The sequence below is a fragment of the Hypomesus nipponensis genome, chromosome 17 (assembly GCF_054491055.1).
Source record: "Hypomesus nipponensis isolate SF chromosome 17, ASM5449105v1, whole genome shotgun sequence".
In the NCBI taxonomy this organism is placed as follows: Eukaryota; Metazoa; Chordata; class Actinopteri; order Osmeriformes; family Osmeridae; genus Hypomesus; species Hypomesus nipponensis.
Genome location: NC_140377.1, coordinates 12,190,458 through 12,334,636, shown reverse-complemented (window position 1 = coordinate 12,334,636; position 144,179 = coordinate 12,190,458). Strand labels below are relative to the sequence as shown.

Here is a 144,179-nt window from a genome sequence, read left to right as displayed (position 1 = left end):
GTGGAGTTCAACTCCACTTTGCCTCTAGGGTTAGAGAGCAGCAAAGATCAATTTCATCAGAGAATGTTTAATATACAGAGAACCATAGACATAATAAAGAGTAGACGCCGCATTGGCTGCTGGGGACGAGAATGCGGCCGCCATCTTGGAAAGGTCAAATTCCCAGTTGCGTAGCAGCAGAATAAACAAGATGCCGCAACACAGTGCAGCATATTCATGCTCTAATCGGCGAACCATCTTAAATAGGGCTCAGGGGATTACTTTTCACAAGTAATATTTACCATTACAGTACTATTTGTTGCATTTTGTTAATAGAATCTTACCAACGTTGATAAATTTTGAGCAAGAATTTTTGATATTACTGTAGGCCTATACTGAAATTGTAGCCAGACACATAATTCTTTGCTCAAATAACTCACGTCACTCCCACAAACAAATTCGTACTTTGAGCTTAAATTGTCATGAGTATCTGGCAGTTTTCAGAAATAATCGGCAATTGGACGGCAAAGATATTGACGCGGGAACCATGGGCATTTTAATGCCCATATTTGAATGGTCCGGCAGGAAAGGGTTTAAAGGAAAGGCCCACTATGAATATTAAAATACGCCGAAACATGTGGCCTGTATCATGGCTACATATATGACCGTTGCAGCAAAAAAAGCTGTGTGAAAATCCGTTTGGTATTCAGTGCGGTATGATTAATTAAATGCGCTGACAGCTCATTACCCCAACCAAACAGATTACACTGAGTGGAGCGATCGGACCTTTCCAATATGGCGGCCCCACGTCTCGTCAGCGCCAGTAGGCAGTAGTGTTCGATGCGGCGTCTATTCTTTATTATGTCTATGGAGAGAACTGCCACTCTCGGGAAACTTCCGGGTTCTGAACTAGTTGAAGTTCCATGTGAGGGCGCTAACGAGCGAGTGCAGAATGAATGGAGGTCTATGGAGCGGTACCCCTCAAAATCCACTTTTCTCAGGATATCATTTTTTGTCTAGTAATTTGAATTCTGAATTCGAAAGGGGAGGCAAAAAAAATACACACTGCTGGCTGTTGGATTGTTTCAAAGTCGCCTTTCTGCTCTAAAAAGCTTTTGAAAATGTCATTGACGTCATACACATCGTACGACCAGAGCTACTGCTTGACGGCAAACTCTGGTCACTTACTTTTTTCTCTCAGGGCATCGACAACACAGCTGACAGGTTAGGCTGTCCCCGTCAATACACATGCTAGAAAGAGTTTTGGCTTGCTAATGTTGTTGCTAATGTTGCTTATGCTCCGACATTCTGATTCGCTTCGGATGCCATCAAGCGGGAGGTCCGGTCGTATCAGTCCTTCACTAAGCAATCAGCATTCATTAGCAGAATGCTAGCATATTATGGGCAACAACGATCACCATGTAAGAAATCAAAATGACGTACTCGTTCATTCAAATTTCGACCTATAATCCACGTTGAACATGCACAAACTACAATCAAATCTGAGATTTTTCAACGACAATCAGGCAAAAGAGACAAATTTAACCGTTTAGTTCCATAGACTCCAATTCAACATGCACTCACGAGCGAGCACCCCCAGTGGAACTCTGGTGGAACTGCAGCCAAATTCGGTACAATGGGGCTTAATAGCGAGTGGCAAGGCTCTCCTTAAACAGGCTCTGATATCATGCAAGCCCCCACCCCTCGGCTTGAGGCAACAGCCCCGGTGGATGTAGGTGGTATTGTATTTACGGTTAGGTTCCCGTGTCTTCCGGTCGTTTTTATTTTATTAACTCCAGTCAACATTTACAAAACTATCTCCCCCAATAATTTTTGTTTGATTCTCGAACCTGGCTCATACTACTAGCTTTTTCAGAGATGTTTTTTTTTTAGTTTATTCCCGTTATTTTAAAACACATTTGATTCTTCGTAAAAACGTTCATGACATGATGGCAAATATATTATGTTAAGCGTGAGCTTAACAATAGTTAGGGGCAATTGACTGTTTTTTGGGGGTATTTCACACTGTTCCTTAAGGTCTCCGAATAGGGTATGTAACATTGGTTGGGTTGAAAATGGCCCGGGTGCTGTTCTATGCCCTCTGACAGATCCTCTGAAATGTTCCCGGGAAAAAACACTAGCTTTTCTCCTTTTATGGTATGCTCATTAATATTTAGATAAGCTGCGCGCTGATTGGTTGGTTATCAACGAGTGAAGCTGGGAGCAAAAACGCAACACGGCCAACAGCAGCACTCGCTGAAACACCGAAGTTGGAGACTTGAAATAAAAACGCGCAAATAAATCTATTGTGTCTACACAACACTGTTTTCAACAGATTGACTATATATCATTTGAAATGATAACATTACTTGTTTCCACTTCTGTTGTTGAAGCAAACTGGATTGACTTAGGTGGGTAGAACGTTAGGCTACAGCTTAACAACCAAACCATATCGTGATTCTACTCGGCTTCAGTTAGCTAGCTAGGCTAGCTCTAGATATCTTGCTGTAAAATAACATGACAAAGATCTGGACAAACATGCATCATGAATTGTAGATTTTTTATTACACAGGTTATTTATTTGAATGAAACACAGTCAGGAACATGAATCAACGTTAGCCCCATTGCCAATGAACTAGGCTAAATTATCACACATTCTACCTATGCTCTTGCGTTAACTAGCAAGCTAAACTTGTTTACATGCCTACAGTCTAGGTGTTACTAGTAACAGTTACTAGCAATGCTAACGTATCCTGTATCTAGAACCTGCCTTTCTCCAGTTCTTTCAAATAGATTATCTAGACAGGCGTTAGCAATAAGCCAGACTGCTGTTCGTTTTCTGGCTATTTTTCGGAAGCTTCCCTTCTAATGCCGACAACAGCTAGTCTAGCTAGAGTCATTTGATGTGTGTAGAAATGTATTTAGCATTCTACCTATGCTATATACAGGACACGTTAGCATTGCTAATAACTGTTAGCACAACATCATACTGTCCTTATAGCTTGAGGTTGCAATGAGCATACGGTCGGAACAGCACCTCTTTCCAGGTTCAGCTTCCTAGCAAATCCTGCTTGAAATTGTCCAAGGTTGTCAAAACTGTCTTGGGTGAAATGTTCAGAGCAAATGAATGATTGAGTGTCAAACTTCGCCGGGATCTTCTCATAGACAACAGCAGCCATGCCTGTTGAATGTTTGGCTCCTTGGGAAGACTGTGAGTGTTAGCCTTCCCTGTACAGCCTGGAACACAGCATTTACGACCGTGGTCCATTTTCAATATCCTTATTATAATTCAAAACGTTCTTCTTTGTAATTCCTTCTAAGTAGCCTACACAGAGCAGCGCGCAGCTAAACTAGTATCGGAGATAGACGCTACCTCGGGCTGGTCTGGATGTAAATTCTGGGGCATGACAAAGATACAGACCAGAGCCAATAATAGAGCGATCACCGGTCCTACGTAGGACCGGTAGCTTTGTTGAAAAGCTAGCGTTTTACAGCCAAATTCTTTCTTTTTGAGATTTGAAAAGGAAAGAGGTGTCAATGGACTTTGATATTCACGGTATGTTCAGTTTACCCACCGAACTGTCGTTATTCAACTATGACAAGGTAAAATCGGTTTTGCAGTCAATTGCCCCTTTAAGCTCAATAGCAATAATTCACATTGGCCGATAGCCGATTTACATTGAGCTGAATGAGCCGTAGACTTATATTGAATGAGCACAGGGAGAAATGGCTTGAGTTGCCTGCCTTGTTGTAGCAAGTTTAGCAAATCTTTGTCACACATACATGAAATGTTGTTAATATAGTTTATTCCCGTTATTTTAAAACACATTTGATTCTTTGTAAAAATGTTCATGACATTATGGCAAATATATTATGTTAAGCGCGAGCATAGATTGTTGACATATCTATCTGGAGCAAAGACGAAGATTAATACTTTAACAGTTAACCACAATAGGAAATGATAAATATTTAAATAATATTAGTCTTGCCTTCAGAAGCTTTTGTTAAACACACCCATTATTCTTTTTTGATCATGTCATCAAACCAGACTGTTTTTCGGGACAATGAAGGTCCTCAGTGACTATGTTTCACCCCCACTTACATCTGATGGAAACGTCTTGTAGCCTATATGGTTCTATGAATATGCCCCTTTCAAAGGCAAATGTTCAATAAAGTATATTTTAGACACACTTCTCAAGCCTTTATTTATTACATTATTAACACGTCTTGTTATATCACGTTATATCCATTAATAGACGTTTGGTTTTCTAGGTTGAACATATAAAACACAGGTCACATTTCGACACTGATGTGAAATTGAAGGCAGTGTGAATTTCGTGGCATTTCGTTTGAATATAAAGTTGACAGTAAGCTATGGTAAGTCTGCATTATGGAAGAGTTCGGTTACCAATATAACTATTAAGCTTTCTTTTCCTGGCGAGAATAACTTTTCATGTTAACAGTTTATTTCATCCGATACAATGCGTTTGAAATCATACTCATATCACGAAGAAAAAAAGCAACATATGTGATGAGTTCCATCTAAAATAGTAGGCTACTATATTTAGCCCTATAGCCTATTTCTAAAAAACAATTGAAAGGAATACTATACTGTGACAGAATACATTTCCGTAAAGTTTGCATTATGTGTCTGATTCTTATCGGACTTGTACCCCATTCTGCCCATAGATTCTGCAACTGCAATGCCTTAGCTCACACGCTCGTAACCATATAAATCGATGCTCGCGACTGGTTGTCGCAAAGTATGACGTATACACCTAGTTGCAAGCGTGCACGAGGTCTCGGAGCTAGAGAAAAAAAGAGCCACTGTTTAAAGCTACACCGGAAGACACGGAAGTGGAAAGATGGCCGCGTCCAGTCTCGCGCTCTCGCTTGCCTCACTGCGCCACTAAGCACTTTTCATAGAAATGAATGGGGACGCCATCTTGGAAGACAAAAGTAGCGTACTCTAGTTATATTAACTCTATGATATCATGCCTTCTGTTAGCTTTGTCGCATTGATATAGACGTAAGTAGTAGGGGGAACTGCGCTATGCAACGGCACAAGGATAATGCTAGTTCTGCCGGGCACTCTTTCTAAAATTAAAAAATATTTTTAGCCCCGAAAACAACAACGGCGGATGATAAACCGCAGCTGAGCTGACCAAATTATGTATTTTAATTTCTATTACAATTGAAATAGTTTGGGGAATGGTACTGTCTTATTTTCATATCTCTCTTTCTTTATCTTTTGACTAAACTTGTCTCACCAAAGACAAGACAAAGACAAAGAATTGGGAGGAACGGCCCCCCGATCTGAACCCGAGTGGTGTTTTGTTGTTGGACTTCTGTGCTAGACACGGCTTGTCCATAACGAACACCATGTTCAAGCATAAGGGTGTTCATATGTGCACCTGGCACCAGGACACCCGAGGTCTCAGTTCGATGATCGACTTTGTAGCCGTGTCGTCGGACTTGGGGCCGCATGTCTTGGACACTCGGGTGAAGAGAGGGGCGGAGCTGTCAACTAATCACCACCTGGTGGTGAGTTGGCTTCGATGGTGGGGGAAGACGCCGGTCAGGCCTGGCAGGCCCAAACGTAATGTGAGGGTCTGCTGGGAACGGCTGGCGGAACCCTCTGTCAGAAGGAGCTTCAACTCCCACCTCCGGGAGAGCTTCGATCATGTCTCGGGGGGAGCCGGGGACATTGAGTCCAAATGGGCCATGTTCCGGGCCTCCATTGTTGAAGCGGCTGACCGGAGCTGCGGCCGCAAGGCGGTCGGTGCATGTCGCGGCGGTAACCCTCGGACCCGGTGGTGGACTCCGGAGGTGAGGGATGCCGTCAAGCTGAAGAAGGAGGCCTATCGGACTTTATTGGCTGGTAGGACTCCTGAGGCAGCTGATGTGTACCGGCAGGCCAAGCGGTATGCGGCTTTGGCGGTCGCGGAGGCAAAAACCCGGGCATGGGAGGAGTTCGGCGAGGCCATGGAGAATGACTTCCGAACGGCTTCAAAAAGGTTCTGGACCACCATCCGGCGGCTCAGGAGGGGGAAGCAGTGCTCTGTCAACACTTTATATGGTGGGGATGGTGCGCTGCTGACCTCGACAGGGGACGTCCTGGATTGGTGGAAGGAATACTTTGAAGACCTCCTTAATTCCACCAACACGCTTTCCGACGTGGAGGCAGAGTCTGGGGACATCGGGGGGGGGCCTTCTATCTCTGGGGCTGAGGTCACCGAGGTGGTTAAAAAGCTCTGCGGTGGCGGGGCCCCTGGGGTGGATGAGGTCCGCCCGGAGTTCCTTAAGGCTCTGGATGTTGTAGGGCTGTCTTGGTTGACACGACTCTGCAACATCGCGTGGACATCGGGGACAGTGCCTCTGGACTGGCAGACCGGGTTGGTGGTTCCCCTCTTTAAAAAGGCGGACCGGAGGGTGTGCTCCAACTTTAGGGGGATCACACTCCTCAGCCTCCCTGGGAAAGTCTATTCAGGGGTCCTGGAGAGGAGGGTCCGTCGGATTGTCGAACCTCGGATTCAGGAGGAGCAATGTGGTTTTCGTCCTGGCCGTGGAACAGTGGACCAGCTCTATACCCTCTGCGGAGTCCCGGAGGGTACATGGGAGTTCGCCCAACCAGTCTACACATGTTTTGTGGATTTGGAAAAGGGGTTCGACCGTGTCCCTCGGGGGCTCATGTGGGGGGTGCTCCGAGAGTATGGGGTACCGGATTCCCTGATCGGGGCTGTCCGGTCCCTGTACGACCGGTGCCAGAGTTTGGTCCGCATTGCCGGTAGTAAGTCGAACTTGTTTCCGGTGAGGGTACGACTCCGCCAGGGCTGCCCTATGTCACCGATTCTGTTCATTACCTATATGGACAGAATTTCTAGAAGTAGCCAGGGTGTTGAGGGGGTCCGGTTTTGTGACCTCAGGATCGGGTCGCTGCTTTTTGCAGATTATGTGGTCCTGTTGGCTTCATCGGGCCGCAACCTTCAGCTCTCACTGGAGCGGTTCACAACCAAATGTGAAGCGGCTCGGATGCGAATCAGCACCGGAAGGGGGTGGAGTGCCATCTCCGGGTCGGGGAGGAAATCCTGAACCAAGCGGAGGAGTTAAAGTATCTCGGGGTCTTGTTCACGAGTGAGGGAAGAATGGAGCGCGAGGTCGACAGGCGGATCGGTGCGGCGTCCGCAGTGATGCGGGCTCTGCATCGGTCCGTCGTGGTGAAGAAGGAGCTGAGTCGAAAGGCGAAGCTCTCTATTTACCAGTCAATCTACGTTCCTACCCTCATCTATGGTCACAAACTATGGGTAGTGACCGAAAGAACGAGATTGCGAATACAAGCGGCCGAAATGAGCTTTCTCCGCAGGGTGTCCGGGCTCTCCCTTAGAGATAGGGTGAGAAGCTAGGTCATCCGGGAGGGGCTCAGAGTAGAACCGCTGCTCCTCCGCGTCGAGAGGAGGCTCGGGCATCTGATTAGGATGCCTCCTGGACGCCTCCCTGGTGAGGTGTTCCGGGCATGTCCCACTGGGAAGAGGCCCCGGGGAAGACCCAGGACACGCTGGAGGGACTATGTCTCTCGGCTGGCCTGGGAACGCCTCGGGGTCCCCCAGGAAGAGCTGGTGGAAGTGGCCGGGGAGAGGGAAGTCTGGGCCTCCCTGCTTAGGTCGCTGCCCCCGCGACCCGATCCCCGGACAAGCGGCAGATGATGGATGGATGGATATTGTCTCAATTTCATAGTAATGCCCCCCCCCCTTCCTTTTCAGGGTCATGCTTCTGGTGACCCTAGTTGTAACAAAGTCACTCATGGGAGTTGCATAGCTCTAATCATGGTTGAAAACTTACACCTGCTTTAAAAGAAAACTAACAAGTAGGCTACCAGCTCATAAAAAAAGAAAAGTGACATGTTGCAAATAAATACTGGGGTTCATGGAATTTAATTCTCTCATGTGTCTGTCTTTTGCAGTTGTGTGACCTTCATGGTCTAAGGCTAGCACACCTCAAGGTTCCGCCACCATGACACTCCTGGTGGACGCAGTCTGGGCGGTGTGGAGCATCGGAGCAGGCATCTACGATTACTTCCACACCAGTGCCATGGAGGAAAGGATCCACGCACTGGAGAACGTTCTGTCCATCCATCACTGTGTCATTGCCGCTCTGTCGGCAGGCCTGGTTCTACTCATGACCTATATCCTCTGGAGAAATCACTGAATATGTGAGCTGTGGAATGCTACGACTTTGAAACATCTTTCAGACTGTCTGATTAATTTAGCATATCTCTATGACCTATGCACCTAGGAGGAAAGGGACATGCACACTTAAAGTAAAAAACCTTTGGAGGGCCATCCCCGCTAATGTTCAAACAAAATAGAAAGACAGCAAAAGGCTGTTGATGTTAGTTGTTGGATAGGTTGATCATTGATCTACTCTCAATGAATAACTAACTTAAGTTTAGTACGCTTTTTGCTGCAGGTTATATCAACAATTGTGGGCTTTCTGGAAGTTATGTCTCCCACCTTTATGGTTATCAGAGTGTGACAATGAAGTTCCCAAGAACAGCAACAGGTAACCACTTGCTTTTTAGAAGTCTGGTTCATCTTAAGGTAGAATCAATGGGTAAATAAGAGAAAAAAAATCCTATTTGGGTACTGGAGATGTATACAATGCTTTTTCATGTAATTAACAGTTATTTGTATGTATCATGTGGAGACGTACTAACAACTTTAGGATTTGAGGACATTTAGAGATGTATTCATGTTGCACTAGAAACTGAGGAAGAAAAGGGAAACCTAGGAAACTCTAGGTTTTAATGCTATCCATTTTAGACCGTTTAGATTTTTTTTTGTGTGTGTATGTCCAAAGCCCTGAAGGCTTGTTTCGGGGAACCAGAAGACTTGAGTCTTGAACAAAAGTGTACAACTGTATGATTGGGAATCCATCCAATATTTTGCATCATGTTTTTACCACTACTGAGTCAGCTGACTTGTGGATTGTCACAGTTTTTCTCAATTGTTTACACACAATTACTGGTACTTGAGACACAATGACCACAACATGTAACTCGTGCACCAACCCCCTGAACCAATTCTGCTAAACTACAAGCACAATTCCTGCTTTACACTCAAATTGCAGTTCTAAAACATACTTTTCTTCAAAACACTACACACAATTCTCAGCATTTGGCACAATTTCATGAAGAAAATCTATTGTTTTCACAAGGAACACACTGCCATTCAAATACGCACACTGACTCATTGCATGGGAAAACACCTGTCACACAGTTTTACAATTAGCAATCAGAGCTTTAGCATAAAAGGGCAACAGGTGACCTCTTCTGTTTTGGAGCAAAGGATGCCAACATTGGAAACAGAGTCAGAGCCAGAGGAGTGAGAGTAAGAGGAGGACGGGGAGGATGAGGAAGGCCAAGGACCATAATCTCTGATGAGATCCGAGCCGCTTTGGTTGCCCATGTGGTCAATCATGGTCTAACAATGAGGGAGGCTGGGCAAAGAGTGCAGCCAAATTTGAGCAGGTACACTGTGGCATCCCTCATCCGAGAGACCGCAGATAGAGTGCGGCTTGTCTGGGTTGTTATGTGTGTGGAAACTGCAAGTGGCAGCTCGGATCTAAGATGGATTTGAGAGACCGCAGATAGAGTGCGGCTTGTCTGGGTTGTTATATGTTTGGAAACTGCACGAGGCAGCTCGGATCCAAGACGGATTCGAGAGACCGCAGATAGAGTGCGGCTTGTCTGGGTTGTTATGTGTGTGGAAACTGCAAGTGGCAGCTCGGATCTAAGACGGATTCGAGAGACCGCAGATAGAGTGCGGCTTGTCTGGGTTGTTATATGTTTGGAAACTGAAAGTGGCAGCTCGGATCCAAGACGGATTCGAGAGACCGCAGATAGAGTGCGGCTTGTCTGGGTTGTTGTGTGTGTGGAAACTGCAAGTGGCAGCTCGGATCCAAGACGGATTCGAGAGACCGCAGATAGAGTGCGGCTTGTCTGGGTTGTTGTGTGTGTGGAAACTGCAAGTGGCAGCTCGGGTCTAAGACAGATTCGAGAGACCGCAGATAGAGTGCGGCTTGTCTGGGTTGTTTTATGTGTGGAAACTGCAAGTGGCAGCTCGGATCTAAGACGGATTCGAGAGACCACAGATAGAGTGCGGCTTGTCTGGGTTGTTATATGTTTGGAAACTGCACGAGGCAGCTCGGATCCAAGACGGATTCGAGAGACCACAGATAGAGTGCGGCTTGTCTGGGTTGTTATGTGTTTGGAAACTGCACGAGGCAGCTCGGATCCAAGACGGATTCGAGAGACCACAGATAGAGTGTGGCTTGTCTGGGTTGTTTTATGTGTGGAAACTGCAAGTGGCAGCTCGGATCTAAGACGGATTCGAGAGACCACAGATAGAGTGCGGCTTGTCTGGGTTGATATGTTTGGAAACTGCACGAGGCAGCTCGGATCCAAGACGGATTCGAGAGACCGCAGATAGAGTGCGGCTTGTCTGGGTTGTTCTATGTTTGGAAACTGCAAGTGGCAGCTCGGATCCAAGACGGATTCGAGAGACCGCAGATAGAGTGCGGCTTGTCTGGTTTGTTATATGTTTGGGAACTGCAAGTGGCAGCTCGGGTCTAAGACATATTCGAGAGACCGCAGATAGGGTGCGGCTCGTCTGGGTTGTTTTATGTGTGGAAACTGCAAGTGGCAGCTCGGATCCAAGACGGATTCGAGAGACTGCAGATATAGTGCGGCTTGTCTGGGGTGTTATATGTTTGGAAACTGCACGAGGCAGCTCGGATCCAAGACGGATTTGAGAGACCCCAGATAGAGTGCGGCTAGTCTGGTTTGTTATATGTTTTAGATCTATTACTTTTATCACTTGTATTATTGTTTTTGTTGATTTTATGTAAAACACCTTGAGCTGCAATTCCTGTATGAAATGTGCTATATAAATAAAGTCTTACTTACTTACTCATCCGGACTTTCCGAAATGAGAATAGGTAAGAAATCTACTCTCACTACAAAATAGCAGTAGGCCTACTGCATATAAATACAGTACTCAATGAGTACAGTAGTACAGTATTGCTTGTGGACTGTTCTGTAGGACTGTCAAAATAAAGTATGTTTCAAGTATTTGGGAAATGTATTCCTATTTTGTATTCCTACACAGTATTTACAGTATTTTACTATTTGTTTGACAAAACTGAAAGATTACCAACAAAAGGTGGTCGGGAACGTCTTCTGTCTCCTGAACAGGAAACTGAAATCATGAACATGGTCCTACAAAATAACGCCTAAACATTACGGCAAATACAAAGAAAAATAATAATCATGTAACTGTATACAGTATTCAGTTAATGTTTCTGTTGTTTTGCATGTAGACCACTGTATGTGCAACTTTGTGTTGGTTGGGATGTACACTGTGTACATTGTTTTTGTGGGAAAAATTAAATATATTTGTTATCGTCTATTTATGTGTTCTGAGTATAAAAACAATATTCTCAAATATTTATGTATCTACTGTCTGTAGTAAGTGTAAGACTGAACGAAATAAGGCCTAACTCACTATGATGAATGAAGAAGTGTTTTCCATTCATCAGTGTTTTACATTGAGCACATCAGTGTTCAAATGGTTCTTATAAATGTCTATTCATATGATGGTTTGTGTGTGTCATTTGAAAACAAAATACAATTTTGAGATTAAATAACATTGTTTTGAATGTAAAGTTTAATTTTGCAGGAGAAGTGACGGGTTTTGCCCATTGTGTGTATGTTTTTTTGATTTGTGTGTATATCTCTGAGAGTATGAGGTATGCATTCAGAAAATGTGTGCAACCAATCGAGAAAAACTGTAATACTGTCAGTGTTGCGCACGCTCATACCTCTCATTCTATCTATTACTAGATAGGCCTACTAACTAGCCTGCCAGATCATTTAGAGTTGGCCTTAAGTTTTCTTCACTTTACATCTATGGACTAAGTAGAATAACTGATTTATAGCCTAGGCCTTATAATAAGATAGACCTGTATAAACGATTAGGCTAATATTTTGCTAAACATGTAAATCTAACTGTTTGCTTATGCCTGCATAGCCATAAGTTAGTTCTTTGTAAGGTGTGACTATGAAAGGCCTGTGACACTAGTGTAGGTCAGAGGTCATAATAGTACCAAAGTGTATACTGCCATGCAACTTTGAACGAGGAAAATAGGAGGAGCGTCAAGGCCATTTCTAGGAGCCCTTTCTAAAGACCTAAACAAATGCCATCTAGCATGCAGCGTCCTCTTTCTGTGCTTGCAAAGGCTAATTTGATTATCACCCCTTGACGTTTGTTGTGAGAGTAAAACTCCCCATATTGTGATATTATTTAACTGCCCTGATTCCTGTATTCATGGTCCAGTCTTCTGAGATGCTCAACTTGAGTGTATCAGACACCTGCACTTTATAGATCTATAATAAATACGTTGAATTTATCTTGAACTTGTACTTGGTGATTCACTTCATTGACTTGGTACTTTCACAGCAATTGGGTACTATCTAATACATCTTCTGTATTAACCCTGTAAGTTGTGAATTGAATGGTATAGAATCATGTTTAAAGCAATATCAATAGGTTAGTGACAAATAAACTTTGGTATCATGGTATAACAGTGTGCTAGGTTCTGTTAGTGTGGTGTCCACACAAAAAAATGAAAACCTTCACTGATGGTCTGAATATGTTTAATTTGCTGTCTTGCACTTCTACACTAGAGCTAAACAGAAAAGTGTAGTCAGAAGGCAACATTATCAATTAAAACTCCATTAGCAATAGGCTACATTCATTAGTAACTTATTAGAACCACCAAGTTGGCAAACCCATCAAAAAAAACTCAATACAACTAGATTACACTGTTGCCACATGTTGGGAAATAACCAAATACAAGCAATATAACAAATGTAATGAATGCAAACTTTACAAGCACCAAATACACAGTATTGTGCTCACCTAGACTATTCTAGGTTGTGGTTCAGTGAAATCACAGCTTCTTCAGTAGGCTATAATTGTTAAATACTACTTGAGAAAGCATATGTTCACAGATGTCAATAGGACATCACAATTACCTGAATGACTTGTAGTGATCGGGAGGTTATGCCTGTTCTGATGATGTCATGAACCATGTTAGATTGTTGGCTCTACGCATTGTTTGGTTCTCTTCTCCCTGTCTGTGTCTTTGTTTCTGTTTCAGGATGGCAGGCAGGTAGAGGAGCTGTGATTGCTGCAAGGGTACACCTGTGATCTGTGCCTCAGTTCTTAATAAGCTGTACCCTAATATGCTGGGTCTCTCTATTACTAGCAGGAACATCAAATCAAATCAAAATCAAATCAAATTTATTTGTATAGCCCTTTTTACACGCAAGCATGTCACAGAGGGCTTCACATACGCCCATAGAACTGCCCCTCAACCAACCTAAACCCTCAAAACCCTCAAAACATCATCACTGTTTGCTTTTTAGTTTGTAATGATTCTCTACACACTCTACACTTGCACTGATCCCACATCCACTCCCTACACTACTAATTTACATGACCCCTAATTTACATCCAACAGTTTCTTTGTAAGCCCTTTTTATTGAATAAATACACTGTTATCCTTATTTTCTGTGCCTTGTCACTGCCTGAAGTGCCTACGTATCTATCTATTCTTCCTTCATATATGAACCCGGTTATTACAGCTTTAAACAAGCACTGGTTGGCTACACACCTCATGCCGGGCTTATACAGATGTGTGTATTGGCACTTTGAAAGGTTTGAATGATTATATCCACATATCAATGTAGAATTATTAAATGTCAAAATGTTAAAAATGTGAATAGCCTACAAACAATTAGCATACTACAGGTTAGAGGCGATTCTAGGTTTTAAACCATGCTCAAAATGAATACTGGATCTTAAAATGTATAATTAATCATTAGAGTACAACAAGCCATGATAAAACATACAACTCTGACATCACTTTAACATGTTCTAAAAACCTTTAATCGTTTGCGTACATTAGTTTGAAAATGTAATTCTAAAACTGTTTTTTCCCATCCTTGATTGTGATTGACTATATCATGTTCCATGCCGTTGTAAAATCCAGCATAACCTCACAGGTTGTCCTCATAACATTCTTTAACATTCCATATTACTGCGCATCGAATATTTCAAATTGAAAAAGACGGCAAAGATGTCCATCTGGCTGTTGCGTGGCAACGATTTATGTAGGAACTATACTTTGTTATAGCGGAAGAATGGCGGTTTATTATTAAACTATTTTGTTTCTAATTGTTTTTATTGATGAAACCATATCAAATATTTGTAGTAACAGTTTTAGAAAAGCAATAAGTCCCAAGAGGCCGTGGTTTACGCAGATTTTAGAACAGGTAAGGGGAGTTGTTAGGCACGACGCGAAGCGGAGTATTTTGTATTTTTTTCATCCCAACAGTAGGGGGTGCAAAAGAACCCCCTGCAACTGTTGTAAAATCATCTATGCTACAGACTGTGCACAGTTGGCTACTCTCAAACTATAGCTCTCAATAAAGAAATGTTAACATATTAAACATGTAGCCTTGCGACTTTATTTCACTCAATAAGGTTTGAAAAAACAAGTCAGTGACGGCGGCGACGTAGCTACTTAGTATGTGTGTTGTTTGACGACGACGGCTTAGTGACAACGTACTTATCTCAGATGTACTTAGTAGGCGTAAGTATTTTGTATACTTTCGAACATGCGTCGCCGCGACGTCGCCGCCGGTAGACGTTCCTTACATGTCATCGCCGCCAGTGTCTCGCTTGCAGTCCCATTCACTTCCATTTAAAAAATCCACACGGTCTTGCGGCGACATATGGTTAGGTATGGAAGGCCTAGTGGGCAAGTATTAAGATGCCCCCGTGTCAACCACGCGTAAAAAACGCTGACTTGGCATGCAAAGTCGTCTCAACCACGCGTAAAAAACGTTGACTTCCATACAAAGTCGGCGTCTTTTTCGCCTCGAATTGAAGCGTGTCACGTGACACTTTGCCATTTACACACGTAAATTACGTCTAAAACTTTGAGACGTGTCAAAAGCATGCGTCTAAAAAAACGCGTGCTTTGAACGTGTCACGTGACACGTTGCCATTGCCATGATATGGAAGGCCTAGTGGGCAAGTATTAAGACGCCCCCGTGTGTCAACCACGCGTAATTAACGCCGACTTCCATACAAAGTCGGCGTCTTTTTCGCCTCGAATTGAAGCGTGTCACGTGACACGTTGCCATTTACACACGTAAATTACGTCTCAAACTTTGAGACGTGTCAAAAGCACGCGTCTAAAAAAACGCGTGCTTTGAACGTGTCACGTGACACGTTGCCATTTACACACGTAAATTGCGTCTCAAATTTTGAGACGTGTCGAGCAAACCACACGAAATTAACGCCTGGTTTGGCACAATCAGCGTCTGGTTTTCCAAAATTAAAGTCTGCTTGCTTGAATCTCCGATGGGAAATTAACAATTGTAACATCTAATACGTAAGTAAAGTAGGTCTTAGGATGCTCATGCGAGCTAGGCTACTATCAAATACAATGTTGGTTAGCTAGTTAGCTATTAATTTGAAGTTGGGGATCACAATTGCAATACTATGATATAACAAGGGGTGCAGAGACAAATAAATGCAGTAATATCAGGCTGGCTGGCTGGCTGTCTGGCTTGGAGTTTTGTGAACTGCCCTTGCACTGCGATTGCGTTGCCTCAGTATTGTGCGCGATTAGGTTTCACTGCCAACATTCCTTAATGTAAGAGGCAATGCGCAAACTCAGTTGTTGGCGATATACAACTGTTGTTACTATTCAAGTCAAATGTATTTTATTGTCATTTTCAATTACCTATGGTTGTACAAACGAAACAGAGTTTCCCCAGGACCATGATGCCATATTAAAAAACATGACAGTAAGGTGCCAGGGTCAACGTATATGTAGCCAACAGTGACAGGGCAGTATGTACAGTGACAGGGCAGTATGCAGTGACAGGACAGTATGTAAAGTAGCAGGACAATATGTTCAGTGACAGGACAGTATGTACAGTGAAAGGACAGTATGTACAGTGAAAGGACAGTATGTTCAGTGACAGGACAGTATGTTCAGTGACAGGACAGTATGTACAGTGAAAGGACAGTATGTTCAGTGACAGGACAGTATGTTCAGTGACAGGACAGTATGTACAGTGACAGGACAGTATGTACAGTGATTGGAGGTAGCAGTAATGAAGTGATAGGTTCTCGTGCCAATATATTGTGATGCCAATTTGTTGAGCGGTCATCTTCCTTGTATAGTAAATAAGACTTTATTTATATAGCACTTTTCATACAAGAATTGCAGCTCAAAGTGCTTTACATAAAATCAACAAAAAAAACAATAATAATAAAAGTGTTGATCTAACTAGCCGCACTCTATCTGCGGTCTCTCGAATCCGTCTTAGATCTGAGCTGCCACTTGCAGTTTCTAATACACAAACATGACAAGGGGGTAGACAGGACGGGAAGAAATATTCAGCATAACATGAGGAGAGAGGAGAAAAAAAAGGCAACCCCCAGACTATGCTCCTAGGGGAGTACAGTGTGGGAACAGGCAAAAAACACCTCAGCACAGGGGTGTGTATGAGTGTGCCTGGGTTGGCGCCTTCGCCTAAGCCACAATCAGCCAGATTCTCAGTTCACAGATAGTATTGCCATGGAGACATCCTTGGTCATGACCCAAGACAGAGACGCAATACACAGGTGAAAGTTAATGTATGAGTAGGCCTGGGTTGTCACCATCGCCTAGGCCACAATTAGACAGTTCTCAGTTCGCAGATCGTAAACTTGTATAGCTCCAGAAGTAAATGAAGGAAGTGGCAAGCCACATGAACATGGATAACAGCGTATTTATTCAATAGAAAGTGCTTGCAAAAAAACGGTTGTATGTGACGGTCATGTAAATTAGTAGTGTAGGGAATGGATGTGGGATCAGTGCAAGTATAGAGAATCATTACAAACTAAAAAGCAAACAGTAATGATGTTCCTGCTTGTAATGGAGACCCAGCTTGTTAGGGCACAGCTTATTAAGGACCAAGGCACAGGTCACAGCTGTGCCCCTGCAGCAATCACAGCTCCTCTACCTGCCTGCCAACCTGCAACAGAACCAAAGACACAGCAACAGAAGACAGAGAAAGGAGACCCAAACAGTGCACATAAAGGCAACAATCTGGTTTATACTATCATCACAACAGGCATAGCCTCCCGGTCACTACAAGTCATTCAGGTAATGGTAATGTGCTATTGACTCATACAGCTGTGAACAGTATCCTTTCTGAAGTAGAGCCATGGCTAGTGTTTGATGACCATGGCAGTGTTTAACAGCATTCAACTCAAGTTAAAAGCACTAAGCCTACATCTTACACAGCAGAAAGACAAATATTTATTTCAGGTCATCTACAAGTCCCAGTGTGCCATTACAATCATCCCTTGGCCCAGCAGCAGCTTGGTTTGGACTGGTTGCACAGTGAAACCCACCTGCAAGGTTGCTGCCATAAGTTGACCTGAAATGAGTTGGGCCTTTGGGACATCATAGATGATCTGTTAAGTATAAAGACAACAGTGTGTGAATGTGAAGGACAGCCGATGAACCTTTATTTATCTCACCGTGTGTATTTCACTTTTCTAAGTCTATACAAGAAAGATGACCGCTCAACAAATTCGCATCACAATATATTGGCACGAGAACCTATCACTTCATAACTGCTACCTCCAATCACTGTACATACTGCCCTGTCACTGTACATACTGTCCTGTCACTGTACATACTTTCCTGTCAGTGTACATACTGCCCTGTCACTGTTGGCTACATATACGTTGACCCTGCCACCTTACTGTCATGTTTTTTAATATGGCATCATGGTCCTGGGGAAACTCTGTTTTGTTTGTACAACCATAAGTAATTAAAAATGACAATAAAATACACTTGACATGAATAGTAACAACAGTTGTATTTTGCCACCAACTGAGTTTGCACATTGCCTCTTACATTAAGGAATGTTGGCAGTGAAACCAAATCGCGCACAATACTGAGGCAACGCAATCGCAGTGCAAGGAAAGTTCACCAAGCTCCAAGCCAGACAACCAGCCAGCCTGATATTACTGCATTTATTTGTCTCTAGTCTGCACCCCTTTCAAGTATTGCAAGTGTGACCACCAACTTCATACTAATAGCTAACTAGCTAACCAACATTGCATTTCATAGTAGCTCGCACGAGCATCCCTAGACCTACTTGACTTACGTATTAGATGTTACAATTGTTGTTATAATTTCCCATCGGAGATTCAAGCAAGCAGACTTTAATTTTGGAAAACCAGACGCTGATTGTGCCAAACCAGGCGTTAATTTTGTGTGGTTTGCTCGACACGTCTCAAAATTTGAGACGTAAATTACGTGTGTAATTGGCAACGTGTTACATGACAGGTTCAAAGCACGCGGTTTTTTAGACGCGTGCTTTTGACAACTTCTCAAAGTTTGAGACGTAATTTACGTGTGTACATCGGAATCAGAATCAGAATGGGATTTATTCGCCATGAAAGTTTGCACAGACAAGGAATTTGCTTTGGCAGGAAGGTGCATACAGTTAACATATAGGAATCTTAAATGTAAATATGTGGTCTAACTATACTAAGGATACATAAACTAGCAATACTAAGTGGAATATAATTAAAATAAAATATACAATAAAGTAAAATATAAGTTGCCAATTTACAATATAAAATACAAATAATTACAGGAATTGAGTGTAGTGCAAAATGTAAATAGTTTTTAAGGACACACAATCTTCTTCGCCCGTCTCACGGCCCTCGAGGTGTGCAGGTCCTCGAGGGAAGGCAGATTGCAGCCAATCACCTTCTCTGCAGTGCGGATGATACGCTGCAGCCTGCTGTTGTCCTTGGCAGTGGCAGCTGCGTACCAGGTGGTGATGGAGGAGGTGAGGATGGACTCAATGATGGCTGTGTAGAAGTGCACCATCATTGCCTTTCGCAGGTTGAATTTCTTCAGCTGCCGCAGGAAGTACATCCTCTGTTGTGCTTTCTTGGTGAGGGAGCTAATGTTCAGTTCCCACTTGAGGTCCTGGGAGAGGATAGTGCCCAGGAAGCGGAAGGACTCCACAGTGTTGACTGGGGAGTCACACAGGGTGATGGGGGTGAGTGGGGCTGTGTTCTTCCTGAAGTCCACAACCATCTCCACTGTCTTGAGGGCATTGAGCTCTAGGTTGTTCTGGCTGCACCAGGTCACCAGGTTGTCTGCTTCCCACCTATAATCAGACTCGTCTCCACCAGAGATGAGCCCAATGAGGGTGGTGTCGTCCGCAAACTTCAGGAGTTTCACGGACGGATGACTGGAGGTACAGCTGTTGGTGTACAGGGAGAAGAGTAGAGGAGAAAGGACGCAGCCCTGGGGAGATCCAGTGCTGATGGACCGGGAATCAGAGACTTGTGTTCCCAGCTTAACGCACTTCTTCCTGTAAGACAGGAAGTCTGTGATCCACCTGCAGATGGAATCAGGCACATTCAGCTGGGAGAGCTTGTCCTGAAGCAGAGCGGGGATGATGGTATTAAAGGCAGAGCTGAAGTCCACAAACAGGATCCTGGCGTAGAATGCTGGGGAGTCCAGGTGCTGTAGGGTGAAGTGGAGGGCCATATTAACTGCATCGTCCACAGACCTGTTGGCTCTGTAGGCAAACTGCAGGGGGTCCAGTAGAGGGTCTGTGATGGCTTTGAGGTGTGCCAGCACCAGGCGCTCAAAAGACTTCATTACCACAGAGGTCAGGGCGACGGGTCTGTAGTCATTATGTCCAGTTGGCCTGGGCTTTTTGGGCACAGGGATGATGGTGGAGGACTTGAGACAGGCTGGCACATGGCATGTCTCCAGGGAGGTGTTGAAGATGTAGGTAAACACTGGAGACAGCTGGTCAGCACAGTTCTTGAGGGTGGCTGGAGAGACAGAGTCCGGCCCAGCTGCTTTGCTTTCCGTCTCTTGAACAGTTTGTTCACTTCTCTCTCCTGAATGGAGAGGGTCGTCACTGTAGAGGGGGGGAGGGGGGAGGCCTCACGGGTGGAAAGGAGTTGAACAGGACTGTCCAATTGTCTTTCAAAACGACAGTAGAACTCGTTCAGGTCGTTGGCCAGACGAGAGTCGTTAGTAGAGTGGGGGGATCTGGGCTTGAAGTTGGTGATCTGCCTGAGCCCACTCCAGAAAGAAGCAGAGTCGTTAGCAGAGAACTGGCGCTTCAGCCTCTCTTAGTACAGTCGTTTAGCCTCTCTCACCGCCTTGCTAAACCTGTTCTTCGACTCCTTGAAACTGTCCCTGTCCCCACTCCTAAATGCGGCCTCTTTGTCCAGCCTCAGCCTTTTGAGTTTAGCTGTAAACCAGGGTTTGTCATTGTTGTAGCTCACCCTGGTGAGTGTTGGTATACAGCAGTCCTCACAGAAGCTGATGTATGATGTCACAGCCTCTGTGAGCTCATCCAGACTATTGGAGGCAGTCATGAACATATCCCAGTCAGTAGAGTCCAAGCACGACCGCAATTCCTCCATAGCCTCACTGGTCCACTGTTTCGATGTCCTCACAGCAGGCTTGCAGCGCTTAAGCTTCTGCCTGTATGCAGGAATCAGATGAACCATGGCGTGGTCTGAGTGACCCAGTGGTGCTCGGGGAACCGCATGGTATGCTTTACTGATTTTAGAGTAGCAGTGATCCAAAGTGTTCCCTTCTCTGGTAGGGCATTTGATGAGTTGTATTGTATTTGGGGAGTTCTTGAGTGAGATTGCCTTTGTTAAAGTCGCCTAGCACAATAACCAAGGAATCCGGATTTTTATGCTCCACGCACAATATCTGGTTAGCGAGCACACGTTGAGCCTCGTTGGCGCTAGCCTGAGGGGGCATGTAGACGCCGACCCGTATGAATGAAGCAAACTCACGTGGCGAGTAATAAGGTTTACAGTTAATAAAAAATGATTCCAGATCAGGAGAACAGTGCTGCAGAATCACTGTCACATCATCACACCAGCCACTGTTAATGTAAAAATAAATACCACCACCCTTCGTTTTGCCAGAGAGCACAGGGTCACGATCCGCTCTCAGCAGTTTGAAACTTGCTAGCTGTAGCGCAGAGTCTGGGATCAGTTCACTCAGCCATGTCTCCGTAAAGCACAAAACGGAAGATGAATGAAAGTCTCTGTTTTTCCACACCAGTAGCTGAAGTTCATCCAGTTTGTTGCTCAGTGAACGCACGTTGGAGAGAAATATCCCCGGTAACGCTGCCCCACGCCGACGGAGTCGAACCAGTGCACCGGCTCGTTTGCTATGAGGAGAGGAAAGGGACATTCGGCTTACCAGGAGAAGGAGCAGCCTAACCATACGTCGGCATGTAAGGAATGTCTACCGGCGGCGACGTCGCGGCGACGCATGTTCGAAAGTATACAAAATACTTACGCCTACTAAGTACGTCTGAGATAAGTACGTCGTCACTAAGCCGTCGTCGTCAAACAACACACCTACTAAGTAGCTACGTCGCCGCCGTCACTGACTTGTTTTGTCAAACCTTATTGAGTGAAATCAAGTTGTGCATAAGGCTACTTGGTTCATATGTTAAAATGTATTTATTGAGAACTTCATTGAATTTTTTTTTCAAACCTTATTGAGTGAAATCAAGTCGTGCATTAGGCTACATGTTTCATATGTTAAAATGTCTTTATTGAGAACTATAGTAGCCAACTGTGCATATCCTGTCAATCCTGTAGCATAGAGGATTTTACAACAGGTGCAGGGGGTGCTTTTGCACCCCCTACTGTTGGGATGAAAAAAATACATTTCCAAACTAATGTACACAAACGATTAAAGGTTTTTAGAACATGTTAAAGTGATGTCAGAGTTGTATGTTCTATCATGGTTTGTTGTACTCTAATGATTAATTATACATTTTAAGATCCAGTATTCATTTTGAGCATGGTTTAAAACCTAGAATCGCCTCTAGCCTGTAGTATGCTAATTGTTTGTAGGCTATTCACATTTTGAACATTTAATAATTCTACATTGATATGTGGATATAATCATTCAAACCTTTCAAAGTGCCAATACACACATCTGTATAAGCCCGGCATGAGGTGTGTAGCCAACCGGGTTCATATATGAAGGAAGAATAGATAGATACGTAGGCACTTCAGGCAGTGACAAGGCACAGAAAATAAGGATAACAGTGTATTTATTCAATAAAAAGGGCTTACAAAGAAACTGTTGGATGTAAATTAGGGATCATGTAAATTAGTAGTGTAGGGAGTGGATGTGGGATCAGTGCAAGTGTAGAGTGTGTAGAGAATCATTACAAACTAAAAAGCAAACAGTGATGATGTTCCTGCTAGTAATAGAGAGACCCAGCATATTAGGGTACAGCTTATTAAGAAGTGCAAGACAGCAAATTAAACATATTCAGACAATCAGTGAAGGTTTTCATTTTTTGTGTGGACGCTACACTAACAGAACCTAGCACACTGTAACATGATACCAAAGTTTATTTGTCACTAGCCTATTGATATTGCTTGAAACATGATTCTATACCATTAAATTCACAACTTACAGGGTTAATACTGAAGATGTATTAGATAATACCCAATTGCTGTGAAAGTACCAAGTCAATGAAGTGAATCACCAAGTACAATTTCAAGATAAATTCAACGTATTTATTATAGATGTATGAAGTGCACGTGTCTGATACACTCAAGTTGAGCATCTCAGAAGACTGGACCATGAATACAGGAATCAAGGCAGTTAAATAATATCACAATATGAGGAGTTTTATATTCGTTAGTAGGCCTATCTAGTAATAGATAGAATAGACTGCTACTTTCATATGGGCTTCTCCCGCCATCCACTCTTGGAACTGGAGTCCCAATGTTTCTAGGAATAGCACCACAATAGACATTCTCAACCAGTATGTTATCCACTGCCTGTCTTGTCCTTCTGAAGTTGTTAAATTGAATAGGCTGAACATCAACATGTAACATCAACATCGAGTAGGCTATTAGCCTAGACATTCCAAACAAATTAGCTTTCAATTTTACGTATGCCTAGGCTACTTGGACCGTGTCCTGGCAATAAATATAGAACATTATGTCACATGTTTTGCCGGGATAACTGGGCTAGACAATTGAATGTTCATGATGTTCCTGTGTGTTTATTCCTTTGACTGGGTACAACAACGCGATCAGGCATCCGACTATAAAATGTTTTTAATGTCGGGCTACGACTAAAGTCATCTTCTGACAATGCCTTTGCTTAGTGTTAAAAGCTCGAAAATGATGAACTGGCAAAAACTTTATAGCTATAAATTGACTCTAAAATGTAGGTAAAAGTATGGCGACGACGTTATCCACAAGTACGTAATCCATAAATAGGTCTGACGTCGTTGCAACTTATCCAGAAGTAGATGTCAAACGACAGTGTCCTTAGGCAGGTTATCCATGTCCCTTTCCGCTCGCCATACAAGCCGACTGGTTTTCAAGACAACTGGTTTTCCCAGCTGTGCGTGCACCTATCAGACCATGGAAGCAAGTCGTGACCAAAATGAAAATGAAAATGCATTTCCAGAAATGCTTTTTCATTTTAAAAATGTGGCTGCATTATTTGACTCATAAATAAAATTTGTAATCAATCATCCTATTTGCATTTTAATTTTCTTCTTTAAGACTGCTCATTCTTTCACTTAATTAAAATGAAAACGAAAAAGACATTTGAAATTTAATTTTCAAAATATGCCCCAGCAAATAGATACCAAAATTCTATTTGAAATGTAAAATTCGAAAATGAAAATGGATTTCCAGAAATGCGTTTTCATTTTAAGAACGTGGCTGCAAAATCGTGACCACAAATCAAATTCAAATGCATTTCCAGAAATGCATTTTCATTTTCAAGAACATGGCTGCAAAATCGTGACCATAATTCAAATTCAAACGCATTTCCAGAAATGCATTTTCGTTTTCATGTTCTGCCCGCAAAAAAACTGCCCATAATTCGAAAACGAAAATGCATTCTGAGCGGCGCAGCAGAGTTTCTGAGAGAAATTTGTGACCATTTCATGCATGTGCTTCAGTAGTTCACGGTATAATGCAATGGTTTGTAATGATGCAGGTGTTTTAGCTCGTGGGATCGAATCCAACTCGCATCTTTTATTTTCTTAGCTTCCATTTATTATGGTGTGCTTGGCTGTAATGTAGTGCTCATTACATTTGTTCAGAATATTCAATTATGAAATGAATTGATTTCAAAAGATATATAGCGAAGAAACACTCAGCCATAGGCAACACAAATTGCATAGGAAACGAATGTTTCCATGTTGTGTTACGCTTATTTTGATCGTACTGTCTGGGTTAGCAGCGACGTTCTTCGTATGAATTTTTAATATGTGGTATCAGAAGGAGCTTTGATGTCGTGGTAAATACGGCTATTGCCTCGGAACAAACCCGAAATACGTGATGAGTAGCCTACATTCGGGTAGTGTCTATGGGAACCAGTTAATTCAGAAGAAGCCAAATCAAAATGTTACCTGTGAAGGCCAACATAGTTGAGAATTACGTATTCTTATTGCCAACATGTCAGAGCTGGTATAGCACGCGGTGTAAGTCAACGGGCCTACGTGCGCACGTGTTTTTGCTCTAATGGGATCGAAACCCACTTCATGCGAGCCTGCAAATGTTTTATTTTGTCTCTATTTATTTTGTCGCAAATGGTTGCCTAATGTAGTGCGCACGTAGCCTATTGGCCTACTTTCATATTTGCCGCAGCAAATATGAGATCCGACTTGAAAATCGCCAGTAATATATTTGTGAATTTGTGACGAATCTGGCGATAGAGGCGGACTGATATGGAAGCAAATCGTGACCAAAATTCAAATGAAAATGCATTTCCAGAAATGCTTTTTCATTTTAATAATGTGGCTGCATTATTTGACTCATAAATAAAATTTGTAATCAATCATCCTATTTGCATTTTAATTTTCTTCTTTAAGACTGCTCATTCTTTCACTTAATTAAAATGAAAACGAAAAAGACATTTGAAATTTAATTTTCAAAATATGCCCCAGCAAATAGATACCAAAATTCAATTTGAAATGTAAAATTTGAAAATGAAAATGCATTTCCAGAAATGCATTTTCATTTTAAGAACGTGGCTGCAAAATCGTGACCACAATTCAAATTCAAATGCATTTCCAGAAATTCATTTTCAAGAACATGGCTGCAAAATCGTGACCACAATTCAAATTCAAACGCATTTCCAGAAATGCATTTTCGTTTTCGTGTTCTGCCCGCAAAGAACTGCCCATAATTCGAAAACGAAAATGCATTCTGAGCGGCGCAGCAGAGTGACGTCAGTAGCCTCTCTTCTTCAGCTCCCTGCTGACCGAGCTACCCATCTTGTTCGGTAGGGGGCGGTGTGCACATACGCATTGCATTACATGACAACATTTGCCGGGAAATTGACTGAATTGCCGGGTCTTTAGACTAGGACACATCACAGATTATGGCGATCCTTCAAATTGTGCAGATACTTGTAAGGTATTTTCTTGTGGGCTTTTATTGTGACAGGGGTGTGTGGTTCTGACGTTGGAAGAAAGTGAGTGGAGTGAAATGCTATGTGTGGTGGAGCTACAGTAAAGATGTACAAAGTGTGCCCGAAGACCGTGTCCGTCTCTAATGATTAATGCAACATAAACAAACCCAAACAGTCGGCTACATAGTAATACTGATAGCTGAGCTGGTAGAAACTAATAATAGCTATATCTGAGTCTGATGCCCATGACCGAGTAGACAGAGTCACAGAGAGCTTGGCTGCATACTCTGCCGTCACAGACATAGACATATATGTCTATGGTCACAGACGTACACATTAATGAGGTTGCTATAGTAACCCTCTCTTCAGTCCTGGAATGGCTGGATGCTGTGGAGCCTCGAATGGGACGGGGACGACCAACCATCCACATCCCGTTCGAGTCCATCGAAAACTATTTATTAAATGGTTTTAAAATAAAGGACATAGCGGAGCTGTTCGGCGTAGGCCACCAGACCATCCGTCGGAGGATGCAAAGCAACGGATTTATGGAGCTAGAAAGCTGACAAAAGTATCTGAATTTGAATATGAAAGATCTGAAATATTTGTGTGTCGAATTTCATAAAACTGAAATATTTTTCTGTTTAATATATAATACCTATCTGAATTATTTGTATGCCAAATTTAATTAAACTGAATTGTTTTGATCCAAAAATACACATTTCAAAAATTCAGATTGCAGGAATTCAGATTCTTGAAATTCAGATTGCAGGAATTCAGATTCTTGAAATTCAGATTGCAGGAATTCAGATTCTTGAAATTCAGATTGCAGGAATTCAGATTCTTGAAATTCAGATTGCTGAAATTCAGATTCAGATTGCGGAAATTCAGATTTTGTCTGAAATAGGCCAAAGGTGAAACAGCTTGCTTTCACAGGGAAAAGTAGACGATTTCAGAACGACCAAACTTTACCTCAGAACAAAAGCTCAGTTGCTCGTTGGAGGAACAGTATGGAGCAAGTGCTTATGAAACTTGTAAAAACTCGTGTCTTCTCCTTTGCCAAAATCGGCAGCTACTGTTACCAAGTGAGTCGATACAGACTCTGAGGGCGGCGGAGACCGATGGAAGACGTGGAACAACTGGCAAAGCTATAGCCTATATATTTATGTTTCGTTGTTTTCTTTTCTGTGTTGGAGTTCTTTTAAGAGCTTGATGCCATCAACATCCAGCCTGATATAAAATCATGAACTTCAATTGTGTCTCTTAATTATAATACCCACACAGAAAATCCAGGTTGAATCAAGTCACGCTAGCTAGCTACTGTATTGGTAATAGCCAATTTTGGATGGTCAAGCATATTTTTCATTGTCTCCTTATTCCTATCAAAGTCAATGTTCAGCCTATAGGCTATGTTCATTTGCTAAGTGACATTTCATATCGGTTATGGATAGTGAAATATTTGCTTTGAGATCGGACATAGCCTAGTATTTAACAGCATATAAGGAGTTATCTATCAGAATATATCTGTAGTGCGGCCGGGTGTGATTTGATTAATCGTCCACACATCGTCTGTTTCGAAGTCAGTTTCGATCAAATACCAACTATCTCCATACTACATCTTGCCGAAGTATCTTCTACACATCGGGCCGACGTCAGCAAGACGTATGTGTGCTATCCCAGATGATCTGGGTCTTCCTCAAGCAACTAGCAACTCAGTTTGTTCTACTCGGTCACGGGCATCAGACTCAGATATATTATTAGTTTCTACCAGCTCAGCTAATTCTATCAGTGTCTGCACAATTTGAGGGAGCGCCATGATCTGTGATGCGTCCTCTAAAGACCCGGCAATTCAGTCAATTTCCCGGCAAATGTTGTCATGTAATGCAATGCCTATGTGCACACCGCCCCCTACCGAACAAGATGGGTAGCTCGGTCAGCAGGGAGCTGAAGAAGAGAGGCTACTGACGTCACTCTGCTGCGCCGCTCAGAATGCATTTTCGTTTTCGAATTATGGGCAGTTCTTTGCGGGCAGAACACGAAAACGAAAATGCATTTCTGGAAATGCGTTTGAATTTGAATTGTGGTCACGATTTTGCAGCCATGTTCTTGAAAACGAATTTCTGGAAATGCATTTGAATTTGAATTGTGGTCACGATTTTGCAGCCACGTTCTTAAAATGAAAACGCATTTCTGGAAATGCATTTTCATTTTCGGTCCGTGTACGTGAGTTTAATTCCTTATATCATTATAACGGAACACGCATGAATACGAAAAACGTTTGTGAGTCCGTTTTTTCGTTTTTTTGCAAAAACGGAAAAACGGATTTTGACGTGTTATTTTGTTTTCTCGTTTTTTAAACACAAACCATAAAACAACTTTATATTTGGATTTTTCTCACGTGGGTGGAGCTAAGTGTGAAATGCCTGTCATTGGCCGAATGTGTCGTCAGCACTACCTGTTCCTTCAAAGTAAAAGTTTCCCCATCTAACTCGATTAGCCTAATATGGGTTATCAATCAGTTACATTTTAGGGTATTCACGTTTATAAACTTGCCAATTAATCTTTATTGACTTGGGAGTTCGCCCTTCCGACTTCATTCAATGCATCTACAGGCTAAATAAACTAATGTCAAAATGCTGTAGGCTTAGTCGTGTTTTTCCATTTATATTTGTATTAGTAATATTATAAGATCACATCAATCAATTGTATTGGCCCCTTAGTGTGGTGGTGTTGCTGTAAATTGTTAGCTAACTGATAGTGCTTATAGATTCAACATTCCATTGAACTTCTTTCACACAACTGTAAAAATATATACATCATGGCAATTCTAAATGTGCAGAGGAAAATGGAATGTGCAACTGAAATGCAGGGATAGCAGCATGTGAGGTTCTTGTGCACTGATGATCCTGTGCACCCTGCTCAGACACAGCTTGTGCATGTGAGGTTCTTATGCACTGATGATCCTGTGTAGCCTGCTCAGACACAGTTTATGCATGCCGCTAGGCGCTTGACCTCCTCCCTGTAGTCTGTCACTGACACAGAGTTTCATGCATTCAAATTCCCCCCCAGTCATCTACACACCATACTCCACTAATTGAATGGTTACTTTTAAGTGTCAAAAATAAGTTGCACTATTAATAATACAAAAGCTGTGTCAAGTTGCATGGGTAGTTTTGATGGAGAGCAATCTTCAAGACATGCCACACATCTTTCATTGGATATAGGTTGGGGCTCTCACTGGGTCACTCAAGGATATTTACCTTTTTATTCCTTAGACTAGTGGTCACCAATCCTGTTGCAGGAGAGCTCCCTTTGTGTATAGGTTTCACTCCACACGACCTTAGCTGCCGTTAGTGAGTGGTTGCACAACTAACTAGCACACACATGGTGTACTTTTCTCTGTTCCTTTCGGGATGCAACATTCAAGTACCATACAAAGTCAAATACATTTCAACACCTAACTGCACCTTATCTTTCTGCATGAAATACGGTATCTTAAATATATCCAGATACATGTGTTAGTTATACTACATTTATTTAAGAACTCTGAAATCCAAACAAACATTCATGCACTTAAACTTAATAAAAAATGTCATTTCTGAAGAAGGGTCATTTCAGGTTTCAAATCAATTTTATTACAGACAAATGCAAAAGGGCAACTTGGAACTTTTTTATATACAAACTGTATATGTCAACGCTTAATAGGGCAACAAGAGATGTTAAGGGTGTTAAGGCGTTTATGTGTGTGTGTGTGTGTGTGTGAGAGACAGACCCTTTATAGGTCTTTTATTACGGCCAGAGCAGTTGACAGACCAGCCACCTGGATGAGGGTCTCAAGTGGGCAGTCGGCCCGGCACTTTGGGCACTGGGTGGATGTCAGTGCCCATTCATCAAAGCATGCCCTACACCCAAGCAAGCTCCGGCAACACCCAGACAGCATAGGCTCATCCATTATTTCTGCAAAAGATATAGCAAAGATATCCAAACATTTATATGATAGTGCACTATTTCCTAATTCTTTAAACAAAAAATCAGTCTATTCAGTTGCTGAACTTCACTGATTCCATACATATAAATTAATCCATGGTTAAAATACTTCTGTGACATCACAAACTTTGATCATGTTTTTATATGTTTGTCTGTGACCTGTGTGGTCCAGGCATACACATACTATGGATAAAAGGATAGTAAGATGTCACTGAGATGTGTTTGTATGCTCAATGATTAAACCAATGACTTGCCAGATCAGAATAAAACAAGTGTGAGGCTCTGCTCCACCACATGTCCATTAAAAGTCTGGTATTGAGACCAGCCACTCCAGAATATATCAAATACCTTAAATTTGTTCTGGCCTATTTCCATGCAATGTACAATAAACAAAATAGTTAACCAACACTACTTATTTATAAAAATAAATACAAAATGTCTGTTTTCTACCTCTGCAAATCATGCAGGTAAAGGACTCTTTCAGGTGGGTTGCCTGGGGGCACGGGATGTTGATGGAGTCTCTGGTGACCAGAGTGGACAGCTCCCTCATCTGGTTAGCTACAGCTTCTAGACCTTGGGAGGCCTCCAGCACTTCCTCAACTTTGTCCAAGACCTCCTGCAGTCCAGAATTGTCATCTCTTTGGGAGAAGTAACATAACAAAACAGGACAAAGTTAATAATTGAGTTGTTTTTGATATCTTGGACAGTGACAACAATGTCAAACAACATTTTACAAGTTTTCATTCATTTACAGCATAAGTCTAAAGTCGGGAGAAAACTACTAATTTCCTTGCATGAGAGAATGTGTCAAAGCAATTGAATGGTAATATATACACTGCTCAAACTATTGAGGGAACACCTAAATCACACATTGTGTCTTGATGAAGGAAACATTTTCAAGATGAAAATCGTTATTGTACATGTGTTATTCATTGAAACAACATGACATAACAAAGGTCAACGGAAACCAAAATCACCTAATTGAGGCCTGGATTAAAATGAAACAAAAATGAAAGTAAACGATTGAAATCACAGTTTGTTCCGACTCATAATGTGACTTATATCAATAATAATGTGGAAAGTAGTGTGTATGGCCCAAATGTGTTGAGCAAGGGATACCATAGATTGTAAAAAATGTGAACTACCGCCAACAATATGTTTCTAAAGAGGACCCCAACACATACCTGGTCCTTTTCCTTCTCAGTCGAATAAAAACTGAGTGGGACATAGCATTTATTTTGCGGGAATTTTGCTTCCAATACATTGACCCTGGGAAAGACATAGAAAACAAACCACACAATGAATTGTATACTCAGTTCTGAAAAAGTGTTTTACCACCATAGCCGTTATTGAATGACTTAATGTAACATAATGTGATAGGATACTTCAGGTAAAATACAGAATAATAATTTTATTGAATCAGTATTTAGCATTATTGAGTTAAATACCTCTTGTTCCTTCGGTGTCCAACACTTCGCACCAATTGGCATCAGTCAGCACCAGTGACTCAGTTGTCTTCAGACCCAGCATCACTTTTTCAATGATGCTCGGTACGTTTGCCTCCATTTCTGTGAAACGTACCGTCACAACACTTACTGCGACTGGCTTTCCATTCTGTACCTCACCAATGCTGATTGCTCTATAACACAAAATAGAATAAATATTATACTTCATTAGTATGTGATCCCATGGTAAAGTGTCAGTGGATTGGAAAATATTTATTGACACTTATTTCTATTATATATCAAAATACTAATAAACAATAGTATTTCAAATGAAGGTAAACCTTGTCCAAGACTTCACAGTGCTGGCACGGGGGGTACTACAGGCAAAAGCAGAGCTAGCTGATGCTGATGGCAGCGATGAAAATGTAAACCGTCCCGGTCCTGAGGTCGGAGTGATGGGTGGAGTGGTGGTGGTGGTGGTGGTAATTTCACTCTCTCCATGGACCTCATAATGGGACCTATAAACAAGGTCAATGGCGCTGAAATAGCCTGGCTCTCCAGGGAATATGGCAACGTTGGCATCGTCAGTTAAGTAAAGACTGCTACCGGTGACCTAATAAAGAAGCACATTTTGTTTTAGTAACTACAAAGCTGGGGCAGCACGATAGTGTACTGTAGCTACTAAACACGTGAATAGCTACCAAACGGTTGCTAAACAAAAGCGTATGTTCTTTACATACTTCATGGGTAAAACAAAAAAAAAAACTTACTATTCTTAGGCTACTTTCTTTAACAACATTGTGGACATATTTTTCTGAAAGAGCAGGGGGCTGGGTTGGACCAACTGGGTCCACGATGTATAATTACTAAGCTAGCTAGCAGTTATTTCTGACACCCGAGCCCACGCTGAAATTAGAGGTTAGTTAGCTAAGCAAGTTAGCTCTAGCTAACTTTAGCTAGCAACTGCCCCTTCATTCAAAATCCAACGATTTAACAAAATACCTGAAATATGCGGGTGATCTTCTCGACCTGCATGTCCTCCTGTTTAAAAGTCAGCCTTTTGCTGCCACGGTAGAGGATATATGTATCCATATTATTATTTTTTATAAAGGTAGCTAGCTTAACTTTTTTGTTGCACGTTGACGATGGTGATGGTGAGTTCTTGCTAGTGTTGCGCGGTCATATTCGTCACGTGTTGGAGTTCTAACTACTCACTATATTGAGGGGGCACGGTCGGTAACTTCATACACTGTTTTATTTCAGTACACATAGGCCTACATCAAATTAATCCAATAGTAGGCTACCTTAATTATTTTTTTATGTTTAAAAGATTTAATTAAAAACATATTGAGTCAGTACAGCATTTCTACTGAATGTTTAAGAATCAGATTTTGGGCTGGGAATCTGATCTTAGATCTGCAGCTATAAAACAAAAATAATAATTAACACACGTTAGCTTTGAACAGGCGACCGGTTACGTAGACTACATACAGGAAGGTCATGTGACACTAGATTCGACGTACCAGGCTCTGGACGTACCTCAAGTAGGCCTACCTTTGAACCATATTGAAGCCAGCAATATGAATTCACCAACACTTGAACCCTTCCGCGAAGTTATTCAAGAAATGAAGATGCAAGGGAAGACATACAAAGAAATTTCGACATTCCTGACTTCCACTGGTGTCCAAAGAGGGTGTTCGATAGACAACATCAAGCGGTTTTGTGCCGACAATAACTTTTTAAAAGGAGTTGTGTCGGCCACTCATTTGGAATTGGCAGTGGCCAAAGGTATACAGGAGGTGGGTACACAAGAAGTATGTTTCTCTGTGTCATGAACCACAGAACTAAATGTATATATAGTCAGACATCCCAAGTCTCCCGGAAGGTCCGGGAGTCTCCCGCATTTCAATAGCGGCTCCCTGACGCCCGCAAATGCTATACAATCTCCCGGAAATCGGGGATTTTGTATTTCGAGCGAGCGAGAGACTGTGAAATGGTCATTTATGTTAGAGATAGGTGCATATCGCGCCTCATGAGAGCGTTGACGTACGTGCTGGTTGAGGGGGTACCTCATGCGTCCGGATTGCGTCCCGGGGGGGGACATATTCCTAAACATATTTACATATAAGTTCATAGGCTATTTTTACATCTGTCATATACACACACATACATTTTGCATAAATGTATTGAAACAAATTACTTTTAGGGTCTTTAAGCACCAGGTAGTGCGTCCATCATGAAAAAGGTCACATAAAGAAGGCTTCTGTCTAATGTCTGTTGGTGTGTTTGTCACTTTGTCACAACAGACCGGACCCACATTTGGACGTAAAATGATGACTGGCTACCTATCCACCAAGGGTATTCATGCGTCTGAGGGTCGAGTTGGAGCTGCGCTAAGATCAGTCCAGCAACCAAACCACGAAGCACGTTGTCATGTAAGTATTTTGCCCAACGGGCCTTAATTGTTATCCCACATGTGCTGATGCAAATGGTTTTTCTTTACAGAAAATGGTTATGCTTCAATCTAAATAAATATGATTGTTTTAGGGGGCACGGAACTTAAACCCATTTCCCTACCATGCTGAATACATGGGACACAAGCTTCACATGGACCAGAACGAAAAGTTGGTGATGTTTGGGGCCACACATGTCTTGGCCATTGATGGCTTGACCTCTAAGATTGTTGGTCATTCAACCATGCCTGTGAAAAATAACCTCATAATTTATGAGAATGTTTACAGGTAAGCAGTTATTGATGTTGTATACATTTTCAATTTGTATTTAATACACATATATAATTATTAGTGGTATCTTAAACAATTTTTTGTTGTCATGAATGTTTTTTTTTTTAAATGTGCTTGTGCTCTTTGTGTTGAACATTTGTTTTAACAGACCAGCGGTTTTGGAATATGGAATGTGGGATCAAGTAAGGGTAGACAACGGGAAAGAGTTTTACCTGACTCTATTTATCCAACAACAACTGTCAGGTTACAGAAACAACCTGGACAGAGCACCTTACCTACAAACCAAATCAACAAGGGTAGGTTGATATAGCCATGAGTAAATAACTCACCAGTACATGTGATGAATGAGCTGCCATTCCAGAAACCCACACACACATACAGAAACCTGGAATTCATCAGTATCATACCAGTACTTAATACAAATAAATAAATACAAACAATTCTTGTTTGTCAAATTGGAATGTTGGTATTTAATTACTTTAGTTAATGTACAAAATGCACTTTGGAAAATAATTGTATTACATTGCTGCAGATGTTCAATCAGTTTTGGAAAACAATCTGCAAAAATTGTTTGTTACAGTATATTCTCAAATTATTCAAATGTCAGGGATACTACATCTTTCTTTCTTCTTGATCTACAGAATCACAGAATTGAGCGGATTTGGCCTGAAATGAACAACAGGGTCAACTACCCAATAAAGACAGCTTTAGTCAATCTACTTGACCAAGAGCGGATCAACATGGAAGACAGTACAGTGAGGTTCTGTGTTTCTAATCTGACATGTCAGATTGCCAGCATTGGGATCAACAGAGTTGTGGACTCATGGAATGCCCACAGAATTCCAGGTATTTTAATGCAGCCTTCTCACATCAGTTCATGTCAACCTTTAACATTATGAGGACAATTATGCAAGCAGTAATTTAAAGCTCAAGTAATTAACTATTGTAGCTCCCCAGTAATACGCGCAGACACACGAATCTTTTTAAAGAACAGGGTGATCTTTATTCCATCGTTGTCGATCGATCCCGTGAAAACTGCAGATAAAACAATACTTAAAACAGCTGCTCGCAGAAACTTCATTGTATTAGCACTAGCTGTCTTAACACAGCAAGCGATGCGTCTGAGCTAGCTAAAGAGGCAACACATCAACATACCTCTTTGGCAACAATTACTAAAGGAGCTAAAAGACGATTTCTTAAACAAACTTTTTTTTTTAAAGTTTCAATTAAATTTAAAGAATTTAGGTTAACAGCTAATATAGACACTTTTGTTAATGGACTGCGCTTATTCACCTTATTCCGCCCCGCCCACTTTTTTCATCTTTTCACACTTCCGTTGTATTTGCACTTCCGCTTCACCGGGAATATCATTCAATTCAATGGAGAACTGCCGAGAAGTCCCGCTGCTAAAATATTAAATCATTTGGTGGATTTGTGCAAGATGTGCTATGTTCGTGTGCTACAACAAGTCAACAATACACCCTTTCACTGGATGGCTTGAAAACGACTTTTAAGTGTTGATATAATTTGTTTGCCGGTCAGATCGCTGCCCTGCACTGCATTAGCCACAAACATAAAATGTTCTAACGATTTCACTGCAGGGCATATGCATTTGCTATACTTTGTTTGAAAGCTTAGGTCCTCTAGAATTCAGTCGTGTGATTAATTTTACAGTCAGTACATGTATTTGAGACTTCCCCTCAAAACCGACCAGCTAGCGCTGTTAGCAGTAGAACGTTGGCTAGCTTCTTGTTTATCTACTCGAGGCTCTAGTTTTTACATCAGGTCTCTGCTATTAGCCATAAACTGCAAATGTATGAGTGACAAATTGTGCTGTAATAATAAATAGTAACAACTTTTTCATCGAGGGGCTTTGGTACAAGCGATATGAAACGTGTTAAAACTTACAAGATATGTATCTTCCCTCCTATCTAATCGCAATTAGAAAGACGCATGAAATAATTTGATTGCTGCGTTGTTTCAAAAGCTTTATATTAAATGTAGAAGCACTGCAGCAATTGTTTTGCTCACAGCCATGCCCATACATTTGGTTATAATCATGTATCTACTTATATCATGAATTGAGAACACTAAAACATACTAAAATATAGTTAGTTTACACCCTTTATTGATACGAGCAGACAAAAGGAAACTTCGGTGTTTTTTTAAATTCAGCGCCTTCAGCCAGGGATGCAGATCCTCAACTTTGGTTGGAGGTCGATGCAAATTATGTCGGCCGCAACACTCGGACCTCTTCTTTCCATGGTCAAAACAATGATAATACAGGGTCTGATTCCGTCTTCTCCACCTGTTATGGCAGCCACAAACTACAGTTGACGCTGGGCATCTCTATTAGCCATAAATGAGTACCAGAGCCTGCTTAAGACACTGTCTTTTAGCACCGTTATAAAGTGGAAAGTATCTAAACCGGAAAGGAGAATACTGACTGTGACCGTGACTTCCGGAATAAGGTCAATAGCGCTGCATAGCAGATCCTTTTGTCTCAGAGTGTGTTTCACACAAAAAAGTCCCACAGGCAATGTACACAAATTAGTTCCGCCCCAAGCCATTTAGAACACGTAGGAGACGTAACATTTACACATACAACTTACAATAACCCACTACATAAATGAACTTAATGAGACACAAACATGTTAATAAACTAAGGGCAGTTACAACTATATTGCTCCAATGAATAAACAATGCATGCAGTTACATGCAATATCAGTGTTTCCCACACATAGACTAATTTGTGGCGGTGCGCCACAGAATCAACACCGGCCGCCACATATTGCGTTTTGTAAAAACAATTTTTGTTAACACTATTTAGGTATAAACACGCAGCGTATTCGTTCAGCTGAATTTCCTTTCCCTGCTCTCCCTCCGTCTCTTTCACGCACGCGTCTTTCTCACATACACAAACAGTCACTACGTCAGCACACGTTAGCAACGATGCATACGCCGTTCTAGTAAGACCGACAGCTACATCAGCGAGCCTTCAGCATTAGTGCCGTAGCTAAAGGTCTAGGAAAGTTGACGCTACTTTTCGCTAGGTACCGACGGACATGTCTTAATCGAAGGTTCCCCTTCGTTCTTTTGGTGAAAAGAACCCCCCCCCCCCCCCCCCCCCGCCACAAATAGCTTTGTAATCTGTGGGGAAACACTGAATATATTACTTCAATATTCATGGGTGTGATTGTAAATCCATACCACCATTTCAAGATGTGCATTTGTGAATCACGATTGAATTGTTATAAATAAAAAGTGTATAACAAAGTATAACAATGTATAACAATGAAATAATAAGAGTTTCACACCAGGCAGAGGAGTTCCAAACATCTTGGCACAACATGGCTGTGTCAAGAAGGTCACAGAGGATCTCCTCCCCTGTGCCTCAGCAGCAGCGGATCTTTATGAGGCAGATACCAGATCGTCATTGACCAGATCCTCAACATTTGGCATCAACCCCTTTATAAATGCAGAAGAGCAAGCCCAAGTGGAGAGACACTTTGAAGAACAGTTTCCAGACATGACAGTCATTTATGACAATTTAATAAATAATACATATACACCCTTCCAGGATGCTCTTACGCATCTGATCCATCTTACTGAACTGTATGTATGAAAAGAAAACTTCCTCTTTCCCAGAGACAAACAACTGCACGCATACACACACACACACACACACACACACACACACACAAACACCTTAACACCCTTAACATCTCTTGTTGCCCTATTAAGCGTTGACATATACAGTTTGTATATAAAAAAGTTCCAAGTTTAACGCCATGTTGCCCTTTTGCATTTGTCTGTAATAAAATTGATTTGAAACCTGAAATGACCCTTCTTCAGAAATGACATTTTTTATTAAGTTTAAGTGCATGAATGTTTGTTTGGATTTCAGAGTTCTTAAATAAATGTAGTATAACTAACACATGTATCTGGATATATTTAAGATACCGTATTTCATGCAGAAAGATAAGGTGCAGTTAGGTGTTGAAATGTATTTGACTTTGTATGGTACTTGAATGTTGCATCCCGAAAGGAACAGAGAAAAGTACACCATGTGTGTGCTAGTTAGTTGTGCAACCACTCACTAACGGCAGCTAAGGTCGTGTGGAGTGAAACCTATACACAAAGGGAGCTCTCCTGCAACAGGATTGGTGACCGCTAGTCTAAGGAATAAAAAGGTAAATATCCTTGAGTGACCCAGTGAGAGCCCCAACCTATATCCAATGAAAGATGTGTGGCATGTCTTGAAGATTGCTCTCCATCAAAACTACCCATGCAACTTGACACAGCTTTTGTATTATTAATAGTGCAACTTATTTTTGACACTTAAAAGTAACCATTCAATTAGTGGAGTATGGTGTGTAGATGACTGGGGGGGAATTTGAATGCATGAAACTCTGTGTCAGTGACAGACTACAGGGAGGAGGTCAAGCGCCTAGCGGCATGCATAAACTGTGTCTGAGCAGGCTACACAGGATCATCAGTGCATAAGAACCTCACATGCACAAGCTGTGTCTGAGCAGGGTGCACAGGATCATCAGTGCACAAGAACCTCACATGCTGCTATCCCTGCATTTCAGTTGCACATTCCATTTTCCTCTGCACATTTAGAATTGCCATGATGTATATATTTTTACAGTTGTGTGAAAGAAGTTCAATGGAATGTTGAATCTATAAGCACTATCAGTTAGCTAACAATTTACAGCAACACCACCACACTAAGGGGCCAATACAATTGATTGATGTGATCTTATAATATTACTAATACAAATATAAATGGAAAAACACGACTAAGCCTACAGCATTTTGACATTAGTTTATTTAGCCTGTAGATGCATTGAATGAAGTCGGAAGGGCGAACTCCCAAGTCAATAAAGATTAATTGGCAAGTTTATAAACGTGAATACCCTAAAATGTAACTGATTGATAACCCATATTAGGCTAATCGAGTTAGATGGGGAAACTTTTACTTTGAAGGAACAGGTAGTGCTGACGACACATTCGGCCAATGACAGGCATTTCACACTTAGCTCCACCCACGTGAGAAAAATCCAAATATAAAGTTGTTTTATGGTTTGTGTTTAAAAAACGAGAAAACAAAATAACACGTCAAAATCCGTTTTTCCGTTTTTGCAAAAAAACGAAAAAACGGACTCACAAACGTTTTTCGTATTCATGCGTGTTCCGTTATAATGATATAAGGAATTAAACTCACGTACACGGACCATTTTCAAATTTTACATTTCAAATTGAATTTTGGTATCTATTTGCTGGGGCATATTTTGAAAATTAAATTTCAATTGTCTTTTTCGTTTTCATTTTAATTAAGTGAAAGAATGAGCAGTCTTAAAGAAGAAAATTAAAATGCAAATAGGATGATTGATTACAAATTTTATTTATGAGTCAAATAATGCAGCCACATTCTTAAAATGAAAAAGCATTTCTGGAAATGCATTTTCATTTTCATTTGGGTCACGATTTGCTTCCATATCAGTCCGCCTCTATCGCCAGATTCGTCACAAATTCACAAACATATTACTGGCAATTTTCACGTCGGATCTCAGAGGGGGGGGGGGGGCATTCAAACTACTACAGATACATAAAAAATCAAATTCAAAGTTGGTCTATGTTGGTTTTAAATGATCTTACTTTTGGTGGGGGTCACAAGTTTGAGATAGCTCCTCCTCACACAAATCTTCTTCAGACATCTGGTCTTCTGGCACCCATGATGCATCACTGAAGACAGAGGGGTCATCTTCTTCATCCGTCTGTTCAGGACTAGTGAGGGGGGTGGAAGTTTGCATCCTGAAAGTTGTCTGTGTCCCCACGCTGACCATCTGGGGCTTTAGGTTCACCTGCACAGCTGTGGCAGAGGCAGTAAACATACCCAAACATATGAAAATCATGGCGAATCTAAGCGGTTATGTTTGGATGTATTGTATTTCATCAATGTATATGGAAATGTCTTGCATGCATAGAATTTGGCAACGTATGTTTTAGACAGCATAACAACAACTCAAACATAGAATCATCCCAAAAATAAGATTTACCGTGAGACCTTCCAAGGGACTTCAAATTACACAGTGTCCCAGTGTCACAAGTGGAGGAGGGCAAGGGGTCATCTACCGCAGCACCGACACTATCCGCGGTCTCCTGCGGTGAGGCATCTGTCAACATCTTGCGCAAAGAAATTAAAAAAGGTCAGCGACACGGTCACAGGTACATACATATGAAAGAGAACCATAATAGTCACGTTCTATCAGGAAAGGGAAACTAAATCAATCAACTAAATCAAACACACACACAGTTATGAAAGCCACTTGGTGATCACTCAAAGATCCAAACACTAGCCATGGCGTGCTATCTAGATAGATATGACAAGCTTTTGGACATGTACTTAAGAACAATTTTGTTTTGGTTCATATTCATGAGTCACGAAATGTGCTTTTCTAATGTCACACTGATCATGACTGTAGTTGGGGGGTTCGTGTTATGGGGCTAGCAAACGTGCAACTTGTAAACATTAGACTGAGGCTTACCGTTGCCAGCTCTCGCTTGCGACGGGCGGCACCAAGCTTGTCAGTGCTTCTCGGTCTCGGGCCAGGGCAGGCAGAAAGGTGCGTGTGCACAGACGGCACGGCGGTCGGAATAAGCCGTGCCTGGCTCAGCCTCTTCAACCCCAGAGAAACCATCCTCATGTCCCCTGGGTTGTAATCCTCCTCCCTGAAATGCGCGCTGCAGATCTTGGAGTTCTTGGTGGCAGAGGTCATTGAAAAATCTTCCCGCCTAACACGGACAAATTGTACCCACTGTCTGAGCGTTGCCTTGTGGTTCATCGGGAAGCCATGGACCCTGTGTCCAGTTAGGGTGGAGTTTGTACACCCCCCACAAACACAGTAGTTTACCATTTTTCCTACCTATAAATATTTCTATCTAGCTCTATATCTATATATGTAGGCTAGTACTAGTAGCTATTAGCTAAGTAGCTATAGTGCTAGCTAGCTATGCTATCTGGCTGTGTCTATTTATTATCTATTTCTCTCTATATATATATCTATCTATCTATGCTATCTATATATCTATCTCTTGATCTTTATATCTATGCTAATTATATATTCTATCAATGTATTTATCTATAAACTATCTACTGCTGAACACTTTCTCGTTAATATCTCTCGTTGATCTCAATGGTCTAAAGGCGGGCTTTGGTCTATCGTCTCCCCAACGTGACGTCATGCAATGCATTGTGGGGGAAAGGAGAATCATTGCAAAAAAGTACCTACTTTTTCGTATTATATTACGTTTTGTGACAACCAACAACGTCAAATACAATAGATAACAGTTTAAATGTTTATAACCAACATGTAAATTGCGAAAATTCGTTGGAAAAATCAACCTGCCATATGGCCTTTAAACAAATCAGAAAAATAATCGGACCAGCTGGCGAAAAGCAGAATTCCCTCATATCTTGAAAGCTGAAAGCTAACTTTGTGATGACGTGAAGACATTCGCCGCTCGACTATGCGGTCTGTACCGGGCGACATTCTCACTCAAATTTCAAGACTTTCGTGACCCGAATCAAAATTCTGATGCGACAGATCAATGGGTAATCGCTTTCTCTCTTATAGGCTGTCCTCCTCGACCTTTTTGGTATTTTTAAATCTAATTATTTGTATTATCCGTGTGGTCCCTTAGAAATTTAAAATGCTATCCTTTCCCGGTTTTCTGCAGCCACATTGCGCGCGCATCCCAAATGTTTACAAACAAATAATAGGTCTATTAGATATACTGCTTCAAATTGCAAACGGAGAAGATATTTAGATTAAAGACAAGTTTCTTAACGTCTGTGTTCAATATCGTCAATTAAAACTAAAAACTTTTCAGCGATGAAGCATTTGTTTGTAGTATGGCCAAGGCCAGCCTTTTGAACCCCGGTTTGGCTGTTCGTGACGGTCAGCTATAACAGTGTTGAGCCTCAATTTTTACAGATTTCTGTGAAACTTACTTATGATCTAGCTAGATTATGTACATTTTAAGCTCAATGTACATACCTTGTTATGACAAAGTTACGCACATTTCATACACTCTAACATGTCCTCTATCTTTTATTGAAAGTGGTTAAAAATGATGTTTTCTAAAAAAGTATTGACGACGGAGAAGATTTTAGTCAGAATGGCTCAGTGAAATCGTCTTGATAAAGGATGATCTGCCTAACATAATCATATAAATATTTACATCATTAGAAAGCCCTACATCTTGTCTTCAAAATGGTATAAACATTTCAGGTATATTATTTGAAAAAGTCTGCATATTCAGACAAGAAAGTGTTAAACAGTGTAAAAAATGGACTCGGTGAGAAACAGTTCTGTCAGTGCATGACGTCACAATTGAATTTGACTTGAAAATTCTGAATCATTGAAACCCATTCATTTTTTTAAGCACTTTAAACTTTAATAACTTAAAAACTTTAAGTTATCTGTGAGAAAAGTAATAGCACACTAAAGTAGTTCAGACTTTAATCAAGTGAAGTTTGAACGGTGTTTCTATGTTAACCCTTGTGCTGCCTTCGGGTCACATGACCAAAAGGTTCATAGCGAACCATCGTTGTGTTTACCCAATTTTACCCAATACAAAGGCAAATAAAAATAATTTTCTTTTAACCTTCGCAATGTGGGGGGTCTGAGACAGCCCAACAGTTAAAAGAAAATGCTTCACTTTGTTTTTGTATGCGGTAAAATTGTCGCAAACGAAGGTGGGTCACAATGACTGATGGGTCAGAATGACCTGAGGCGAATACAAGGGTTAAACGGTATGAAAGGAGTAGGCGAAGGAAAAAAGTGGGAGGAAAATTTATAATAAGTATGCAGAATAACAGGGACGTGCACAGGCTATGGCTAAGGTTGTCCGGACAACTGCCCGTTTGCCCTCCTCGAGTCAAAGTGCCCTTCCGAGGAAAATAAATAAATAATAGTGAATTTAAACAGCTGCAGAATTTCATGGAGACCTCGATTTAAAAAATCGCCACCCAAAACATTTCATAAAGTAGCCTTATTCACTTCCAATCGATAAGCCTATGGGCAACAAGAGTGGAAGTTACAAGGGGGAGGGGGGTATGCCCCAAGCCCCCACCTCTCGGCTTGAGGCAACAGCCCCGGTGGATGTAGTTGGTATTGCATTTCCGATTTTCTACCCGACTCTACAAAAGGGAGCATCAGCAAATTGCTGATTTACCTGAGCTGAATGAGAACAAAGAGAAAGGATTTGATAATCTACAGCTGCCTGCCTTTATTGTAGTTTTACAAATGGTTGCACATACATGACGGTTGTTTGTAGAGTTAATTTAAGTTATTTTAAAGCAGATTTAACCATTTTGTAATGAACGCTATTATGCACATGGCATGACAAATGTAATTATAGCCTAATCTAATTAGTTATAATATCGTGGCATGTTACGGCTTCATTATATATTGTTGACATGTTATTCTGAGGCAAAGACAAAGATGAATAAATCATGTCTGATAACGTCAATATTGTTATGGTCGTTATATTGTTAGAACTTTAAGTCAGTTAACACCACAACGATGGCATTAACAATAAGCTAGTAATTGTAAACAACACTCATCATCATTATAATAGTAAAGGTATAGGCTTAATTTGCTTTGCAAAGCTAGAACAACAACGGAGCCAGATATTCAGGTTTAAAGTTTATTTATCCGACACAATACATAAGCAGTTAAACTATAAACACAAAGCAAAAAGAACAACGTATAGGCCCTAAACGCATAATACTACAGTACTAATAGTATTGATTTTCGTAAAGTTCACATGTAGGCTATCTGCTTCTTGATCGGACTTGTACCACATTCTGACAGTTTTCTGCAATGCCTTAGCTCCAGCTCACAAGCTTGCGACTGGTTGTCGCAAAGTATGACGTATACAGCTAGTTGCAAGCATGCATGAGTTTCGGAGCTAGGAACAAGCTTCTGCGCAAGACCAGACGAGTCGGTCTGGAAAGATCCGTTAGGAGCTCTCGCTTGCCTCACTGCGCCACTGAGCACTTTTCATAGAAATGAATGGGGACGCCATCTTGGAAGACAAAAGTAGCTGTCTCTAGTTATATTGACTCTATGGTATGCCCCCTACTCTGTTTACTCTGCGGTACTGCACGCAACCGCCACCTGAGCCTGCTTTTTCTTGCACTTAAGAGACGGTCACAGTTGTTTTAATGTGTGTCGATAAAAAACTGCTTTGACGTTGTCAGAAAAGGTGAGTTCTAAGTTGTAGAAATGTATAACAAACTAACAATTATCAAGTTTTATAAAATCAATAAAAATCTCCATAAATCCAGGCTCAGTTTGCCACGTTTAGCCTAAATAATCAGACGGCTATCAGCCCGTTATCACATGATAATTTTTTGGTAGGAAAAGCTACATGTCTGCTGATGGTTAGTTTATAATATTTTGTTTTAACAAGAAGAATCAATGATGGAAGTAATGCATGACATGAATTATCATTAGTAGGCAGGCTATTTCTTTTTCGTTTTTTTGTGAGGGGGGGGGTGCCCTTTTTTTCAGGCCAGAGCAACTGCCTTTCAAAATTAATGTGCACGTCCCTGAGAATAACAATAGTGTTTTTGCTTGCAGCAAACACACTAATCTAGCCTGATAACTCCGTTGGGCTGTAACTATGGGGCTTGTTTCAACCGAACTCGTAAAACAAATGCCTCTTCGCTCAATTGGATAGACCTACAACCAATCAGAGCAACATAATATGTTGTTAGTTGAAAACAAATTCAACCCTCAGACCCAACTTCCTGACCAAAATGTATTTGTGGGCGGGGCTAAGTTGGGCTGGCAGCCAGGCTAACACTAATCACCTTCACTAGACAATGTTTTACCAATTGGACAAACGGCTGTTTGTTTGTTTTACATCAAGCTCCAAAAACAATTTTTTGCTCAAATCAGCCCAATCTTTTTTGCATCAACTGATGCCTGAGTAAAACAAATTTTTCACTGCTGCTTTCAAACCTAGAAACTAAATGACTTTCGTTTGTAAGTAATTATGTTAGCATGGCTTCAGAAAGGCAGTAAAAGACTGCATGTGCCAGAGCCAGACACATCAACAGAGGTCCAAGTCCAACCAGAAACATCGGGGGCCTATTCCATAAAGGCCGCTCAAAAAAGCTAGACTTAAAGTCCTAAACCAGACTTGAATAAGTTTAATTAGTCAAGCGGGGCTAAAGCGGTTCCATAAAGGCCAATTTCAGCTCACGCAGTCCTACTAATTCAAGTCAGATTTTAGTACCCAAGCTAATTGCGCGTGCACCCTCACCCCCATGGTATAGCGCATACCCACTTTTTGCGCCCCTGTCTTTAGAAAGCTGCCCTGCTCGACTTTTTAGATGTAGAATTGACTGTAAAACTGTACAATTATGAACTTTGTGACATGACGTGAAGACATGGCTGCCGCTTGACAATGCAGTCTGTACCGAGCGACATTCTCACTCAAATTTCAAGACTTTCGTGACCCAAATCAAAATTCTGATGCGACAGATCAATGGGGAATCGCTTTCTCTCTTTCAGGCTGTCCTCCTCGACTTTTTTAGTCTTTTTAAATCTAACTATTTGTATGATCTGTGTGGTCCTTTTTCCGTTTTAAATGCTACCATTTCCCGGTTTTCTGCAGCCACATTGCGCGTGGATCGTGAATGTTTACAAACAATAAATTGGTCTATTGAAAACAACCTTTACTTGAACCCTTTCAGTCATCTGACAGGCTGATTAATGACCAGTGTGTATGTGTGAGTGTGTCTGATACAAAAAACAAACAAAAAAGTCAGTATTTGGTGTTTTGACTTACGTGCAAAGAATACACTGGTCCTCACGGTCTGTGGAGAAACACAAATAAGGGGGTCAAGGGATGGATACACAGAGATGCAAGGGAATGATGACAAGACTCAGATGAACCTGGGGCCTGTACTACGAATCAAGATTTGGCGTTAGCGGGGTAACTTCAGGTTCAACCCAGGCTTTTCTATACTATGACGGTGGATCACTTGTTACCGGGGTAGATCGCCATGGTAACACATGCTGAACGGCTAACCTGAGGCCTGTTCCATAAAGACTGCTCAAAAAAACTAGACTTAAAGTCCTAAACCAGACTTGAATAAGTTTAATTAGTCAAGCGGGGCTAAAGCGGTTCCATAAAGGCCAATTTCAGCTCACGCAGTCCTACTAATTCAAGTCAGATTTAAGTAGTCAAGCTAATTGCGCGTGCACCCTATTCTTAAGCAGCCCGAGAGGTAAAACATGGATCATACAATCCACCACGGCAAAAGCAATGCACACGGCCACGTGACTTCTTCCAGAAAGAATGTTCCCTTTAAATCGTGTTCAATGACAGCTCCCTCATCCACCGCATCAATAAAAAAAAAATGACACGCCATGATTGACGTTGTGAACGATAGGCTACGTAGGTCGAGGACCTTTTTAGACCTTTACTTTGTTGATTAAAAAATACCCTCTAAACTCATCTAAATTGGCTTTTTTGACATAGTAAAAAAAAAAGCCTACTATTAATCAATACACCCAGTAGCCTAACTTTTTAACATTGTTTTTGTGTTGGGGAAATGGAGGGCGGATTTAGGTTCGAGATACAGGCCTATGCCTGATGCCTAAACATTTGAAATCACAATCTAACATCCATACATTAACGGCTATGGTGTGTAGCCAATGATTGGTCATCATTGTTTAATGCATTATGCTAAATGTTAGCCTATGTAGGCTATTTAAGTTGATTTTCTATCAATTTTGAACATATTGAACTGATGAAAATAAGAAAATGAGAATATACGTGGTAAACTAGGGGTGCTGAGGGGGCTGCAGCACCCCCTGACAGCACAATAATTTAAAAATATTACTTTAAAATCCACCACCGCGGAATAGCCCCGCAGTAGCGTACTGGCCATCGGGAACACCGGGAGAAGAATAACAATGGAAACGAGGATAAGAAACATAAGGGTGTGGCTGAAAAAGAAAGAGAAAAAAAGACATCACTTTCACTAGACAAGGTTTTACCAATTAAAAAACAACCATTTTTATTTTACACAAGGCCCAAAAAAGTTGGCCTTTAAGTAGAACTATCGAACTCCCGAACTAGCATCACATCAGACTATGCATGCATTAGCAGGCAGCAGTGGACCGGTTCTGGTGGGCTGGTCTGGATAAAAGTCTGGGGCCTATTTTTACTCCCAGTCCGTCCCTGCCTGTGCCGCAACACAGCCATTAAGCCGAGGCTTTGCATTTATGTTGTTAATAAATAGGCTAACAATAAATTGTTGATGTCGCCTACCAACAATCCAAGTTTTGTTTTTCACTGTAGAAATCTCAAATGTCATAATGATTTGCCAATGCAAGAGAGTACCGGCACCTTTTTTTCTCCACAAGCAATGACAGGCTGGCATGAAATGGCTTGCATAATACTTAGTAAGGAGGCCATAATCATTTTTGACTCATGGCTTAAGTTACGTTTCTCCAGCTCTCCCCAGGTTGGCAAAAAAAGTATCTCAAAATGCATCAGATTGCTGCTTTAAAATATAGAATATTTACTTTTTTCTTATGAGGGAGCATGCACCTGGACCCCCTTAGAGGGGTAATAGGCCTACCCTTCTCACCTTTTTCACCCCTGACCCGTTTTCATGCCTGATTTTATTTCTAAAATTAATGTACTTTGTTTTGGTTGATAATACTGTAATCATTGTCAGAAATAACAGTTCAATTGTTTATTGAAATGTAAAGCTGTGAACGTGTGAAGTTTAGCTACGCAGCTAATTCCATGTGTTCTAACATAGGCTATTATTTCGAGAAGATAAGATGGTTTAATAAATTCTTATGGTCCTGTTGTTTAAATCATCCAACAATGCCAGGTTTTTTATTCTGTGATTGAAATTGAAGAAAAGCCTTCTGGAAACATTGAATTGAAGAACTTGCTGGAAACCAACGGTTTCTTTGAACCGAGATGGCGAGCCACCCACACACGCAAGTGAAATCTTCTGGAACGAGAGTACAAACTCTCGACAACGATAAGTGAACTGTATCAAATCATACAGAGAAAGTGATTGATCATTTATTTGATTTTGTTTACATTTTGAATCTTTTAAATGAATGGACAGTGATGGCTTTGAAGACTGGTTAATTGATTCTTTTGAATATTGTACATTCTATAGTGTACCTTTAAGGGAAAAGGTACAGTAGTGTGGTTTAAACATATACAAGGTTCAATTAAATAACAAAGCTAAAACCCCAAAAAAACAAAACCTGTTACTGCTGTTGTGGTTGACTGATACATGGAAACACACTTTATTGAGAACAAAGAATTAAAGGTGTCCAATAGGCTATGCGTGTGATTAGTTGGTTGAAACTATTGTAGCAGCTTGACCTCCTCAATGTTCAAGTCTTCTGAAGATTTTTTAGCATCATTTCCTACACTCTTAAACCCGTCCCTCTGCTTGGGCTTGTAGGGACGAGAGGCAATCTCCTTCTGTATCCTCAGCCCTTTTTGCTTCATCAGTAGATCCAGAATTTCCCCTCTCTGTTTGGCCATACCTAAGTATTTCTTTCTCTCCCCAATTAGAGCTAGCTGCTTGCTACTCTTTTGTGGCGGCACTTTGTGCTCAGCGACTGATTTGGAGATAGCACTGGTGTCCTTACTTGACCTAGCTAGCGGTAGCCTCTGGTGTATATCGGACGACTCCAAGCGCGACTCCTGCGGTGGTAAGAGGGACAGAGAATTCCACAGCAACTTGGCATGAGAGACATCCTCCTGTGAGGAGCCGTCAAACACAGTGTAGTACTTCTCAAACTCTTCCTCCTCTACCTCTTTACGAAGTACAGACATTTTAAGGTTATTGCTAATGCTCAGAAATATAAAACGAGAAGGGTGGGGGTCATCAACGTCAGTATAGACTGGAGAGGCACCAAATGCGGACTGTTGTCAGTTTTGGTCACCACGGAAACGAGGCGGACCGCACGCACCGCTCCTCCCATAGATGGCACGGAACTGTTTAAATACACGTGTAGGATGCTGCCGCAGTTAATTCACACTTCTACCTGTGCTGTTTCTACCTGGACTCCGTCTGAGACCTGCACTGTAGCACCGAGAGATATAGCCATCTCGACATTACCGAAAAAGAAGGCAAGTGGCATTTCTTTTATTTTATTGTAAAGTTTTGTCTACTTAGGATTTAATTCAAAACAACACCAAGCTAGGTCTTGACTAACTTTCATTAAAAAAAAGTATTTGTGTCAAATATTTCAACTAAATAATTGGTTAAATAAGGACTACAAGAAAAAAAAAAACATGATGACACCTCTCTAGCTAATCTGACATTCAGTATGTCAGCATGATCTTTTTAAATCCATAAACAAAATTGTTATAGTTACCTACTTTTCTAATAGTGGTGTTATTCTTAAGAACACCCAACAAATTACAGAGAACAGCTACTGTACATACAAGATTATCAGTCTTTACCTGTCAACCATTGTGCCACTACCACACATCACAGAACCTTGTGACATGTCATAATTTTGGTGTAAACAGTAAGCTTGGATGGACACTTGGCAGCATGCTGAGCTGCTTTCCTTATAAGGTAGCTCACTGGTAAGTCCCGAGCATCCCTCGAAAGGCCACCAAGACACTGCCAGTGAGAAGAAGCCAGGTACCCAAACATGGGCATTCCAGCATGGCACCTCGCCTGTTGTATGATAGCGGTTATCTTCATTCTGCTAATTTACATAGTTTATTGTGGTCACTCAAGGCAGCCAGTGGAGCCTTGTGCTCCACAGGCAGAGAAGATAAGTGAGTAAGTAATGCAAACAGCATGCATTTGTATGGTTAGCTAGTAGCACCTGTATTTATCTATTCAATTTGAGTAGACAGTTTACTGATAGAGAGAGGGAGAGGGACAGATGGGTTGGTGGGTGACAAAGAGAACACTGATGTTTTTATTGTATCTTTTATATTATGATTCAATGTCATATTGTTGTTTGCATGTCAAGGCATTTCGATTTTTAGACATTTGGAGGGCACCACGGCTCTTGTTGGAAGTATTTCAAACCACAAAACTGTGTTATGTTCTTCTGCTACAAAACAGCAACACTATATACTAGGCCTATATTTCTCTATGATTATCTCAATAATAGATACAGTTCCATTAAGGATTCAACGACAAGCAGTTTTGAGATCAAACCTAGGGCCAGTGACATGTCCAAGATGGCTGCCAGTGATCCTGCCAGTGATGACAGCAAATTCCTCTTCCTGGATAATGACTTTCGGAACAGCGGAATGGCCCAGGCCGATTGGTCGGCCAAGAAGATGGTGTGGATCCCATCAGAGAGAGAGGGCTTTGAAGCAGCCAGTATTAAGGAGGAAAAAGGAGACGAGGTAACGTTCTAGAGTTGTGTGGTCAGCTGTACCAGCATAATGGGTCCAGTGTCCAAAATGGTTTCAGTTCAGGACAAAGATTGTTATATCTAAATAGCTTTACATGGCTTCTTCTCCTTGTGAGTTTTCTTCTACCTAAACTGGAATATATATATATATATATATATATGTAATAGTATATATAATAAAACCTCCATATTGTTTTTACTTACAGGTCAGAGGATGTAAGGGTGTGAAGGAGAGGAAAGGGAAGCCACTGAGAGTACTGAGATGCAGGCAGATAGTTTGGATTTACAAACATTTAAACATCCTCGGTTTATAAGGATCAGACATTGAAAAATCCAGCAGTTGATTGTTTCTGATTCTCGTGATGATTTCTGTCTTCTATAATTTAACATGATTTGTGTCTCTACTCTCTGATACAATTGAACACTCAAAAAATACTGTAGCCCTTACTGTATGCCTTTCCTTGCCAAATTGGACACAACTGGATTGGTAACAGCTTGTCACCTGTTCAGTTTAGTCAGAGTGGACTGTAAGAGATTATATGAGAATGTTATTGTATTTTAACACGGTCTTGTGTGGTCTTACCTCCTTCCTACCTTGTCCTTCAAGGTACTAGTGGAACTCTCCAATGGCCAGAAGTTGACGGTCAACAAGGATGACATCCAGAAGATGAACCCTCCTAAGTTCAGCAAGACAGAGGACATGGCTGCCCTCACATGCCTAAATGAGGCATCCGTCCTGCACAACCTCAGGGAGAGGTACTTCTCCAGCCTCATCTACGTAAGTACTTCTATGTAGAAACACCCATACACACACCTGTCAGAAATTCCCTCTTCTTTTTAGAGCTGTTGCATTTCTTTCTCCATTTCTTTCTGTCATATACACATACATAGAGACGCACAGGGCACATACGCACATACTGTATAAACACACAAACACACACTCAAGTAGAAACTTTTATAGTCAATGCTGTCCAACTGTCCCCACCAATGAACACAATACACTATAGGTCAGGTCATCAAGAAAGGTTTAGTCCCTACCTTCTCCTCATCATCATCAAATGTTCTTCATTTTCCACCAGACTTACTCAGGCCTGTTCTGCGTGGTGGTTAACCCTTACAAGATGCTGCCCATCTACTCTGAGAAGATCATTGAGATGTACAAGGGCAAGAAACGCCACGAGGTGCCCCCGCATATCTACTCCATCACTGACAATGCCTACAGGAACATGATGCAAGGTAGCTGTGTGTGCATGTGTGTGTGTGTGTGTGTGTGTGTATGCATGAGTGTACTTGCACAACCGGTGAGTCAGAGGGCTGAGACACATACAATTTAGGAGATCAGACAGAAAGATGTAAATTTTCACAAATGTGTGTTTAATTATCAAAAAGAAACAATGCGCAAACAAATACATAAGGCTTTCCAGACTTCTAACTGGGAAGCCTCGTGTTTGATTCTGTATGTAGTAAGGTTAAAAGAACCCTCTGTACTTGCTTTGACCCAATCACTGACCTTGGTTTGTCTGGTCTGTGTGGTCTAGACGTGACCTAAAACCAAGACCCTACTTTCCTTCTCTACAGACATGGGTGACAACTTCAAAATACCCATACATGGAGGCCTTAGACCTGACCCTTATTAAGCAAATGATCCATTTGCTATTTTTAGCCAATTATTATTTATATTTTTTTCTCAATGCATTAGCTTGTCTTAAAGGGGTAATTGAATGCAAAACCGAGTTTACCTTGTCATAGTTGAATAACGACAGTTCGGTGGGTAAAATGGACATACAGTGCACCTCAAAGTCCATTGACACCTCTTTCCTATGCAAATCTCACAATTTATTTGGCTCTGGTCTGTGCCTTTGTCATGCCTCAAAATGTACATACAGACCAGCCCACTGGTTGGCCATGTTGCGTCTTTGCTCCGCAGCTTCGCTCGTTGTAAACCAACCAATCAGCACGCAGCTCATCTAAATATTCATGAGCATAAATGAAAGGGAGAAAACCTCTCGTTTCATTCCAGGGCTATTTCACAGGGTTGCATTAGGGCGCATAGAACAGCACCAGGGCCATTTTCAGCCCAACCCATATTAAATACTGTAGCAGGTTGAGGGGTTTCCACACCATCAAGCTTAGTAATAACCGACACACACAGTCCAATGTCAATGTCGTCTTTAATCCGTCTCATACCACCAAGTTTCTGGTCACATCATCTTTTTTATAAGCAACCACACAATCAACTAGATAGGGTACAATTTCTGGGGAAATTGTAGGGTGTGCTTGCTTGCGTCGGTTGCAGGTGGGTACGTTTTCCCTTCTAGTGATATTTTCAAGCATTTAGCCTACTCATATTGCATGATTCATTAAGAACACCCTTTGAAACAAGGAACCCCCTTTGAAACAAGCTACTGTAACAATGTTGTCACTGGCAGTATTTCAGATGGAATTGCGATTCAAATAGTACCGTCTGCTAACTGAAAATAAGTCCCCCAAAACGTAAATAAGTTTGTTATTAGTTTAGGACATGGCTAATTCAAAAGCAGTTTGCTAGAGGCAAGCTAGCTGTTGTTGCTATCCACACTTTACTGATTGTTTGAAAGCTCCGGAAATGAGAATGTTTCTTTTGTAAGGGATAATGTATAGACCAATTATCACCCTACGTCACACAACTGTCAAGCAGGCTCAACTGCGCATGTCGGTTGCGAAAGACGAACTTCTCCCTGGTCTATTACACTTTGAGTGTCGATCAGGTCATCATATATCTCTGGCCACTGGATTGCAGGGCTTGATATTAACTTTTTGAGGCTCTTAAATAGCCGATACCCTTAAATAGCCTGATCAAGTGATTGGGCAAAGCTAGCCTGTCTAACGGAGGTCGCTTTCTTAGGCAAATGACAAATTAAACAGGCTTGGTTAAAGAAATCCGAGATTCTGGCTATCTTCATCAGGCTCGTATCTACATTAGGCAGTCCTCCCTGACGTTTCTGGTGTAGAATGGAGTGAAATACAACATTGTGCACACTGCCAGTGAGCGAGTCTGACTGAGGCTAACATCAAAACAGTGTAACTGGGATGCAGTCTCACTCAGATTGCCAGTTTAAACAAATCACAAAAATAATCGGACCAGCTGGCTAAAAGCAGAATTCCCATATCTCTAGAAAGCTGCCCTGCTCAACTTTTTTTATGTAGACTTGACTGTAAAACTGTACAATTATGAACTTTGTGACATGACGTGAAGACATGGCTGCCGCTTGACAATGCAGTCTGTACCGGGCGACATTCTCATTCAAATTTCAAGACTTTCGTGACCCAAATCAACATTCTGATGCAACAGATCAATGGGTAATCGCTTTCTCTTTTAAAGGCTGTCCTCCTCGATCTTTTTGGTCTTTTAAAATCTAACTATTTGTATTATCCGTGTGGTCCTTTTGCCATTTAAAATGCTATCCTTTCCCGGTTTTCTGCAGCCAAATTGCGCGCACATCCCGATTGTTTACAAACAAATAATTGGTCTATAGAACGCCGGTCATTATCAGGAAAATAAGCGGGGACAGGGCGAACAGCACGCCGACGGAAAGCGGTTTTGTTTCGCTCTGAAGGGGCTTATTTTCCCGATAATGACCGGCGATCTATACATCATCCCGCTTATTACACGGCTATTTGCCAACAAAAAGAACTTAACAGTGTGTCTTTTTACAATGTATTTGTTACCATTCGTATTGTTGATCAGCAGAGAAATAGTTCGCCAAAGACGTTGAACTTCATAGACTTTGAACATTCTTTAGGCTTCAAATCAGCTGACGTCGCTAAGCAACAGAGTACACTGGGGTTGAAAAGTTACCGGACTACTTGCGGAGTGCTACAAAAGACATTTGACAGCGGTCAAATATGCATAGCAATGGTCAAATATGAGAAAATTGCGGAGGGCCGGCAAACCCTGGAACCCGTACATTATTGACGATAAAGTACTGCCTCTCGTACCTTATTGCTTTTATAATACGGTTACCAGCGAAATTATAAATAGTAGATAAAAAGTAAGCTGCCTTTCAGCACAAAATAGTTCTAGCCAACAAACGTTGTGTATCGCATTTCAGTAGCCGAGAGAAAATAGTCCTGTACGTGTGACTGTTGCTATGCAACGGACAAACAGCATTGTGAACTTCACGTTTGTTAGCCTAGCTAGATCTTGCACCATCTCATTCACTCACATCATGCTCATTTAAAAAAAGTTGCCTTTAAAATAACAACAATGACAATGGGACAGTTTCAATAAAAAAAATATTTAATTTAAACATTAGGCGTAAACATTTTAAATCAATCATAAATGTTTTGTAGGCACTGGATAGTTAGCCTGTATATGCTGTAAACTAGTTACAAGTGACTTGGGACTCGATAGACTAACATTAGGCTGTTGTTAAAGTGGAACTGAACTGCGATTAGACACAGTGATATTATAATAGTATATACATTTAATGAATTAAAAAAATATATAACATACAACTCTATGCCATATTCTATAAATAATCGAAATTTCTTGTGTGTAAATTATGTACTCAAAAAGAACTGGGCGCCGCCATGTTTAAATGACGTACACATCTGACGTCACGAGAATGGTTGCTCTCAATTTCAACCCGTCAAACTGCATTAAAAATTGAAGAAAGTCGACCCATCATACCCATCCCTTTTCATCCTATGGCGTATGCTTTCGAACCAATCCGTTATTATGTACCCGCAGGACCGCAGTTGTCCCATATGATTCAGAATATGTGTTTTTGTCCAATGTAAAGATGTAAATATAGTTAACACTCACAAGTTGAACAACACCGAGTGGTGATGTACTCGTAGCTAGCTAGGTACTTGTCGTAACTGCAGACAATGCCAAAAGACAGAATTGATCTGATCAAAGACCTGCATAACCTGGGTGTTTGGTGGTCCACCAAAATGATCGTTCATCATTGAGCACAGGCTCTTTCCCATGCTGTGTGAGGAGAAATACCTTTTATGTTAGCTTATCATATGTGTAACCTATGCTCGGTCTGACCCTGTGTTGTTCTGTGCATCTGACAATAAGTTTGGAGTGCCCTACACATAGCTGGTAGCCTAAGTTTCAGTTACTAGTAGCCCCACATGCTCACTGGTTGAGTTGATAACTTGTTTGCTGCTAAGTTAAACAAACTATAGTGTAGGAAACGTTACGTAACGGAGCTAGCTTTGGCTACTGTACAATCAGATGTAAATTTTGGAGCTAGAGAGCTAGATAGCGTAGCTATGTCAAAAACGCCAGTGTGTGTATTAACGTTAGTGTATTTAACAGGTTTATAAATATAAACCACTTCTGTAAAGTGATCCCTGCAAACTCTGAATCCAGGGGCAGCTGGCGGGCTTTGGCGCTGTATAGATACAAGCCATTTTCGTAAAACCGGTTGCCGCTTGGGTAGGACATGATTGTGAATGCCTCTTGTAAAATGTGTTTGTACAACCAGCCAGTAAGATCCTACTTAACACCTTGTTTTAGCTGGTTCGTTTAAAGCAATTTATACCTCTGTTCTCCCTGAAAATCTATCAATGTCTATCTTGATGACTGCTAGCAGACGGCAGTCACAGTACCTAACCATTCTCGTGACGTCACAGACATGACGATTCAAAGATGGCTGCGCCCATTAGTTAAATAGTAAAGTTTAAAACGTTTTTATTAACAAATGGAACATTTTGCTCTTTTAGTTGTCAGATAACATTTTGTGATTTTATTTTAATAATTATATGAGCCGTACTTCATAAATCAGTTCAGTTCCACTTTAAAGGCACCAATGACCCTGTAAGAAATCAAAAGGACATAAGTACTCGTTCATTCAACTTTAGACCTATAATCCATGTTGAACATGCAAAAACTACAATCAAATCGGAGATTTCTCAACGACAATCAGGCGAAAGAGACAAATTTAGCCGTTTAGCTCCATAGACTCCCATTCAACATGCACTCGCTCGCGATCACCCCCAGTGGAACTCTGGTGGAACTGCAGCCAAATTCGGTACAATGGGGCTTAATAGGGAGTGGCAAGGCTCTCCTTAAACAGGCTCTGCACAGCCTGTCTCGTTGAAGCAGGAAGTCCCTACATGGCTCGGGGGTGGACCCAAAGGGCTGCCAGATACCTTCCCTCAATAACCACTCCCCTCACCTCTCCCTGCCATCTGCCACAATACCGTATTCGGAGACCTTAAAGGGGCAATTGACAGTTTTTTGGGGGTATTTCACACTGTTCCTTACAGTCTCCAAATAGGGTATGTAACATTGGTTGGGTTGAAACTGGCCTGGGTGCTGTTCTATGCCCACTGACAGATCCTCTGAAATGTTCCCTGGAAAAAACACTAGCTTTTCTCCTTTTATGCTCATTAATATTTAGATGAGCTGCGCGCTGATTGGTTGGTTTTCAACAGTGAAGCTGGGGAGCAAAAACGCATCACGGCCAACAGCAGCACTCGCTGAAACACCGAAGTTGGAGACTTCAAATAAAAACGTGCAAATAAATATATTGTGTCTACACAACACTGTTTTCAACGGATTGACTATATATCATTTGAAATGATAACATTACTTGTTTCCACTTCTGTTGTTGAAGCAAACTGGATTGACTTGGGTGGGTCTTAGCAACCAAACCATATCCTGATTCTACTCGGCTTCAGTTAGCTAGCTAGCCCTAAATAACTTGCTGAAAAATAACATGACCAAGATCTGGACAAACATGCATCTTGAATTGTAGATTTACATTACACAGGTTATTTATTTGAATGAAACACAGTCAAGAACATGAATCCACGTTAGCCCCATTGCCAATAAACTAGGCTAAATTATCACACATTCTTCCTATGCTCTTGCGTTAGCAAGCTAAACTTGTTTACATACCTACAGTCTAGGTGTTACTAGTAACAGTTACTAGCAATGCTACCGTTTCCTGTATCAAGCATCTGCCTTTCTCCAGTTCTTTTAAATAGATTATCTAGACAGGCGTTAGCAATAAGCCAGACTGCTGTTCGTTTTCTGGCTATTTTTCGGAAGCTTCCCTTCTAATGCTGACTACAGCTAGTCTAGCTAGAGTCATTTGATATGTGTAGAAACTTATTTAGCATTCTACCTGGTATGCTATATTATACAGGAAACGTTAGCATTGCTAATAACTGTTAGCACAACATCATACTGTCCTTATAGGCCTTATAGGCGGTTGCAATGAGCATACATTTAGCATACGGTCGGAACAGCACCTCTTTCCAGGTTCAGCTTCCTAGCAAATCCTGCTTGCAATTGTCCAAGGTTGTCAAAACTGTCTTGGGTGAAATGTTCAGAGCAAATGAATGATTGAGTGTCGAACTTCGCCGGGATCTTCTCATAAGACAACAGCAGCCATGCCTGTTGAATGTTTGGCTCCTTGGGAAGACTGTGAGTGTTAGCCTTCCCTGTAGGCTACAGCCTGGAACACAGCATTTACGACCGTGGTCCATTTTCAATATCCTTGTTATAATTCAAAACATTCATCTTTGTAATTCCTTATAAGTATCTTACACAGAGCAGCGCGCAGCTAAACTAGTATCGGAGATAGACGCTACCTCGGGCTTGTCTGGATGTAAATTCCGGGGCGTGACAAAGATACAGACCAGAGCCAATAAGAGGGCGATCACCAGTCCTACGTAGGACCGGTAGCTTTGTTGAAAAGCTAGCGTTTTACAGCCAAATTTTTTCTTTTAGAGATTTGAATAGGAAAGAGGTGTCAATGGACTTTGATATTCACGGTATGTTCATTTTACCCACCGAACTGTCATTATTCAACTATGACAAGGTAAAATCGGTTTTGCAGTCAATTGTCCCTTTAAGGAACAATGTGAAATACCCGATTAAATCATTATATAACCCCTTTAAGAGTTCGGAGCATTCAGTTTGTCAAAAATGTTCTAATCTGACATCAGGGGCCTGTACTACGACTCAAGATCAACATGCTCTGTATTACTTTCAGTTACCCGGCTACACCAAGCCTAACAATCGCAATCACGATAAACGGAACTACGACGGTGGTTATCAATTCTCTAACTCAAACCTCCAATCTAGAGACGTGCGCGTTCACATAAATGGGCGGTGTTTGAACCGTATGTCCAATCGCAAATATGGACGAAACAAGAGCCGCATATTTCACGCAGGAGGAGCAGACAATGGGCCTCATTCTCGAAAATTTTCTTAAGTTTCTTAAGTTTGAATTGTTTCTTACGGGCTTCGGAAAAACAACATAAGAATAAGACTAGGGCTGCAACAACGAATCGATTAAATAGATTAAAATAGATTATTAAAAGCGTTGGCAACGAATATCATTATCGATTCGTTGTGTGGCGCGATTATTACGCCACTCAATATGTTGCGGAGATGTTTGAGTATTTAAAAAAAGTTAAGTTGGAGGTAGAGGAAAGGCCATTGAGGGAGACGTTGTTGAGGAACTTTGTTCAGAAACACATGGCGGAGGCAGAGAAATCATTACGACCCAAGTCATCCAAGGTGTGGGAGTATTACACACTAAATACATCGAAACAGTGTGTTTATTGACCGAGGTGAAGTTATTTTCATATTCGACATTTGTCTCACATTCGGAAGATGCTACTGTGCAGCATCGAGTTAGGGACCGGGTGAAAATATCCCTTACCATTTTGAAAAATGTTGCCTTTTATACATTTTTTGGAATAGAAAACCTCAAACAGACAACATAGTATCTTAACAATGTCTGAGGCCTGTTCCATAAAGCGAGTTTACCGAATAAGCCAGACTTATGTCAGTTAGTCAGACTCATTTCTTGTTCATTCGGTTCCATAAAGCTAGCTCAACTTAGTTCGAACTCGGTTACTATGGCAACTTAGGCTACGAAACTAGTCTGGTCAGGGTCAGACTAACTCTTGGGCTTAGCGTGCCTTGGAGCTTAACCAGACATTCCTGTAACACTGACCCAATGGGAAAACGATGATTTACCACGTATATTCTCATTTTCTTATTCTCATCAGTTCAACATTGATAGAAAATCAACGTAAATAGCCTACATAGGCTACAACATTTAGCCTAATGCATTAAACAATGATGAACATTGCTTTGATTGGCTACGCACCATAGCAGCTAAAGTTGGCAGAAAAGAGCAGACGCTGTAAATGCGTAAGCTACATGACTTATTGAAGATGTGACCATATTACACGTGTGCATTCCACAACGTTAAACTTTTGTTGCTTTATTATTTTAGTTGCAACACTGCAGTGGCAAACGATTGTGGGAGCAAATAAAAAATAAATATGAAACCATAATTTAAAACGCTAAGTAGTAGGCAATACTTGTACATATTTTAAGGCCAACAAGTACATGGCTGAATTGCCTGAATTAGTCAATTTTGTAGGATATTGTATAGCTACAAAAGGCCTATAGAACAATGAAACTCACTCCTGCCGAGGAGCTGGCCCTCTCCAGCTATCATGGTCACCCCATGATGGAAGGAGTGGAAGGGGGCATTTCTTCAGACCCTGGTGGCAGCAGGTTGGAAGCCCAGGCATATGTATGTTTCAAGTAATCAAAGTAATGTCACCATGTTCATTCAACAATTATTTATGAATATTGTAAGAGTGAAATGTATTACTGTTCTCTGCAGTGACAGGAAATACAGTAGTGTTGCTGCCACCACCCACTGTCGTCCCACTGTGCCATACAGAGGTAACAGTGAAACTAATAGTCATAAGCCAGTGTGTTTGCCATATGTGGTTGCTGAATATTGATCAAATATACCATTTACTTTCTCAAGTGGAGGTCCTAGATGATCAGGAAACTGTGTCTGCCTGCTCATTTTGGGAGTACACTGTTGAGTTGTATTTACCACTTGCAGCACAGATGGTGAGAGTGTGTGAACATGTGGCTGTGATTGAATTGTTTGTAATGACTTACTAATGGTGGTTTAAGACACAAGTCCTAAACCAAAACCACCACACACAATAAGACACAAGTCCTTAAAGGGCTCATTTCAAATATGACTCAATTGATTAAATTGCTATGGTGTTAAACTCAGCAGGAAGAGGAACTTCTTCCTCCCCCTGTGCCTCCACTCTCCACAATGTTCTTTATTTGTTTCAGGTTGGAGCAGACAATGTGAGGGCCCTGTATAAAAGAACCCTGGAGCTCAATTATAAGAGGCTTTTAATAAAAAAAACAAGGCTGGAGACAGAAAAACTGGAATATGAAAAGAGATAGTACATGACTGAATGAATGACACTAAACTTAGTTACACTGACATATTTTTCTGTGTTCCTAGGGAAGGGATAACACATGAGGATGTATTTGTTAAACGTCTACGTTCGGTCTTTTTATACCTTTTTTTTTTCTTTCTTGTTGTGCCTTTTGAATCTTTTCTGGGGTTTTTCACCACTTATCTCTTTCAATGTCCTATCCATTATTTTTGAAAAACGCTTTAAAAGTGAATGAAACGTCAAAATTCAATGAAAGTAGTGAAATTATCATTTATGTATCATTTGTGAAGAGCTGTGTACAGATACCCATTGTTCTTTTTGGTTTGAAAGGTGTTGGTTGAAAGAAACCCCAATTTCTGATATGAAAATTATTATAAAATGGGTCAAAGCAACCCAAGGACAAAGGGTTAAGGGGAGACACCTCAGTGAATAGGGATAACATATCAACATGAAACCTCCCCAGTTGATAACTAATAGTAGGTCAAATATTGTTTTTATTACTAGTTTCCTGTAAATGTATGTTTAAATGAGCAAATTATTAAGTTGTAAAATATAATATCCTTTGCATACATTTCATTACATAAATCAGAACATTGAGTGAAAAACCTTGTTTCATTTTGTCAACATATTAGAGTCCAAAGTTTTTACAAAGGGCACTTTGAATATCTCTTTTTCATCACTCCATTAATCAGAATATGGTGGCAACAGCCATTAAAGAAAATCCGTTGCAAATTACCCGGCAGACTGTGTTCTTGCTCAGGTTCTCCCATCACCCACACTATAAAAGTACCCATAGAAAAATAACGAAATGCTATGCATACAGTTTGTGGGACTGTGAGTGCACAGCTTCAATGTGTCGCATTGGCAACATACGGCTCAAGAAGCTGGCAATATACGTAATTCCCTACCAATATCTTTCAGAAAGATTCTCATGAGGGAATGCGAAAGGGTTTTGTCGGTCTCGAAATGTTCTGGCTCTTCTGAGCGCACCTCTCACTATCCGCGCACCAACCGATGATTTACCATTCTCATTTTCTTATTCTCATCAGTTTGATATGTTCAACTTTGATAGAAAATCAACTAAAATAGCCTACATAGGCTACAACATTTAGCCTAATGCATTAAACAATGATGAACAATGCTTTGATCGGCTACACACCATAGCCGTTAATGCATGGCTGTTAGTTTGTGATTTCAAATGTTTATGGCATCAGGCATAGGCCTATATCTCAATCTAAATTATCCAAGTATAATTATCGTAGCAATATAATTGTTAACAGTAGCCTACAATTGCAAAACAAACCTAAATCCGCCCTCCATTGCCACAACACAAAAACAATGTTGAAAAGTTAGGCTACTGGATGTATTGATTAATAGTAGGCTATTTATTTTAAACGATGTCAAAAAAGCCAATTTAGATGAGTTTAGAGGGTGTCTTAATAAAAAGGTCTAATAAGGTCCTCGACCTACGTAGCCTATCGTTCACAACGTCAATCATGGCGTGTCATTTTATTTTCATTGAAGCGGTGGATGAGGGAGCTGTCATTGAACACGATTTAAAGGGAACGTTCTTTCTGGAAGAAGTCACGTGGCCGTGTGCATTGCTTTTGCCGTGGTGGATTATATGATCCATGTTTTACCTCTCGGGCTGCTTAAGAATAGGGTGCACACGCAATTAGCTTGACTACTTAAATATGACTTGAATTAGTAGGACTGCGTGAGCTGAAATTGGCCTTTATGGAACCGCTTTAGCCCCGCTTGACTATTTAAACTTATTCAAGTCTGGTTTAGGACTTTAAGTCTAGTTTTTTTGAGCAGCCTTTATGGAACAGGCCTCAGGTTAGCCGTTCAGCATGTGTTACCATGGCGATCTACCCCGGTAACAAGTGATCCACCGTCATAGTATAGAAAAGCCTGGGTTGAACCTGAAGTTACCTCGCTAACGCCAAATCTTGATTCGTAGTACAGGCCCCTGGTTCACCTGAGTCTTGTCATCATTCCCTTGCATCTCTGTGTATCCATCCCTTGACCCCCTTATTTGTGTTTCTCCACAGACCGTGAGGACCAGTCTATTCTTTGCACGTAAGTCAAAACACCAAGCACTGACCTTTTTTTTTTTTTTGTATCAGACACACTCACACATACACACTGGTCATTAATCAGCCTGTCAGATGACTGAAAGGGTTCAAGTAAGGTTGTTTTCAATAGACCAATTTATTGTTTGTTAACATTCACGATGCACGCGCAATGTGGCTGCAGAAAACCGGGAAATGGTAGCATTTAAAACGGAAAAAGGACCACACAGATCATACAAATAGTTAGATTTAAAAAGACTAAAAAAGTCGAGGAGGACAGCCTTAATGAGAGAAAGCGATTCCCCATTGATCTGTCGCATCAGAATTTTGATTTGGGTCACGAAAGTCTTGAAATTTGAGTGAGAATGTTGCTCGGTACAGACTGCATTGTCAAGCGGCAGCCATGTCTTCACGTCATGTCACAAAGTTCATAATTGTACAGTTTTACAGTCAATTCTACATCTAAAAAGTCGAGCAGGGCAGCTTTCTAAAGACAGGGGCGCAAAAAGTGGGTATGCGCTATATGCGGCACATAGGGGCGCCGCACCATGGGGGCGCCAAAGCAATGGTAAAAATTAATAAATTTAAAAATATTAAATCTTTTTGTTTGTATTTTCTATTTATAGCTGCTGTTGTGCGTTTCTGCATTTCCTCAATGTTATAAAACATTTCAGAACTGCTAGCGTAGGCGTCCTATCTCATAAGATAGAATTTTGACATCTAGAGGGAGCGGGGGCGCCGTGAGCGCTGAGCGAGCAGTTACGAGTATTGAGTTGTCGTCTATGGAAAATGATGGACAAATCGAAACAGTTGTCGGGGGCTAAAAATAGAAAAAGAAAGAGGGAAAAGGAGATGACATGTCAAGGGATGCAACAGTAGTAGTAAATAATTGGACGGTTAAAGGCAACAGGTAGGGTGAGTTCAGGTAATGTGGGACATCAGGTAAAGTGGGACAGTTATGCATTTTGATGATTTAACATGTGCAAAACCGTTATCCAATCACCAGAGCTGATCTTGACTTGTAAATACAACACTTCTAGTCACTATGCAGTGGTTTTTATTTGTCTGACATCATCAGAGTAGGCGTGATCTGGCTTGACAAGAGGTCTATACAGAAAAAATGCATCGAAAGTTCAGCGGCATATGACATTATATTTCTCAATGATAAGGCTGGGAAAGGAATTTAAATTAAGTTACAATGAAAACTATTGCAGCATATTGAAGGGGTTTAACCACTGATTGAAACACACACAAAAATGTGTAAAATAATGCTTTGTTAGAAAAAAAAAAACGTTTTATGTGACTGTCCCACATTACCTGATCATGTCAGGTAATGTGGGACAGCATTTTTCAGGTAAAGTGGGACATATAGTAATGCTGTGTTTATGCTATAAAAGTAATTTAATTTGACAGTTCTCAAATGTTTAATACCAATGCAACATACTGCACTTAAGTTCCCAACTAAATAACAACTTACAATGTCATTGAACCAGCGCTTTCAGACTTGTAAGCATGACCGCTAACGCTAGTCCAACGAAATGCTAACCCAGCGGGACTATCTAGGTAGCACATAGACTGCAGATCACTAAGGTTTACATCAGTTACACTTTATGCCTATTGTATAAGTCAAACCCCACAACTAAATGAATCTTGCCACACCCTTGCACCTAGCATTGTTGTATATAAACTAATTATTATTATATTAGCAGACTAGGCTGACAGACGATGACTGTCCCACTTTACCAGACAAGCTGTCCCACATTACCTGAAAATGGTGCCTGAGTGAGAGAGGGGGTCATGATATGTTTGAAAGTGTGTAGCTTCTAAAATATTGTGTATTCCGATTTCATTCCAACATGAAAATGTTCCCAAGCCCTAAAACGATTTACAGAAACACCACTGGGGCGAGTTAACAGTTATTTTGTAAGTCTACTGGAGCCTCTACCAAAAAGTGTCCCACATTACCTGAAATCACCCTAGGGTTTAAAGTGTGACGTTGGTGGATATTTTTCGCTAGGTTCCTACGAACATGTCTTAATCTGCCAGACAAGTGGGTGCCCCTTTGTTCTTTTGGTGAGCAGCTTAACGAGCCCTTCTTACCCGGCGTCATGGAGCCTAGCAGCCAAATACTTATTTAGCACTAGCGTTGCTACTGTATCCCTGCCTGTGTTTGAGCTGTTGCGCTCGGCAAGTATCGTGTTGTGGTGTCGGAGGACTGATCGAAAAGTGCATCATACGGTTAAGTCATTTAGCTAAGACTTGCATGTACAGTGCATAATGTCACATTAAATAATGTATTTAAACTCAAGCTTATATGGTGCGTGGCAGGGGCGATTCTAGGATCAGACCTTTAGGGGTGCTCAATGAGAATGTGACATGAATACAGTGCCTTGCAAAAGTGCTAAACGTAAACGCCCTTGCTAATATAAATCCCTTATTTCACTGGATAACAATTAATACATTTATGTATTATAATGCAAAATATTGAATGAAAAAACTAAGGATGTCCCTTTCTTCATACCAGCATCAAATGATAATAAACAATATATAAAATATATATACATAAAAAGGGTCTAAAATTGCCACTGAATTGTACTGTATCCAGTTACATTAATAAATGCATTGGAGGTCAATATAAGGTGTGCCCCTAAATTTTCTGCTTGCGCTCCTAAAATTTTAAGTCAGGTGGCTACTGTGCTCCTAGTAAAAAAAGTTAGTCCGGAGCCCTGACCTAGGGGGGTGACCAGTCCGATATCAAGGGGGTCCAGTGCCACCCCGGCCACCCCTCTGGCTCCGCGACTGCTGATAAAGCGACCTCCGTTAGCCAGGCCAGTTTTGCCTGATCACTTGGTCAGGCTATTTAAAGGTATCGGGGTCAAGTGACTTTTGTGCATTGACAAGTGAAACGAAAATGTGCTTGTCCAAGTGCCTCAAAACGTTAATGTCAAGCCCTGTAATCCAGTGGACAGAGATGATTACCTGATTGACACTCCAAGTGTAGGATATAATACCCGGGAGAAGTTCATCTTTTGCAACCGACATGCGCAGTTGAGCCTTCTTGAAAGTCGTGTGACGTAGCGTGCAAATTGGTCTAAAACAAAGGAAACAAAAATCCTTGATAATCTTCTAGTGGATAGACAGACACTGTCATTTATCTCTTACCACTCACGCACTTGCTATTGTTTTAGTGCCCCCCCCCCCCCCCCAACCCATATTCGTGACAACCCCCTCTCTGTGCTACCCACCAACCCACCCTATCTTTCCACTTTACCCTTCACCCCCTCCCCAGAGGTGAATCTGGAGCAGGAAAGACAGAGAACACCAAGAAGGTGATCCAGTATCTGGCTGTGGTAGCCTCCTCACATAAGGGCAAGAAGGACACCAACTCTGTGAGTAACTTACAATTGCTATTGAAACAAATTGCTATGAGCCAAATCAGGACCACAGATGTGCAGGTGTATATTACAACAGTGTGCATATAAACTTAAATAATATTGGAATTTAATATTAACTAATCCTAACCCTGCCCCCAAAATGTCATATTTTAAATAAATGTAATAGAATGTACTTAAATACAATGCTTATGTGACAGGATCCAAATGCCCCGACATTGGTAAAGGTATGGAATCCTTATTGACCTTACTGGAAAAATTGTCCATTCCTATGGTTTAGCTGGTGGTGGTCTTGCATTGGGAGGCTAAATGGTGGGGGGGGCTTTCAATGTTTCAGTGTTTCATTGACACACACACACACACACTTGCAGACACAACCTTTATCACATGCCTCTATCTAAGGGGTAGAGCAAGAGGGAGGAAGATTCTGCCAGAAAAGGATATACTTGTACAAGTAAATGTTCACTGCTCACAATAGGTTGAAGACAACGATGATGAAATACCATTGTTATTTCCATATGTGGAAAAGGATGGGAGTGGGAAGAGGTTGTTTAGTGGTTAAAGTTAATCCTCCACATGGTCCTGTCCCTCCTCTGTAGAAAGAGACAGCCTCATTACTGGCCTATGTGAGTATTAGCATGCCTGAGAGTAATGACACCACTGCATGCCAACCTGCCTCTGTCACTCATTGGATTAGATCTGATGATCAATCTCCTTCTGGTCTTGTAATCCTCACATGTAGAAAAACATACCTTTAATCTGATTCTCTGACTGCAGTGACGGATTTTCCCAAAAATTTGAGTTGGCTGCTTTTGCTGTTCTGGTGCTTTAGACATTGTTATTTAATGTGTGTTTGTGTGCCCAATGTGATGTACTATGTGTGTGTGTGAGTGTGTTTGTGATTTTGTACATGCATGTGTGCACAGTCTTATCATTACATAATGTAACACAGCAAGCATCTTTCCGGGCCCACAGGGAGAGCTAGAGAAGCAGCTTCTTCAGGCCAACCCCATCCTGGAGGCCTTCGGAAATGCCAAGACCATCAAGAATGACAACTCTTCTCGATTCGTAATGCTCAATGCACTGACCACAAATAAATTATACAAAAATGATCTACACTGCTGTCATTGAAATGTATGTATGAGTCTCAAGTTTCCTCATCTGAACTTTATCCTCACAGGGCAAATTCATTAAGCTCAACTTTGACGTGACAGGGTATATTGTTGGGGCCAACATCGATACTTGTATCCTCTGAAAAGATCAACAGCAAACACATAGCACTAATACACACTTTGTTCAAATGTATGACTGTGTATATTATTACATTGACATTTTATTCATTTAATATACCTAATACAACATACAAACAGTGCATGTAAAAAGTACAACTGAAAATGAAGGACCAAATGTACATTGTTCTAACAGTGCTGTCTTTTAATGATTAGAGTAAAACAATATTCTGTATTTAGCAGGCACAGTGCAAAATAACCACATCTCAGCTCCCAGGTATGGTGCAACAATAATAATTTCTCAACTACAGTGCAACAATAACATCAATTAGTAAATTAGAGTAAAGTGCAGAAAAAACTATGTAATAGTTTAATGACTTAAGTGCAAGATCAACATTTTGATCGTTTTGTGTGCGCAGTCCCTTGTGAGACAAATATTTTTGCTGACATGGTTAACTGCAAAATCGTTATCCCCACCCCCCCAAAAAAATCTAAAGCCATAACATATACAACCACCTATTTGACTTGGTGGATTCTCTTTAACCATCTCCTGACCGTCAGACCTGCTGGAGAAGTCTCGCTGTATCCGCCAGGGTAAAATTGAGAGGGCCTTCCATATCTTCTACTACATGGTGGACGGAGCCAAAGACAAGTTATGTGGTGAGGACTAAGGCTCAGGACAGAGGACAGAGGCTCCCTCTGATCAATTTGGCCGCAATGAGCCATTTTGAAGGGCCAGTGGCCAGGTTATGTCCCCCTAGTGATTGTATATGACCATGGAAAACCCTAGGCCCTTGATTATAGGTTGCTGACCAGGAAATGCTATCTGTGAGTGTGCTGTTGCATGGTGTGTATGTGTTTGTGTGGTTTTGTTTAACTTGTGACCTATGGTCCCCACAATGACAGAAAACTAGGAAAAAAATATATTGTTCCCTGCAACTTCATGTGTTGTTTCTAGGGTTGTTTAAGGGGGTTTAGGGTAAGAATCACATTAAGGGTTAAGGTTGGGGTTAGGGGTTATGGAAAACACGATTTTTGGAGTGAATTGTGGGTCCTCCCTGGCATAATAAAACCTGTGTGTGTGTGTACACACAGAGGAGCTGCTGTTGGAGGGCTTTGGGAACTACAGGTTCCTGGTGGCAGGCCATGTGGAGGTGCCAGGCCAGGACGATGGCAAGATGTTTCATGAGACTCTGGAGGCCATGGAGATCATGGGCTTCACTGAAGATGAGAGGATTGGTAAGGGAGCCAGGAATCTCCACTCTATTTTCGTATCCTTTCATCCCTTCTCTCTCTCCCTCTGGGTATGGCTTTTTAATATAACACTTTACACATATTATATTAATATACAGTATAATATATTAACATATAAAACACGCATCTTAATGTGCACATCATCTGGTCTCTTTTAGGGATGCTGAAGGTATGTTCCACCGTACTGCAGCTGGGGAACATCGAGTTCAAGAAGGAGAGGAACAATGAGCAGGCCACCATGCCTGACAACACAGGTAGGACTCACAGATAACATAGGATACACAGGTGACAACACATATAACACAGGTGACAACACAAGTAGGACAGGAAACACAGGTAACAGCACAGGTAACAGAATACACAGGTGACACCAAAGATACCATAGGATACACAGGTGACATTTCAAGGCTATCCTTACCAGGCTGTAGTCTCTTTTTCCCATAATTTCTATTACATTATCTCATATTTCCCCTATCCATATTTCTTTCCACTTCTTTCTCGCCACCTTTTCAACATGTTCTCTCTTTCTCTATCGCTCTCTCCGTATCTCTACCTATCTCTCTTTCTTTCTCTCTTCTTTCCTTTTATTTCTCTCTCCTTATTCTTTCTGTCTCTATCTCTCTCTCTCTCTCTTCCTCTCTCCGTCCAGCGGCCCAGAAAGTGTGCCACTTGCAAGGAATCAATGTGACAGACTTTACCCGTGCCATCCTCACTCCCCGCATCAAAGTGGGTAGGGAAGTAGTGCAGAAGGCCCAGACCAAGGAACAGGTACACTTGTGGTGTCCTTCTTCCTCTCCTCTCCATTTCAAACTCTGAACCTTACCATTAGGAATCAGTAACAAGTGTCTCATGCCCATTTTATTTGCCTTTTTTATCTTCCTGTTACCTCCCTCAATCTCCCTCTGGCTCCCCTTCCTTCTCTCCTCTGTCCCTTTATCATCCTTTCTGTCCATCTCCTCCATCCACTCCTCCCTCTTTCTCCTCCAATTCTCCCTATCTCTTCCCCTCTCTTTCTCTCCTCGACTCCTCTCTCCTCTACTCCTCCTTTTCTTTCCTCTACTCCTTCCTTTCTCCTCCGCATCCCAGGCTGACTTTGCCATTGAGGCCTTGGCCAAGGCCATGTATGAGCGCCTGTTTCGCTGGATTCTGGCAAGGGTCAACAAGACTCTGGACAAGTCTAAACGCCAGTCCTCCTCCTTTCTAGGCATCCTAGACATTGCTGGCTTTGAGATCTTCGAGGTGAGATTTGTACCTTAATCAAAAAAGAATAAAATCCTTCTACCTGTAGTGCTGTTTATCGTTTAGTGTTTTTGGGAGAGTTGTCGAGTTTTGGAGAAATCAGCCATTAAGATGTCTACTGTGAACTTGAAAGCTCAAGAGCAATGTATTTTTCCAGAAATCCTGACCCATTAACTTAAGATCAACCACAGACATTGTTATGAGCAGTTTTTATGTGGGAGCTACTTTCTTTCGACCAAACTACACCTGCCAATCGTTTCACCGTGCAGAAGAAAGCGTGCATCTACTCATGGACAATAAGCTTGTGCTCTTACAATTGGCGGTTGTCGTTTGGTAGAGGTGAAAATAGTTTCTACATGAAACTGCAGACATGGTTCCTAATGGACAAATAACCAATAGTTAAGAGTACAGTTGGGTTGTCCTTGATGTAGACTTGCTGTTCATATGTCCATATGCCTCTGTATGACCTCTGCCCTGCAGGACAATTCGTTTGAGCAGCTGTGCATCAACTACACCAACGAGCGCCTGCAGCAGCTGTTCAACCACACCATGTTCATTCTGGAGCAGGAGGAGTACAAGAGGGAGGGCATCGAGTGGAGCTTCATTGACTTCGGGCTGGACCTGCAGCCCTGTATTGAGCTGATAGAGAGGCCGGTCAGCACAGGGAGGGGTGGGAAAGGGTGGGGGGTGAGGGGGAAAGTTAGGGATGTGAGTGAGAGGGATAGGTTTTGGGGGGTTGGGGGAGGGGATCCTTGAGCAGATAATGAGAGACACATAGACAGACAGTACACATCAAGTCCAGTCACCGCTTGCATAAACACGTCTGCCGAGAGCTGTTATTTACAGAGGCATGCACACACATAATATTGCTCCCAACATGCACACATACTCATGTCAGACCATCTCTCCCGTTTACAATACTGCCCCATGAACCCACACTGTACACAACATACTTCCAATGCACACTTGAGAATGCTAAAAGTGCAACCCAAATGTGATAGAATAGCTTTTATTCACTTTCACTCTATGTATATTCTGTCTTTCTCACTCTCTTTCTCTGTCTGTCTGTCTCTCTCTTTCTCCAGAACAACCCTCCTGGTATCTTGGCTCTGCTGGATGAGGAGTGCTGGTTCCCTAAGGCCACAGACCTGTCCTTCGTGGAGAAGCTGATGAACACACACAGCACACACTGTAAATTCTCCAAGCCCAAAAGCCTGAAAGACAAGACCATGTTTTCTGTGTTGCACTACGCAGGCAAGGTAAAAACAGATGTTGATTCTAATTAGATTTACTGATTCATGTTTATGTTGGATTCAGTTATAAAGCAGTTTACTAATGTTCAGCAATGTTTGCATTTTCCAAGTTTAAATGGTTTGCAATTTACCAATACAAGACGATTCTGAATATGTTTTTTTCAACAACAACTCTATACAAACTTGCAATCCTGTAGTCAGGGAGATCAAAGTGAGTGGAAAAGTCAGACTCAGTACCCAAGGCCCCAATGGGGAAAGGGCCCTCGAAAAGCTTGGAATTAAAATATGTTGAATGAAAAAGCAGAAATGGGGAGAGGGCAAATTGCAACATCTTTATGGGGCCCAAAATACTTAGCAGCACCCCTGCCTTTAGGTGCCTCAGACGCTTGCCAACGGAAATGGAACTGTGTTTTCTTTGAAGCCATCTTTCCCAGAACTGTTCCAAGCTCACTAGTTATTTGTCCATGTTCCCCAGGTGGACTACAACGGCGCAAGCTGGCTGACCAAAAACATGGACCCTCTGAATGACAACGTGACGGCTCTGCTAAACAACTCTTCAAGTCCCTTCATCCAGGACCTGTGGAAGGACGGTGAGCTGGTTGGGTTCATACATGTTTTCTAAATTTGTTGTGACACTAAGGAAGCAGAGAGGGTTGGTGTCTTTCGGTCTCGCTTGCATCTCCCATCCCTCCCGGTCTCTCCCCTTTCCCGCTCTTCCCCTTTCCTTATCTCTCTCCAGTTGACCGTGTGGTGGGTCTAGACACCCTCACCAAGATGTCAGAGAGCTCTACCCCCAGCTCCACCAAGTCTAAGAAGGGCATGTTCCGCACGGTGGGCCAGCTCTACAAGGAGTCCCTGGGCAAGCTCATGACCACCCTGCACAATACACAGCCCAACTTTGTGCGCTGCATCATCCCAAACCACAAGAAGATGGTGGGTTACTCCCTAGCAACCTCCCTCGGATCTATCTTGTCAAATAAAATCAAAAAATGTGTTTTGCCTTTTTTTCCAAATACAAATATGGAGGGAAATTCTTGAAATGCGTCTGACTGACTCTTGTTCTCTCCCCTTCGGGCGAAACATTTGCACTTATGCACTTAACCCATTTATCCAAGCCACTTGTGTGAATCTTTCACACTCAATCAACCGTCTAATCTGCATACCAATCACCCAAGGGACTTTTACCTTTGCATTCCTCCGACCCCTTCCTGTCAAAAAGAAGAAAGAACCAACCCAAGCTCTCATACTACGCTACCTTGACCCTCGTCCTCAACCATTGTTCTCCCTTCCACCGTCCATAAGCATTATTTCTCTCATTAATTGGTTGATAAAGCATGTATCCATCCATCCAGCAATACCATCCATCCAGCAATACCATTCATCCATTCAGCCATCCATTTATCCCATCCATCCATGTATTCCATCCATCACAGCCATCTATCTCATTCATTCATCCATCTATCTACACATCTCTTTGTTGGCAGGCCGGTAAAATGGACACCAACCTGGTTCTGGACCAGCTGAGGTGTAACGGGGTCCTGGAGGGGATCCGGATTTGCAGGCAGGGATTTCCCAACCGCATCGTGTTCCAGGAGTTTCGTCAACGGTAAGGAACCAAAGACCCTCATGAGGAACCCTCGTAGACTGGACCTTGAATATGAGTAGTTCCAAAAACTGTTTACAATACACTAAGGTCAAGTTGTGATCAAATAAAACTGGTTATATTGCAACAACTAGTTGTGGCCAGTGTTGGAATTTTGGTTAGGCTTGCTTTGTTTGATAATTGGTCGGTAATTGGGTAAACATTCTATAGGCAAAGAGTTCTCCAATCTATACTGTTATCTTTCACTATTTTTTTGGGGGGTGGGGGCTTTTCTAATAGAACAGACAAATCCTTTCTCTATTTACAGCTATGAAATTCTTGCTGCCAATGCCATTCCCAAAGGCTTCATGGATGGGAAACAGGCTTGCTGTGTTATGGTTAGTGTTATTTAAATCAGTTGAACAGAGTAAACCAAGGAGGAGGAACAGAGGATTATTTTTTCCACCTAAAGCTACTGATGATGTCTTCTCCTGCCCCAACAATCTTGGCATTCAACACGACATTTTAGGTTCAACCAGACTGCATGCCTATCACCAAACAGGAAAACTCCCTACTGCAAGCACAGTGGTTCTCCTAAGGCTTACCCTAGACTGAATCTTTCTTCTCTTCTCCTCCCAGGTGAAGCACCTGGACCTAGATACTAACCTGTACCGTATCGGTCAGAGCAAGATGTTCTTCAGGACAGGGGTGCTGGCCCAGCTGGAGGAGGAGAGGGACCTTAAACTCACCATCGTCATCATTGCCTTCCAGGCGCAAGCCAGAGCCTTCTTGGCTCGCAAGTAAGGAATTTTCACACACACTATCAAACGCACACACGTACACTCTATCACACATGCATACACACACACACACGACTGACACTCCTTCTCTTTAGAACACACCCTGAGACATAGATGCACACATTCACTGGATCTGCACACACACTCATGCTTGCACTCTGACTTAGATACTGTCTCTTACAAATATACTTAACTTGCACATTATCTCTCTTTCTTCTTTTCTTTTATTTATTTTTCTTACACACACGCGCACGTCCCCTTCTTTCTCCTGTTTCCCTGCAGGATGTTCAGTAAGAGGCAGGCCCAGCTGACTGCCATGAAGGTGATTCAGAGGAACTGTGCTTGCTACCTCAAACTCAAGAATTGGCAGTGGTGGAGGCTCTTCACCAAGGTACACAGACACACACACATCACACTGTGTCACACACATACTCCAGATAAATCTAAAGCAAGCATTCAAAATAAAGGAATAGAATCACACCTAACACTAGGTGACGCTACCATTGGTGGGGTTTTGACTGGATGTCTCTGTTGTCCATTCCACAGGTCAAGCCCCTCCTCCAGGTGACTAGACAGGAAGAAGAGATGGGTCAGAAGGATCAAGAACTTCAAAAGACCAAGGAGGTGGCACAGAAGAGTCAGACTGAGCTGAAAGAAATCACCCAGAAACACATACAGGTGAGACACACACACGTACTTACTCATTCCTACACAAGTGGCACAGAGATATGCACACAAAGTACACACACAGGTGAATCTGATGCACGTGTCACAGGTGTCATTGTGTCACCCATCAGTATTGAGTTTTCCTGATCTTGTGCACACCAGGGTTCCAACTTGGTTCCTCTGACCTACAAATGTGACGGACCACCAGCTTTAGCCAGCTACACCACCAAAAAGCTAGCTATTCAATAGTGCGGGTGGGCGGTATTTATACTGAGGAGTGAATTTAACCCATTCAACTTTGTTACACATTCAAGAAAATGCATTTATCCAGACACACACAGGGACACACACACAAACAGTTGACACACACACTCCTTATCCCTAGCTGGAGAAGGAGCACACTCAGCTCCAGGAGAAGCTCAATACAGAAACAGAGCTATATGCCGAGGCGGAGGAGATGAGGATTCGTTTGGAGTCAAAGAAGCAGGAGATGGAGGAGGTGCTGCATGAAATGGAGGCCCGGTTGGAAGAGGAGGAGGAGCGCAGCCAGAGCCTCCAGCAGGAGAAGAGGCACATGGAGCAGCAGCTACAGGTGGGAGACAAAATGTCCAACCTCATAAATAACTTAATTAGTTAGGAATTATTGTGTGTCTGGAGGAAGAGGATGAATGTGAGTTATAATGTGGCAAAAAGGCTTCCTGTGTTCACTATCTCTTATGATAGCTAAAAGGACCAAATGAAGTCGTGTATAATCAAACAGCAAGGTAGTCTGCCATTCAGTTGATAATGGGTTTGACCAAAAACAAAAGCACATCACAGTTTTTTACAAACGCTAAGACCAATTTTTCAATACTTGCGTCACATTTTCAAAACTCTTCATACAGTTCTCCTAACCAACTTTCAGCTTCGCAAGCAGTTATTTCACCATCCAAAATGCACTAAAACTACAAAAACACTTCATACATGTCTCATACTTACAGACGCTCTTATCCAGAGTGACTTACAGTAAGTACAGGGGCAGGAGGCAAGTAGGGTAAAGTGCCTTGCCCAAGGACACAACATAATTTGGCACGGCCGGTATCGAACCGGTAATCTTTTTATTAATTGCCCAATTCCGTAACCGCTCAGCCATCTGACCCGCTTCATATTAAATTATTCTTCCATTACACTAGCAAAGGTTGTCACCTAACAAGCAGACTGTGTCACATATAAACCATTGACCTAAAACGCATTAGCAACAGGTAGCATTACACAATGTTATCTTTTGTAAAATCTCTTTACAAAAAAGAATGACACCTCTCATTCTCACATTAATTGCAGTATATATTTCAGGAATAATTCAGACATGATGTATTATGCATCAATATGACATATTGACAAATATTTTTTTTTTTTTACAATCACTGACACTAATTTCTGAACCTTGATGTCCTTTTTCTGTAGATATACTGTAGATATTAAACTCAAAAACAGTCATTACTTGTAACACAGACTGTCACATGTTCAAAGCATAGCATTGAATGTTCATATCTTTAAAGACACCTTGTGCATGCAGAATCATTAGTTCAAATAATGAATTTATCATGAAATACCATACACTGTCAAAAAAAAAGTAAATTATACTTGTTTTTTTCTGTTTTTCTTTCTGTTTTTTACATAAGAATTACAGCCAAATGTTGTTACTTAAAAATACACTAAAATATCTTTTTTTTTTACAAATATTAATAACATTTTGCCGAAAATGTTCTGTTAAAACTAGTGCTGTCAAACGATTAAAATATTTAATCGCGATTAATCGCATTAATGTCATAGTTAACTCGTGATTAATCACAATTAATCGCATTTTTATCTATTCTAAATGTCCCTTGATTTCTTTTTGTCCCATTCTTTTTTCAAATTTTAATGCTCTTATCAACATGGAAAAGTGGTTTGTATTGCCTCGTGCAAATATTTTGTTTATTGAAAACAACATTGCAATCGCCTGGCTTTGACGAGGGGGCTGAGAATTCGCATCAGCTGTGTGCTTGGCCATCAAGTGGTATTTCAAACTGGACGTGCTGCGATGATAGCTCAGTTTACAACGACAAAACACACAGATCACTTTGGTCTTGTCAATGGAACCATTTGGCAACTTTTTTAAAGTAAACTTTCCATTCAGAATCTTATTGGCATCCATTTCGGCGTCTCGCACTCGCCATCCACTCAAAACGTAACGTTAGCCAACTACCAGAGAATGTCTAATATCCGTAAACGGGCTCTGCTACTACTCTTTAGCCGGCTCGCAAGCCAATCAAGTGCGTGCCTGTTGTTTTGTTTCTGGTCTAGCTAGATCCGGTGTGGTGTTGTAGTTTTTCTAACGTGGGTAGTTGTTGCAACAGCATGTGAAAAAAACTACAAAGTTTGCTAGGCCAAAAAGAGCGTTAATCGCGCGATAAAAAATTGACGCCGTTAATTTGGGTTTGCGTTAACGCCGTTAATAACGCGTTAAACTGACAGCACTAGTTAAAACACATAACTTCACTTTATCAAAACTAGCTATTTTATCAGTTATTTAGCAGATATTTACTTTCATCCAACGGACAAATAACTTAATAACATAATTTTTGGTTTAGACAAAGGAACGTTGAATTGTGAACTGAGCTGGGGTAGTTGACGTCGTGCAATCCCAGCATGCACCAGTCAATATCAAAGACTACAAAAGCCTGCAAAAGCCTTTTTGGGGCTATCTCGTTGTTTATGATCATAGACCAATGCACTTATAGTAAAGCTCTCTCTTGGAAGTCGCTTTTGATAAAAGCTTCTGCTAAATGAATACATTTAAAGAGTAGGACGAAGGAAAGTTGATTAGATAGTTGTGTAGCGGCAACGCTCCTGTTACCCAGAATGCCCCGCGGCAATCTGAAAAACTCCAACGTTAAAGGTTTAAACTTAGTTACATAAGCATTTTTTTGAGTTTGGTTGTTGTGTTCGTTCTGTTTTTATATGTGTAATGTTTATATGTGTCTGTAGTTTGGATACATTAAGTGTTCACCCTGAGTGTGAATGTTGTCCAGTTAGAAACCGATCTAACCTGATTTTGAACTAATTAGCTACGAGATATATTACTTACCAATTCGTACAGCTTGCTGGCGCCACAGGTGTAATCTGAAGTGCTGGCAATGTCTGCAATATTTGGATACTGATAACAGGATCTGAATGTTGTGTGTTAAACATGTTTAATCATTAAAACTTAATTAGGGTTTTTTCACAGTTTTATTTATTGAAAATGCAGTTTTTTTACATTTAGTCATTTGGCAGACGCTCTTATCCGGAGTGACTTACAGTGAGTACAGGGACTCCCCCGAGGCAAGCAGGGTTAAGTGTCCAAGTTGCCCAAGGACAAAATGTCATTTAGCTCGGCTGGGAATCGAACTGGCGACCTTCAGATTACTAGCCCGATTCCCTAACCGCTCAGCCACCAGGTGACTCCCTCACCTTTTTCCAGAGAAGTTAAATTAATAAAAGTCATACTTACCGGTAAAGAGCAGCCTGTAATGTGATATTACAGATAAATCTCTTATATTTGGTACTGGAAAATTAAAATTATTTAACGGTTAATTGATGTTAATGAAAACATTTTTTTTTACCTTAATTTAATGGGTGTAATCTGGTGTCCCAGCTGCCAGATTGTTCCTGTTTTTTTACACTGTTTTTTTTTTACAGTGTAGGAACATTCACGTAGATCATCCACACACAAAATACCCACAGTTTCATCAAGTAGTTGTTTATACAATCATTAAATATTATACTACAAAATATGTGATACATGTTTCATAAGATACTACATCACCATAAATGGACTAAGAGAGAATAGCAAAGACAGTGGAATCATTGAGCAAAATCAGAAATGTATAGATGAAATACAATCAAATGAATAAATGTAAATGTAATCAAATAACAAAATGTCTTTGTTTTTTTTTGTATCAAAGCAAACATAATAAGCTACAAAAGAAAACTATGCTACAGTACTTGAACATGTACTGCAGTGTTCCTCACCTGGCTCAAAAAACAAACAAACAAAGCAAAATAAAGGATTGATTACTCTCCTACATTTCCATCAACCCTGTCTTGTGGATTTGGCCACAAGTTTTCATTAACATCGCAATAGATTTGACAAACATCTCTGAAAGAATCTCCAGGCATGGCGAATTCTGGCCTGACGCTGATCTGCCGTGATGTAATTGCATGCCTCATCCATGGCCTGGAAAATAGTAACTTGTTCATGAGGGTGGTTATCGTACACCTCCATGTGAAGAATTCCTCAATAGGGTTGAGGAAGGGAGAGTATGGGGGCAAGTACAAGGCTGTAAATTGACAAAGCAAATACAAGGCCTGCATACCTACAGATGCTGCTGGTTTTCAAATCTGAAAACATGATGGTTTAGTCCAATTTGTTTATGTTTCATGGTAATTGGTGTCAATGGATCCCATTATACTAAAACTTTCATGTTCTAAACTTGGAATATTGTTTTTCAGTTTCTATAAAACTATGCATTAAGAGTAACCCTTACGGAAAGAAAATATATTTACCAATATATGATTTGAAATACATTTTAATATATTGTTGATATATTATTTTCCACTACATTGACCAATATATTATATATGGAAATACATGGGACAATATATTGATGATAAATATATTACTAATATATTATAAACTATAATATATATTCATGTAATATATTGCAATATATTGCAGAATACAGCAATGATTGCCATTTTCCATATATTGCAATATATGGAACATGAATATATAATATGTGGTTATATATCCCAAAATATATGCAATTATGTATTCATAAATAACCACCATAATCTATGCCGCTTTATATGGGAAAATGTATGGGTCATTTTTGTAAAGATATAGTGTCACATGTATGCTTCATATATGGTAGAATATATTTTAAATATATGTAAAATTATATGGAAAGATATATTGTACATATATGAGAACATGCACATACAATGTACAGATATATATGGTGATATTTACATTTAGTCATTTAGCAGACGATCTTATCCAGTGACTTACAGTAAGTTACAGTAAGTACAGGGACATACCCTGAGGCAAGTAGGGTGAATTGCCTTGCCCAAGGACACAGCTTCATTTTAGCGCTTCCGGGGATCGAACTGGCAACCTTCTGATTAATAGCCTGATTCCCTAACCGCTCAGCCATCTACAAGGTATTCTAATGAGGTTGTCAACGGCAGTATTTCAAATGGAATCCCGAATCAAACAGTACCACCTGTTAAGTGAAAATTTGCCCCCAAAAACGTAAATACCATAAGATTGACATTTATTTATATATGCCTGAATTAGAGCTGTTTGAGCTTGGACCAAATGTGACTATGATTGCCATAGGAGAAACGTCTTATTTTGTTATTCAGTAACTGAACACAATAAAGTCTAGATCTTAGAATGGCTCAATTGGATGAGAGGTTGTGCTGGTATTCAAAGGGTTCTAGGCTCAAATCCAGGCCTTGGTGTTTTTTTTTTTTTGCAAAACAGTTTCTAGTTTTCTGGGTAATCCCGGTGTAACTATCTATTATGTCAATTTTACAATATTTTGCCATTTTGAAGGAGGAATTCGCCATTGCTGCTTGCAGCTATATTTTTTACATATAATTCAAATATATTCTACCATATATTAAACATACATGTGGCACTATATATTTACATATATTACAAATACATTTTCCCATATAAATCGGAAATACATTATGGTGGTATTTATAGATATAAAATTGCATATATTTTGGGATATATAAACACATATATTATATATTCATGTTGAATATGTTGCAATATATGGAAAACGGCAATCATTGCTGTATTCTGCAATATATTGCAATATATTAAATGAATATATATTATAGTTTATAATATATTAGTAATATATTTATCAGCAATACATTATCCCATGTATTTCCGTACAATATAATTATTAAATCCCATATATGGACATATATTGCCTAATATATCACATCATATTTTCCAATATACTGCAATATATTTTCCTTCCGTAAGGGCTTGCCACACTCTATCTGCGGTCTCTCGAATCCGTCTTGGATCTGAGCTGCCTCGTGCAGTTTCCAAACATATAACAACCCAGACAAGCCACACTCTACCTGTGGTCTCTCGAATCCGTCTTTGATCCGAGCTGCCTCGTGCAGTTTCCAAACATATAACAACCCAGACAAGCCGCACTCTATCTGCGGTCTCTCGAATCCGTCTTGGATCCGAGCTGCCTCGTGCAGTTTCCAAACATATAACAACCCAGACAAGCCGCACTCTACCTGCGGTCTCTCGAATCCGTCTTAGATCCGAGCTGCTCCAAACATATGACAAAACACATGCACTCTTGCAGTCTTTGTCATTTCTCAATTAAAATAAAAAAATAAAAAAAATAATAAAGTAAAATTATAATAATAATAGAAACTACAGAATAACAAAATACAATAACTCAACAAAAATTGATAAAATGTAACACATAAGCAATAGTGCAAGTTAAACACAAGCCGCAATCTTTGCGGGAATGCAAAGCAAATCTGTTAAAACAATAATATAACTACTACCAGTTGTAAGGCCCTTCTGAGATAAAAATTAGGTAGGTTTTAAGCTGGTTTTAAGCTGTCTTTTAAAAATGTCTAGCGTATTTGCTTCTCTGATATTTATGGGTAATTTATTCCATAGTTTTGGGGCGTAATTGGCAAAGGCAGCATCACCAATCTTCTTATGGCTGCTTCCGGCGACCTCTAATAGGCCTGCATTTGATGATCGCAGTGTTCTAGCTGGTGTGTAGTTTATAAGAGAGTTAGCAATGTAGCTAGGTCCTTGTCCGTGTAGAGCTTTGTATGTGAGCAATAGGACCTTAAAGTCAATTCTGAAGGTAACAGGGAGCCAGTGTAAAGTAGCTAGGACAGGACTAATGTGTTCTCTCCTTTTAGTTTTGGTTAATAATCTAGCTGCAGAATTTTGAATGAGCTGTAGTCTTTCAGTGTTTTTTTTGGGAAGACCAGCGAAAAGTGCGTTACAGTAGTCCAGCCGGCTGGATATAAAAGCATGAATTAACTTCTCTGCATCATTTTGGTCAGGTGAAAGAAAGCAGTTTTGGTCACTTTATTAATGTGGGAGTTGAAATTCAAATCTGAGTCCAGGATTACACCGAGACTTGTCACCTCTGGTTTAAGCCAGGGGGTTAAACTTCCTAGATTCTTAGTAAGCATCTCTCTTTTGGATTTGGGGCCACATAGTAGGACTTCAGTTTTGTCTTCATTTAATTTAAGAAATTTATCATTCATCCATTTTCATGTTATGTTCTCTGATTATGTCACCGAGCGGTAACATATAAAGAGAGAAAAGTAATGGACCTAGGCAGCTTCCTTGAGCAACCCCGTAGCAGTTCTCATGTTTCTTAGACCTATGGTTTTCTAAACTAACATAAAACTTCCTTCCTGTGATACATGATTTCATCCAGTTCAATACACTATCCGTGAACCCAATAAGCTTTTCCAGTCTATTGATTAGGATGTTGTGATCAATGGTATCAATTAAATGCTGCACTGAGATCTAAAAGGATAAGGATAGAGACTTTATTTGCATCAGAGTTTAGTCTGAGGTCGCTAATTATTTTGGTGAGAGCTGTTTCAGTACTGTGATATTTCCTGAAACCTGACTGCGAGACTTCCAGAATGTTATTTTCTTCAAGAAAATAATTTAGTTGGACTGAAACTATCTTTTCCAGTACTTTACTAATAAATGGAAGGTTTGATATTGGTCTGTAATTTGCAAGTAGACTGTTATCCAATTTGGGTTTCTTTAATGGGGGCTTTCCAACAGCTGTTTTGAAGGCATCTGGGAAGATGCCAGTTGTAAGGGATGTGTTTATAATCTCTAGCACCGGACCTGAGACACTATCAAACACTCGCTTAAAGAATGTTGTGGGTATAGGATCAATATCTGAGGTTGTGGAGTTAGATTTGTTGACAATTTTGGAACACTAAGTGTGATACAGGTAAATGTGCTCATGGTTATGTTGCAGAATCTACTGATGTCAGTTTCGACCTCACTTTTAATAATACTAGCTCTGATCAAAGTTATTTTGTTCTTGAAGGACAAAGCAAGCTCTTCACATTTAACTGCTAAGGATGGGGGTGGGACAGGTACCATGTTTAGCAGCTGGTTAATGGTGGAGAAAAGAACTGGAATTTCTGGCATTTTCTGTAATAATGTTGGAGAAATATTCTTTCCTTGCTAGACGGATGTTTTTGTTATAGGTGGTTAATGTATCTTTGTAGATATTGTAGTGGATAGTGATCTTTGTTTTCCTCCATTTTCTCTCTGCTGCACGGCATTTTCTTTTCGTTTCACTAACATTTTTATTTCTCAGCCATGGGGAGGTTCTGCTTGTGCACTTCTTTTTGGTTTTCAGTGGTGCAACAGAGTCTAACACAGATAATAGTGCATCATTGAGGTTCTCTACCATTTCATTCAGAGAGCAATCATGACTAGTTGGCTCATATAGAGCAAATTGTTCAGAAAATGTCATCATAGCTGTATCGTCTAAATGTCTTCTTTGGACTAAGAATTGTTTTGTGTTTTTTGTTAGGATAATTTCCACATTAAAAAGTATAAAATGGTGGTCTGAGAGGGGTAGATCAGTTATTGAGATATTATTGATCTTTAGTCCAGTTGATATCACTAGATCTAGTGTGTTTCCGTGCCGGTGTGTTGGGTCTGTTATGTGTTGAATTAGATTGAAACTGTCAAGGAGATTTAAGAGCTCAATAGTTCTTGGGTCTGCTTTTTTATTTACTTGGATATTTAAGTCTCTGTTTAAAACTACTTTGTCATATCTAGTGACACATAGTGATAATAGTTCAGAGAATTCTTGTATGAATATTGGCGAGTGCTTGGGTGGCCGATATATAATAACAAAAAGTATTGATTCGGTTTTGAGCTCTATAGCAAGATATTCATATGATGTGAATTCACCTAGCTCAGTGATTTTGAACAACAGTTTAGAGGAGAAAATAGCTGCGACTCCTCCACCTTTTTTTGATTTCCAAGAAACTTGGTGAAAGCTGTAATCGGGTGGACACACTTCTATCAGAGTTGCTGTTGCCGTGTCATTGTTTAGCCAGGTTTCTGTTAGACAGATGCAGTCTAAGTTGTTTTCTTTGATCAGATCATTAACTAAATTTTTTTTGTTAGTAGTAGTTTGTAGTTATTTAGTTTAGTTAACATTTAGAAGGGCCAGTTTCATCTGTGGGGTATTAACAGATAAAACAGGTGTTGATAAATCTGTTGGAAGAATATGGATAGGTCTGTGACTTCTAACACTAGTTTCAGGTTTATAACCATGCATTTTACCATTTTCTGTTTGTGATGATGACCGGTATGTCTAATAAAATAGCATGGTGGCTGTCCTAGAGTACCGTTTCTTTGAGAAAGCCTATGACACTGAGCTGTTCCATCACAAGGGAATTCATCCGGGGGTACAGATCTGTGCAGGGCCCATGACCTTGCAGGAGGCTGTTTGAATGTTCTGTTCTGTTCCATGGGAGGTTGATTGGGATGCGTCAGTCAGCTTAGACACAACAGGGATAGGGAGAGAAACTTGATTTGTGGTCAGGAGCACGTGACTGATGTTTGCTGTTAGTAATCGAGATCCTCTACGGTTTGGGTGGAGTCCGTCAGCTTGAAAACGGTCTGCACAGTTCCAGAACACATTGAAACTAGAGAGGGTACAATTTCTGGGAAAATTTTAGGGTGTGCTTGCTTGCGTATTTAAATTACATTTTAAAACTGATATTTCTGTATATTTTATATTAAAATGCATAGCCTACTTATTATTTATAAATATTACATAGATTTAAAAGCATTTTTTTTTTCTGCTCATTTACAACTCAAAATACTAAGAGTGAAGAGTAGAATGAAATAGTTGTCTTCTCATTTCCCCTGCAAGAGGGAATGGTGAACAGCAAACTCATAGTTGACTCAAAACGAATACATTTGGCAGACCGGTGTAAAAATTGACCTAATCTCTATGACTTAAACGTAATTGTAAGTTTTTCCCTTCTCATGATATTTTCAGGCATTTAGCCTACTCATATTGCATTCATTCATTAATAAAGAACCCCCTTTGAAGCTTATTTTAACAACAACGTTACCAGCAGTAGCTATCTCAGATGGAATCGCGATTCAAATAGTATCATCTGCTAACTGAAAATATGTCAAAACGTAAATAAGCTTGACATTTATTTAGGGGAAAATCACTCATTCATAAAAATGTCAGTGGTAGCGATCATTGTCATTAACAAGGCAAAATGCGATATAGCCCTGCTATGTGGAGAAGCTGCGCCGGTAAATTGTAGGCTACAACTACTACTAGACTACGGTTGCCCCCCCCCCCCCCCCCAAATTAAAATTCTGTGCCTGATGTCATGGGCGTCAGCAGCCTTTTGAATGTGGGGCGGACACATTTTGCCGGGGGGTCTGGGGGTTTCTCCCCCGTAATTTTTTTAAAGATGTTGATGCAATTTCCCGCATTCTGGTGCATTTACCACAACTATTACTACCATAGTTGTTATACATATATTGAGGGAATGGACATTTAAATATTTTGAAAACTAAACTTCCCAATAAGCAATGGGACATCTTCAACTACCTGTCACCTTTCAGCACTCCCCTCAGCAACAGAGCTGTCTCCACTGCCCCTGCATGCTGCCCCTGCCTCTGACTCACTCTCAACCACCTATATCAGGAGACATGGAGATGCATTGAGCATTCTTTCATATTGATAATTGACATAAGCTTAATTTAGATTGTTCATATGAAGATTTCTGAGATGTAAATCATGTTATCAGCGTATCAAATTCACAATTGGTATAGGTTTAGAAGCCTAATAATTATGAAAGCTACATCAAAAATGTGCATCTCCCTAAAGCATGATTGGACAGTTCATAAATGGTCAAATGTGTGTTCAAACCAGAATCAGAATTGGTGTTTATTCGCCATGAAAGTTTACACAAACAAGGAATTTACTTTGGCAGGAGAGCCTACCTAGGCAGCCATTAGCGGCGCCAATTAGAAAGGTTACAAAGCATAACATGAGGAGAGAGGAGAGAAAAAGGCAGCCCCCAGACAATGCTCCTGCAGGAGTAGTGGGGAACAGGCAAAAACCTCAGCACATAAGCCCACAAACATTTACAACATAACATTACAAAACTTGCAATGGGAAAAGGGGGGGGGGTAGACCAACAGCATCTGGACCTGCAGCCATGATAGGCGCTGGACACAGACCCGCCAGCCACCCAAGGAAACAAGCAGTCGAAGGCGTTGGATGGAGGTGGGGGGGTGGTGGTATCTGTAGTAGGTGAAAGTTAGTGTGTGAGTAGGTCTGGGTTGGCGCGCTCGACCTTGGCCATAATCAGTCCGAGTCTCCCTATGCAGATTGTGTTGGCAAAGAGACGTCCTTGGTCATGACCCGGGTAGAGACCAAGCCACAGATGATGGTCGGGGAGTGGGAAGGGAAGAGCAAGATAGTCTCGCTTCAGCGCTCTCCAGGGGAGTTGTTTTCCAGCAGCGGCCTTGGCCAAGGCCTGTGCTGGTTACGGGGCCAAAAGTAGATAAGATTGGTGTAGTTGTTTAGACGAGTAGGCGTGACTAAATTTTCACGTCCACCCTTCAGGAAGGCCTCCAACTCCTCGAACCTCCTTTGCTGAGCCGCAAACTTATCCCTGTTGTAATCCATATTCCGCTGTAAGTTCACAGTCAGTGCTCCAACGGCTCTGCCCACCGTATCAATCAGGTCGGGCAGCCTAAGGGGGCTTTTGATGGCTGCAGCCGTTTCCTTGACTTTTCGATATACAAGCCAACCGCCTATTCCAAACAGCAGAAAGCCTGTTATCACGGTTCCGAATATAAAGATGTCTTCAACATCCTCAACGGAAAGTGCCGCTAGACACACGACACGCCAATTGTCCCACGCGTCCATCGTGTAGCCAGCTGCGAACGTCCCGTCAGGACATTTGGGTTCCCCCGAACCCGAGCTTCTCTTCGAGAAGATGGTGTCAATTACATTGAGAGACCAGCTAATTAATTCCATGCTTCTAGTTTCGGAGAGTGATGGTGAGAGAGTATCTTGAGACATACAAGACAAGACAGAGCGAAGTAGGGAAGGTCAGGGAGGGGAGGAGAGAAAAATGCGACCGCCTTCGTCGAGAGCCAAGAGAAGAAGACTACAGAAACCTGTAGTCTTTTCCACAGATCACATCCTTAGGATGTAAGCTTTCAGAAAATACATGGGTTAGGTGGTTGAATCCGTTTCCCTAAATGGCACAGCCCAAAAAAGTATCAGCCATATACTCCATTTACCAATACCGAATTTATTATGCATGGGCAGCATACTAATATGGAGAGAAGGACGTGTCTCTTGTCTCAATAGATAACATCTTGAGGGTATACGCTTTCAGAGGATATATGGTTTTAATGGTTGAATCAGTTTTGCCTTCATGTTACAGACTAACATAGTAGTAGTAATTAAATGCTACGAATTGCCAAAATTACAAGTTGAGCAACCTTGGAAGATTTGGAAGATAATTCTGAAAAAGGGTTTTTCTTTCTTTTCCAGTCGTTAGAAAAACTAGCTTGTTAGCTAAGGTTAACTCCAGATTAGCTCACGGTTGTTATGGCAATAAAAAAACACCAGCAATTTATTTTGTAGCTACTTCTCAAAAAAACATCCTTGTCATCTCTTTCTGCCTGAAACAGAGGCCTCGGTCTGAACACGGCCAAAAGCACAACATATTTCAGACCCAGATTAAGAAATCAACAAATGCTGTTCCACTTGTAATGGGTAAATAAAGTATGCTATTGCCTAGTGCTGGATGTAGGTAAAACGTTTGCTTATCTAGCTAGCTATAATCCTAATGTTTGCAGAAGGATCTTTGTGACTTAACGCTAACTAATGCTATTAGCCTATAGTCAGAGAATGTCTCATAAGGGTGCTTTGTACGGTGGCCCTGAAGTGCAAATCACACCCCCTAATATGAGTACATCCCCCAAATGAAAACACTCCCCCCCAATACGAGTCAACTCCCCCCAAATCGGATGACTTGTTCACCTCCCCCCAATACAAAAACACGCTCCCCCATTACATTAACTCAAAAACACATTACATTAACTCTGAACGGAAAGGGTAGGTACTACACTTTAGCGCTGATTGGATGCAGTAGGCTAACTAACAAGAAATCAGAAATTGATCGACAGAAGTAGGCTACAAAATGCAATAGCCTGGCAGAGTTCCGTGCACCAGAACATTTGTTTGGCTATCGAAGAATGTAGCAAATAGTAGGCTACTTTGGCAAAAGTATTTTGTGTTAAATGTAAAAATCGATAGCCAAACAACTATCCTGGGGGGTATTCGTCGTAGCTCGCTAAGCAGTTTAGCGAGCTAATTTTCAGGCTAAGGTAAAACACGCCCCTATTTTTGGTTCGTGGAAGCAAGTTTAGATAAATCACCATAGTAACATATCAATTAGCACTAACCTGCTCGAGAGCAGGCTAACGTAAGTGTAGCTGGATAAGCTTGCCACACCCCCGGAAAATTATTGGCAGCTCCCTTTTTGAGAGACCCAGCTGACCAAGGAGATATAGTTCGATTAACTTTCCATACCAATATAGTTCTTCACAATCGCCAAGATCCTTTATTTCACACGGATGAGTTTTTGTTTGAGCGATATCGATTCAGCCGACAAGGACTCATTTATTTGCAAGACCTTCTCGGGCCGTACATTGCAATTATCACACGCCGCAGCAAGCTATGCTTTATGAGCTTATGCTGCTGTATGTGAATATGTAACGCTATGTTCTAAGAAATGTCTTATCTGTTGTGCCTGTGCTTTTTATGTTTCACTGTGGGAGAGTGGGAAACGTCATATCGATTCTTTTTTATGTCTTGACGTGAAGAAATGGACAATAAAGCTACTTGAGACTTTTACTGTGCTTCAGACTCTCTGCATAGCCTTGAGGTTTTTCGTGTCAGGTAGGCTACATTTTTATACAGTATAGGCGATGCAGAAAGCATTGGCAAAGCCACAGCATGCGTTGCTGTAAGAAAAGTGTACTTGGCGCTTAACCAGCTGATGAATCAATTCATCATATTCCTGGCCATGACCCAGTCAATGAAATCAAAGAGGGATTTACACATAGGCCTACATGCATATACACATACATAGGGTGATATCAGGTAAAATGGGCCATTTAAGGTTTGGGGGTCCCAGCCCTGACAAGTAACAGGGGATTTGATTGCTTTATGGTTGCTATGGTGGGCGGGCCAATAATTCAAACAAGACTGCACCAGAAAGCTGCATGGTAAGTAGCCTGGCATACCAAATCTAATTAAACTATTATAAGGATGATAAATCTTTTTTTTTTTTTAAACATGCACATAAAAAAAACTATGAATATCTGTCTTGATGGCATCAATCACAAATAATGTTGTTAGTTTGGTATATGAACATATTTTTTTGAAAAAGTTATGTTTTTCTTGGTGGTCCAATTTACCTTAACCCACTGAGGTAAAATGGGCAACATGGTTTCAGATAAAATGGGCCATCATCTGTGTCACTCACAAACACACATACACGTGTTGGAGTGTGTGTGTGTGTGTGTCACACCATGACCCCCCCCCAACAGTAATAATGGTAGTAGATATTTTATGTACAGTGAGTATGGCGAAGGAGAAGGAAGCGAGAGGAGAAAGGGAGAAGGAAAGAGAGAGAAAAGAGAGTAGGAGCAAGGACCAGAGAGGAAAGGATACAAAGATGAAACAGGGATGGAAAGGAAGGCCAAACAATTACAATCTGTGGAAAGAGGAGAGGATGAAGGGGGCCTTAGATTAATACATGGAGGGAGAGAAGAAAGGAATTACAGTGAGTGTGCACCTCTTATCAAGAGCATGGGGTGTGCCGCAATCAACACTGCAAAGACCCATCAGTGGAAAGGTGACTGGCAGTGAACATGTGTCAGGGCAGAAGCCCTACCTTCCACAGGAGGCAGAAAGGGAGCTTGCTGCCACCCTCAACACATTGGCGCAGAGGGGGTTTCCCTTCACAAAACGTGATGTCCGGCAAGTGGCCTTTGATTTTGCAGCCAAGAACAACATTTCTGGTTTCTCCAAGACAGCAGGGAGGGCCGGATATGACGCACAAAGCACAACCCAGAGCTTTGGATGTGCAAGCCAGAGGTCCTGTCTGCAGCACGGGCTGCTGGACTCAACAAAGAGGTGGTTAGCCAGTGGTTCAACCAGTATGAGAGCCTTTTGGTCAAGCTGGGTATTGAGGGCACATCGTCACATATATATGGAACTGTGACGAGTCTTGGCTTCAGGATCATTTAAAAAAAAATTATGGCACATATGAATATGTTTGTTTAATGCAGTTTAAATGTTTTGTGGCTGTATAAGCAACAGTGTTTTAAAAGTAAATTTTATGATAAATTACTATTTCCCTTTGCAGTTTCACTGGCCCATTTTACCTGAACAGCTGGTCCATTTTACCTGAAAATGCTTGTGCCAAAAAAGTTGGCACAGCTGATGTTTCAAGAACTGTAGGGCCTAAATAATTATATTTTATTACATCATTTTTTTTAAAAGATCAAAAACAGTCATTAGTAATCATAAAAATACATGCAAAAGGCATATATGGTATTGTATTATTGTCCCAAACGATTTACCAAAAAGTGGCCCATTTTACCTGATATCACCTTAGTACATGCGCTTTCAGTATGCCTACATATATCCTCATAAGTGTCTATGAATTCGTATCAATTATACTCTTTGGCCTTGTTTTTATACTTATTCTGAAAAAGTTGATATAATAATTTTCGCTAGCAAGATCTCATTCGATGATTAATTTCCATTAAGCCTACTGCCAGCAGGCACATTTAAAGACATGTGATCTGATTGATCGGGGTAATAAGGCACTAAAGATGAGCCATTTTACCAAAATACGCATTTAGTTTATCGGCAATTTTTTTGCCAAGATGCCTGTCTTGCTCAAGCAGCGGTGGCGGTGTTTGACTTAGCCATGATAATATGGTTATTGTCTTCGTAGAGACTCATTGTAATAGTTTGCTCAGATGGCGAGAATATCACCGCTCTCTCTTTCGTCTTTTCCGCCATCATACCGTTAGAAAATCACGGTTTTGGTGATCCACCTTTCCTGCCTTTTGAAGTAGGACGTGCTTGTGCACTTGCCCTGATAAGTTTAGCCTGATTGAAATTAACCACATGATTTGGATGCGGATCAGCCGTCGACGAACCAATATTTGCGGTTCTCAGTTAGCTCGCTAATGTTAACTGGCTAAAGGGACAATGGACTAGCTTAGCTTCAACTCTTACGACGAACGGGCCCCTGGTCCACGTTACTCTGTCATTGTGGCATTTCGTTCTTCTGTAGTGGATGGTTACGTGCACCACATTTATATGGGTATCGAAGCATGTAGCATAGGCTACTTATGCAAAAGCATAAATTGCGTGTTAAACGTAAACATCGATAGCCAAACAACAAGTCCACGTAACTGTCATTATCATGAACTTGATAGTTTTGGTTGGAAGGAAAGAGGAAACATTAATGTTTACAATTCAGAGTCATGACACTCTTTATTTTAATCAGGGTAATTCCTATGAAATAATCTCAGATATGCTGTTAACGTTTCACAATATAAGTAGCCTATGCGCACGCTAAAAACGTTAAAGGAAGGCAGTTAAAGGAAGCATGCTTCCGTCCTGCAGGTCTTTTCAGAAGAAAAAACTAACAGTCCACTACAGAAGAACGAAATGCCACAATGACAGAGTAACGTGGACCAGGATAGTTGTTGGCTATCGATTTTTACATTTAACACGAAATACTTTTGCCAAAGTAGCCTACTATTTGCTACATTCTTCGATAGCCAAACAAACGTTCTGGTGCACGTAACTCTGCCAGGCTATTGCATTTTTGTACTTCTGTCGATCAATTTCATATTTCTTGTTAGTTAGCCTACTGCATCCAATCAGCGCTAAAGTGTAGTACCTACCCTTTCCGTTCAGAGTTAATGTCATGTGTTTTTGAGTTAATGTAATGTTGTTTTCCATTTGGGGGAGCGTGTTTTTGTATTGGGGGGAGGTGAACAAGTCATCCGATTAGGGGGGAGTTGACTCGTATTCGGGGGGGGGGGGGGGTGTTTTCATTTGGGGGATGTACTCATATTAGGGGGTGTGATTTGCACTTCAGGGCCACCGTAGCTTTGGGAAAACTTGGGCAACTCTGACTTACTTTCCTATTCCTCAAAAAAACCCTCCTTTTGTCCATTTCGTCTGTGGAACAGTCATGTCTGAAGTGCTAGCTGCTAGCGCGATGCGTCGATCCAAGAGTATGGGAGTTGAATCTGCCGTTCAATATGCGGAGTGGAATTCTGTTGCTATGGGTATTTACCCTACTTTTTTTTTAAGTGGGGGGGACATAACTCCCCCAAGTTACATCGCTGCGATGCCCATGCCTGATGTATATGGAGGATTATAGGGGCCAAAACTAAATAAATAAATACTTGGATAAATAAATAATGATATAACACAAAGCTTAAATAAATGACACAAAATATATAAATGTTACATGTATTTGTGTGTATGTTTACGTTTTCATGTGTTTACATGTATTTATTTATATATACTTACATTTATTTATTTATCCTTACATTTACATTTATCCACGGCGTAACTTGCACACAGCAAAATAAATCTGTTGTCTCACGTCACCAAGTCAGGGGGCCGGTTAAAGCCTCTGATTGGTGGTTCAACTTGATTCGACTGCTTTTTACTAATCCAAGATGGCAGCACCTTGTGCGGATTCAATGAATGAAATACTGAATGCTACAGTCGAAAAGTTGGCGGTAGCTGAAGAGATGGAGGCACCTGCCAATTCACTTCTTTTTTACATCATATTGAGAGCTTTGCTGAAATTATAGCAATAATATTGACCCTAACTGACACAGACATGAATGAAATGTGTGAACACATGAATGTGTTCACGATCCTCTGCGAGATGATACAGCATAGGGGTGGGCAAATAGATCTCAAGACCGACCAACCAACGTTGGTATCAATAGCCTGATTGATAGTGTGATTAGATCGATACTTAAGTTTCAATTCCACATTGAGTACACAACTCCCTTTACACCAGAGTGGTTGTGCAAACACCGTCTAACTTCGCTCAAACTCACTTTGCCCCTCCCCTGCTAGGCTGAGTTGTTGACGTGTACGTGCAGTAACACGACTCACCGGTACACATTTGTATTTTTGACAAAACTCGTTGTCCTGTGTTTTATTATGATCATAATCATGAACAATTCATTAAAGGAAACATTTTAAATGTTCATTCAAATATTCATATTGATGATGCATTCACTTAATCAATTTTGAGGCATTGCTTTCCCCGACACGAAAGTAGATAAACTGATTTTCTAAGACAAAAGTATCGGTATTGGCAATACTAGCCCTGTATTTACTCCTTGGTATCGGATCTATACCACATCGTACAGTGTCGCACACCCCTAGCAGCTGTAGAGATCCCTCTAGATTGAAGAGAGCTTGATCGACTGGTGGAGTCTGCCTGGTGTGTAATACTGTTCATTCACCAATCAGAGGCTTTAACCCGCCCCCTGACTTGGTGACGTGAGACAACAGATTTATTTTGCTGTGTGCAAGTAACGCCGTGGATAAATGTAAATGTAAGGATAAATAAATAAATGTAAGTATAAATAAATAAATGTAAGTATAAATAAATACATGTAAACACATGAAAACGTAAACATATATATATATACACACAAATACATGTAACATTTATATATTTTGTGTCATTTATTTAAGCTTTGCGTTATATAATTATTTATTTATCCAAGTATTTATTTATTTAGTTTTGGCCCCTATAATCCTCCATAGATGTGATGCTAGTTAGGGACTTCCAACCCTTTACTGCCTGGGACAAAATTCTGAACATTCCATATGCTGTTGAAATATGATGTTCATATTAATTTTCATATTTTATGAATGTTCATATTAAATCATACACCTTAACTGTTCATACCATATTGAAGAGGAGAACTAGGGGATTTTTATGATGTAAATAATTATATGATTACTTATGGCAAATCATATTTTATCAAGGTGGTTTTAGGCAGCCATTTTTTACAAAAAACGTTTCCATCCACCATACCTCATCAGACAACTTAATTTTTAACCACTTTAATTACGAGATAGAGAAAAACTTTGAGCAGGTGGAATATCCACAAATCTGTGGGCAATGTAGAACAGAAAACAGATTAGAAATATCATATTTTGATTAAAAGTTATGACCATTCTAGCGACTAGTGGAGACATAGGGGAAACCGCAATTATCCTCCCCCAAAAGTAGCTCGCGCTATGGCTGGATACTCCTCTCGATAACTAAAAAACGTTCGAGATTCTTCCACAGTAGACCAAATTGGCCAAGCAAGGCATGTACATTTAGCTTACAATGTACATAATCTAGCTAGTTAATGTTGTTTTTCCAAGTTTTTTAGAAATCTGCTCAAATCGAAGCTAAACAATGCTACTACCGTCATAGCTGCCTGTCACAAACAGCCAAGCCGGACACGTCATTCTTTCCTGAAAAAACTCGCGTCACTGCCACAAACAAATTCTTCGTAAGGAAAAAGTTTAGATATGGCCAAGTATCATATTCATAGATGCAAATTCATGGGAAGAAAACCTTGCTTTATTGCCTTGAACGGAGAGCTCAGACAATATATTTTTTCAATAAAAAATGCCAAAAATACCAAGGCCATTAAGACAGTAACAATCTGTAGTAGTTTAAATATATTAATGTAAAGGTTTATATCCCCTAGCGTGAATTTTTTGTTATTTTATTTTGTATTGATACATGTTTACTCCGAACGTAAATGTTTTTGTTTTTTTACTTTTTGTATCTTGTAAACTCCAATGCACTTGACTTTGTTGAAATTGCTAATAATAAAAAAAAGAAAAAAAAAAGGAAAAAGTTTAGACTTTTAATTGACAATATTGACAACACATATTAAGAAACTTGTCTTTACTCATAATATCGTCTCCGATTTCAATTCGAAGCTGTAAATCTAACACTGTAGGCAATCTCCCATGGTCTCCGCTCTGGCTCCGCCTCGGAAAACAATGGCTGCCGTTGCTGACGATGTATTTATTTCCCCCTCCCAGTAACCCCTTAACCAATGGTATGTGCTTTGAGCTTAAGTTGTCATGGGTATCTGGCAGTTTTCAGAAATAAAATCGGTGATTGGACGGCAAAGATATTAAGGCGGGAACCATGGGAATTTTATTTCCCATATTTGAATGGTCCGGCAGGAAAGGGTTGCGAGCACGCGTTGCGCGCGAGCAAAAAAAAAATTTCAACGAAAAATTGTTTTTGGAGCTTGAAACAAACGAACAGCCGTTTGTCCAATTGGTAAAACGTTGTCTAGTAAAGGTAATTACTTTTACGTTTCTTAGCCTGGTTTTCCATCATTATATTGTCTCAAATTAGCTTTCAATCTGTCAGTGTCACTGTTGTGTGTAGGTGGCACATAGGTTCATTTGGAATTTTCCAACGGAGCTTTAACGTTGCGTTCTCTCCTCCTGTGTTCAATGACTCAATTCATCAAGCTGTTAGCCTGGCTGCCAGCCCAACTTCTCCCCGCCCACAAAAAAATTTGGTTGGGAAGTTGGGTCTGGAGGGTCTCGTATTGGGAAACAACTACTGAAAACCAGAATCTGGGCGTACCAATGAATTTTCCAGGGCGGGCTTTATACGATGATGGACAGATGATCAACAGTAACGTAATCACCCACGTCACAAAAGAGCGCTTAAGTTGAATTCGTTTTGAACAAACAACAAATTACGTTGCTCTGATTGGTTGTAGGTCTATCCAATTGAGCGAAGAGGCATTTGTTTTTCAGGCTCGTTTGAAACACGTCCCGTAGTCAAAGCCCAACGGAGAGTTCTCAGACTCATATTCTGACTAGAATTACGAGTATGACAACGTCAGGCTATCAAGCTGTAGCTAACGTTAGCTAAGTCTATGTCAACAGAGCTCCTGGGTAACTTAACTTAGATATACCAGAAAATGTTAAATGATTGAAACCATCATTCACCAAATTCAGTCAGGTAAATCGCAGAGGCCAGAAGTGCTTTCAGCTTCTGATGGTCGTCTGCACTGGTAGTGATGTGTCGTTCGTGAACAATTCGTTCACTTTGAACAAATCCTCATATGACTCGGGAGTAACGAGTCCTCTCAACGAGTGATTCGTTCATTTCCCGATTCGGTCTTTCTACGAGTCTTTGGATAATTTTTCACGTGACCTGCATAGGCTCTGTAGCTAGAGGAAACAAACGATTCGTTCATTTCCCGACTCAGTCTTTCTACGAGTCTTTGGATCATTTTTCACGTGACCTGCACGTGACAAATTGAAACAAATAATTCGTTCATTTCCCGACTCGGTCTTTCTACGAGTCTATGGATCCTTTTTTCACGTGACCCGCATTGTATTTTTTTGTAGAGGAAATAGTTTCCTTATTCCCTTTCGCGTGGCCGCTGTTTTAGTAAGACGTGAATAATATTCATCATACTGACTGGTATTTTCACTTGTGGTGGAATTTTCTATGATTGAATGTCTGAAGTCAGAAGAATTTCTCTTTATCTGTTTATTCTTGAAATCAAGGAGGAGCAATTCCAAAACAGTATCATAAATGATGTCTGGAGTAGAATGGCTCTCTAAAGGTGTCATGATCTGAACACTCTTTTATACAGTAATTTCAGACAGTTACATCATTAGTTCAATAGTTCATGTCTATCAAAAGAGGAATTCTTCAATAACAGAAAGTTAAAAAGGGAAATAGGTTGCAGAACTGAATACAGATGCTCAATATTAAAAAACAGAGCTTGAGATGACAGAAGCAGAACTTGTCAGCAAAAACACCCCTGGAGTATGGGCGAAACAACCAGGGTCAAACAGTCAAATTGTTAGACGTTTGTCAGCAAACGGAAACTTAAGCAATACTGTCTTAGGCTAAAAGGTTATGCCATTTTTACTGAAGTTAAAACCTCAGCAATAATTGTTCTAGGCCAAAGAATATTATAGACATCTTAAAGAATAGTAATTTTCTATAACACACTTTACATTTACACTTGCAGTTTAGTGCAGTGTAATTGTTTGACGTGATAATTAAATGCTAGTGTGATAATACATGACCAAGGGCCAGTTGCATAAACTTAGTTTAAGACTAGTTTTAGCCTTAGACTGTCTTAAATTGTCAGGTAAGACTAGTCTAATTAAGCCTGTCTGTTGCATAAATAGTAAGACTGACTTAATTTGAGGTAGAAAAGTTAGCCACCTCTCCCCCTGGCTATACCTTGCCGTAAGGGCTGAGTTGCTATGCCAACGATGTTTTAGTAGGCTACGTCATTATCTTAGCATGTATTACGAAAGGAATTAAGTGTTATTTGTAACTGCAGAAAATGTTTACGGGGTTTTGCTTTTCCGCAGAATAAAATGTTTTCTTAAACGAGTGAGTAGTTAGATGACAACATAACTCACTTTATTGACGCTAGCACCAGCCATCTGCGTTGTTGATAAATGGAAGTAGCGTTGGGGTTAAATTAAGAAGCTTAAAAACGCATACACTATTTGTTAATAAGACAACTTTTTCAATACTGTATTCCTCCAACAGATATAGGTTTTCACAAGGTTAAAATGTATCAATCTTTCACTGTTTTGTCCGCCATCTTTTCTTTTTTCGCGAAGTGTCTTATTTTACCCATAACGCAGCGCGCAACAGGCTATCTAAGTCAGTCTTACGTTAGTCACTGATCTTAAAGCTTTATGCAACAGGTAAATTGAAGTGTTTATGGCAAGTCTGACTTAAAGTTGCATTTAAGTCTAAGACTAGGTCTATTTTTATGCAACTGGCCCCAAATCATACAAACTCATGATACATTATTTTAATGCAGGAATTTCTTTTGAAATAGTATCTGCTGGTGCACATGTCATGCACTAACCTACATGAGAATATCATACGTGTTTGCAGTGGACGTATAGCCCCCCCCCCCCATTCAAATGAATGAATGACTCAAAAAAAGATTTGTTCATTTTACTGAACGAGATTCAAAGAACCGGATCAGTAAAATGAACCAAACTTCCCATCACTATGCACTGGTGATGCAAAGCCCTTCGCATTAATATTTCCATGCACTCGCGCTCCCTTCTGAAACGCGCACCTGTTCGCAGTTCACTGAATATGAATACCGGCCGGCGAGGCTGGGATTGGAAAACGGGACTGGAGCTGTCCCGGACGGGACAAATCAAAATCACCCATAAATCGGGATGTCCCGGACAAATCGGGACGGTTGGCAACCCTATACTAGACTGTCTTGGTAGCGATTGCGTTGGTTTAATTCGATTTAACGTTACTTCCATTGTACGGTCTAGTCTGAAACGAATCATTTTCATGAACCTACTGAAGTTTAGGCTGTAGCAATGGAGTTCAGGTTAGTAGGTTCTAGTCAGATAGTTTCACCTATTGAAAGACTTTTGATTTAAGTAAGGGTAGTGCCGGACATGTGCCGCCGTTTGACTTCCTACGTAGGCTACTATAAACAGCTGTGGAGATGGGTTTTTTTTAGCTACTAGACTATGCTACAGGACTACATCAGGACTACAACTCCTGTGGATTTATTTCCCACTTTTCTGCTTCCAGTGGCAGAATTAGTGGGAATTATAGTCAAAGCCGCCCGCGGCTTTGTCCTAGCAGCGAAGCACCGTAGAAGAGGCAAACGAGCCGGTGCACTGGTGCGACTCCGTCGGCGTGGGGCACGTACAGCGTTACTGGGGATATTTCTCTCCAACGTGCGTTCACTGAGCAACAAACTGGATGAACTTCAGCTACTGGTGTGGAAAAACAGAGACTTTCATTCATCTTCCGTTTTGTGCTTTATGGAGACATGGCTGAGTGAACTGATCCCAGACTCTGCGCTACAGCTAGCAGGTTTCAAACTGCTGAGAGCGGATCGTGACCCTGTGCTCTCTGGCAAAACGAAAGGTGGTGGTATTTGTTTTTACATTAACAGTAGCTGGTGTGAAGATGTGACAGTGATTCTGCAGCACTGTTCTCCTGATCTGGAATCATTTTTTATTAACTGTAAACCTTTTTACTCACCACGTGAGTTTGCTTCATTCATACTGGTCGGCGTCTACATGCCCCCTCAGGTTAGCGCCAACGAGGCTCAACGTGTGCTCGCTAACCAGATATTGTGCGTGAAGCATGAAAATCTGGATTCCTTGGTTATTGTGCTAGGCGACTTTAACAAAGGCAATCTCACTCAAGAACTCCCCAAATACAAACAACTCATCAAATGCCCTACCAGAGAAGGGAACACTTTGGATCACTGCTACTCTACAATCAGTAAAGCATACCATGCGGTTCCCCGAGCAGCACTGGGTCACTCAGACCACGCCATGGTTCACCTGATTCCTGCATAGAGGCAGAAGCTTGAGCGCTGCAAGCCTGTTGTGAGGACATCGAAACAGTGGGCCAGTGAGGCTATGGAGGTATTGCGGTTGTGCTTGGACTCTACTGACTGGGATATGTTCATGACTGCCTCCAATAGTCTGGATGAGCTCACAGAGGCTGTGACATCATACATCAGCTTCTGTGAGGACTGCTGTATACCAACGCGCACCAGGGTGAGCTACAACAACGACAAACCCTGGTTTACAGCTAAACTCAGAAGGCTGAGGCTGGACAAAGAGGCCGCGTTTAGGAGTGGGGACAGGGACAGTTTCAAGGAGTCGAAGAACAGGTTTAGCAAGGCAGTGAGAGAGGCTAAACGACTGTACTCAGAGAGGCTGAAGCGCCAGTTCTCTGCTAACGACTCTGCTTCCGTCTGGAGTGGGTTCAGGCAGATCACCAACTTCAAGCCCAGAGCCCCCCACTCCACTAACGACTCTCGTCTGGCCAACGACCTGAACGAGTTCTACTGTCGTTTTGAAAGACAATTGGACAGTCCTGTACAACTCCTTTCCACCCGTGAGGCCTCCCCCCTCCCCCCCTCTACAGTGACGACCCTCTCCATTCAGGAGAGAGAAGTGAACAAACTGTTCAAGAGACAGAACCCCCGCAAAGCAGCTGGGCCGGACTCTGTCTCTCCAGCCACCCTCAAGAACTGTGCTGACCAGCTGTCTCCAGTGTTTACCTACATCTTCAACACCTCCCTGGAGACATGCCATGTGCCAGCCTGTCTCAAGTCCTCCACCATCATCCCTGTGCCCAAAAAGCCCAGGCCAACTGGACATAATGACTACAGACCCGTCGCCCTGACCTCTGTGGTAATGAAGTCTTTTAAGCGCCTGGTGCTGGCACACCTTAAAGCCATCACAGACCCTCTACTGGACCCCCTGCAGTTTGCCTACAGAGCCAACAGGTCTGTGAACGATGCAGTTAATATGGCCCTCCACTTCACCCTACAGCACCTGGACTCCCCAGCATTCTACGCCAGGATCCTGTTTGTGGACTTCAGCTCTGCCTTTAATACCATCATCCCCGCTCTGCTTCAGGACAAGCTCTCCCATCTGAACGTGCCTGATTCCACCTGCAGGTGGATCACAGACTTCCTGTCTGACAGGAAGCAGTGCGTTAAGCTGGGAACACAAGTCTCTGATTCCCGGTCCATCAGCACTGGATCTCCCCAGGGCTGCGTCCTTTCTCCTCTACTCTTCTCCCTGTACACCAACAGCTGCACCTCCAGTCATCCGTCCGTGAAACTCCTGAAGTTTGCGAACGACACCACCCTCATTGGGCTCATCTCTGGTGGAGACGAGTCTGATTATAGGTGGGAAGCAGACAACCAGGTGACCTGGTGCAGCCAGAACAACCTAGAGCTCAACGCTCTCAAGACAGTGGAGATGGTTGTGGACTTCAGGAAGAACACAGCCCCACTCACCCCCATCACCCTGTGTGAATCCCCAGTCAACACTGTGGAGTCCTTCCGCTTCCTGGGCACTATCCTCTCCCAGGACCTCAAGTGGGAACTGAACATTAGCTCCCTCACCAAAAAAGCACAACAGAGGATGTACTTCCTGCGGCAGCTGAAGAAATTCAACCTGCCAAAGACAATGATGGTGCACTTCTACACAGCCATCATTGAGTCCATCCTCACCTCCTCCATCACCACCTGGTACGCTGCTGCCACTGCCAAGGACAAGAGCAGGCTGCAGCGTATCATCCGCACTGCAGAGAAGGTGATTGTCTGCAATCTGCCTTCCCTCGAGGACCTGCACACCTCGAGGACCGTGAGACGGGCGAAGAAGATTGTGGCTGACTCCTCCCACCCTGGACATTCCCTGTTTCAGTCCCTCCCCTCTGGCAGAAGGCTGCGGTCCATCAGGACCAAAACCTCACGCCATACAAACAGTTTATTCCCTTCCGCTGTTGGCCTCCTCAACAAGGCCAAAGCTCACACTGACTGAATGTCCTTAAAAACTTTTTGCACTACACTCAACTCCTGTCATATTTGTATTTTATATTGTAAATTGGCAACTTATATTCTACTTTATTGTATATTCTATTTTATTTTAATTGTATTCCACTTAGTACTGCTAGTTTATGTATCCTTAGTATAGTTAGACCACATATTTAAATGTAAGATTCCTATATGTTTACTGTATGCACCTTCCTGCCAAAGCAAATTCCTTGTCTGTGCAAACTTTCATGGCGAATAAATCCCATTCTGATTCTGATACAGTACAGCGTTGCAGTGAGCTACACCTGTTTTAAACCACAGGTAATGATAATTTCACCAACAAATCGTTTACTTGTAATCTAATGTCATAATAAATCCTACAACGAAAATTTATTTGTGAGGAATGTTTATTTTAACGATTGAAAACAGATGCGTCATAGACCGCTGTAGTATGTGTTGCCCGGGCAACAGAGGCTAATGTCATGATGCTAATGCTTCTGTGAAATAGTAGACTACTGTTTCCGAAAGTATATGTAACTACTTCCTTATATCAGCTTATATTGTACATTACACTTCACAATTGTGTTTCATATCACAAAGTAAAATGAGTAAATAGTTATCACCCTGGCCTATTTGCTTGTGGCGTTTCTGCAGCTCCCTTGCAGTAAAGCAGTTAGCCTAGCTATCTCCCAGAAGTTAACGAGCTGCTAAACTAATGTTCTGCTAGAGGTAGTCACGTGATATTTCGTGACGTCAGTAGCGTCAGTGATTGTGGCTAGCAAGTTAGGCACCGTTAGCTTCACTTTTGCCACAAAAACTTAATTAAAACCTAAACCGTGCAACGGAACATAAATCCCAATAGAACCAACGCAATTGTGACCAAGACAAACCTTTTGACATCGACTTTGTCTATGTAGTCCAAATATTGACTGAGCCTTAGGGGAGCGAAAATAAACAATAAATATATATGTGAGATAACAATGGTTTGTGCTCGCCGAAGGCAAGCACACCCCAATTATCGATAAATCTCAGTTTGTGTGCCAGACAGACAGATGCCAACCATGTGTTGAAAGATAGTAGTCGACTGAAGGCTTCTTTTCCTCTGCGAAAGCATGCAATCGGTCTACTGATGAATACATCTTGATATCTGTTCAGTGTGTTCAGTAGCTGGGTGAAATGTTTTTTAAGTATCTCAGTGCCAGTTTTCTTGTGTAGGATATTAAACGAGCCAGTGTGGATGATAATCTTAGGGTTGTTTGGGTTATTGTTGAGGATTGTTTGTACCTCTGATGACAATTCCTCGACAGATGTGTTGCTAAGACAAATATTTTCTGTCTTTGCCAGTTTAACATGTGCTGTCATGGCATCTCCAATCAAGATAGTGGCCATATGTGGTGTTGTTTGCATTTCTAATGTTTGCCTTATCAGTAGCTGCGGAGCCAGTTCCTTATTTAGCTTATTTGGGATAGCAAAGATAGGACCTTGTGCTAGGCCAAGGTTAACCACTGTGTCAGTGCTAGTAGTAGATTCTTTAGTGCTAGCAGCGTTAACTCTTCTAAGTGCTGATGGGCTGTGGGTAGTCTTAGCATACCTTGGATCATGATAATCCTATGGTATTGTTGTCTGATTAGGCTTGATAGGGGGTCGAACAGCACCCCGAGTGGTCCTAGAGGGGCTTGGAGTGAAATGGGGGACTCCCGGTCGCAGCAGACGATGTGTGTTGAATTTGCATGTGTGTAGTAGCTGTGTGTCGGCGATCTGGGCCTTTCATGTTTGTGAGCTGCGTGGCTAGCACTCCTGTGCCTCTTCGCCTTGGATTTCACACACAAGGGAGAGAAAGTTCCCAGTGGTTTGAATCTGTTGCTGAATGGGACAGGAAGAGAGGTGATGTGGGAAGAGTCTCTGCCTCGTTTTTTTATCCTGGTGACAGTTCCAACTCCGATGAAGGTAAACGCGGCGCTGGGCCTCTTTGGTTTAGAGCCGAGAGCAGGCCATGACTCATCCGATCCACTGGCCGGTGGAAAGAAAGCCGGTTCCAAGGATGGCTCATTAGCCGGTAGCTTAGCCTCCAGGCTAGGTAGCATGGAATCTATAAAGTCTTCAGTCTCTCTGATATCTAAGAGGGTTCTGACTCTTACTAAGTTGTTTCCAGTCTTTGCAAGCCATAGTTCTACAAGGAACAAGCTTTAGCTTACTTGCCTGTGGTCAGTCTGGGAGAGTAGCCCAAAATACCTCTGCTCTCCTTGGGCTTCAGTCCCTCAGGTTGTTCCTTTTAGTGGTTGTAGTCAATCCACTTTGCCCCAAACAGAAGTATTTGATTTTGAGTAATATCATCAAAAACTATCCAAATGATTGAAACTTCAGAGCATTTCTCCGTGAATAGGACAATAGACAATAGGATAGAAGCCAAGCAGTGAAGCAAGCAGGGAAGGTCAGGGGGAGGAGAGGGAAAGAAAATGCGACTGCCTTCGTTGAGAGCCAAAAAAAGAGTTGTAATAAGGTTGTCAACAGCAGTATTTCAAATGGAATCCCGATTCAAAAAGTACCACCTGCTAACTGAAAATGTGCCCCCAAAAACATAAATACCGTAAGATTGACATTTTAGGGGGAAATGGCTAATTCAAAAGAAGTTTGCTGGAAGTATATTATTGTATATTATATAGTACATTGTCAGTATATATTTCAAATATTTTTCCATATAATTTTACCTATATTTAAAATATATTCCACTTATATTGAACACATATCTGTACATTTATTTCATGTACATCTTTCCATATAATTTTGATTCCCCATCAGGAATAAGCCTTAAGGTGACTTCCCCCTGAAGTACCCTGCAAAGTTTCACCTTAATATGTGAAAATATAGTCATATTTTCACATATTAAGGTGAAACTTTGCACATATTAAGGTGAATTAGAGCTGTTTGAGCTTGGACCAAAAGTGACTATGATTTCCATAGGAGAAACATCTTATTTTATTTAAGCAATAAGGTACGAGAGGCAGTACTTAATCGTCAATAATGTACGGCTTCCAGGGTGTTAGGCCCGACGCGCAGCCTTGAGTACCTTATTGCTTTTATAATACGGTTACCAGCGAAATTATGAATAGTAAATAAATAGTAAGCTGCCTTTTAGCACTAAATAGTTAAAGCCAACAAACGTGTATCGCATTTCAGTAGCCAAGAAAAAAAGTCCTGTACGTGTGGTTGTTGCTATGCAACGGACAAACAGCTTTGTGAACTTCACGTTTGTTAGCCTAGCTAGATCTCGCACCATCTCATTCATTCTCAATGCTCATTTTATAAAAGTTGCCTTTAAAATAACAACGACAATGGGACACTTTCAATAAAATAATATTTAATTTAAACATTAGGCCTAAACATTCTAAATCAATCGTAAATGTTTCGTAGGCACTGGGTATATGCTAGCTAGCTAGCCTACATATGCTGTAAACTAGTTACGAGTGACTTGGGACTCGATAGACTAACATGAGGCTGTTGTTAAGGTTAGCTTATGTTGATTTGGATAGCTCTATTAATTGTGCATCCATGGAAAACGTCGTTTTAAGAAGCCCAGACCAGGTCATGTAATTGCGTGGCTACGAAGCTAACATGAAATAAGTGGATATCTAGTTAGCAACTAATGGCTAGACCTGAGCTTCCGTCCAACGTTTCAGTAGCTAGACCAGCTAGTTAGCACTGCAATATTGCAGTGCAATATTAATGCTAAAAAATGCTAGTCTAGCCTGCTAACCAATAAACTGCTGAAGACCAGTACTTGTAGACAGTCTTTTTCTTCGGCAACCTTTTAGTTATTTTGAGTGTGCACTAATATGGAACGCTCCCCTTTATACATACTAGTCAGCAAACTAACTGCACTAGGCCTCTCCCCCTCCATCTGCACCTGGATAAAGGACTTCCTCTCAAACTGCCCACAAACTGTAAAACTCGGTCCCCATCTTTCCTCCTCCATCACTCTAAGCACTGGCACTCCACAAGGCTGTGTGCTGAGCCCACTACTGTACTCCTTGTACACCCATGACTGTACTCCAACCCATCCCACCAACACCATCATTAAATTTGCTGACGACACCACCGTGATCGGGCTCATATCAGAAGATAACGAATCAGCGTACAGGGATGAAGTACAGAAACTGACAGTGTGGTGCTCAGACAACAATCTGTCACTGAACACCACAAAAACGAAATAATTAATTCTGGACTACAGAAGGCAAAGTGCAGTTCCGGCCCCACTCTGCATCAACGGGGACTGTGTGGAGAAGGTCCACACCTTCGAATTCCTAGGAGCCAATTTATCAGATGACCTCTCATGGTCTGTCAACACCTCAGAGACAGTAAAAAAGGCACAGCAGCGACTACACTTCCTGAGAGTACTCAGGAAAAACAACCTGGAGTGTAAACTGATGGTGGCCTTCTACCGCACCACTATCGAAAGTGTACTAACCTAATGCATCTCGACGTGGTACTCCGGTTGCACCGCAGCAGACAAGAGAGCCCTCCAAAGGGTCATCAACACAGCACAAAAAATCACTGGCTGCTCACTGCCCTCCCTGGAATCCATTGCCCGCTCCCGCTACCTTAGCAGGGCCAATAACATCTTAAAAGACTCCTCTCACCCAGGCCACCACCTGTTTACTCTCCTGCCCTCAGGCAGACGGTACAGATCCTTTAGAGCAAGGACCACGCGTCTTAAGAACAGTTTTTTTCCCAACAGCCATCAGAACTCTAAATGCCGACATGCACTAAACACTAAGCACTTTATTGACTACAAGTCACATACCATCTCGGTCACCTTACACATGTGCATAAACAAAGCTGTATTAATTGATGTATTTATTGAAGTACTTTGGTCTATGCCACCGCACTTTGTTCTACTCTTAATGTATATATTTTTTTTTTGGGGGGGGGGCTGTTCCTACTGTTTTTTGGATAGTTGTAGTATTGTTATGTTATATGTTGTTGTTGTGTTATATGTTGTCCCTCGTCACACCAACAGGAGAAGCACTCAAAATGTCGTTGTATAAATACAATGACAATAAAGGCTTTTCTATTCTATTCTATTTTAAGGTAAATGTAAAAAGGCGTACAGTACTTTATCGCTCAATAATGCACACCCCGGAACTCCCTCTCAACCAATCAGAATGCTTGATTTCAATAATGTACAGGTTCCAGGGTGTTGTTAGCAGTGGCATTCAGTAACGGAACACTGCAAAGTCTAGATCTTGGATGAGAGGTTGTGCTGGTAAACAAAGGGTTCCAGGTTCAGCTCCAGACATAGGCATTTTTGTTTTGACAAAACAGTTTCTAGTTTTCTGGGTAATCCCGGTGTAACTATCTATTATGTAAAATGTACAATATTTTGCGATTTTGAAGGAGGAATTCGCCATTGCTGCTTGCAGCTATATTTTATACATATAATTCAAGTATATTCTACCATATATTAAACATACATGTGACACTATATCTTTACATATATTACCTTTTACATTTTCCCATATAAATTGGAATACATTATGGTGGTATTTATAGATATAAAATTGCATATATTTTGGGATATAAAAACACATATATTATATATTTATGTTGAATATGTTGCAATATATGGAAAACGGCAATCATTGCTGTATTCTGCAATATATTGCAATATATTACATGAATATATATTATAGTTTGTAATATATTAGTAATATATGAATCATATATATTATCCCATGTATTTCCGTACAATATAAATATTAAATCCCATATATGGACATATATTGCCTAATGTATCACATGATATTTTCCAATATACTGCAATATATTTTCCTTCCATAAGGGAATGCAACAGTTACTTATCATTTTGAGCAGTAGTATCAATTGACAGTTAGATCATTGTAATGTCAGGAAATGACAGACATTTCAGATGTTATGTGTGAATTGCATTTTAATATCGTAATACTTTGATGTTAAGTTGTGTCATTTTGAACAGATGATTATAGTTCAATGAACAAATGATCTAAGGTGTAAGTCTATTGTATCCAAGCCATTGAAAATGGTGTTGGCGTTTTGAAAAATTGATCGAGGTTCTGAAATTATGGTCAAAGTGATTGTAGACATTTTTTTACATTGATTCCAAAATACAGTAAGTTGTCCACCATCTACTGAAACAGTAGCAATGCTAAACAACCCTGTTTTCTACATTTGGCCACAGGTTCTCATCCACATAATATTTTATGTAATCTTGGGCGATACAACTAGGAAAAAACCTTTTGGTATGACTTGTCCATCCCTGACTATCTTTTGTTGATATGTCCTGGCAACCAGCTTGCATTACTTCCAGGAGAGGAGTTAATTTATCAAATTGTTTTGATAGTATTTCACTTCTCTGATTAAGAATACATTTCATTTCACTATAGAAATTTAGCACATTTTTGTTATCTATTCAGTTATGTTTAGAATAAATTTAACAGTTTTGAAAAGAGTATGTAAATGTGCAAATGGGCTTGATGATCCACAGTTTAGCCCACATAGACTGATGTTGTGCTCACTGTATGAAGAGTTTTGAAAATGTGACCAAAATATTGAGAAAATGTGACCTAAGTATTGAGGAAATAGGTCTTAATAAACTGTTATACAAATAGGACAAATTTAAAAGTTGCAGGGCTGCTGGCTTACATCACTATTGATATCAATAGATACTAGTATAGCTGTTAACAATAGAAAATACAATGTTCTCTATCTTCTTATCTCTGGTTCTGTGGCAGGACTTGGAGGCCCATCTAGCTGGGGAGGAGAATGCCCGGCAGAAGCTGCAACTGGAGAAGGTCACCACCGAGGACAATGTCAAGAAACTAGAAGAGGACATTCTGGTCATGGTGGACCAGAACAACAAACTGCTCAAAGTGCGTGTATGTGTATGGACGGGTGTTTGCATGTTTTTTATGTGTGTGTGTGTGGGTGTGTCATCACCCTTTATCACTATGCCATTATTCTACTCCTTTACTTAGGAGCGGGCGCTTCTAGAAGAGAGAGTGGCGGATTTCAGCTCCAACCTTGCAGAGGAGGAGGAAAAATCTAAGAACTTGACCAAGCTGAAAAACAAACATGAGTCCATGATTTCTGACCTGGAGGGTCAGTTTCTGATCCTTGACCCCTCCTTGAACTTTTAGACCCTACTAATTTAAAACACCCTATTTTGGTGATCAGGCCAGCATAGTGGCCTGCATAGTGATGCATGGCTTTAATCTTGAAATATATATTATTGGCTGTAGTTATTTAAATGCATTTAATTGCATCCTGATGCACTGTACCTATGTGTTCCAGTGGGAATGAAGAAAGAAGAGAAAGGAAGACAGGATGTGGAGAAGGCCAAGAGGAAGCTGGAAGGGGAGCTGGCTGATCTCCAGGAGCAGCTAGCCGGCCTACAGGCCCAGATAGCCGAGCTCAGGTCCCAGCTTGCTGCTAAAGAGGAGGAGTTGCAGGCCACGCAGGCTCGGTAAAAAACACTGATGCAGCTGGCTAAGATCTGTAGCATCGCAAGCTTGGAACATGCTAAATGTTGTAGCCCCTCAAGCTATAAACATGCTAAATGGTATTTCAATCAGGAGAGTCTTGGGGTGAGTGAAGTGATATTTATTTGACTAAAGATGCTGGATTTAACAACAGGTGTTTGATACTCAACCCCATGGGAAAAACAATGATCAATGGGCGTCAGCCCTGCAGCCGTAGAGAAATCCCCCCATGGAGTCCAGGCACTGGTGGCAGTGGCGCCAGCCGACGACCCAGGCAGCAAAGAGTTGTGTGGCGACGGGGAGGTGGAGGGTCGCTCACAGTGGTAGCATGGACAAACTTAACAGGCAGAGAAACATATTTAAAGACACGGCAGCGGTATGATAGGCTAGCGGAGAAGGGAGGTCACTGTGCTAATTGATAGAATCCCATTGACAGTCCAGGCATTGAGGTAGAGGGAAAAGAGAGAGCGTGCGTAGTGTCGGGAGTGAGACATATACATTAGTGAGACTTAATGTGTATGGCCTGAGCATGCAGAGTTCGGTCTTGCTTGACTGAACTCGAGCTAAGCTTCATAACACCTCCAGCTAGGAACATGTTACTATCTTGAGGTGTAGCACAGCAAGCTAAAAACATGCTAACAATGAATGTTGAAAAATGTTTCTCTACCAGCTGTCCTTGTGACTATCCTTCTATCTCTGTTTCTTCCCCCCCCTCCCTATCCCCCTACATCCCTCTCCTCCTCACTTCTTTCTTTTGGAGCCAGTCTGGAAGAGGAGAGCGGGCAGCGCGCGATGACGGTCAAGCGTGTGCGGGAGCTGGAGGCCCTGTTGGGAGAAGTTCAGGAGGACTTGGAGGCAGAGAGAGGGGCGAGGGGGAAAGCCGAGGCTGCCCGCCGGGACCTGGGGGAGGAGCTGAATGCCCTGCGCTCTGAGCTGGAGGACACCCTGGACACCACTGCTGCCCAGCAGGAGCTCAGGTCAGAAACGCAGGGTCATGGTCCTGTAGTGACCTCACACTGACTGCATGGCCAGTGTATTAGCACATGCCCATGACCATATACTAATCATTCATAACCGGACCGAACATTTTTATTTTAGAGGTGGTGGTCTGATTGAACTTGTGAAAAGACTAAAGGACACCTTGGGTATACTTGGCCAGTAATCTGTGCATTTGTGATGCCCAATGTGTACTCTGTCACTATGAATGGATGTTGTCACTTCCAGGGCAAAGCGCGAGCAGGAAGTGGTCATGTTGAAGAAGACCATGGAGGAGGAGGTGCGCAGTCACGAAGCCCAGGTCCAGCACATGAGACAGAAACACACCCAGGCCGTGGAGGAACTGAGTGAACAGCTGGAGCAGGCCAAGAGGGTACACAGTCCACATTCATACACACATACACACTCACATATACACACACACTCACACATTATGTACTAACAATCATATTTGCCTGAATGGACACACACCAATAATCTCAATTACATCCTACAATTTAGACTTCAACCGCCCCCCAAAAGGTAGATCTGAGCCCAGTTAACCCCTATGATCACTTATTCTCCACCCCTTTCTCTCCCTCTCCTCATCCCTCCATCCTCTAGGTCAGGGCCAGCCTGGAGAAGGCAAAACAGGCCCTGGAAAAGGATTCATTGGACCTAGGTGCAGACCTCCACTCACTGGCCAGCGCTAAGCAGGAAGTGGAACACAAGAAGAAGAAAGTAGAGTCCTTGCTGGCTGACCTGCAGTCACGATTCAATGAGAGCGAGAGGCAGAAAGGGGAGCTGGGAGATAGAGTCTTCAAGATAACCGTAAGTGTTCAGTCACTTTTAATTTGTTAATTTTTATCAAATTTCTCATTTACAGTATAAATCTCTCTCTCTCTCTCTCTCTCTCTCTCTCTCAGGCGGAGTTGGACAGTGTGACCAGTTTTCTGAGTGAGGCAGATGGGAAAAACATCAAGTTGAGTAAAGAGGTGACCAGCCTGGGCTTTCAGCTGCAGGATGCACAGGTGATAGAGAGAAACACTGTCATTGTTGCAGATAACACAGATCTTTTTGTCTTTTCTCTGCTGTAAATTTTTTGGCTAATGCGGAATTCATCCGCATCTCTTTCTCTGTCCCTCCTCTGCTCCTCCTCCCCCTTCTGCCTTTGTTCTTTCACCCCCCGGTGTCTCCAGGAGCTGCTGGCTGATGAGACTCGTCAGAAGCTGAGTGTATCTGGGCGCCTGCGCCAGATGGAGGACGAGAGGAACAACCTGTTGGAGCAGCTGGAGGAGGAGACAGAGGCCAAAAGGAACGTGGAGAGACAGGTGTCCAGCCTCAACATTCAGGTAAGTACTGGTACAGACAGGCAGGTAGCCAGGCAGGCAGACTGTTACCACCACATCATGCACAAAGAGGTGACACTACCAATACTTCATTATTCAACACACGATTCAGTGTGAGAGTTTTAAAAGAATTATGATAAACATCTAAAACACATGATCACCCTGATCCCACATTACTCTGCTCCTTCCCAGCTGTCTGACGCCAAGAAGAAGTTCGAAGATTTGTCAGGGACAGTTGAACAACTGGAGGAAGTAAGGAAGCGCCTGCAGCGGGAACGAGAGGCAGCAGGTTGCGAGTATGAGGAAAAGGCGTCAGCCTACGACAAGCTGGAGAAGAGCAGGGGCCGGCTGCAGCAAGAGCTGGAGGACCTGCTTATGGACCTGGACAACCAGAGACAGCTGGTTTCCAACCTAGAGAAGAAGCAAAAAAAGTTTGACCAGGTCTGTGATGGCTTGTGAAAAGTTAATTGTTCAGACAAGATGCTTAGTAATAGTTTGTGGCATGAGTTGTAAGTGATGCAATTTAGCTCTTGATATTTTTGCCTATGGTAAAACAATGGTTTTAAATGGCACAGTGACAGTCACTCTCAGTCAGCGATTAGTTTTTTTCCAGATGTTTCTCTCCTCCTCTAACTATGTTTCTTCCCATTCCGCTATCTTATCCTCCTCTCCCTCCCCCCATTACTCCCTTCTCCCTCCACCCTTGTCCATTAGATGCTGGCGGAGGAGCGTTCTGTGTCGGCCAAGTGCGGCGAGGAGAGAGACCGGGCGGAGGCGGAGGCCCGGGAGAAGGAGACGCAGGCTCTGGCACTGGGACGGGCGCTGGATGAGATGCGCCGCACCCAGGAGGAGGCAGAGAAGAGCAACAAGGCCCTCCGCGTCGAGATGGAGGACCTGATCAACTCCAAGGATGACGTGGGCAAGAACGTGAGACATGCACCTTTCCTTTCTAGAAGACAATGGGTGGCTGAATTGGCACATGGGCAGCATTAAAGAGGTTCCCTATTTTTTTCTCCCTTCCTCTCTCACCCCCCCTCCCCTCTCGTTCACCCATCCTCTACTCCCTACTCCCCACCCATCCTTTACCATCCTCCCCTCCTCCTATCCTCTACTATTCTCCCATTTGCCAATCCTCTACCATCCTCCCCCTAGCTCATCCTCTACCACTTTTAAAGTTACTAGCCACTCAGCATGCCAACATTTTGTTGTTATATCACCAGTTTTTCTCTTGGGTGTTGTTGTCTGCTCTCCAGGTTTTCTTGCATTTGTTATGTGCCACCCCATTGTAGCCTATCTTGTACACACTGTCGGTGCGGTGCGCAAGCACAAGGCTATAGGTCTGACACAAATGGGCTAGAATCAAACACTGTACACAAGTAGTGCTCATGAGAGTTGTAGGGTCATAGCTTGTATTGTCACTCACATTGCAATGAATTATTTCAGATGTCTTTAGAGAAGACTACTGTTCTACACTACTGGATGTATAGAGTGATTGCGTTACACCCCAAGCCCAAATATGTTAGTGGGTGCTAACTTAAAGCCCTGTCTACCTCCCTCCCCAGGTCCACGAACTGGAGAAAGCCAAGGGCAGCCTGGAGGCGCTGGTAAAGGAGATGCACGTCCAAATGGAGGAGCTGGAGGACGAGCTGCAGGTGGCAGAGGATGCCAAGTTGCGTCTGGAGGTCAACTACCAAGCCCTGAGGGCACAGTGCAACCGTGAGCTACAGGCTCGTGACGAGATGGACGAGGAAAAGAAGAGGCAGCTCCTCAAACAGGTATCAGTATGTGGGACACTTTGTGTCAACAAAAACAATTTGTTTGGCATATGTGACATAAACTCTACACCGTGTCCCATTACCACTACTTAAATCTCACACCAGCCATTTGAGCTCTTCTACAGTTTTTCTCCCAACTCCCTCTGCCCCCTCTCCCTGTCTCCTCCCCTCTCCACCCCCTTCCTCTTTCTCCTCCCATCTCTACCCCTCCTCCCTCTGTCTCTTCCCATCTCTCTCCCCCTCCTTCCTCGGTCTCCTCCTATCTCTCCTTTCTGTCTTTTCCCCTCTCCCCCCTCTCTCTGTCTCCTCCCATTTCTCTCTGCCCCCTCCCTCTCTCTTTTTATATCTCCCTCTGTTGCCGGCAGATGCGTGAGCTGGAGGTGGAGCTGGAGGACGAGAGGAAACAGCGTGGCCTGGCCATGGCGGGCAGGAAGAAGATGGAGGGCGAACTGCAGGACCTGGAGGAGCTAGCAGAGAGCGCAGCCAGGGGGCGGGACGAGGCTGTAAAGCAGCTGCGTAAGATCCAGGTCTGGGTTGTATATGCACTGATTGGCGTACACACAAAAACACATGCTTCCTAAAACCTTGCTTTCTAGGGCCTAAGATACAGAATATCTCTCCTCCTCCCTACTACTCTGCTCTGAATTTCCCTAAACCCTTCTTTGCTTCTTCCACTTCTGCCTGTCTCCTTCCCAGGGCCAGATGAAGGACCTCCAGAGGGAGCTTGAGGACACTCGGGTAGCCCAGAAGGAGGTGCTGGTCTCAGGCAGGGAGTCCGAGAGGAGAGCCAAGGCCTTGGAGGCTGACATCCTGCAGCTCCAAGAGGTGTTGTAGACATACACAACCACACATATGCTGTGTCTCAAAATGTCCAGTTCCGCCAATTCCTCCTTCAAAATGGCAAAATATTGTAAAATTGACATAATAGATAGTTACACCGGGATTACCCAGAAAACTAGAAACTGTTTTGTCAAAAAAAAAAAAAATGCCTGTCTGGAGTAGAACCTGGATCCCTTCATTTACCAGCACAACCTCTCATCCAATTGACCCATTCCAAGATCTAGACTTTGCTGTGTTCAGTTACTGAATAATAAAATAAGACGTTTCTCCTATGGCAATCATAGTCACATTTGGTCCAAGCTCAAACAGCTCTAATTCAGTCATATTTTCACATATTAAGGTGAAACTTTGCAGGGTACTTCAGGGGGAAGTCACCTTAAAGCCAATTCCTGACGGGGGAATCCAGATTATATGGAAAGATATACATGAAATATATGTACAGATATGTGTTCAATATATTGTGGAATGTATTTTAATTTGGGTAAAATTATATGGAAAAATATTTGAAATATATACTGACAATGATTGCTTCCAGCAAACTTCTTTTGAATTAGCCATTTCCCCCTAAATAAATGTCAATCTTACGGTATTTACGTTTTTGGGGGCACATTTTCAGTTACATTTACATTTATTAATTTAGCAGACGCTTTTATCCAAAGCGACTTCCAAGAGAGCTTTACAAAGTGCATAGGTCACTGATAATAACAACAAGATAGCGATTAGCCAAAAACAAGAAGCACACATTGTGAACAACCAAAAAATACTTGCTAAAGGGAAGAAACCATAAGAGCATGTAGCTAAGCAAGTTACAATTAAACAACATGAATCTCTAAGTGCAAGTGTACCTGTAGGAAAGCAAAAAAATAGGATTAACTAAAATAGAATACAACAGTTTAAATCAGCTACCACTAACCAACAAGAGCAACAGTCTAAGCAAGAGTCATTGTGATCCTTGAGGAAACTAGCATTGGGTTCAGCAAACCATTCCTAAGTACCGTTGTACTCCCGGAAGAAGTGCGTCTTGAGCCTTCTCTTGAAGGTGGAGAGACAGTCTGCGTCTCTGATGGAGGTGGGGAGTTGATTCCACCACTGGGGGGCCAGGCAGGAGAAGAGCTTGTGTTGGGACCAGGCGGTCTTGAGCGGTGGGACCACCAGGCAGTTGTCTGAAGAAAAGTGAGGTGGCGGGTGGGGGTGTAAGGCTGCAGGAGAGACTTGATGTATTCGGGTGCAGTCCCGTTCACTGCTCGGAAGGTCAGTACCAGGGTCTTGAATCTGATGCGGGCCGTTATGGGTAGCCAGTGGAGGAAGATGAGGAGCGAGGTAACGTGGGAGCGTCTGGGTAGATTGTAGACCAGGCGGGCCGCTGCGTTCTGAATCCTCTGAAGAGGGCGGGTTGCGCATGCTGGGAGACCGGCGAGCAGCGAGTTGCAGTAGTCCAACTTGGAGAGGACAAGTGCTTGGACAATCGGTTGGGTGGAGTGCTCAGACAGGTATCTCTTGATCTTCCGGATGTTGTAGAGGGTGAATCTACACGACCGGGAGACTGCAGCAATGTGGACTGTGAGGGAGAGCTTGTCATCCATGATAACCCCAAGGTTCCTGGCAGAGGATGAGGGGGGTCACCGTCGCAGATCACAGGGTGATTGAGAGGTTGTGGGATGATGAGAAGTTCTGTTTTGGCAAGGTTCAGCTGGAGGTGGTGCTCGGTCATCCAGGCGGAGATGTCTGCGAGGCAGGCCTCAATCCTAGCTGAGATCCCCGGATCGGTCGGGGGGAAAGACAGGTACAGCTGCGTGTCGTCAGCGTAGCAGTGGTAGGAGAGCCATGGGAGGTGATGATTGGTCCAAGTGAGTGGTGTACAGAGAGAATAAGAGGGGTCCAAGGACGGAGCCCTGTGGGACACCAGTGGAGAGCTGGCGAGGGTCTGACAGTTTGCCTCCCCAGGAGCCCTGGTAGGATCTTCCCGACAGGTAGGATGAGATCCACTGGAGTGCAGTGCCAGTGATGCCCATCTCAGAAAGTCTGGAGAGCAGGATCTGGTGGTTAACTGTATCAAACGTTGCAGAAAGGTCCAGCAGAATGATGACGGATGACCTCGAAGCCGCTCTGGCAGACTGGAGGGCAGTGGTGACTAAAAGGAGGGCAGTCTCTGTGGAGTGGCCGGTCTTGAAGCCCGATTGGTTGGGGTCAAGCAGGTTGTTCTGAGAGATAAAATTAGACAGTTGGTTAGATACAGCACGTTCATTTGTTTTAGAGAAGAAGCCTCGGACAGGGGAGAGAAAGAGTTTAGACATTTAGTTGAGTCAGTCATGGAGGGTGAGGGGGTAGGAAAGGTGGATTTAGGGAACCGACTGCTAATGTCTGCGACTTTTTTCTCAAGGAAGGAGGAGAAGTCGTCTGCTGTCAGGGTGGAGGGAGGGGGTGGGGGAGGTGGGTTAAGAAGGGTGGAGAAGGTAGAGAAAAGTTTGTGGGGGTTTGAAGCAGAGTTAATTTTGTTGAGAAAGTAGAGGGTTTTAGCACCAGTTATGTGAGAAGAGAAGGATTTAAGGAGGGAGTGATCCTTATCGAGGTCCTGACCGTCTTTGGACTTGCGCCATCTCCTCTCAGCTGCTCGAAGAGTGGACCGTTCTTCACAATTAACATCCATAAGTCACGGGCAGGAGGGAGAAGATTGTGCAGGCCTGGTTGACAGGGTACAGAGAGAGTCAAGTGATGGTTAACAAGGTGTCGTGGCAGTGTTCATGGGGTGGGACGAGAACTCGTCAATGGGAGGGAGGGAGGATGTTACAATAGAGGAGAAATGGGAGGGGGATAGGGAGCGGAGGTTGCGCCGGAAAGTTACGAGGGGAGGGGAGGTAGGAGGGGTTGGAGGGAGAGAGACAGAGAATTGGATAAAGTAGTGATCAGAAATGTGCAGTGGGGTTACAGAGGTTAAGTCAGTGATACAGTTACGTGTCAGGATGAGGTCTAGCTGTTTGCCTGCCTTGTGGGTCGCCGGGGTGCTCAGCAGCGTCCGGTCGAAGGAGGTCAGGAGAGACAAGAAGTCGACAGCCTGCGTTCCTTGGAGGTGGATGCAGGTGGTACTGTTTGAATCGGGATTCCATTTGAAATACTGCCGTTGACAACCTTATTAGAATACCTTCTATATGGCTGAGCGGTTACGGAATCAGGCTATTAATCAGAAGGTTGCCGGTTCAATTCCTGGCAGCGCAAAAATGAAGCTGTGTCCTTGGGCAAGGCAATTCACCCTTCTTGCCTCGGGGTATGTCCCTGTTCTTACTGTAACTTACTGTAAGTCACCCTAGATAAGATCGTCTGCTAAATGATATATATGTTCTCATATATGTACACATGCATTGTACAATTTATCTTTCCATATAATTTTACATACATTTAAAATATATTCTACCATATATGAAGCATACATGTGACACTATATCTTTCCATATATTACCCATACATTTTCCCATATAAAGCGGCATACATTATGGTGGTTATTTATTAATACATCATTGCATATATTTTGGGATATATAACCATATATACTATATATTCATGTTCCATATATTGCAATATATGGAAAACGGCAATTATTGCTGTATTCTGCAATACATTGCAATATATTACATGAATATATATTATAGTTTATAATATATTAGTAATACATTTATCATCAATATATCATCCAATGTATTTCCATATATAAAATATTGGTCAATGTAATGGAAAATAATATATTACAATATTTTAAAATATATTTTAAATCATATATTGGTAAATATATTTTCTCTCCGTAAGGGCATTTACCTACCTATCTACTTACTATTACCTACCATTTTCTTTTACTTACTATTTATCCACCTACCAACCTATCCAACTACCTACCATCTCTCTCTCTATGTACTCCACTTCCTCTCCCTTCTATCCTCTGAAAACAACCCTTCTTACAGTATTTCACAATCGCTATGAATTTTTTTTCAATACTTAATAAAACAAGTTTCCTTCCTACTCTTGACACAGTTACATCCGTCTGTGTTGGTTATACAATTAACACATTTCTTGTTGCTTTGACACAAAATGCAATCGATTTTTACTGCCCAATTTACCAATGCTTTCACACTGTATGTCAGAACAGATAACATCTAGAGATGCTCCGATCAGGTTTTTTGGTGCCGATCACTGAAATCATTATATGCCGAGCCGATAATACCGATCACCGATCATGGTGTCGACTCCCTAACCGCTCAGCCATCTGACCCCCTGAATTGACAACCATCCGTTTTATTGCAGGGAACGTGCAACATTCCAGTGTTGAAGCTCTCTCGCTTACTATAAAATGTGTAAATAATAATACATATTAAAATAATAATAAAAATGTTAATCTTTAAATAATAATCACAAGAATAGAATCACATGTGCAACATTCCACTCTCTAGAGGCTCTCAAGAGGACTAGCTTACACAGTAGCTTTCCTGTGGAAAAATAATAACACAAACTTAACTGCAACATAAACAGGCTATATCCAATGTTTCAAGTCAGTCAGTTTCAAGTTGATTAGTCTGCATTTAGAAGGAGATAACATACAGAATAAAGATTAAAGCTGCACAGGAAGTCATCAATTAAACAAAAAATATCTGTATAGTGTCTCACTCACTCTCACATACTTCATTCACTTTCTCACTTTACTCACTGCACGCACGCACTCACTCACGGCCAATTTATACATCTGCGTTTTTACGGACACGCACACTCTCCGTGCCCTCTCCGAACCCCTCAGAGAGCTCTTCGTGCACCTCCTGAAAATGTACTTATTTTATTGATGAAGAGGCTCATTTGTACATTTGCTCCAACTTTTCGATAACCTAGCTAGCATCGCAGTGCAGCGCCACCTACTGTTCTGGCGGTGAATTGCTTTCAGCAAGCAGAGCCGTCGGAGTAGGTTAAATTCAACTAATCCGTTCAACTCCGTGCGTGCGTCTGTCTGTAAAGGAGTCGGAGAAGTATATAAATCGGCCTTCAATCACTCACTCAGAGAGGGGGACACAAATTTCGGACTCAGTGTGCAATAGCCTTAACTTCGCACATGTGCGATTCTGAAAATTCCAATATTTTGAATAATTTGAATATTTTCCGATAGACAAAAAGTATGACAAACGCTATTGACCTAATCCGGAAGTTGCGATGGGCACGGCCATCCGCGTATTCTCATTTCCGATTTAGATACTTTCCGCTTTATAAGCTACTAAAAGAGAATGTCTTAAACAGGGTCTGGTACTAATTTAAGACTAATAGAGATGCCCAGCGTGAACTGTGTAGTTCGTGGCTGCCATGACAGCTGGAAAAAACGGAATCAGACCCCGTCTTATCATTGTTTTGACCATGGAAAGAAGAGGTCTGAGGGCCTCATGTACCAACGCTTTTGCGCCAACTTCAGGCATATTTGTTTCGCAATTTGCGCATAAAAGCATGGCGAGGTATGTACAAACATGGCGCACAGAGGTAAAAGCGTAGACTGCCTGTTGCGGAAACAGAAAATGGCAAATTGCGCTTTTTGTGTCATGCATATGCATTCACGGGAGGGTCAAGGGGAAAGTGGGAGTTTCCCATAAAAAGATGGGAGGGGATGCGTTAAGTGCGCCTAATTATTTATTCTGCGGTATGTACAAAAACCGCCTGTGAAAGCACGCCTCTATTTTACGTTGAAAATTACGCTTTTTAAAAGCAGGCGCATATGTCTCCTGGTGAAATGGCAGCCGTAACCCGAGCAAGACGAAGACAAAGGACAAAGGATTTTTGCCACATGGATCACACTTTTTGAATTGAGTGAACACAAAATCATTACGCGTTACAGATTAAGCAGTCATGCAATATTACAGTTACTGGAAGAAATCAAAGATTACATCAAATCTCCGACTCAGCATTCCATTCCAGCAGTTGTTAAACTCCTCGCTACATTACAAATATTGGCATCAGGATCATTTCAAACAGTCATGCTGTTTCAACTTTGGTGGCTGATCCATGATAGAAAGAGACAAGGAGGCCCATTCAATTGCGCGTTTAAATGCTCGCAATGTGCATTATAGTGGGCGGAGAAAGGCGCTGATTACCCGCTGACTTGCATGTTTCGTAAATACGACGTAAACTGAAGTATCACAGCGTGCGCAATCTGCGGGTTGGCCATGGCGCTAATAGCGCTACGTTTGCATGTACGTACATGAGGCCCTGAGTGTTGTCGGCCGACATTTACTTTGCACTGACCTCCAACCAAAGTTGAGAATCTGCGTCCCTGGCTGAAGGCGCTGAATAAAAAAAAACCAGAAGTTTCCTTTTGTCTGCTCGTATCACTAAAGTGTGTAATAAGAGATACCCTAGCTATATTTTAGTATGTTTTAGTGTTCTCAATTTATGATATTAGTAGATACAAGATTATAACCAAATGCATTGCTGTGAGCAAAACAACTGCTGCAATGCATCTAAATGTAATGTAAAGCTTTTGAAACAACGCAGCAATCAAATTATTTAGTAGATGCTTCTTTCTAATTGCCATTAGATAGGAGGGAAGATAACTAGTGCACAACATCATGTAAGTTTTAACACGTTGCATAAGCTTGTACCAAAGACCCTTGATGGAAAAGTTGTTACCATTTATTATTACAGCACAATTTGTCACTCATACATTTGCAGTTTATGGCAAATTCTATATGGCCTGCAGTGAAATCGTTAGAACATCTTATGTTTGTGGCTACTGTAATGCCTGTTTATCGCAGCATAGCGCAGGGCAGCGATGTGACCGGCAAACAAATTATATTAACACTTAAAAGTCGTTTTCAAGCCATCCAGTGAAAGGGTGTATTGTTGACTTGTTGTAGCCATAGAGTTAATATAACTAGAGTAAGCTACTTTCATCTTCCAAGATGGCGTCCCCATTCATTTCTATGAAAAGTGCTCAGTGGCGCAGTGAGGCAAGCGTGAGCGCGAGACTGGACGCGGCCATCTTTCCACTTCCGACTCTTCCGGTCTAGCTTTAAACAGTGGCTCTTTTTTTCCCTTGCTCCGAGACCTTGTGCACGCTTGCAACTAGCTGTACACGTCATACTTTGCGACAACCAGTCAGGAGCATAGATTTGTATGGTTACGAGCGTGTGAGCTAAGGCATTGCAGTGGCATCTATGGGCAGAATGGGGTAAAAGTCCGCTAAGAATCAGAGACATGATGCAAACTTAACGGAAATGTATTCTGTCACTGTATAGTATTCCTTTCACTTGTTTTTTAGAAATAGGCTACAGGGCTAAATATAGGCGAATTCTAGATGGAACTCTGGGCATTGTATCGGCTAAAATAAACTGTTAACATGAACAGCTCCGTCGTTGTTCTCGCCAGACAAAGAAAGCTTAATAGTTATTTTGGTAACCGAAATCTTCCATAATGCAGACTTACCATAGCTTACTGTCAACTGTCAACATAGCACTACTGCCTTCAATTTATCATCAGTGTAGAAATGTGGCCTGTGTTTTATATGTACATCCTACAAAACCAAACACCTATTAATGGATATAACGTGATCTAATAAGACTTGGTAATAATGTAATAAATACAAGTTTGAGAACTGTGTCTAAAATATACTTTATTGAACATTTGCCTTTGAAAGGGGCATATTCACAGAACCATATAGGCTACCAGATGTTTCCATCAGATGTAAGTGGGGGTGAAACATTCATTGTCCCACAAAAGCAGTCTGGCTTGATGAAACAATAAAAAATAAAAATAAAAGTGTGTGTTTAACAAAAGCTTCTAAAGGCAAGACTAATATTATTTAATTATATCTCATTTCCTATTGTGGTTAACAGTTAAAGTATTTATCTTCGTCTTTGCTCCAGATAGACATGTCAACAATCTATGCTCGCGCTTAACATAATATATTTGCCATCATGTCATGAAAGTTTTTACGAAAAATCAAATCTGTTTGAAAATAACGGGAATAAACTATATTAACAACATTTCATGTATGCGTGACAACCATTCGCTAAACTTGCTACAACAAGGCAGGCAACTCAAGCCATTTCTCACTGTGCTCATTCAATATAAGTCTATGGCTCATTCAATGTAAATCGACTATCGGCCAATGTGAACTTTTGTGCTCGTGCCCTGTTGGTATCCACGAGCACATTTGCAGGGAACTTTTATTGACGTAGGCAAATAAATGGGGTGCTTGTTTACCCATTTCGGATTGGTTTCAAAATCTGGAAAAATTGTTCTATGAAAAAGCTAGTAGTATCAGCCAGGTTCGAGAATCGAACAAAAATTATTGGGGGAGATAGTTTAGTAAATGTTGACTGGAGTTAATAGAATAAAAATCACCGGAAGAGTCGGGAACCTAACGGTGAATGCAATACCACCTACATCCACCGGGGACGTTGCTTCAAGCCAAGGGGCGAAAGGTGGGGGTCTGGTTGTAGCACACGAACATAGCACATCTTGCACAAATCCACCAAATTATTTAATATTTTAGCAGCGGGACTTCTCGACAGTTCTCCATTGAATTGAATGATATCCCCAGTAAAGCGGAAGTGCAAATACAAAGGAAGTGCAAAAATATGAAAAAAGTGGGCGGGAATAAGATGAATAGTATGGATTCAAAATGTACAATTAGCAGGCTAACAAGTAACACTAGCATTGCTACGAGTATTATGATAGGTTGCTAGGTAACGGAAGCTAACTAAAGCTAGCTAGCTTCTGTTTTGGAAAAATAACTGGTGGAAGCGTCAGAAATATTTAGAACTCACGCATCTAAAGGTTAAAGAATCATTTCTTACCACTGGCGGCTTGAAATGCTTATCTAACATTTTATTGAAATGTCTCTGATAGTAGTTCTCGCAGATTTTATGTCATCTGATCGGCCATGTTTGATCGGCCGTTTTGAGAACGCCGATCAAAACCAATTATGGGAATATCGCCCGATATTCCGTCGGCACCGATCAGATCGGAGCATCCCTAATGACATCATGTTTAAAACCTAAGTTAAAGTCAAAGTGAACAGCTGTTCATATTGTGAATTGAAACACAAATATACCCCCTGTATTTTATTCCATTGCATTCCATTGCTGAAACAGCTGGTTGAAGTTATGCACACAGCTGATTACCAATGAGGAAACACTCAGGTGTTGAGGTTCTTTCAATCGCATGACCATATGGTATATAAAGAGGACCTCTTTGGGCTGATCTTGTGTGGGAAAAGAAAAATATAGAGCAACACGAAGAAAGTAAGAAAAATGCCTGCAGGAGGGAGAGGTAAACAAGTACCAGGACAAGGGAGAGGAGTGGGACAAGGGCAAGGTAGAGAGAGGAGTTAGAATGCGTGGTGGCGCTCAGAGAAGGGTAACTTCTGACATAGTGTAAATGGCAGCGATATTGGATATTTCTGTTATCTTGCAGTAATGTCCTGTTGCAAATTAAGCCTTTGCTGCAGCAATTCTCTGTCTTCTTGTTTCATAAACCGTACATTCTATAAGGTTACTCTGAGCGATATTGGATATTTCTGTTATCTTGCAGTAATGTCCTGTTGCAAATGAAGCCTTTGCTGCAGCAATTCTCTGTCTTCTTGTTTCATAAACCGTACATTCTATAAGGTTACTCTGAGATGGGTCATACATTTTTTGTACTGAATTTCTGCAGCAAAAGAAACAAAAGGCATGCATTTACTAAACCCAACAAAACAAAAATGTAGAAAGGCTTCAAAAGAAACTGCATTGCAAAACACAATCTATGATCCATATACTGTGAAACCTGACACATAAAAGAATGCAGTTTCTGTAATTAGGGGCCAAGCAGCAAAGCTGCGAGGCACCTATTGTAATTGGTGGTATTATTATTAGGGGCCAAGCAGCGAAGCTGCGAGGCACCTATTGTTATTGTTAGTATTATTGTTAGTACACTCATTAAGGACAGTTCCTTCTATACCTACACCAAGTTTCATGTCTCCCATTAGACCACTCTAGCGCCACCAATGGGTCAAAGTTGGACTTGTGTTTACACACGCAACTTTTGAACCGTATGACCCATTTTGAAAAATTAGGTATATGACTGAGTCTATAACTGGCATTTTTTAGATGCTCTGCAGAAATGCAATCCATACCACAAGCTTTGTTGTTGTCTAACATGTGGATGGCATCATAAATATCTACTGATCTAACAATCAAGTCTGCAGAGATACCTTTATATTCATTATCAATTCTCACTGTGTTATTTTTAACATCATTAAATAGTTTACTGTAGTGCTCAAGCCATAGATCTTCTCTGGACAACTAACCCCCTCGATATCAGAAGGGAGTGGAGTTCTGTTATTATTTATCTTGCCCTCTCTCCAGAAGTCAGTAAGATTGTTATTCTGCATCTTTCTGGCCAGCGAGTCTGCTCTCATTGTGTTTTCATTTCTCTTAATAAAACAAGTGCATATTTAAATCTGGCATTTGTGATCAAGCACCACTCCCTGTCTGGGTCTGCCTGCCTCTGACCAGACTCTAAAGGCTTCTCTAGCAGCAGCATTTTGCTCAAACACAAACTCATTCCAGCTAGGCTGTGTGTTAGGGGCCTTACTCTTGTGATTAATAAAAGGTTAACTGGAAGCATAAAGACATTTGACAATATCATCATACATGGCACAGAGCTTTTCAGCATGATGTTTTTCGTTGCAGTTCATATCCATGCACATTAGGGCATCCCTAGGCAATTCAACATCACTAAGTAAGCTGTCAGTTAAAAGAGAATATCTGTGCATAACCTCTTTGGTCAATTTTGACCAGTCCAGTTTTCTTGAGGGAGCAGCATTACCCTTGTTGGCCAACAAGGGTACACTCTCAACATTTAGCAGCACAGCAACTGGAATGTGATCAGTGGTGGCCAGCCCATAACACATCTCTATACTTTCCAGTGAGTCATGAGCATCGGCTGTGGTCACAATATGGTCTAGCCAGGAAGTTGTGTTCCACACTTCACTTACATAGGTAAAACTTGTATCAGGCAATAACGCTTGATATAATTAATTTAGTTTCATTACAGAACTTCTGCAGATGTTGTGCGAATAAACACTTATCTGACATGTCAGCATTAAAATCACCCATGACATAGACGCAACATGAACTATTGTCCTCTATGAAGGACTGAATAAAAGCTAACCTGTTCTGAAATTCATCCTCATGGTCATAGGATTCATATGGTGTGTACACATTTAAAATAGTAAATTTATTTTCATTATGATTAAACTCAAACCCAATAGCCCAGTCAACGTTAAGCCGCACCACCTTTACCGTTGGGTCATATTTTATGTTCCACAGTATAGCTACACCACCAGCTATCCTCCCACGAACCATTCTCATGCTGAGATCGGTAGTGGACTCTCCAGCACCATGAAAGTTCTTGTGTAGGGAGTTCAATTTGTCCAGATCTTTATTATTATTAGGGGCCAAGCAGCGAAGCTGCTTGGTAGTATTAATTGTAATTGGTAGTATTATTAGTATTATTATTGTCTGTTGATGTCTTGTGAGATATCAAGCTTGACCATCGATAATATTTCATAACAACCGAATTGACGCGGCCGCCATTTTGGATTTCATGGAAAAGTGTAAAAACCTTTTACACGCCCCAAATTGTGTCCAATGTTTACTAAATTTGGCACAGATGATCTTCAGACCAAGCTTCACAAAGGTGTCAGATGGATTTTCAATTTTCAAAAACTGTTTGTTCGGTAGAGACGATCAAAAGCGGTGGCAAAGCCGCCAAACGAGGCGCAAGAGCATATCTCAGCAACCATTTGCAATCAATCGCTGCGTGTGCTTTCTTTCTTTCTTCTACTGTCTATGCATGGCAAGTGTGAAAACGCAGAATTGCGTAGAGGCAGAGAGCGGTATTGCAGACGGCAGCCACATATTGAAAAAAAGAACTGAACTAACCTAGTTCATTATTTGGAGCTTTGAACTTAGTTCAACATTTTGAAGTATGAACTATGAACTGATCTAGTTCATGTAGAAAGTGAACTTTCCCAACACTGTTTGATTTTATTTTTGTATATGCTAGCTTAACGTTTAGCCTATCTAGCTTTAGCTATTTTCCAACAACATCCTGCACATTGTTTTCAATATCTAACCTGGCTGCTGCCTTATGCCTATATGTGCATTTAATGACTTTTAATAGCCATGTCTAAATGCTTGCAATAGGCTATACCAGACAGTAAACGTTAGCCTGAGTTTCACTCATTGCTGTTGGGCTGGGGGTCAGACGAAGCGTCCTCTTGAACACCTCGCCACAAATCCAAACGAAGATATTTTTGCCAGCTTTGCCACCCTTTAATTCTGCTCTTTGCGTTTGTGCCGCTTCCTGCAGCCACTTTTGTGTTTTTGAAAGAAGGGCATGATGGGGTAGCCTACTTACCGCAATTACTCAACACGCAATGTAACACAACAGGATGGCAAACGATCACAACGTGTGGGTGGGCTATAGAATCATTGACAACATATTACCCAGACAATATTACTTAATAAAAACAAGATTTGTTTCATTCAGCAAAAGGCAAATGAGGCCAAATGAATTATTTGCTGTTGTTAACACTGACTATTGTTAAAATGTTTATTGGGCAGATGAGAATAACCATAATTGAGAAATGTTTGCGAATTGATCGGACTGGATCATATGTTAGCCTTTCTGTGATTTACGCGGAGTGAGGGGCCCGGTCAGTTATTCAGGTAGAGTTCTCACTTGAGATCGAGGACGGGCCCCCTTTTGCCACGGGCCCTAGTGCAGCTGCACTCCCTGCACTCCCTATAGTTACGCCACTGGCCGTGTAATAAGCGAGATAATGTATAGAACGCCGGGGAAATAAGCTTCTTCATGGCGAAACAAAACTGGAGAAAACTCTGCTTCGCGTCGTGCCTAACAACTCCCCTTACCTGTTCTAAAATCAGCGCACAAAATTTGGCACACTCATTAAGGACAGTCACTTCTATAGTTACATCAAGTTTTATGTCTCCCATTAGACCACTCTAGCGCCACCAACGGGTCAAAGTTGGACTTGTGTTTACACATGTAACTTTTGAACCGTATGACCGATTTTCAAAAATGAGGTACCATTGGATTCCCTGGATCAAGCCGAGTTCAATGCACACCATGGCGTCGATTTCCTCCTACAATTTTATTTCAATCTTCCCCAGAATTGGCATACATCATCTTCAGAGCAACCCTCACTCAGGCATTACTTTTATATTGGATTTTCAAAACCGTTTGTCCGCTACAGCCAATCAAAATCGGTAACAAAGCAACCAAACAGGAAATTGGATCAAATCTCGGCAAATCTTTGAGATGTCAACACCAAACGTGGTATGATGACTCGGAACTCTATTCTGAGGATGTCCACACAATTTGGTGTCATGTGATCACTGGGCGTGGCCGCAGGAAGAAAAAATGTGTTTTGGCCAATAACTATTGATTTGTTTGCCTTTATTAAGTGATTTCTTTGTCTCATGGTATCTTGGGACATCCCGTGTGTGACTCAATAATTTGTGATAATAGCCGAATTGATGCTGCCGCCATTTTGAATTCATTGAAAAAACGTTTTTTCTCTACTCCTCCTACAAATGTTGTCCAATCTTCACCAAATTTGGCAGATAAAATCTTCAGACCAAGCTTCACATGGTTTTTTTATTTTCGAAACCGTTTGCCCCCTACAGGCAATCAAAATGTGCCATTAAGCCAGCAAACAGGAAGTTGGGTTGTATTTCAGCAAATCTTTGATGGATTCACACCAAACTTGCTGCGTGTACTTGTTACCCTCTTCTGAGGATGTCTAAAATGTTTTCTGGGTTATTTGACTGCTTGGCCACCTCATTGCTGCTTGCAGCTATATTTGGAATTGGTCAGATTTGGTATCCCCTTGGTAAGTCAGCAGCATTGATTTTTCTATACAGTTACAATTTGTCAAGAATAAAGAAAATTCAATGGTTCACAATGTTTGGAGGAATCCGCCATTACTGCTTGCAGTTATATTTATTGGTGGCCAAGCCGCGAAGCGGCGAAGCCACATAAGTGATTCTACCTTTTCTTATTGGTGGCCAAGCCGCGAAGCGGCGAAGCCACATAAGTAATTCTACCTTTTCTTATTAGGATTCCTCCGTAAGGAGGAAACCTATTGTTATTGGTGGTTTTATTATTTGTAATTCTTGTACCATGGGAGTCAATGGCAGCCCCTAGACCCCATCGACAACTTTTTGTGAAATTTGGCACACTCATTAAGGACAGTTTCTTCTATACCTACACCAAGTTTCATGTCTCCCATTAGACCACTCTAGCGCCACCAATGGGTCAAAGTTGGACTTGTGTTTACACACGCAACTTTTGAACCGTATGTCCCATTTTCAAAAATGAGGTACCATTGGATTCCCTGGATCAAGCCGAGTGCAATGCACACCATGGCGTCAATTTCCGGTTATATAGATTTTCCGCTATTTCCGGTTTTATCAAAAACCTTTAAAAGCCTACTCCTCCTACACATTTTGTCAAATCTTCTTCAAAATTCCCAGACATGATCTTCAGACCAAGCTTCACAAAATTTATCGAAGGATATTTAATTTTCAAAACCGTTTGTCCGGTACAGCCAATCAAATTCTGCAGAAAAGCCGCCAAACAGGAAGTGAAGCCATATCTCAGCAGTTCTTTGAGGCAGTGACACCAAAGTTGGTAGGCCTACTCAGAACTTTATTCTAAGGATGTCCTCCAAAAATGGTGTCATGTGACTAAAAGGGGGCGTGGCCGGAAGCATAAACGTGTTTTGGCTAATAACTATGGAAGTGTTTACCTTAATAAAGTAATTTCTTTGTCTCTTGATGTTTTGTGAGATATCAAGCCTGGCCATTGATAATATTTCATAATGACCGAATTGACGCGGCCGCCATTTTGGATTTCATGGAAAAGTGTAAAAACCTTTTGCACGCCCCAAATTTTGTCCAATGTTGACTAAATTTGGCACAGATGATCTTCAGACACAGCTTCACAAAGGTGTTGCATGGATTTTCCATTTTCAAAACCGTTTGATCGTTAGAGCTGATCAAAGGCGGCAGCGAAGCTGCAAAAGACACATGAGAGCATAACTCAGCAAAAATGTGTCTGATCATCACCAAACTTCGGTTCCTTCGTTCCCATGAGGAGCAGAGGAGGCCTGTGGTGTTATACCAGAAAAAAATAAAAATTTGAACACTCAGTACTCTTGAACGCAAACAGATATTTCAACCAAACTTGGTGTGTTGCATGAGTGCAACAGGTTGCTGTGACTTCATTGTTGCGCATGTGCTATGGAGGCCTTGTCCTGCTCTGGACTGCTTGGCCCCTCCATTGCTGCTTGCAGCTATATTTATTATTACAATTCTTCTGTCATTGGAGTCTATGGCAGCCCCTAGAACCGTATGGTAAAAAGTTGTGAAATTTGGCACACTTATTAAGCACACTCCCCTCTTTATATTCACCAAGTTTCATGTCTCTCATTGGAGCACTCTAGCGCCACCAACTGGTCAAAGTTGGACTTGTGTTTACACACGCAACTTTTGAACCGTATGACCGATTTTCAAAAATGAGGTACCATTGGATTCCCTGGGTCAAGACGAGTTCAACACACCCTATGGGGTCAATTTCCGGTTATATAGATTTTCTGCTATTTCTGGTTTTATCTAAAACCTTTAAAAGCCTACTCCTCCTACAATTTTTGTCAAATCTTATTCAAAATGACCAGATATGCTCTTCAGACCAAGCCTCACAAAAGTCATGGTAGAAAATATTAATCTAAAATATTAAAGCCACCAAACAGGAAGTTAAGTCATAGTGCAGGTCGCCCGTGAGACCGCCTCGTCTTTTAGGCGGCAGCCATGCTAGAAAGCGTCATAGTAGTATTTTTTGTAGCAAATTTTATAGTTCAATTTTACACGAAAAAAACAGAAAGAGGGAAATGGTATGACGATATGACTATTGTGAAAACAGCCAGGTGGTGAGATTTTAATATAGGTTGCGGTAAAAACATTGTTTTTTTTGCTAAGTGAGAGCCTGTCAGCCTCCATTGACGATTGCGGAAGCAACAACAGTGTTGTCAACAGTGTTGACACTCAGTCAACTGTCGATCTGCGTCTGGTGAGTATTTTCTTAATTTCGTACCAGGGTCAATTCTACATCTAAATGGACAGCAGTGTTTTAAAGATATGGCGATGCGAAGACAGCCATCGGGTCAGCATAGTTTGTTATTTGTGTAAAATTTTGAATTTTTGTGAGACTGCGTCTTGTTTTGACTTTAGCCACAGAGTCACAGACTCGGCTCACCCTGGCAGTGTAGTAGGCTACAGTACTGTCTTCAATGCCACAGCTATGGCTAAACTTTATTATGTCTTATTACACGGCTGTTCTTAATGCTGTAGAATACTCCATTTACTTGAATGGGGCTTCCCAACATTCTGCGGTGAACAATTTTCTCATATTTTACCGTTGCTATGCATATTTGACCGCTGTCAAGGGAAGTGGCCTTTTTGCCTCGGATTCACGTCTTTCGTAGCACTCCGCAAGTAGTCCGGTAACTTTTCAACCCCAGCGTATTCTGTTGCTTAGCGACGTCAGCTGATTTGAAGCCTAAATAATGCTCAAAGTCTATGAAGTTCAACGTCTTTGGCGAACTATTTCTCTGCTTATCAACAATACGAATGGTAACAAATACATTGTAAAAAGACTCACTGTGTTAAGTCATTTTTGTTGGCAAGTAGCCGTGTAATAAGCGGGATAATGTATAGAACGCCGGTCATTATCGGGGAAATAAGCCCCTTTATGGCGTAACAAAACTGGCGAAAACTCCGCTTCGCGTCGTGCCTAAGAACTCCCCTTACCTGTTCTAAAATCAGCGCAAACCATGGCCTCTTGGGGCTTATTGCTTAATAAGTGAGTGGCCTCTTGGGGCTTATTGTGACTTAATTGTTGCGCAAATGCTATGGAGGCCATGTCCTGCTCTGGACTGCTTGGCCCATCCATTGCTGCTTGCAGCTATATTTCTATGTGATGTTAGTGTTTTTTATGACATTGTGCTATGATTGACTAAATGTTCCTGTTGAAAGAGAACATATTTGCCAATCGTTAGTTGTAGGTGTGTTGGTGCGTTAAGAGTTTAGGAAAATTGTTTAAAGTATTGAAAACAATTTTATAGCGATTGTAGAAAACTGTATTACCATCTTCAACCCCCCATCCATCCATCCCCCATACATAGGGACTGTCCACAGCCGAGAGAACCCGTAAGCAGGCTGAAACAGAGAGAGACGAGCTGTCTGAGGAGCTGGCCAGCAACACGTCTGGGAAGTGAGTGACTGTGTCGGATACAGGCACCCTTGGGCCTTAGGTTGCAAAGGGGCGGAATGTTTTCAGAAACTTTTTATGGGTTAAGCCTGTTGAGTTAAGCCGGGGAATTTTTGAAATTTCAAAGCTGAGAACTTCACTGGAATGATATACAACGTTTACGTTCCCTGTTATAGGCTAACCTGTAATTTAGCTAATTTCCAATTAATTCTTGTTAATTCCCATATATTCCCGTTAATTCCCATGAAAGGTTTCCAATTTAGAAAATTCCAGGAATTTTGCAACCCTACTTGGGCCTTCTTTTCTTGGTCTGAAACAGTATCTGTAAAGAATACTGAGAAGGAGAAGGATGTTTCAAACAGCCTCCTCCTTACCAAAACTATGGAGACAATAACCCTGCCTGTATACTGATCCAGTTTTTTTTTGCCCTTTTATTTCCGTCACCTTCCTTCTCTCATCCTCTTCTTTCTCCTCCCTTCCACGTCTCCCCTTCATCCTTTTTTCTTCCTCCTCTCCTTCCCCTAATTCGCCCCAATCTCCTGCCACCTTTCTCCCATTCCTCTCCTCCTCAGGTCAGCTTTCTCTGATGATAAGCGGCGCCTGGAGGCCAGGATCAGTCAGCTGGAGGAGGAACTTGAGGAGGAGCAGGCCAACGTGGAGACCCTCAACGACCGCCTCAGAAAGACCCAACAGCAGGTGGTACAGCGTGTGCACTAGGAAGGATATAGGGAGGAGTGTGCATTACGAAGGGTATAGGAAGGAAGATTGTGTACAGGGAAGGGTATAAAGGAGAAGTGTGTACTAGGAAGGGAATAAGGAGAAATAAGGTGTACTAGGAAGGGTAACACGGAGGAGTGTGTACTAGAAAGAGTATGGAGAGATCTGTCCACTGGGAAAAGGATTGCACAGTTTAGAGATTACTAGGTAGTGCATAGAAAGGACTGTGCACTACGAAGGGTATAGGGAGGAGTGTGTGCTATTGAGGATTTAATAATAATAAGAACCCTTACGGAAGGAAAATATATTGCAGTATATTGGATAATAATAAGTGATACATTAGGCAATGTATGTCCATACATGGGATTTAATATTTATATTGTACGGAAATACATGGGATCATATATTGATTATAAATATATTACTAATATATTATAAACTATAATATATATTCATGTAATATATTGCAATATATTGCAGAATACAGCAATGATTGCAGTTTTCCATATATTGCAACATATTCAACATGAATATATAATGTGTTTATATATCCCAAAATACATGCAATTTTATGTCTATAAATACCACCATAATGTATTCCGATTTATATGGGAAAATGTATTGGTAATATATGTAAAGATATAGTATCACATGTATGTTTAATATATGGTAGAATATATTTGAATTATATGTAAAAAATATATAGCTGCAAGCAGCAATGGCAAATTTCTCCTTCAAAATTGTAAAATATTGTAAAATTGACATAATAGATAGTTACACCGGGATTACCCAGAAAACTATAAACTGTTTTGTAAAAAAAAAAAAAAAAGCTTATGTCTGGAGTTGAACCTGGAACAATTTGTTTACTAGCACAACCTCTCATCCAATTGAGCCATTCCAAGATCTAGACTATTCAGTGTTCAGTTACTGAAAAATAAAATAAGACGTTTCTCCTATGGCAATCATGGTCACATTTGGTCCAAGCTCAAACAGCTCTAATTCAGTCATATTTTCACATATCAAGGTGAAACTGGATTCCATTTGAAATACTGCCGTTGACAACCTTATTAGAATACCTTCTAGATGGCTGAGTGGTTAGGGAATCAGGCTATTAATCAGAAGGTTGCCGATTTGATTCCCTGCAGTGCAGAAAATAAAGCTGTTTCCTGGGTCAAGGCAATTCACCCTACTTGCCTCAGGGTATGTCCCTGTACTTACTGTAACTTACTGTAAGTCACTCTGGATAAGATCGTCTGCTAAATGTAAATATCACCATATATGTCTGTACATTGTAAGGGCATGTTCTCATATAATCACACATGCATTGTACAATATATCTTTACATATACATTTACATATATTTAAAATAAATTCTACCATATATGAAGCATACATGTGACACTATATCTCTACATATATTACCCATACATTTTCCCATATAAAGCGGCATTTATGTTATTTATGTTATTTATGAATATATAATTGCATATACTTTGGGATATATAACCACATATATTATATATTCATGTTCCATATATTGCAATATATGGAAAACGGCAATCATTGCTGTATTCTGCAATATATTGCAATATATTACATAAGTATATATATTATAGTTTATAATATATTAGTAATATATTTATCATCAATATATTATCCAATGTATTTCCATATATAATATATTGGCCAATGTAATGGAAAATAATATATTACAGTATATTAAAATGTATTTCAAATCATATATTGGTAAATATATTTTCTTTCCATAAGGGCTAAGCTGCTCTTCTGGAACGATTATCACATATTGAAATAATCATGAAGTCCCTATCAATAACTTAGTAGCCCTAAAGTTTGGTTTCCTCAGATGGTACCGATATATGCCTGGGCCCATAGACTATTAGTCTTGAACCTCTCAGTTTATTTCTGATGTCCAAGGGGCATCATCAACAGGCGCAGATAAAAATGCGGTTGGACGCAATTGTATAGATACAACCAATCGGAGTATCAATATGTCATCTTGGTTGTTTACGACAATCTCTTCTGTACAGTCATTGTATTAAACCCACTTCATATCAGATAAACGGTTGTAACTTGCCTGACCAGATTCTGGTCGGATGGAAATGTGTTTGAATGGGAGGGTGGCCAGACCCATCTTCCAGAGCAAATAAACCATTAGTTGGCTGATTCGTCTAGTTCCCAGGCCACCCCTTACCCACCTCCTCCCCTTACCCACTTCCTCCCCATCCACCCTCAGATTGAGCAGCTTTGCGAGGAGCTGCAAGCAGAGCGCTCCTCCTCCCAGACAAGAGAGGGTGCCAGGCAGCAGCTTGAGCGGCACAACCGGGACCTCAAGGCCAAGCTTCAGGATATGGAGAGCCAGGGCCGCTCCAAGCTCAAGTCCTCCATCGCTGCCCTGGAGGCCAAGCTGCACCAGGTGGAGGAACAGCTGGACATAGAGAGCAGGTGGGGGAGGCAGTGAATCAGATGGCTGAGCGGTTAGGGAATCTGGTAATTAATCAGAAGGTTGCCAGTTCGATTCCTGGCTGCGCCAAATGATGTTGTGTCCTTGGGCAAGGCACTTCACCCTACTTGCCTTGGGGGGAATTTCCCTGTACTTACTGTAAGTCACTCTGGATAAGAGCGTCTGCTAAATGACTAAATGTAATGTAATGCAGTGTATGGTGGGAAATGTAGTCTGTGTACACGTGATAAACTGCAAGTGCATTAACAGGTTGGATAGGAAATAAGTGTTTTTCAATAATCGAATAAAATGAATCAAACTATAGTGGTACTACGTAAAAATAAGTGCTGTCAACTTTTTAAAAGTAAACTTTCCAATCAGAATCTTATTGGCATCCGTTTCGGCGTCTCGTGCTGGCCATCCACTCAAAATGTAACGTTAGCCAACTACTCTTTAGCCGGTGTTATGTCCCTACTGGTTTCCAAACGAACTGGTTTTCCAGCTGTGCATTCACCTATCAGTCTGCCACTATCACCAGATTTGTCACACAATCACAAACAAATTACTGGCGATTTTCAAATCGTTTTCCAGATCTACTGCAGCAAAAATGTTTGTCTAAGTAAGCACCACATCACAGCCACCTACAACAACAACAAAAATGATCTAAAAACAATATAATCATTCAAGTTCGGTTTGAACTAGTTTCGATCTGAAGGCAAATTATAACGGATAACACACATGTCCGCAGCTCTACGCAGTGAGCTATCAAAGCTCTACAAATACTCTCTTCCAGTCACGTACTTAACAACTACATCAGCATCCAGGTAACATTTTGTCTTGAGCTGATCTGAAACAACTGGTTACCTTGGCTTAGTTTAGGAAATCACCAATAATAGTTGTTGGAATGCTGCTTCAGCATTCCAAGTATTGTTCTTTGAATCTTTATTCAACTTCTACATATTCTTTTATTTCTCCCTTGACACCTTTCAGCGCCTTCAAATCTTCAGCTATTAAAACTGTTCAGCTATCAATAAATTCAGCAGTTTCAGACTATGACTGCTATGACTTTTCAGCTTTTTACCTCTTATGCTTGAATTAATATAAATCAATATTCATAATATTCTTAACATGGTTTTTTTTCTCCAAATCCTCTCAAACTTCTTAAAACTATTTCAAATTCCAAGCCATCATTTAAACTTAAATGTTGAAAAAACCCTAAACTATTTTTACAAAAAACTTTTTGATATCTATTCAATTTTTTTCAATATCACTGATAATGTTTCAGGAGTTTTTCAAACCGTTTCTGAGATTTACATGGGTGTGTATGTAAGAGCTTAGAGTGCAGACCGAAACGCTTACTGTGAAGAGGAGCTTCGGATGTTGTTGAAATTTTTTTTCTTGTTTGCTAGTATTATGTGGCAAACAAGAAATATGAGGTAATATTTTCACTCTTTCATTCTTGTTTTTGGATCAATAGATAGCTAATTTTATGCTGGTCGCAGACAGTTGTCTGTGGAATCAAACAGACTTACACATTTGTACAGAGCCCACAAGACCGAGACAAAGTCCAACTCTCGCCCCATAGAGACCAATGCAAAATTTCTCAACAAAAGGTACACGTTTTTGAAACTGTACTTTTTATACTTAAGTATACTTACAAATTAAACTTGAAGTATACTTCTTTTTCATAAGGGCTAATACACGACCCAGTTGAATTCATGGTCTTAATGTTTTACAGTCATTGTCTCTCCATTTTTGTGACCTATGGTAAGGGATATAATAATATATCCCTCTCGATTTGCTAAACAAAGGCTTGTAATACAGCGTTACTTGACTTATTGTTACTGTTAAAATAAACCATTTCAGTCACAATGTGTAGGTGGCTGTGATGAAGTAGTAGTAGTCAATTTGGCCATAGATGCAAGGAAAAAAACGTGATAACTATCATCGATGATTTCCTAAACTAAGCCAAGGTAACCAATTGGTTCAGATCCGCTCAAGACTAAGACTAAAAGCTGGATGCTGAATGTTAAATAAGTGACTGGAAGAGAGCAATTGTAAAGCTTCAATAGCTCACTGCGTAGAGAGGCGGACTGGTGTGTTATCCGTTATAATTTTGCCTTGAGATCAAAACAGGCTCGACCCAAACTTGAATGATTATATTGTTTTTAGATCTTTTTTGTTGTTGTTGTAGGTGGCTGTGATGTGGTGCTTACTTAGACAAACATGTTCACTGCAGTAGATCTGGAATAGGATTTGAAAATCACCAGTAATAAGTTTGTGATTGTGTGACGAATCTGGTGAAAGAGGCAGGCAACAACTGTTAGGTAAACACAATATACAGAAACCAGTTAGTTTGGAAACAAGTAAAGACATAACACCGGCTCGCAAGCCCAAACAAATGTGTGCGGCATGCCTGTTGTTTTGTTTCCGGTCTAGCTAGATCTGGTATGGTGTTGTAGTTTTTCTAATGTCAGTAGTTGTTGCAACAGTATGTGAAAAAAATACTAAGTTTGCTGGGCCAAAAATAATTTTAATCTTGCAATAAAAGAATTGACGCCGTTAAAATGGGTTTGCGTTAACGCAGTTAATAACGTGTTTAACTGACAGCACTAGTAAAAACCAATTAATGAATACTTCTGAGAGGTTGTATAGTTTGTTAACTAACGCACAGTGCCCCTAATGCAGGGCTCCAGACTAACTTTTTTTACTAGGAGCACAGTAGCCCCTGACTTAATTTTAATATTAATGTAACTGGAGAGGGTACAATTCAGTGGCAATTTTAGACCCTTTATATATATATATATATATATATATATATTAGTGCTGTCAAACGATTTAAATATGTATTCGCGATTAATCGCATTAATGTCATAGTTAACTCGCGATTAATCACAATTAATTGCACATTTTTATCTATTCTAAATGTCCCTGATTTCTTTTTGTCCCAATCTTTTTTCAAATTTTAATGCTCTTATCAACATAGAAAAGTGGTTCGGATTGCTTTGTGCAAATATTTTTTTTATTGAAAACAACATTGCAATCGCCTGGCTTTGACGAGGGGGCAGAGAATTCGCATCAGCTGTGTGCTTGGCCATCAAGTGGTATTTCAGACTGGACGTGCTGCGATGATAGCTCAGTTTACAACGACAAAACACACAGATCACTGGTCTTGTCAATAGAACCATTTGGCAACTTTTTAAAAGCAAACTTTCCATTCAGAATCTTATTGGCATCCATTTCGGCATCTCGCGCTCGTCATCCACTCAAAACGTAACGTTAGCCTACTACCAGAGAATGTCTAATATCCGTAAACGGGCTCTGCTACTACTCTTTAGCCAGCTCGCAAGCCAAACGAGTGTTTGGCGTGCCTGTTGTTTTGTTTCCGGTCTAGCTAGATCCGGTGTGGTGTTGTAGTTTTTCTAACGTCGGTAGTTGTTGCAACAGCATGTGAAAAAAACTACAAAGTTTGCTAGGCCAAAAAGAGCGTTAATCGCGCGATAAAATAATTGACGCCGTTAATTTGGGTTTGCGTTAACGCCGTTTATAACGCGTTAAACTGACAGCACTAATATATATATATATATTTTTTAAATATATTGTTTATTATCGTTTGATGCTGGTATGAAGAAAGGGACATCCTTAGTTTTTTCATTCAATATTTTGCATAATAATAGCCTACATAAATGTATTAATTGTTACCCAGTGAAATTAGGGATTTATATTAGCAAGGGGGTTTACGTTTAGCACTTTTGCAAGGCACTGTATTCATGTCACATTCTCATTGAGCACCCCTAAAGGTCTGATCCTAGAATCGCCCCTGCCACGCACCATATAAGCTTGAGTTTAAATACATTATTTAATGTGACATTATGTACTGTACATGCAAGTCTTAGCTAAATGACTTAACTGTATGATGCACTTTTCGATCAGTCCTCCGACACCACAACACGATACTTGCCGAGCGCAACAGCTCAAACACAGGCAGGGATACAGTAGCAACGCTAGTGCTAAATAAGTATTTAGCTGCTAGGCTCCATGACGCCGGGTAAGAAGGGCTCGTGAAGCTGCTCACCAAAAGAACGAAGGGGCACCCACTTGTCTGGCAGATTAAGACATGTTCGTAGGAACCTAGCGAAAAATATCCTAAACTGTCCAAGACTTTAAGCTACGGTACTAATGCAGAAGGAAAGCTGATATCGCTGTCTTACTAGAACGTCGTATCTATGCTTCGTTGCTAAAGTGTGCTGACATTGTGCACACCCAGTGAATTCAAAAATTGTAGGTCGCACATGCACGAGTGCTTGTAAAAAATATCTTAAAATCTGGTCGCAGTCTGGAGCCCTGGACCCTAATGCAGTCAGTGATAAAGATGTCAGTGAAACACAAATACAAAAAAAATACAACAAACAAATTATCACAGTGCCTGTGATAAAAATTGGTGGAACACACACACACAAGAATCCTGGAATTATAGATATGGCAAAGTGCCCACCATGATGTTGGTGACACACACAGATGTCTGGATGACATTTCTTCTCAGTTGTTTTGGTACCTATATTTCTCAGATCACAACTGAAATTCTCTGTCATCTCTGAAGAACTTGTTCAAACTCCACATCTATTCTAGTCAAATTGTCAATGGTGTGGTAGCCTTCATTAATGCAAATGATTATGTAGCCTTCATTTGACTGCAGTTTCCTACATTATTAATTCATTGTGTTGATCAAAATGTACTATATTGGTTCTCTGTTAAATTGTCTTACCAGCACAAACGTCTAAATATTTAGTTTATAACAGGTCATTACATGCACAGTGGTTGAGACAGTTTTTATAATTTTCTAATTCACCATACAGCACTTGTGTATTTGCAATGTGCTGGCAGTTTTGACATCAGTAAATACATGAATTTATGTAACAAAATTCACTGATCTATACTGAAAGTATTTCCACTTTATATTGTAGTTCTGTTCGCTAGCCAGCCCCTTCGAAACAGCTGAATATCCGTTGTAAAAGCGACATAAATAACTAAACGGAATTGCCCCGGCAGAGACGAATTTTCTTCGAATTTCTGGTTGCGCATTAGGTATGTCAATAACAGGACAAATTACATATGAATTACATAGGACAAAATACAACGAAACATAACTACTTCTGTATGTAGGTAGGCCTAATTGATTTAAGTTTAAACATATTTGACAAATTACCGACACCAAAATAAGTAAACGAACTAATGGCCAAGACCGCAGACCTTGGCCTCTCGCTCGCACACACGCAATCTTTCTTTGTCTCTCTCCCGCACCGTCGCGCTCTCTGCGCATAGCGGTGTAAAATGAACAACAACAATAAACAAATGCTGGGTTCTGAGCAAGCAATTTAAGGTCGCGATTCTTGTCCCCAATATGGCAGGCTTCATTCAGTGATTGAAACAAATAATATTAACATTAACGTTTTACAGTATAGAACCGACATTAAACGCTCCGAGTGAGCTGTGCTGTGTTACACATGGAGATGTAGCCTCAAATTGCTAGTTGTTGAATGGTAAGCGAACTCCAGCTTACATAGTTTACTTTAGCTGTAGGCTCAACAAGTTTACCATCAACTGACCAAAATCCAAATTATTTCCAGACATAACTCTTTAGATTTTTGAGGGTTACAATCACTTTCTCTGCTGCAGTCAAGCTGGGTTCTGCACTTTCTGCCATCTTCCACGCAAGTCAACTGTCAGCAGTGACGCTGAGGCGCGCCCCCACCCGCAAAGCAGAGAGCTGGCTGCCGCTGCGGTTGTTTAAAAAAAATTACATTCGAATATTAATTTTGACATTCACAATTCATTTTTTAACCACTTGTGGCGGGGGGGACTGACTACGCCACTCTCACAGATGGGGTGAGAGACCCTTAGTTAGAAATGCTATAACTACTATTTGTGTCCCGTCCAATCAAATGAACGGTACAGAGACTGTGGTATCAAAAATATACAACATTTTATTGTATACACAATAATAACATCCAAAGGTACTTAATAGTACATTATAAAAATAATTCACGGCAAACCAAAGCACACTAGATAAGCACAACAAACCACTGCTCAAACCAAACAACTTGAAAACAAAGATAAATCTAAATGTGGGAAAAACAGTGACAGGCACTAAACACCTGTAGTAGAAGATACATGCATCAATTATACAATAGCAGCAGTATTTATAAATTAATAATTTACGATCAAAACATACCGACTGCTATTGCGTTTAGACCCTGCAACTCACTTGATCACCGTCAATATCCCGCTGACCTTGGAACTGATGTCTAAGGCATTGGGTTACTCAAACAGCCAACAATTGCCTCCAGTACTACTCCTACTTAAACTATCGCGGGCCTCATTAAGAAATGAGCGCCAGCTGTGAGTTAAAGCTCCTTGGTCCTAGAGCTACCCGGTTACACACTATTCAAATATATATTCGAATTTAGAATATTCGTTAACAGCCCTACTCCTCAGCCTCCCTGGGAAAGTCTATTCAAGAGTCCTGGAGAGGAGGGTCCGCCGGATTGTCGAACCTCAGATTCAGGAGGAGCAATGTGGTATTTGTCCTGGCCGTGGAACTGTGGACAAGCTCTACACCCTCGGCAGGGTCCTGCAGGGTGCATGGGAGTTTGCCCAACCAGTGTACAGATGTTTTGTGGATTTGGAAAAGGCGTTCGACAGTATCCCTCAGGGGCTCATGTGGGGGGTGCTCTGGGAGTACGGGGTACCAGATTTTCTGATCGGGGCTGTCCGGTCCCTGTACGACTGGTGCCAGACTTTGGTCTGCATTGCTGGCAGTAAGTTGAACTTGTTCCCGGTGAGGGTTGGAGTTAGGCTGCCCTTTTTCTCCGATTCTGTTCATAACTTATATGGACAGAATTTCTAGGTGCAGCCAGGGCGTTAAGGGGGTCCGGTTTGGTGACCTCAGGATCGGGTTGCTGCTTTTTGCAGGTGATGTGGTCCTGATGGCTTCATCGGGCCGTGACCTTCAGGTCTCACTGGAGCGGTTCGCAACCAAATACAAAGGGGCTGGGATGGGAATCAGCACCTCCAAATCTGAGGCCATAGTTATCGACCGGAAAAGTGTGGAGTGCAATCTCCGGGTCGGGGAGGAGATCTTGACCCAAGCGGAGGAGTTCAAGTATCTCTGGGTCTTGTTCACGAGTGAGGGAAGAATCGAGCGCGAGCGTCCATAGCGGATCGGTGCGGCGTCCGTAGTTATGCGGGCTCTGCATCGGTCCGTCATGGTGAAGAAGGACCTGAGTTGAAAGGCGAAACTCTCTATTTACCAGTCGATCTACGTTCCTACCCTCACCTATGGTCATGAACTGTGGGTAGTGACCGAAAGAATGAGATCCGGGTATCTGGGCTCTCCCTTAGAGATAGGGTGAGAAGCTCGGTCGTCCTGGAGGGGCTCAGAGTAGAACCGCTGCTCCTCCGCGTCGAGAGGAGCTAACTGCTGTGGCTCGGGCATCTGATCAGGATACCTCCTGGACGCCTCCCTGGTGAGGTGTTCTGGGCACGTCCCACTGGGAAGGGGCCCCGGGGAAGACCCAGGACACGCTGGAGGGACTATGTCTCTCGGCTGGCCTGGGAACGTCTTGGGGTCCCCCAGGAAGAGCTGGTGGAAGTGGCTGGGGAGAGGGAAGTCTGGGCCTCCCCGCTTAGGTTGCTGCCCCCGCGACCCGACCCCCGGAAAAGAGGCAGATGATGGATGGATGGAATTTCCATATTTTCCTTATTACGCTTCGTTTAATTTCATTGCGAATGCCTTTGTTAATCACATTCGTTCAATCGAGGCAGCCTACTGCACTCCGTTGGATTATAAAAAGGACACCTAGAAAATATTAACCCATTCTCGAGTCGACACCGGGAAGTCGGCAAGATATTAGCTTTGCAGAGTGCCTTGTTCTTTCTCTGATTGTGGGAAACTAAACCCATTCTAATTTATACACACACACACGCATTCCTGTAATTAATAGAGAGATACCATTATGGACGGGAGAATGTGTCATTGAATGTCTTGAATTACATTTAGTCATTTAGCAGACGCTCCAGAGTGACTTACAGTAAGTACAGGGACAACCCCCCGAGGCAAGTAGGGTGAAGTGTCTTGCCCAAGGACACAACATCATTTGGCGCAGCCGGGAATCGAACTGGCGACCTTCAGATTACTAGCTCGATTCCCTAACCACTCAGCCACCTGACTCCTGAATTAGATTTTTAGGACAAATTTGGATCTATGAATGTGTTTCAGAGAGAGACAGAATGGTGCTAAGACCATGCGTCAGAAGGAGAAGAAACTCAAAGATCTGACCATTCAAATGGAGGATGAGAGAAGGCAGGCGCAGCAGTACAAAGACCAGGTAATGGCCTCCAGTTTTTCTGGGACTTTTTTTCTTGTTACTTTTGACAAGGAGCCGATCAATAGGTATCTGTGAAGGCCTCTGTGACTTTGCTTGTAATTTGATTTGAGTAACACACACAATATATGTGACAACAAATATATCCACATAACCTCATACTGGCACAGTATGCGGGTACCTGTAGCTAGTTTAACATCCAGGATTACATGTTATAATATCCCTGTCTCCTACTCTCCCTCTCCTCAACATCACCCCGTCTCTATATCCATCCTTCCATCCACCCTTTCACTCATCTTCTTACCGTCCAACTTTCTCTCACTTCATCCCACCTTCTGTCCTATCCACCCCACCTTCCTCCTCTCATTCCACACATCCCCTCATCTATCTCTGACTTCTTATATCCCTCCTGTCCATCATTCCTCCCACTCCTCCCTCCCATCCCATCCACAGGCTGAGAAGGCCAGCGTGCGCATGAAGCAGCTGAAGCGTCAGCTTGAGGAGGCCGAGGAGGAATCTCAGCGCGTTGCAGCGGGCCGCAGGATGCTACAGCGGGAGCTGGACGAGGCGTCTGAGGCCAATGACGCACTCAGTCGCGAGGTCTCATCCCTCAGGAGCAAAATGAGGTAGCTCAAGTCACAAGTATTCTGGCTTATACACCAACTAGCTAATGTACTAACATTTCAGTGCAATAGGGTAGGCTGGGACTTCTGTCCTAATCACCATTCTTTATCTGAGTTAGCCTACCTAACTTGGTTTACAACTGAAGCACTTTTTCCCCCCAAAAATACACAATTGTGACCTCAAGGCAAAATCTGCCCATCAAACAATCAGTGATGAATCTACAACAAACCTCTGTGTGATGCCACTGTTCCTCCTCTTCCTCTTCCTTTGACTGCTACTCCTCTGCTTCAACCCTGTACTTCTCAGATACTACTTTTAGCTCTCTCTCACACACAGGGTTTACTGCAAAAATATTCATTTTATCACCATCTTGGAGAGCAAATAGGGCATATTCTATTTTCTTTCTGAGGCTACTGCTTGTGCTTGGACAAAGCAGGTTTAACCTCTACTTGTCCCCTGTGACTGTCGTTCTTCTATTTCCAATCTTTATCTATCTTCTTTCTCTAATTCCCACTTTTCACAACATTCCCCGCATTTCCCAGGCGTGGCGGGGAGCCACCTTTTGGCGGCAGCCCTCGTCGTATTGGCAGCATGGGAAACGTCAGTGCCAGTGCTGGTCGGAGAAGCAGGAATAATGACAACTGTGAGATACGAGAGGGGGAGGAGCCACCACCACCCTGCACACCACCTTTAGAACAGGAGGCAATAAATGGAGAGACTTCTCCTGATGAGTAGAGGGGAATGCACACAGATGTTGTATGATTTTAGTTACTAGTATTCCTTCAACTGCAGCGTGACACGCTTTAACTGACTTGTAAAGGGCTATTCTTCAATTTGGGCTGTCTTTATATTTTATTCATTATTTAAGTCGTATTGTAGTTGTCACTGAAGAATGATCTACATGAACGTCTTTGAATTATTGAATAATTCAACTATTCAACTGAACTATTGAATACTTTTTTGTATTAAAAATGTATGTATTTAATTTAAAAATTAATTAATTGTATAGGAAATTATTTGTGGTGTTCAAAACTTCTCACTCGTACACCATTTTCTGATGTTTTGTTCGAGTAAAACAAAAAACATTAGACTCAAAAGTTCATCTGCAATTGTATATGTTATTAAAAATTAGTAATTTGTCACATTTCAACACTTATTCATTCTTATCCATTCAATTTTTTATTAGATCAATTAGAGAACGTGGATTGAAAAATATCTTCTTTTTTTAACATTCATTCTATAAATAATGTATTCACATCAAGCTTGCTTCCTTTTGTTTGATCAGAAAAAAAACAACACTTTTGGATGTTAAGTAGGCAACGTTTATTGTGTAAAGGTTGGGAATGACACCACATGAAACAAATTGTATACACCTCCTAAGATTCAGGCAGGTGGAAAACACGAGTCCTCAATGAGGACGAGTCTTTGCACTTAGTACAGTGGCTGGCAAAGGGGCCAGGCAAGGCATCATGCAGAAAAAAATCTATACTAGAAAGTACAGTAGTAAAGCAAGTGAATTAACACTTTCATACAATTATCTTTTTTAATATAAAACACGAGTACCCTTCACTGAAGTATTCATATGTCTTGTTACAAAGCAAGTTTTT

General features: G+C 41.5%; 4 protein-coding genes across 4 annotated transcripts; 2 read left to right on the top strand and 2 right to left on the bottom strand.

Moving 5' to 3' along the window:
• Positions 1–29,253: 29,253 nt before the first annotated feature.
• Positions 29,254–32,521, bottom strand: LOC146253588 (uncharacterized). Its single transcript, XM_084677109.1, has 6 exons — positions 32,025–32,521; positions 31,364–31,635; positions 31,026–31,216; positions 30,762–30,846; positions 30,028–30,215; positions 29,254–29,547 (listed from the first exon to the last, which is right to left on the bottom strand). Exons 1-6 carry the CDS (start codon positions 32,112–32,114, stop codon positions 29,366–29,368), a joined length of 1,008 nt encoding a protein of 335 aa, XP_084533235.1. The 5' UTR covers positions 32,115–32,521; the 3' UTR covers positions 29,254–29,365.
• Positions 32,522–32,602: 81 nt separating this feature from the next.
• On the top strand, positions 32,603–37,562 carry LOC146253587 (uncharacterized). The gene is made up of 6 exons (XM_084677108.1): positions 32,603–32,821; positions 33,329–33,457; positions 33,570–33,763; positions 33,915–34,062; positions 34,408–34,612; positions 37,087–37,562. Exons 1-6 carry the CDS (start codon positions 32,603–32,605, stop codon positions 37,389–37,391), a joined length of 1,200 nt encoding a protein of 399 aa, XP_084533234.1. The 3' UTR covers positions 37,392–37,562.
• Positions 37,563–47,896: 10,334 nt separating this feature from the next.
• Positions 47,897–48,808, bottom strand: hoatz (HOATZ cilia and flagella associated protein). The gene has a single exon (XM_084676702.1). The coding sequence runs from the start codon at positions 48,674–48,676 to the stop codon at positions 48,200–48,202; it is 477 nt and encodes a 158-aa protein (XP_084532828.1). The 5' UTR covers positions 48,677–48,808; the 3' UTR covers positions 47,897–48,199.
• Positions 48,809–48,926: 118 nt separating this feature from the next.
• Positions 48,927–143,763, top strand: LOC146253585 (myosin-11-like). Its single transcript, XM_084676704.1, has 41 exons — positions 48,927–50,221; positions 50,837–51,007; positions 51,309–51,465; positions 62,529–62,556; positions 65,839–65,938; positions 66,917–67,009; positions 67,122–67,185; positions 67,732–67,830; positions 68,266–68,409; positions 68,583–68,678; positions 69,074–69,192; positions 69,511–69,663; positions 70,144–70,317; positions 70,749–70,922; positions 71,392–71,506; positions 71,656–71,849; positions 72,401–72,522; positions 72,827–72,896; positions 73,138–73,298; positions 73,581–73,689; positions 73,845–73,976; positions 74,350–74,556; positions 107,343–107,480; positions 107,586–107,709; positions 107,902–108,073; positions 108,854–109,066; positions 109,314–109,458; positions 109,689–109,895; positions 109,991–110,095; positions 110,264–110,416; positions 110,606–110,854; positions 111,128–111,340; positions 111,976–112,188; positions 112,554–112,715; positions 112,885–113,013; positions 130,301–130,389; positions 130,959–131,082; positions 133,358–133,566; positions 141,843–141,951; positions 142,402–142,574; positions 143,115–143,763. Exons 1-41 carry the CDS (start codon positions 49,910–49,912, stop codon positions 143,305–143,307), a joined length of 6,114 nt encoding a protein of 2,037 aa, XP_084532830.1. The 5' UTR covers positions 48,927–49,909; the 3' UTR covers positions 143,308–143,763.
• Positions 143,764–144,179: the final 416 nt, after the last annotated feature.

Bases quoted from the DNA above. Each gene is read 5' to 3' on its own strand.
- LOC146253588 (XM_084677109.1), bottom strand. From the start codon at position 32,114: ATGGATACATATATCCTCTACCGTGGCAGCAAAAGGCTGACTTTTAAA. The intron at 30,847-31,025 runs GTATTTAACTCA...TGTCTTTCCCAG, and splicing joins GGACACCGAAGGAACAAGAG to GGTCAATGTATTGGAAGCAA. The intron at 30,216-30,761 runs GTATGTGTTGGG...CTTCTCCCAAAG, and splicing joins CTGAGAAGGAAAAGGACCAG to AGATGACAATTCTGGACTGC.
- LOC146253587 (XM_084677108.1), top strand. From the start codon at position 32,603: ATGAATTCACCAACACTTGAACCCTTCCGCGAAGTTATTCAAGAAATG. The intron at 33,458-33,569 runs GTAAGTATTTTG...TGATTGTTTTAG, and splicing joins ACCACGAAGCACGTTGTCAT to GGGGCACGGAACTTAAACCC. The intron at 33,764-33,914 runs GTAAGCAGTTAT...TTGTTTTAACAG, and splicing joins ATTTATGAGAATGTTTACAG to ACCAGCGGTTTTGGAATATG.
- hoatz (XM_084676702.1), bottom strand. From the start codon at position 48,676: ATGTCTGTACTTCGTAAAGAGGTAGAGGAGGAAGAGTTTGAGAAGTAC.
- LOC146253585 (XM_084676704.1), top strand. From the start codon at position 49,910: ATGTTCTTCTGCTACAAAACAGCAACACTATATACTAGGCCTATATTT. The intron at 51,008-51,308 runs GTAAGTACTTCT...ATTTTCCACCAG, and splicing joins ACTTCTCCAGCCTCATCTAC to ACTTACTCAGGCCTGTTCTG. The intron at 111,341-111,975 runs GTGAGACATGCA...CTCCCTCCCCAG, and splicing joins AGGATGACGTGGGCAAGAAC to GTCCACGAACTGGAGAAAGC.